This window comes from Zeus faber (genome assembly GCF_960531495.2).
Source record: "Zeus faber genome assembly, chromosome: 20".
Lineage (NCBI taxonomy): Eukaryota > Metazoa > Chordata > Actinopteri > Zeiformes > Zeidae > Zeus > Zeus faber.
In genome coordinates, this window is record NC_137207.1 from 20180206 (window position 1) to 20296357 (window position 116152).

General features: G+C 44.9%; 3 protein-coding genes across 3 annotated transcripts; 1 reads left to right on the forward strand and 2 right to left on the reverse strand.

Annotated features, from left to right (window-relative positions):
• Positions 1-205: 205 nt before the first annotated feature.
• afap1l2 (actin filament associated protein 1-like 2) lies at positions 206-60073 on the reverse strand. The gene is made up of 19 exons (XM_080021751.1): positions 59939-60073; positions 33503-33631; positions 28043-28105; positions 21581-21675; positions 12715-12826; positions 10571-10782; positions 10140-10319; positions 9535-9621; positions 9243-9327; positions 8571-8675; positions 7348-7559; positions 5614-5759; positions 5142-5256; positions 4616-4837; positions 2927-3248; positions 2293-2466; positions 1922-2109; positions 1183-1338; positions 206-917 (listed from the first exon to the last, which is right to left on the reverse strand). The coding sequence occupies exons 1-19, from the start codon at positions 59952-59954 to the stop codon at positions 891-893; spliced, it is 2646 nt and encodes an 881-aa protein (XP_079877877.1). The 5' UTR covers positions 59955-60073; the 3' UTR covers positions 206-890.
• On the forward strand, positions 18716-20236 carry LOC307246065 (kelch repeat and BTB domain-containing protein 13; the record flags this gene model as incomplete). Its single annotated transcript, XM_080021860.1, has 1 exon — positions 18716-20236. The coding sequence occupies one exon, from the start codon at positions 18716-18718 to the stop codon at positions 20234-20236; it is 1521 nt and encodes a 506-aa protein (XP_079877986.1).
• A 15651-nt stretch (positions 60074-75724) lies between the features above and the next one.
• Positions 75725-82626, reverse strand: LOC307245469 (putative phosphatase phospho1). The gene is made up of 2 exons (XM_080021050.1): positions 82369-82626; positions 75725-76575 (listed from the first exon to the last, which is right to left on the reverse strand). The coding sequence occupies exon 2, from the start codon at positions 76527-76529 to the stop codon at positions 75750-75752; it is 780 nt and encodes a 259-aa protein (XP_079877176.1). The 5' UTR covers positions 76530-76575; positions 82369-82626; the 3' UTR covers positions 75725-75749.
• Positions 82627-116152: the final 33526 nt, after the last annotated feature.

A 116152-nucleotide genomic window follows, 5' to 3' on the forward strand; every position in this document is an offset into this window, starting at 1 on the left:
TGTCTGCCGTCTTCTAGTGAGGAAGACGTCTATGATCCTGGCTGCCGAATGAACTGGCCCGAGAAATGACCCCCCCGATTAGCCTGCTTTGACCGGGACGGACACTGAAACATCTGGCAACTGAACATTTGACATTCCCGGGATGACTCATGCCTGCGCAGTTCGGATAATCCCCCCCCCCCCCCCCCCCTTTGCAACAGACTGGAGACACTGAGTAGTAGCAGCAGCAGGAGGCACGAGAGATTAACAAGCGACAGATTCTGGGGTTAAACTCCATTTACTGAAACGTCTCGTCACTGGAGAATTTGCTCAAAGCCGGAAAGACGTACAGTACATGTGATTGGTCTACATGGGATCACGCCTGAGCTGCCGTCAGTAATATGTCTTTTTTTTTTTTTATTTGAATAAAAAGTGCATTTTTAGCTAGCAATACAACAAGTCAGAAGACGGAACAATAATGGTGTGAATATATTTACATCTTGGCTGCCAGCATATATGAACCAAGCTACAATCTAGACTGGACTGAGGGTTATCTGACAGGCTGGTTTTGGGTCTCGTACTCGATGGTGGTCACTGCTTTCATATACATTCCATGTGTGCATCATTTATCCAACAGTTACTACAAGACCAGAATGCAACGACATCAAGTTCCTTTTGCAAAGGGAGGGAAATGCATGGTAAAAAAATCTAAAATTGTCCAGTAGCGTTTGTCAGTCAGGACTGAGGACACAATGTGGTTTGGCTCGCTGCTTGTTGACAGGAAGGTCCAGGGCAGGTCTGGTTCTCGTCGCGTCCAGACAGACGGGCGCGGTCCCGGTTAAACCTCCTGGACGGAGGGAGCGCTGTCCGTTAGGCGTGCGCGGGGGGGGGGGGGGATTCCAACGGTGCTTTTAAGAGGTGGATTTCTTCTCCCACTCCTGGAAAAGGGGAAAAAAACAAAACTTTGAGGCGCTTTAACATGGTTTGACTTGTAGCCTGTGATTTAAATCACAGTGCACTCGCAAACAGGAAGCTTAACTTTTTTTTTTTTCCCGAAACCCATCTCAGAAGGCTGCTGGACGACTACAGTGCGCTTGTTCAGCAGCCCTGCAGACGGGGGAAGTTCTTGCTTTTGTGTTTTAGGGTTGTTGGGAGTCTTTTAAATTGAGGGAGGGGGGGGCCGTGGCGTCCGTCCCTTCTCACCTTGGCCTTCTGCAGGACGTTGCCCTTGCTGGTGGCCATGATGGAGGCGGGTCTGTTCTTCAGCGCGGTGGCCGAGTTGACGGGGGAGGGCGGCTCTCCGCCGCCGGGGGGCTGAGACGGGGGCGTCGGGCAGGGCGGCGCTGACGGCGCTTTAGGCTGCGGGGCAAAAAGAAACGTGGACGACAACTGAGATTTCAAGCGGTGGATTTGTTTGAGGAGTAAAGCAGTGGGATTCTAGAGTCAATAAGCAAGGAACGTAATCTCACGCTTGGGAAAGCTGGGGAGTGTTTGAGGAAAAGCTGTTTGACTGAAGTTTGCTCCAGATGATCGGTCTCTTGCGTCATTTGGCAAAATCTCAAACGTGAGCGGTTCCTTCGTGGGTCGGAGGTTTATTTCTTTGACTAACCCCTCAAAGTGCCGCTAGCTCTGATCTTTCCGCCATGAAAGGGGGGGCGGCTCATTCCGCTGTTTCCCCCCCCCCCCAAGACCATTAAGTCTGGCTGTAAACTTTGGAAAACACTACTCTAGCATTGCGTGGGATACTGTAGTTGAATTTTGCCAGATTATTACTAATTCTACATCCAGGGAGGAAAAGATGACTTTGGAGAGGAACAGTTAGTCAGTGCTGGTTTATGGATTGCAGGGAATCCGGCGCAGATCCCTGATCTGTACCGGTTTTTAATTGGCGCGTTTAGTATCGTGAGGTCGCTGCCACGGAGGCCTGAACCAGCCTACTGACCGTGGGCGCGTCCTGGAGGCTGCTGTCCAACGTGGTGCCAAGGGTGAAGGGCCCCGCCTCCACCTTCCGCAGGCTTTCCTTCACCTCCACCAGTCGCAGCTCCACCTCCACCCGCCGCTGCTCCGCCTCCCGGCACGCCTCCTCCTTCTGCTTCAAGGTGGCTTCCAGGGAGGCCTTCTGCCTCGGGTCTGAGCAGAGGGAGCGGCCACGTGAAGCAATATTTCCTTCTCCCCACCTCCACCCTTCTCCCAGGTTCCCACCTCCTTCTCCTATCCCCTCCATCCGGCTACCCACATCCCTCTCCTGTACCCTCCGCCCCTACCTCTCCTCTACCCTCTAAGGAACTTAGAATCCATGATCTCCATCCCTACCTTGGCAGGTGTTGAGCTCCTCCCTGGACTCCCGTCTCTCCTTCTTCAGGTTCCCCAGGCTGCTCCTCACCTCCTCCCGCTCCTTCTCCAGACGATCCCGCTCGTCGGTGTAGCGCCTCACGTCAGCCTCCGTGCGGTTCTTACCCAGTTTCACCTCGACCGCGCCACAGCAACCTGGAAATTCAGATGTGCGGATGAGAAATGAAATCAAAACAAATAAACCCTGATCTAAGAGACTCATCCCAGTGTCACGAGGAATCTTTAAAAAAAAATTGTTGTTGTTTACTGAACTGTGCGCTATTACTACACCTTGAAAGAGCAGCTAGATGATGTCTAAACATTTCTTGGTTGAGACGATAGCGAAAATTAATTTTGATAAACGCTCAAGGTTACTGCAAGACAGACTGCTCTGACACAAAATTGGTATTTAAAGTGAGTTATCAAATAATGCTGTCATCACATTCAATAACAGTACATTTTATTTTATATTGACAATTTGAACACCATTTAAAAGTGTTATACTCTTATTCATTGTACTCCAATCCAACTGTATTTATGAATGGCCCTTTGACCTCACGGTGCTGTAGGAACGAAGGATTTTAGAGGACAAATACCCACGAGGAGTCTCCCTCACCTGTGGACTGGGTCCTGGTCTTGTCTCCGCCCATGGAGCTCCTGCCCCGCGGCGCCTGGGGGCTGTGGGGGGAGGGGCTCGCAGGACGAGGGGCCTTTTGGGCCACTGCCCGCGACCCAGGCGGGTTCAGCGACGGAGGACCGGCCTTGTTCACGGGTTCCTGGGTCTGGGTGGAGACCTTTGGGGTCTGGACGGGGCCGGGGCTCGAGACAGAGGGTTGGTCCTGGGGGCTCGGTTCCGGTGGACTGGTGGCGGGCGGAGTCGGACCGGTGCCGTTCATCGTATGTGTCGGCTCTGGCTCAGGACGGAAACTAGAATCCAGCTGGAAGTGAAGGAGGAAATATACACTATACTGAACACTTGTCACCTGCTTTGAGAAGTGTCTTAGTTGCGTTTCACGCAGATGTGTTTCGGACGTAAATGCTTCAGACGTCCATGCACACAGACCGTCCATCTACTGGTAATAGCATTCCACAGATTATTATAAACAGTCGTTTTTAACAATTGAAGCGTTGACTATAATAACTTGTACTTGTAGAGGGCTTAACAAGATAAATTGAAAGGATGAAGGGGCCGCCGCAAAGAATAGAAGTTCATATGAAGGACCAGTCAGAATGCCTTCATGTGGGAATGTTAAAACAACATCGGTCTTCCCTTTTTACCCCCAAGAGTGAAGGCAACCAGCTGCAGGCAACGTTACGCTGTGGGTGTACTGTGGAAATTGCAAAAACTAAATAAATGTGATATTAATGTTGCTTAAATTGTGAAGCTCAGTCTTTATACTGTACAGTGGAAACCTGATCTCGATAAGCAGACGATTACAACCCAATTCCTTTCTCTTTATTTCCCATGCAGATTACCATCTGATGGTATCAATGGCTCTGCTGAGCCTGACACAGGGATTGTTTTGTTTCGTTCAATCAGGGAAACGGAGGAAAATAAATACGTCCAAAAAAAAATCTACGCCACTGCTTTACAGCACACCTGCCTGTTTTACAAATGATCAGTGTTAAACACATTTATTAGTTTAATTTAAAGGAAATCCTGACCCGCACCCGCGTAGCACCACCACCACTGTGACAGGTTACCTACCGCGAGGCACAGTGTCATGGGAGTAAATTTAAAAAATATATATTCCATATGTTGGCATGTTTGAAAAGACCAAAAATGAACACTGCAAGCAGCCTTCTTGATTCCTATAGGCAAATTATTAACAGCAATTGTATAGGAATGATTCCATCCTGAGCTTTTAGATCACAGTATGTTGTATTGCTCCCAAACCGTGCATTCTATCCGGTTTTGCAGTTTCATTGACTCTTTTGGCTTCACCTGCGCAAACGTAAGAGACTAGAAACATCAAGTTGCGTCGCTTCCCACTGACCCTCTGTTGTGCTACGGTCGTACTGCGGCAATTACAAAAAGTATTTCTAAATAAAATGTGATATTACTGTTGATCAAGACACATACTTCAACGTTTGCCCATAGGAGGGCATTGAAGCGCAGTGCAAAGCTGCAGCAGAGCGTTACGTTGCTCAACAATAAAACATTCAGCGAGGTTGTTGCCATGAAAGGTTATAAAAGATGGAAACCAACATTTTAAGACCTGGGTTGAAATACCTCCTCTAACACCAGCTAAGGCCCTGCAGCCACCTCGCGGGCCCAAACCAGCGTCAGAGCTCGCTTCCTCACCTCTCCTGTGTGACCCGAGGGCTCGTGCTGCTGCTCCGTGGCGCACACCTCCCTGGGCACGGGGGCTTTGCTGGTGTGCAGGAAGGAGCGCACGGGGGTGAGGTCCAGGTAGACCCTGCTGTCCGGACTCTCCGGCTCCTTCTGGTCCTCCGAGCTGCGCTCCGCCGTCTCCTGGGCGCCGGCGCTCCCCTCGCCGTCCAGCGGGACGTTCTCCTCCACGTCCTGACGGAGCAAGAGGACAAGGGACCCTTTAATATTTCATTTAGTGAGCGATGTCCCCCATCGCAAATTTACAATCTGTCTCGCGATATGATGATACAAGACGTGCGATCAGACTATTATTAATCGGCCTTAACTCTATGAAGTTACCTGAATCAGACAATTATCAGATTTGCTTAGAATTACCGCCGATACCGCAAGACGAGAACAAAACTGACTGAATAAAGAAAGCAGGCATTATGAACACATACTTTATGTTCTTGGAGAGAATATGGCGATGCTATGTTTTGGGATAAAACATCGGTACCTCTTGATCAGCTCCTATCGACGCCACGTCGTCGTACAGGTCGTCCGGAAGCTGCGGGACGGAGGGCAGGCTGTCGATGTAGGCGTTGGGCTCCGAGAACCTCCTCTGCATCAAGCTGCACGCGCAACATTTCGCTTTTTGAGATTTTTGTCCAAATGCGGCTTACACAAACACACAGCGACACGGACAGACATCCCTTCAGTTTTTTCTTTTCGCAAATTCCATATACGCACACAAAGAAAACACCTGCATTCACCAAACACAGACAATAAATCGTGTCACAGCTCACGTAAAGACGGAACCCCGACCTGTTCCTGTTACAACTCATGGAAGACTTTTCTGAGGCTGAAACAGTCGTCGCGGCTAAAGCTGAAAAATCGACTTATTGTAAATCTGTTTGGGTAAAAGGCGTCCGCCACGCGACACAGCAGGTGTGATGTAACGCAAGGTCGAGTCACGTCAATCTTCTCACTATAGCGAGGTCTTGGCTGCGTTGACGATGCTGGAGATCCTCTCGGAGTTGACGTAGTCGTAGATCAGCTCCTCCGGGTCCGTCTTCGTCCCCGTCTGGGAGAGGAGGAGACCCAGCCAGTGACCCATCACTGCTGAGGTCTTGGCCTGATGGGGGGGAAGGAGGAGGAGGAGGAGGATGAGGAGAGGGAGGGACGAAGGGTAAGTGAGCAGACGACAAAAGTCAATCTCATTTGACATCCATCCGCATACAGTTCATTCATCCTGGCGCCACACAGACGGACTTCATCCAAACCACCAGCAGGGGGCATCGTTGCTGAGGTTTTCTCCTCTGGACTCCTTTCCGAGCGAATCGTTTCCTTGTTTCTGCAGAATGTTTATCTGGGTACTTATTTAAAATTTTGATTTGAGTTCAGTTCAGTTCGGGGAATTGTGAATGAGACGTTTGTGAAAGGCTCCGTACGAGACGAGGGAGAACTTCACTGGCAGCGGCTCAGGATGTGACGGGTGGTTGGTACCGAACAGAACAGGGTGGAGAGACCCCGAAATGTCAGTGCATCCCCGCCCATCGCACACACACACACACACAGACTAAGTAGTTTTTGTGTTGTGTAAGTTTACAGTATTAATAGGAAACACTAACATGCAGTTTTTGTGTTACACTTAATCTTTATTCTGGAAAACAGCGACGCATCCTATAAGTGGTTCCACAATCTGTTCAATAGAAGTGTGTGTTTCTGTGTGTGTGTGTGTGTATGTCAGCGTTTAATCATTACTGCTGTTGAAGCCTAACATTGTTTTCTTTGGCTTATTCATTTTAATGTCTGGTCGCAGTCAAAGTTGTAGATAAAACTAAAATGTATTTAAGTAATAAGCAGGAGCTGGTACAAGGTCAACAAGTTGGGATTTTCGGTTTTGGTGATTTCTTCATTATTTCTCCATTATTCCAAAATCTACTCGAGATTTGTTGGAATTTCCTTGAATGCGATTCGGGATCAGGGCATGATTACTACAGATGCTGAAGGATGCAAAATTAAGTCAAATTAAGAAGATATTCTAGGTTAAATTAAGCAATTTTCATCTAAAAATGTCACTTTAATAGTTATAGGTATGATGTACTTTGCTCTTAAAGTTATGAACGTTGACCTTGCTTGGTTGGTTTAATGTTGAAACATCTGTCAATCGTGAAAAAAAAATCTAATAAATAAACTCATACAATATAAATTTCATAATATGACATGTGGCACTTTTGGAAACAGGTTAAAAGGACTGTGTCCCTCTCCGTCCCATCCATTCACCCACTGGATTTATCCAATAAATCTTCAATAAATGTTTCGTCATCTCCCACAACCTTTGCATATCCTTCTTTTTTCATATTCCACCTCCTCGCATGCTGCTTGTCTGTTGCACTCATTTTTTACCTTCGTCTTTTGTTTTATTTTCATGTAGATCGTTTGATGTAAATGTCATTTTCGTAAGTTTTGCTTTACTTCATTTCGACTTTTTTTTCTTCTACCGTTTGTTCCGTACGTACTGAGAGTCACTGAAAAGGGTCAAATGAATCTGAAGTTGTTTCATGAGATTAAAAAAAAAAAAACAGTTCAAATACAAAAAGGCTCCATTATGATATGTGAACTTTTTCATATTGAGCTGCAGTAAAAACACAATCCCGTCCGGAATCCAGGAGGGATCCGAGCGTCCCTCCACGGGTCACTATTCGGCCAGCTCCACCCACCTCCAGCACGGCGAGCTGCTCCCCATCCAGGTGGATCCTGAAGGAGTACAGGTGGTCCGGGCTGGGGTCCGGCTCCACCCTGCAGCCCCCCAGCGCCACGGCCGGCTGGCTCACCTTGGACTTCCCCTTGTCCAGGTAGAAGCAGAGGTGGCCGTCCCGGATCTGACACCAGCGACTCCTCCACTGGCTGTTCACCAGCACGTTGAGGTAGCCTGGCGGGGGGTGAGGGGGGTGGAGAGGGGTGGGGATGGGATGGGGGAGAAGGAGGGAGAGAGAGAGAGGAAGGTGGGAGGGAGGTAGAGAAAGAGTGGGTGGAGAGTTCAGGATGCAGGCAGGTGGAGAGGGAGGTGTGGAGTTACTTTATATGATGCTGTTCTACTAATTCTAACATTATTTGATGAGATTATTTACTTGATCATTTTTACTACATGAAATATTATTATTGTTGTTATTATTATTATTATTATTGGGCTAAAAGTATCTGAGACGCACAGACATGGTTGAGGCCACGTGAGAACCGGGACGTTTCAGACGTCCTGTCATTCGAGTTCGATCACTATCATCTACATCCGGAGCAGAAATGAGTGGAAAAACTCTCCTAATTTGGTTGGTTTCAGGAGCCGGGCGCTTTGTGACATTGACGTCGTCTTCGTCGTCCCAAGTCCAAGCACCGTATCCCGGCGCTCGTTCGCCGCCGGCCACTTGCGACTACGACGTCCAGACGGACAGCTCGAGCCGGCGCTGCGTTTAAAGGAAACTCGCAAAACTGTAACTCGCAAAACATGGGACACGAACAGCCCGCCGTGTGGCAGCAGCGCCCGCACTCTCCCCGCACCAATTTGAACTCGACCTCGCACTCCACCCAACCCGAGTGCGGCCCCATCCCCCGCAAAGAGGAGGGCGGTTAAAGAAAGAATCGGTTCCAAACGTCCCCTCATGTTATCGCAGCGCACAGATTTGGGAACCTCAGAACCCTGTAATACGTCCCTAACATAACTGCAGCTATATTTATTATTATTGAAATTATCACTATTACTACAAATATATAATTATTATAAAACAGCAGCGAATGGGATTTTGCCGTCAATGTTTAGAGAAAGTGAATCATGCAACACACATAATATTTCTCATATTTTCATCACGCTGGGTCCGAGAGGAAGATACAGCGTCGACCCCCTGCTTCGCTCAGGGTCAAAGGTCAGGGCGGTGCACCTCTCCCTCACCAGACGTGTCGACGCTTTTCTCTGGGCTCTCTAACGACGACATCTTCTTCTTCCCGATGTTCATCAGGTTGCTGAACTTGAGGCCCGCGCCATATTTCTTCTTCACTGCGGAGGAAGGCGAGAGCGTTCAAAAGGTGTTCGTCACTTTCAGACCGGCCCCGGTGTGTGGCTCGCCTTTGCCGTTTTGATGAGAAATGATTCCATTTATTTTAACGGTTACCATTCCACATTTGCATTCAAAGGTTGATGTAACAATCGTTTCCCAGCCACTATAACCACTGAACGCACGTTTCATTTATGTCATCATTTTGGTTAAATCCGCATTACCAAAAATATGATTTTCATTTTCAGTAGGTGTAGATTTCGGCACTTCAGGTACTAACGCCCTGATTGGTCAAGGATATTATGAATTGCGGCTGTTGAGAGTCCAGATATCTAGCCTGGTTTCTATTGCTTTGTACTGGGGACCTAGCGTCAGCAAGGGAACATAGTTAACATTGCGTCTCCATGGCAACGCCTGCTTCCGTCCGTCAATCTAAGTGACGGTGAACGGACGGGAAGGCCTACGTCCCATTTTCTCCCCCATGCATCCCCAACACATAAAAATGAAACAAGACATCGTTCTGACTCATGTCATTCACACTGGAAGTGAGGAGATTTCTGGGATCTCACCGTCTTTGGTGTCGGGCGTGTCGGCGTGGCTGTCGGTGCTGCTGCCGCTCTCCGACGCCACCGAGTGCCTCTCGCTCAGCTCCCCCTGGGGTTCACACCGAGCGGTCAGAAGCGACTCGACACAGCGCCCAAAAACATCCCCCTAAACAACCTGCACCGGGGATCAGCTACTGACAGGCGGTGGGATCGGCCGTGTACGGACGTCCAGACGCCAATACCAGCGAGGGGAAAGTGCCGGTGATGGATGTATTCATCGGTAGTTTTTGGGAATACTCGGATGGGGTGAGCCTACCTTGGTGCAGATGAGCCTGGCGGCGTCCGAGCCGCCGTGCTGAGGCTCGCAGCTCTCTGCCGGTCGGGGACTGATCTCCTGAATCACCTGCGAGGGTGGAAACGGTTTACACCAAAAATATCAGTTCGATATTTTTGGTGTAAAAGAGGCAAATCCCTGCGTTTGGCGTAAAGGAGTCGCCGTGTGATTACAATAAACCGTGGTGTAACTCCGGTGATCTTTTTCTAATTCTCATACTTTCAATAAATCTCTTTCTATACGTATATGTGAATTGTGTGTATTTTTTGTTCACACTTTGCAAACAGTACATAAAGGACGTTCTGAACACGTCATTCATGGAAAATGGTAAATTTCCAGTTCAGCAAACGACTCGCTGTCGCACTGGGAATAAAATAAAATAAATGATGGCATTTTCCCCCGACACAATAACATTTTTGTAACGCGAAACCCAAACGCAGTTCATCCGACAGCCACTAGGAGGATCATCCGACTGTGCGGCAGCGCGTTTTCAGATTCGACGCGAAGCCGGCGTTGGCCTCCAACCCTATCGGCCTAATGGGGTTGGGGCGGTTGGGGCCTTATGGGGGCGGGCGGAGCGTCCTCACCCTCAGCCACTGCTCCGTCTGCTCCCTGCTCTGCAGCCCCAGCACGATGGCCTCCCCGCCCAGGGGGACGATCTTCAGCTTGTGCTCCTTCCTCTTGGGCTGCTTCTCCTTGTAGACCACGCTGCAGCCCAGCAGGCTGACGTCCAGCAGGGGGGTCTGCTCCTTGGAGCTCTTATAGCACTGGAAACCACGAGAGCCGGCTCGGATTTACCTTCACCGTCACTGGCTCCAAATCATCACATCGCTTATTATCTTTTCATCACATGAGGAACATCCGACTAAAATGTCTGATCTAAGTAATTCCACTACACAGTGGATGGCAAAAACACGGTAACTAGTTCCTCGTTATTCTATGTTCTTCTAGTATGATACTGAACATTTGATTTATTTTTTCTTGTAGATAATTCATTGCAAACGTATTCGCCGCCCACCATCAGCCGCTGGTCCCTGATGACGCAGAGCTGCTTCGCCCACTGGCCGAGCCACTTCTTCCTCCACAGGAAGGCGCAGATCCGCGCGTCCTTCATCAGCTCGATGGACGCCTCGGTGGACGGCCACTGGTGCTGCGCCGACGAGCACTTCCCCCGGGACGCCTCCTCCTCGTCGTACGACTCGTAGGAGCTGGACACCGCCTCGCCGTCGTCTGCGGGCGGAGGTCACGGGAGAGAAGAGGGGAACGTGAGCACGGGGGGCATGGGCCAGAGGTTGTCACTCGTCGTGGGAGACGTTCATCAGCCGGGTTTTGTTTGTTTTGCGCGCATTTGCGTGGGCGCAGTATGATTACAATAATTCCGAGTTGGGTTTTTCTTTGGTTCTTCAAATTCATCATTTTCAAATATTGATTTCAGATCAAATTTGCATTTTTTTTTTTTTTTTTCCCCCTACAGGAACGAATGAAAAAGGAAAATGCAAGAGACGAATAACCAACATACTGTTTGTACCGTACCTACATACATAGAGTTCATATGTTCACCTGGGTTTGTTGCCAAACTGTTTTGGGCCCCGTAGGTCCAACAACACATGATTGATGTTTGTTATCAGAATTTAAAAAAAATGATATGTACAAAATTTGATTTTAGACCCTTTAGTTGTATTAAAGACCTTCAATAAATTTCTGCTAAATTGATTTAATACTTTTTCAGACTTTTTAAATGACCAAAAAATATCAGACAGACACACACACACACACACACACACACGTTAGTACCCCTGGTGATAACAGCATAGACGCCGCTGTCAGAGCTCGTTAGTCGCGTCCGGGAGACGCCGTCCTGCTCTGCGGCGCGCCAGAGCGGGAGACGGAAGGAAGAGAAGAAGAAAGAAAGAAAGAAAGAAAGGTGTTAAATGAAGGAAGCCGAGCGGCCGCACTGACGGGGAGGCTAAAGATCGGGATCCGTGTGCGAGCAGAACAGGCCCCCGAGGCGGAACAGGGACGACTGAGGAGCCCACAGATTAACTTTCCCCTTCGTACCGACGACGCCTCTGCTGTGGTCAGAGGCTTCTGAAGACAGAACCAGAGAAAGGGGGAAGAGAAGACGGGAGAAGAGAAGAGAAGGAACAAGGCAGAGAAGCACCTATTACCATTTGGTAAAAACGATTGAGTTGCTGTGGGTGTGCTTCACCGCATCATCACACACAACCTGAGGAGACGCTTTGTAAATATCAACCCAATCTTTACAGAAAGACATGATAATGATTCTGACATTTATTCAGATTAATGATTTGAAAATGTTCTTGAAAATTTCGATTTTTAAAAATCCAACAGACGAATAACCAACATACGTACAAACACTGAATAATCTTTTGTTTTGGGGGGGGGTTTACTGCATATGAGGACCCAACTCCTGAATACACACCAATATTGTGGGGTGGGGCCGTTTCGCCGACCACCCGCCACCCAAGAGGCGTGTTGAGGGACCTCCGGCACAGAGACACATGAGACGGGGTTGTAGACGCCAGTAAGCGAGGTGGAATAAGCCCAGGAGCAGGTCATGACAGGGCTCCTCTCCTGGGTGTGTGTGGGGACGGGGGTTTCACCTGTCGCTCCTTAGACCAACCAACGAGCAACAGCCAGGCAGCCACTCTGATCCTGGGTCCCCGACGCCCTAGACCCAGGACAGGTGTGGCTGCTCAAACCACACCATCCCCACACCACCGTGGACATTGTGAATTATTAGGACAAATTTTGTGTCCCCGTAAGGCGGACTGTGTGGAAACAGTTATCGGCCTGTAACTAATGTGTGTCGTTTCCACTCTATATGGGGACTCAGCACATGAATACACACCAACATTGTGGGAACATTTTGAATCATGAATACAAGTATGTGAATTGTGTGTGTGTGTGTGTGTACGTTGGTTTTTACTGTATATGGGGACTCAACACCTGAATACACACCAACATTGTGGGGACATCTTGAATGAAGAGGGCCAATCAGATCCCCATAAATCACACAACATGGAGAAATTTATCAGACTGTAACTAGTGTGTGTGTGTGTGGTGTGTGTGTGTGTGTGTGTGTGTGTGTGTGTGTGTGTGTGTGTGTGTGTGCGCGTGCGGGCTGGATGGAGGTTTTACCGTTGACCGTCTCCTCGTAGGGCTGAGCCTCCTCATAGTATCCCTCCCCAGAGTCCATGCAGGCCGGGAGCGGAGCTGGAGGCAGAGGGAAGGGCTCCCTGCCCATCACACCCTGGGAGGGAGAGAGAGAGAGAGAGAGATTCTCATGACCCTTAAATGAATAAGGTGTGTGAGTAATCGATCCTTCCTTCCCTTTGCATATCTTCCATTTTCCAGCGTAACCTGGGATCCCTCAGGTACAGGAGGAGGTGGAGCTGGGCGTATACAGCACCATGTCCCATCATATAGCCTGATATGACATTCAATATCATCTGGGATTTTGCTTATCGTCATATCGCGATAGTTAAACGTCGTCTATAACAGTAAAACAACGCAATTCTCTGATCTTCACGGATGTTCCAGGTGTAATATCTCATGAAAGCACCGAGTCATACCCGACATATCCTCACATTATCGCCATCGAGGTGTTCTTCATCAAATACTGCAATATTTAATTTTGTCCATGGTATTGCCCAGTCCCAGTCGATGGACCGGTTCCAAAGTTCACACTGGAGTTGTGAGAAAACGCTCCTTCCCACACACACACACACACACACACAGACACACACACCTGTCCTCACCTGAACCCCAACGAAATATCACACCAGCATTGACTCATCCTAAAATGGAGTGTTAGAACACACACACACACACACACACACACACACACACACACACACACACACACACACACACACACACACACACACACACACACACACACACACACACACACACACACACACACACCCCCCTTCCTCCAGGCTACACAGTGTTAATGCAGATATCAGTCAGAATATGAAGGGGATTCCTGATGTAACCAATCCTGGCCTGACTTCACCCCATGCACCATGAGGTCTCCACATGTGTTTGCCTTTAGGAAAGAGTGTGTGTGTAGCGGTGTGTAGCGGGGTGTGTGTGTGTGTGTGTGTGTGTGTGTGTGTGTGTGGTCGTTTCTGTGTGTGTGTGTGGTTATCTGTGTATGTGTCTGTCCATTTTCTCATGCATGCATGGATATGTTTGAGTGTTTAGTTGATAGTTAAATATTACAACATAACATTTTACTTCTGAACTTAAAAAAAATAATAATAATAATAATAATAATAATAATTCTCGGCCTTCTTTGGTCATAAAAATGTACGAGCGTCCCCTCCCCGTCAGGTGGAGGTGTGTGTACGGTGGCCGACCGCGTCGTCAAGGCTTCGAGTCCGACGACGCCAAGGGCCCACGTCCATTGGCCCGAAAGAAAAAGATGAAGCGGGAACAGTTGAAACGAGAGCCCAACGCGGCGAAACAACAGCCACATGAACCAACTCTCCGGACAGATTTGTGACATCACACTGCTGCGTCAACTCCTCCCCTTAAGTCGCGAAAAAGTCTGAATACTCTCCCATTGTTTTTCCCCCTCTTCTTCCAAGCATCTGTTCGGTGTAATAATCAAGACATTTCACGTCATCGTCCCCCTCAACTCGTTTTGACCCCGAGCCGTGGCCGTCACCTATAAACCCCCCAAAAAATGAAAAATTTCCCAGATTTGACACGATATCCTGTGTTTTGTCAGTGGCCGCACTCGTGACGCTGCTACGCTGCTGTTCTGGTGGTGAATCAGCGGACAAGTCACGCCAGGCGGCGACGCGTTTTTCGTCAAAACTCAAAACTCGTGATTAGTTCTGGTTATCCCAAATGCAGTAAAAGAGGAACGCAGCCGCTTGGGTTCCCGTTCACGCGGCCGGCCTTTCCGCGGGGCGGCGGCGCGATCGGATGATCATCTCGACAAAGCACGACTTCAAATCCACCATCTTCAATCTCACTCATCTTTCTGAGCGATCGGCTTCCAAAACACAGGGAAGCCCCCCCCCCCCCCGGTTTTGGGGGCTGTATTCCCACCGTATCTCGTTGGTAAAACACATTTCCCGTAACGCGCAGCAGATGGTTAGGGCTATGATAATATATGATGTCATGTTATAATCAGTCGTGCAGTCACGGTGACACGCCTTGTGAGAGCCATTATCCTACAGTACGTGCCACTAAATGCATGGGTTTGGAAAAGAAACGTGATTTGTGGGGAATGGAGCAGACGTGCACCGACACGGTCCACGGCGCTGCGTTCGGGGACTTTCGCTCTTTTCTTTCTTTCTTTTTTTTTTTTTTTTTAGGCCCGTCGGGCGTCGCCTGTGATTTCTGCGTCTTATTGAGTCGGAGCAGAGAAAAAACACGACTCGAGGGGATGAAAAGATGAATAGAAGCGGTCGGAGGAACCGCGTCCTCGGTGGGAATTTCCTCAAAGCCACCCGTGAGTTTACCAAAAGGTTGGGGGGGGGGGACTGGGTGAAGGAGTCGTCCGGTCACTCATCCACCCGCTCCCCCGGCCACTCACCCGCCTCCTCAAAACTCAACGTACCATCACCATTGGATCCGCCGATCACACCCGGGTCGGGGCGTTTACGCGCCGCGATAAATGGAACGATTGAGGAGAAGTCCGGGATAATCAGTTTACACCACAGCTGCAATGGTGGCAATATTGCCTTCACCCGCTTGTTCAAGTTGCAGGTGATAGTTTAGGCTTATCATAGTGCATGTACAGTAAACGCACTGAATGAACCGCGTAGCAGCTATTTCCAATGACATCTAGGCGGGGGTTTCTCAAAGTCTGGGCCGCAGCCCACAGGTGGGTCGCGGGAGTCTGAGCGGGACGCCATGTCACGTTGCAGAATTTCTCATTTTATTTTTATTTTATTTTCATGATTTCCATCCACAATAAACCGTTTCTTAGCAAACACTCCCTATGTCCTGGAAATGGTTGGCCTACCTATCCCAGCAACAATATCAGTGTTTGATACAGAAACCACTGTGAAAAACTGTTTTAGAAATATTAATTCACGCACAAATTTGCTCACAGTATTGCCGTGAATCCATGGGAACGCGGTTTACTCACAGGCACAAAAAGGTTCTAATCTAATATCATCTCATCTAGATTAGGCTCACTGTTAATTGGGTCACGATGGTTTGTCTTTTTTTTTTTTTTTTTTTTTTTTTTTATATAAAAGCGCCCCCGATATCAACCATCTCAAGCAGTAAATACATTGGGGTGAAATCCCAGTGGCGCCCCCTGGGGGGTGACCTGAGCTGTTGCCCACAGCCTCCACTGGTCAGGCATTTCAACTGTGTTCCCCATGAAAAAGTTTGACTTGCATGGTTGAACCCGCAGACAGAGCAGAGCACTGAAACTACAAAATAAAAGCTGAAAATAAAATAATAAAAATTTAATAATAATAATGTTCTACAATTGTTATCATGATATTTGTTCTGGGTTTTTGTTTTTTTCCTGAAAATTGCCACCCTTGTTTCATTGCCCAGCCTCCCGTTTTTTTTTATATATATATATATATATATATATATATATATATATATTTGGTTGAAATATCAATTTTTGTGGTCGTGCACGTCGCTCTCGGACGGGTGATGTGAGGCCAGAGGCGCAGGGTTCCAGGGATGACCACACGGTGCTTACAGTCAGCGGCGGAAGAAAAACAAGCACGAGGAGCGCTCTATGGGAAAGGCACCCGCGCACACACACACACACACACACACACACACGCGCACACACACACACACACACACACACAGCTTCTGAGAGTCGAGGCATCTGTTATTAATTAAACAGGCAGGAATTCCAGGGAAGCATCCCCCCCGAACACACACACACACACACACACACACACACACACACACACACACACACACACACACACACACACACACACACACACACACACACACACACACACACACACACACACACTCTCCTTCTCTCCCTCTCTCTCTATGTCTGTCTCTCTACGCCGCTCTCTCCATGTGTCTCTCCCTATATCTTGTTCTCTCCCTCCTGCAGTAAAATGTCTTAGGGGCAAGGCCAATGGTATACTAAGTGTGTATGTTCATACATGTGTGTGTGTTTTCTGTTCATTAGGTAGTTCTTAATGCTAGTTTCCTATAGCTCCATCCTCTCTCTTTCCCTCTCATAGGGCAGTAGTACTATTTTGGTGAGGTGGGAATACTACTAGTGGAGTTGAATTACTTCAGTACTACTATAGACTGGTAGGTAAGTATCCTCTAAATTACTTTGGAAAGAGGTGACACTGTGTACCTGAGTGAGTCACACACACACACACACACACACACACACACACACACACACACACACACACACACACACACACACACACACACACACACACACACACACACACACACACACACACACACACACACACTTCCCCAATTCAGAGCCCCCGATCAGAAAAAAAAGTGGATCAAGGATTCGATGCATAAATACCAGGGAAGAGGAGAATTGGGGGAGGACAAAGAGGAGGAGGGGGGGCAGCAGGGGTGTGTGTGGTGGGGAGAGGGGTGAGGTGGGTTTGGAGCAAAGAGTGGGAAAAATAACCCAAAAGTGAAACAGTCAGAGGAACATGGAAAATCCCTGGTTCCCATGCCAAGAATCCAGAGTGCAACACACACACACACACACACACACACACACACACACACACACACACACACACACACACACACACACACACACACACACACACACACACACACACACACACACACACACACACACACACACACACACAGAGAGGGAGCGCCTGCTGGGAGCACAGTGGAAGGTATCGTGATAAAAATAATGGAGCGGGTTAGTAGCTTTGAGGGGAGCTCTCTGGACGCTCGCTATCTGTGAACACTGAAGCTCTGTGAGGGGGGAGGAGGGGAGCCCAGGAGGGGGGAGGGGGGAGTCCAGGGGGGAGAGGGGTGAGTACAGAAGGGGAGAGCCCAGGAGGGGAGAGCAGAGTGTCCAGGAGGGACATGGGGCGAGTCCAGGGGGGAGGTCAGGAGGGGAGAGAGCAGGGAGTCCAGGGGGGAGGAGGGGGCTGTCGGGCAGTCCCGCAAGGGGGGGAGGGGGGAGGGTCCCCACCCTTCACGGGAGTGGGAGTCGTTTCCCAGCCGAGCCGTTGCGTAAACTTGACTCCTAAGTGACGTGCGTTCAGGAGGAACTCAAACCGCGTTTAACGGGGCCCCCGCCGGCCAACTCCACCCCCCCCGGCTCCCTCCGGTTCCTCTCTGAACGGGGGTGTGGTCACACATTGTCCATAACCACGGCGACCGATGATAAACAAACAAGGACGATTGTCAACGGCACAACAGCTCGTTGGCACTCGCGTCGATAATCGGGAGCGACACGTTCTCGATCTCCCGAGTCCGTCGACGGACGCGTCGCCGTGAGACCGCGGTCCGGCTGTGGCCCCTGACGGTGGACGTGTCTCCGCGGGGAGTGGCCGCAGTGTGTGGCAAAAAAACATTACATCGACGCACAAAACACTGACAAACACGGTTTTGAGACGTGACGCGCACCAGACTGTCCAGGTGCGGCATGAGCAGGCTTCAAGTTCTACCAACGTATAATACCAAAGTGCCTCATAATACATATCTCCACCGTATTTTTGTGTCCCCCAGCTTTTGTCCCCCGCAAACCGAGGAAACTTTGACTTGGCGTACACAGCAGTCTTTCATCAGTAAAAATTTGCTTTCCCTCCCTTCGGTATTTCCTGAAGTTAATCAGAAGTTGACTATGAATAATTTATGAATCAACTATTAGTGTTGTGTCTGTGATATTCACAAGCTGTCGCTGGCGCTCTACAACTTCGGTGTCAACAGTTTTCCTGCCCCCGCCTGGTCCAGCTGAGTGGCCCAGCTTCTATCTATAGCCCGACTCTATTTCCAGACCAGGCCGGCGCCGCGCTGTGGAACTCTCCAAACTTTACTTTACCTTCAAGATCAAAGTAACAAAGAAAAATGTATTTAATTCTCAAGTCACACAGCTGGTGCCGCGTTGTGATTTAAATGCGTTTTTTTTTTTTGTTTTTTGTTTTTTTTAGGGTGGGCTGAGGCTCAGCAGATCATGGAGGCCTCTGAAAGCCTGGGGCTCAACAAGGCCGCCCATGCCCAAGATGGTCCTTCAGTTCCGGGGGAGGGCGCGTGCCGGGCCGGCTCTGTGAGAGTGAAGGTGGAAGACAGTTGGTTCTCCGTGGAACGGGCCTTACTGGCGAGCTGCAGCGATTACTTCCGTGGCCTCTTCAACTCGGGAATGATAGAAAGTCGCCAGGACGAGCTGAGTCTCCAGCGGGGCGTCAGCGCCCGGGGTTTCCTCATCACACTTGCCGTCTGCCGGGGCGAGTCTCCCGCCATAAATGGACCGGATGAACTGGTAGAGGCCGTGGAGTGTGCCGCTTTCCTGCAAGTCAAACTTTTGGCCCAGCACCTCTGCGACATCCTGCACTCGGACAACTGCCTGTTGCTGTACCACGCGGCGTCCATCTTTGGGGTGCACAAGTTGTTCCAGTGTGCCGCTCTCTTCCTCCGCGATTCTTATGACGACCTGAAGGAGGCGGCAGAGAGCACCATCCCCGAGGATCTACTGAAACACTCTGAGTCGCTGTCCCCCGCAACCTACATCGCTCTGGGCACCCATTCTCCTTCAGTGGAACACTTAAGAGACTCCTCTCGGGTCGTCTGCCATCTGGATGAGGCAGAAGGAGACTGGAAGCACTTGACTGACCTCCCCACGCTCTGCAGCACCTCTATGGCCGGGGTGGCGGTGCTCTGCAACCGCCTGTACATCGTCGGCGGCGTGTACGGTTACGGCAAGGACACGGTGGACGGCGGCTTCTGCTACAACCCCGATTCAGGGACCTGGACTGCTCTGCCTGGACCCCAGCAACCGAGATACGACTTCACTCTGCTCGGGCACGAGGGTAAACTCTACGCGGTTGGCGGTGAGTTCCAGAAAAAGACGATTTCCACGGCTGAGGCTTACAACGTGGAGAAGGGCGAGTGGGCGTTCATCCATCAGGCACCGAGACCAGTGGCATCGGCCGCCTGCGCCGTGGCCAGGCGGCGGATGTTTATCTGCTTGTGGAGGCCGCCGGCCACCACGGACATCTACGAGTACGTACCATCGAGGGACCGGTGGTCTCTGGTCACCACCATGATCAAACCGCAAAGCTACGGCCACTGCATGGTGGCCCACAGGGACAATTTATACGTGATGCGCAACGGGCCCTCGGATGACTTCCTGCGCTGCCTGATGGACTGCTACAACCTCACCGCGGGCCAGTGGACCGCCGTGCCCGGCAACTACATCAACAGCAAGGGGTCGCTGTTCACCTCCATGGTGAGGGGGGACTCGGTGTTCACCGTCAAGCACATGCTGACGCTTGTGTACAGGATCGGCGGGGATGGAACGTGGAAACCCCGCCGGCAGATGAAGGGATTCCCAAAGAGCGGATCACTGTGGACGTGTCTGCTGCGGCTGCCCCAGAAGGGGCCGATCAAACCGCAGTCGGATGAAAAAGGGATTGACGAGCGCCCGCCGTCGCCGGGAAGATCGGTGGAATTTGTCGAGGCCATGCTGCAGATGTGAAGTCCCTTCATGATGAAAATATAACTGGATGTGTGAGCATTCAATGGATCACAGAAAGTGAATCCAAGTCTAACCGTGGCAAAAGGCGGATTTTGAATGGTAACCATTACTCTGCGCGCTCGCAAGAAGGACGAGTAAGTTAATCATTTGGAAGGTAAACACACAAGTTACTGTAACCACACAGGAGTATTTGTATAACTATGCGCATACACACACCCACACACACACAGTAGCTGACCGTTACTACTACTGTTACAGCTGTTGTTAATCAGGACAAATGCTGAGTTACAGTGTGTGTATGTGTGTGCGTACGCGCGCGCGTGCATGTGTGTGAAGTTCAAAGGCATTGAAGGGATGTTCTAATCCCCTCCTCGCCCCCTTCCCTGAACTCACACTGAGCTAATTCAGTCAGCAGTCGACATAAAACACGTTACTGCCGTCTCACACACTCGGCTTTACACCGCTTTACTTCCCCGTTTTCCTACCTCTGCAGTGATTAAATACCGGTCTGCGAGCGAAATGACTGCGCACGTTTAGGGAAAGCCTCGGGCCGGCTTATTTGAAGGCTTGTGGGAAAAGTGTCTCACAAAGTGTGGGGGGTGACTGTCCTGTAGTCTGGAGCTTAATTTAAGAGTAGAAACGTGATTCCAGTGCCCGCTGCTCTGCTACTTTGAAATGCTGAGTAGACGCCAGAGACACCGGGAAGTAGTAATCTGAGAGAGAGTGAGTTAAAAAATAATAATAATCTCATATTTGATACTTTATTCAGCCAATTCAATGTATTTGCATTATGCATGCGCTCCTCTATGCACTGCATCCATTGTTGGTGGCGGGGTCCGCCTTTCCCGGCAAGAATGCAAAGATCGGGCAAGCGCAGGTGATGCGAGATTCGATAAAAGCAGCGTCGCTAGCTGTATACAAACTCTCCATGTGGATAAGGCTTTACAAATAAAAACGAAAAAATATATATACCCACCACCTCATGTCACAGCATCAGTCAAAAGAAGACAAACTTTGGAGAAAAGGAAGTGACATCTAAGAGCGAAGACCAGCGTAAAAAAACTAACAAAAAAAAACAAAAAACACAATGTTGTAGTTTCTCATGTGATTCGTGGACTTGTAGAGTTATCCACCCCAGCTCACACCATGTGATGGATCATCACTTTAAAAATCAACGCAAAGCGGTGGAATCACTCCGGCTGAAGTGGTCCAGTTGTGGCTAATTGCTTCATGTAGCCCCCCCCCCCCACCAGCCACGGCCCGCGGGGCTGTCTTACCACGACTGTTATTTACCGCGACTCATTTATCACAGACGGCGACCGAACCGAGCCGGAGATTACTCACGGTTCTGGGGGGCGGGAGATCTGGCAGACTCTTCCGTGGAGCGGGAACGTATTTCCCCGGCTTTCCGTTGGCCAAGGCCTCCGATCCATCATCGACTGCAGGCACAGACACAAGAACCATGATCTTAATGGTTGACAGAAGAGCTGATCCAGGCAGAAATACTGACGGTGCTTTAAATCTTCGCCAAATTTGTTGCACTGAATTCCTTTTCAAAAGCACAGTAAATCTGATTAGAGCCACGAGCGTGGGAAGATGCTCAATTATTTTCAGATAATAATCTGTAGAATCTCCATCTAGTGAGCATGAGCTGTTACCGGCTGCTGAGTGGAGGGGAAAGGTTTGACTCTTTTTTTTTTTGAGACTTCTTTCTGATTTGTTCAGTTTTTGTACTCTCTGTTCATTTGATTCAGTTGGTTTAAGGCAAGAGGAGCGAGGGAGGACTTCATGGTGAACGGATGAAAATCTGATAAGTCGGTCTACTCTTTCGGGTTGGGAATTAAACTCATGAGGATCACATAATTCTGTCAAAATTCATTATTTAGGCGGAATAACGCCAACTGCGGCTCCCAAAAACCGTACAGCCCAATTCTCCGAAATTGATTTCTTCCAGCCTGAAATGCTAATTGTGAATCGCAAAAATGACTCCCTTCTGTCCAAAGTATTTATTTGTGCCTGTAAATCAAAACCTTAATTCAAAACCAACTGCCTTAACCTCGCATTCGGCTCAGTAAAGCTGCGAGCAGAACAAACGACCCGTCCGCCGCGGTGACTCCCGGCGGCGGAGTCGTTCGAAAAGGATTAGTTCGACGCGAACGAATCGCTTGCGAGTCTTGCGTCACTGCTGCTGACACCTCATTTCCAAGCGCGCGCGCCAGATCTACCAGATGTTGCGCGGTTCACAGCAACGGCCCAGTGTGACCGAGAAAAAACAAAGAAAACACAAAGGCGCCCGATGACCACGGACAAGGAGGAGGAGGAGGAGGGCCCGGCACGCGAGATGAACCGGAGAGAGGACAGGAAAGTATTGTGCGTTTTGACCGTGAATTGCTCCGGGTTTTATTGCGGATTTTTTTTTTTTTTCGTGACGGTCGCTCTTTGCTTATGTCCGTCTCTTGGCCACGGTGCGCTTCTGCGGAAACAGTCCGCTTCCTCCGCGCTCGGTTGTTCCACTCACTTCCTCCTTGAGCGTCGGCATCTGGGCCTGCGCAGAGAAATCACAGAGCCTGACACCAGAATACAAGTAAAGATGGCTGCCGGCGAAGCCACGACGGACGAGACCCCCGAGTGGGTTCAACCGTGGGGGTTGTGACCCCACGCGGGGTCACCTGGTACGCACCAGGAGTGGAGTCAATCATACATTGATATTTGATGGACAGATTTTGGAATCAAACTGTAGTTAAATAAGTTTGGAATATGGGATCATTTCAATGCAATAACATTTTGAGCTCCCGTCATAATAAAAGCAGGCGATGCGACACTCAAATCCACATAAAGTTCTACCTTCTACGGCCAGTGTTGTCACTTTGAGAAAACGCCGCGAGAAAGGTTCGTATTCCGCCTCAATCTGTTGCTTACTGGCCCAAATGTGAATTGCCCACACAAACAAAACACATAAAATGGATCATAAGCTGGATCAAAAATAGCAATAAAAAAAAAAAGGAAACAAAATTGTGCTTATTATCCGTGGAACTTAAGTGTTTTCTTCTGTAACCGTAGAAGAAATTCCGAGGATTTTGGAGCGTATTTGTACAGACAGACAGATAGACAGATAGATAGACAGATAGATAGATAGACAGATAGATAGACAGATAGATAGATAGACAGATAGAGATAGATAGATAGATAGATAGATAGATAGATAGATAGATAGACAGATAGACAGATAGAGATAGATAGATAGATAGATACTGTAGACAGACAGATACTGTTGATAAATAGACAGTCAGAGTATGCCACAGTAATATGTCAATAATAATAAAAATAAAATAAAAAGTGGTAAATACTGTATTTTACATTGATTGTCTATGGGAGGAAGGCAGTTCCAGCCGTTTCGTCTTGTTATTTTATTATTTTTTTAATTATTTTTTTTACATTTTTCTTTCCTTCGGTAACTGTAGAAGAAAATCTGAGGATTTTTCGGGAAGTATTTGCAGAGTGCATATGTGTTAAGTCTAGTGTTCGCTGAAGCCTTCCCTCTCATCGCCGTCCAAAGGAAACAGGTTGGTCTCAGATGGAGAGAGGCTACGGAGAAACGGGCAGGAAACGGGAGGCGGGGGCGGGGTGGGGCGGGGAGGTGGGGCGGGCGGAGGAGGAGAGGAGCCGGGCGCCTTCTTCTTCTTCTACATATGCTCATCATCGCAACTTTTTCCTACGACGACCCGAGTCGAGGCGCCTCGTTCTGAGGCCGTTATTATCACTCAGCGCTCTTGACCCAAAGTCGGACCAAAATAGACACGCCCAGGCTTTTACACAGCGTGGCTTGGCTCTTTACCCATCATGCATCATGTTCCGTCTCTTCACTTTGAGAAACATCTGATGTCTAAATGGTCGATTTTAATTCATGTTTATTTTGTTTGTTGATAGTATTTTATGACGACGAGACCACGACCAGAAAATCAGTCCGACCAGAAAAAGAATCCGTTTTTTCCGCCGGGTCCATTTACACATACTATGAATTTGATCTGATGAGGTGTAACGATCAGCATAAAAATAAAAAAATAAAAGCCGAACAGTCCGAGAAAATGGTGAATAAACATAATAAAATTGAAATATAATAAAAAGTGAAGTAAAAATAAAATACAAAGAATGTCAGATACATAGAAAAACCCCAAAAATATAAAACGTCAGATAAGGGGTATATTATGGGGGTGTCACGATTCAGATTCAAAATCAAAAATCATTTAAAATGAGCGTTCGAAATCACAATCAGGTTGGCGAGGGGGGGAGATCCAAAGCTCAAACCTCGCAGCTCGTGCATTCTAATAATTTGAAGAAAAAGCGTGCTTCGATTCAATATGATATATCTTGTGAGAAGTGCCGGTACGCACTCCATGAATAGTAGTTAACGTTATGGATATGATTTGGATTGTGAGACCAAAGATAAGATCATAATGTTGAACGGAACATGATGCAGTGATACGATGGAGCAGAATTGGGAAAAAAGTCTGATTAGAGAAGAACGTACAGAGCGGACACAGACATGGTGGACGGAGGAGAAACACTGCTGAAAAGTTTGTCTCTTTCCGGTGAGCAGGACGATCCGGCCCATTGAAAAGAGTCCACTCTTACGGCTCCAAAACATTTATTTTATCTCGGAAAAATTGCATCAAACGTTTTGTTTATTTTTATTCCACTAAAAAAAAAAACAAAAAAAAAAAAAACCCATTGTTTATAAAAAGGATTTAATGTGAGTGGACTTGTTACTTGTTGAGAAACAATTGTTGTTCTTTACAAACCAAGACTGGATAGTCTGACACTGGCATAGCTGTCAGTGCTGAAAAAAAAAAAGTTTAAATCGAAAATCCAATTGAATGACCTTAAAATCAAACTTCAAATCGAATTGTGGATTTGGAGAATCATGACACCCCTCGTATGTTCGGGGTGGGACAAAATATCGATACTGGAATATATCGTGATCATACCTCCCGCAATAAGTTATCAATACACTGGCTCTAAATATCCATACTTGTATTAAAACACGCTGCCGCTCTAAACTAGTGGTTTAACGGAACGTAGATGATCCGTACGGTTCGACCCCCCACAGGTTCGACTCGCACGTGAACCGCGGCTCAATTGCAAAATGTAACCATCGTAGCAGAAAACAGTTTGTGGTGTGGGGATGGGATGATTTGAGCAGCCACACCTGACCTGGATCGAGGTGACTGGGTCAGGGTGGCTGCATGCCCGTTTGCTCGTTGGTTGGGCTAACGAGCAGCGGGCTTAAACCCCGATCCTCAGACACTCAGGATAGGAACCCTGTCATTAATTAATAACTAATTATTAATTAATAATAAGTGATAACTCCATAAATGTGGATGCAGAGTTGCAGTGAAAAGAAGATAAACACAGATGCTGCAGTGACTGGTTCACGGTGTGTCGCTGTGTTGTTGATACTGTACGACATGTCGGCAATGAGCTCCTCATGTCGCCGCTTTGCGTCTGCTCGTCCGCCATATTGGAGCGCTTGAGGTCAACTGGTAAACAAATACGATGTGTATTGAGAGATGCAGACTTCTCTACAAAATCCACTGTACCGCCTCATTCTGAACCGATTTTCATGAAATTTTGTTTGCTTTAAGCGTGAGAAATTGGAACATGAAACTGGTTTCTTATTGAATTAAATTCAGTTACTGGGGGCGGAGCTAATCCTATTTTTTCATTCACTACCGTGTTTAAAGGAAAAAGGTATCATGAGTGCCTCATATTGCTTTAGGCTTTAATTTAAGTATTGATCAAATATTTTAAATATTTTAAGATATTATTCAAACATTGGACATCTTTTTGTTGCACAATATTTCATCTCAGTTGTCAGATTCTGTGAAACTGAGACCACAATGCAGTGAATAAATACATAAATCCTGCTTTTTGCCTTTTTAGCTGTATTTTTTCTTTAGTTACACAGATGTCGTGATGCATCTTAGATGAATTGTCTTGCAATGTATCGAGTATCATGGAATCGCTGTATTGTGATTACCATGGTTATCGAAGGCAACGTATCATGAGTTAATCTGTGATTCCCACCTTTAGGGTATACATTTATAAATGACACCGATCAACCACAACATTAAACCAGTGACAGGTGAAGTGAATAACATTGATCATCTGGTTCCAATGGCACCTGTCAAGGGGTGGGATATATTATTATTATATATATATATTGTTATATATTATTATTATATACATACTGTTATATATTATTATTATATGAGGCAGTAAGTGAACAGTCAGTTGTTGAAGTTGATGTGTTGAAGCAGCGTAAGGATCTGAGCCACTTTGACAAGGAGCACATTGTGATGCCAGACGACTGGGTCAGAGCATCTCCAAAAGCACAGGTCTTGTGGGCTGTTCCCGCTATGCAGTGGTTACTACCTACCAAGAGTGCTCCAAGGAAGGACAACCGGTGAACCGGCGACAGGGTCATGGACGCCCAAGGCTCATTGATGCACGTGGGGAGTGATTGATGCGTCTGGTTCGATCCCACAGAAGAACTACTGTAGCACAAAGTGGTGAAAAAGAGAACATTGCTGTGATAGAAAGGTGTCAGAACACAGTGCATGGCAGCTTGCTGCGTATGGGAGCGCTCAGAGTGTCCACGCTGACCCCTGTCCACCACCCAAAGCACCTACAATGGACACATGAGCGTCAGAACTGGACCATGGAGCAATGGAAGAAGGTGGCCGGGTCTGATGAATCATGTGGATGGGGTGAGGGTCCGATCCGATGGAGCATCTGTAGGATGTGCTGGAACAACAAGCCTGGTCCATGGGGGCCCCACCTCACGACTTCCAGGACTTAAAGGATCTGCTGCTGACGTCTTGGTGCCTGATACCACAGGACACCTTCAGAGCTCTTGTGGAGTCCATGCCTCCACGGGTCAGAGCTGTTTTGGCAACACGAGTGGGAGCTACACAATATTAGTGTTATTAGTGGTGGTTTTAATGTTGTGGCTGATCAGTGTATAATAATATTTATTATTCATATTCTTATGTATATTATTATTATACCAGTATTATTGCACATATATTATTGCACAAGTTGTGTGAATGTGTATGCATGTGAGTGAGCGTTTGAAAAACCTCAGAAGACAACAGCAAACATAGCATTGGTCATTTACAAATTAAAAAAATGCTGCTGAATATTTTTTGCTGGTGTTCATGGTTTGTCGACATTGACAGTTTAGAGCAGTTTACAATTTCGACCCGTCTTTTGAGGACGCTGAAAAGCGTCTCCACCCCACCGCGGTTGACATCAAAAGGGGTTTTACTTGGAAAGCCCCCAAATTTCATGAAATCGATACAATTCCAAGCCTGCAGACGGCAAAATGCAACACTATCCGGACCACCCACAGACCGAAAGAAACCTTTCCAGCTTAATGCTACGACGCGAGAACGCGAGACCGTCAAACACACCCAGTTTACAGCTTACACTCAATTATTTTCAGCGTGGAACGCAGCGCTACATACTCCGCGGTGGTGTTTAGAGTGGAACGAGGACGATCCATACGACATCCATCATGTTGTTTTTGGATTCGTGCGAATGGACGAGGGCTGCGCTCCGTTCTAGTTCTACGCCTGCTACACCCTAAAAAGCCACAGAAAGCGTTTTCATGATGGTACGATGTTTAGCTTAACACAGTTACAAAAACTTTTTTTTTTTTAAATATAAATATAGAAGGAATATACCGGACGCTCTATAAAGAATAATTAGAGAAAAGATTGTTTTCCTCTCTACAGTATGTCTCACCTTTGTCGTCTTTGTCCTTTGCCACAACAACTTTGTTCATGTAGATGTACTCCTCATCACCTCCTGAAAGACAGAACCAGAACCACAATCAGGAATTTCACTCGGCAATGCAATTTTGGGTCCTAAATTCCCAATATTAGGAAACATGGCCACGTAAAGACCTCCTCCCTACATGAAGGGAGCGCCGGACGCATCCTAGTTAGGTCCCTTGCTTGGCCAAGGTGTTTCCTTGGGCGTACGAGAAAAGGATTTCCCATCAGGTCTTGCGGACGCCTACATTTCGAAGGACCTTGTTAGTTCCATTTACCCCGGTTCGTCGGTTGGGCCTGTTGTGCAAGAGAGTACACAAAAAGCTTTACTGATGTTACCGTGGCATCCGGAAGAGGTTTTCTGTGTGGAGATTTCGGGATAGTCGCATGACAGCGCCTAGCTGCCTTTTTTTTTTTGGGGGGGGGGGGGGGGGGGGTTTAAAGCGACTGAAAACGTGCATGCCTACATTGGTGTTAATCTAGTATGGCGATTACATTTTTTATCCTCAAATGTACTATTCAATCACTTTAAATCATTAATTACTGAAAAGTATTAATTCCCAAATGTCTGTAAAGCAATTTGAGCTGCAAATATGAAAGGTAAAAATCCATTTTATTATATATATATATATATATATATATATATATAATTAATTATTATTATTATTATTATTATTAGAAAATACCCAGAATTAGTTTATTCACCAAGTAGGTTTGGTTTGCACAGACAATATTTATATTTAGCATATTAACATAAACAGCGGCATTTTACATCCCGGTGCTTTACGTTGTCTGCACGTGGGAGCGAGTGTAAGTGCACACAAACACGGAGGGCACGTGGCGCTTTGGGAAATGACTGAGTGTAAGGATCGTGGATCACTACAAGATCTGTGCACCTGCTGCCGCGCCGACATAAGGCGAGCGCTGACGAGCGAGCTGATGGCGTTTTAGTACGCGTGCCAGTACTTCTGCAGTACATTTAGTACATGCACTGAAGAAGACACAGGTAGCGTCAGTAGTTGAAGCCTTGCTGTAACTGTGATTATTAAGTGTGAATTTTGAGGAGAAAGGACGCAATTACCAACTATGTCGGGTGTAATGGAAAAGTAATATAACGAGCAGTGTAACAAATTACTGTTGGCAAGGAGTAATAAGTAAAGTTATAACATTACTTCTGAAAAGAGTAACGAGTAATGAGTGGCATTTTTTTGAGTAACAAGCCCAACACTGGTTATATGTACATAGCTGGAAGCTTTCCTATGTATAGGTAGTTGTATTCGTAGATACTGAACATCAGCGGGGAGGCCACTTCCAGAAGGGGTTCCTGGAGAGGGGTTCCTCCAACGGAACATTTTGCACGAGTCAGTGGAGGCCCAAAACCGAAAATGACCCCAAAACGTTGACTTCCTGTGAGGATTCCGCGGCGTTTTGACCACGTCTTTCATTTCATTGCCTCTCTGCGCCATGAACTGGTCGCACGCGTCTACGCCGACTCGCACCGCGAGGTCATGTGCTCACAGCGTGCGTGTTCTTGCATATGACCACGTTTGACCAAATGAAATACAGTTTTTTTGCTTTATTTGACATTGCTTTGGGACAATCATTTCAGGACGTTCTCAAAAAGAGGACAAATAAGTGTAATAAGTGGACTGTCCGGCCTAAAGCGAGGTGGAGGCCCACGTAGACTGTAAACAACCGTGTACCGTAGCGCAATATACACAACTGTAGAATATATACAGCAGGATAATGTATTTATTTAGAGCCGCTTTACCTGACTACCTTTTCCTGCTAAAATGTCCTTATTTCTCTGCGAGGGATCACTACAGGTCTACAGTTCTGTCTCGGGGCCCTAAGTGGCGGTGGCGGTGGCGGTCCACGGAGGCTTGTGAATTTCAGGCTTGTGAATCGCCTAAAACATCAATGGGGAAAGTAAATTCCACATGATGAGATCCACACAAATATCCTTCAATTGTTTTCTCAAAAGTCCAGGATTAGAGGGGAAATCCACCCAAACAAGGGGGGCTTTGTACGGACAGACTGGCCCATTGACTCCCACTCTCACCGTGGCGCGGCATTCATCGCACATTAGTCAGTGATCGCCATGCCGACACATTCTCCGACTTCCCCACTGGGATGTTCTACTTCCAACTGATCAAAATACTGAGGATAGGACACAGTTCAACTCAGGAGGTTTGCGTTAACCACCCGTCGGTGTCCAAGTGGCATTTTTGCGGCGGGTGCATCCATAGAACCAACATAGGAAAATGGACAATGAAATCAAATGTTTTTTCCCCCCAAATTCTCCATGCATTTATATTATTTATATTATTTATCTTTATATCTCATACAACCTCATTGCTATACACCTCCTTTCCTGAATAAAGATTCAAGATTTCAAGATTCAAGAGGGTTATTCGTCACATAAATATGTATGTCACGAATAAACCTCTTGAATCTTGAAATCATACTTTCATACATATATGCAGTGAAATGTAATGCAACGCACACGGTGATTACACACAATATGTCCTAGACAGAACAGAGGAGCTACCTAAGAAGCTACCTCTAAATACAGTACATGCATGCAAACTGTGTTTTCTAGGGGTAGAAAACCTCCCAAATTTGAATTTCTGACTTTTCAATACAATTTAAGGCCTTCCGATTTTGCCGAATCGATTCAATACTTTGACTTTTTCCCCCCATAAGTTTTCCCACGGGAATCAATAAAGTCTCAATGACCCGTGGATCCTCTCCTCTCCACTAGCCTTCACTTCACGCCCAAATGAAAGTATCAATGCGTCACTCTACACACTCTACGTCACTCTACATATTAGGTGCATACAATCCTCCAGGTTTTACATTTCAGTCGACAAGGTCCTATATTTGGGATTTTTTTACATGTATTTATTTCTTATGATAGCCGTGAAAAGAAGTGCACAACAGTGTTGGATTTTGCCGCGATACCGTTTGACGGATTTTCTCCTGTGGCGTGTATTTTCATTTTCGTGAATATCCTGCGGGCTGGGCCGAGGTGACATCACCCGTGCTTGGTAATATCTCCCGCCTTCGAAGAGCACTTTCGGGGAAGGTCACTTCGTGGAATTCAATATTTGAGCCGGACCGGGAGGAAATCAAACAGCAACCCTCCAACCTTGGGTGATGCCGGGGAGGAGGCGCCTCCTTTGAAATAGAAGAGGAGGCCAGCGCGGCGGCCAAACGAAACGCTGTTTTGCCTGCGCAGTGAAAACAGATTTTCTGATTTTATTCTTTTTTTTTTTGGAGAGGATGGAGTCTAAGTGTTATTTATAAACCGTCGCTCAGGAGGAAGTGAACGTCCCCGAGAGGATAAACGCAAGCTTTGGAAAAACGATACAGCTCGGAGAGACCGGAGAGGAAGTGAAGAGAGACGAGTCCAGGACCTGAGACAGAGGAGCCACGGCCGGAGGACTGTTTGTACGGGTTGCATGAGAGAGAGAGAGAGAGCGAGAGGGAGAGAAAGGGGGGAGAGTGAAGAGGTAGAGAGATAGAGATGGACAGAGCGGGTGAAGACGGAGAGAGAAAGAGAGAGAGAGAGAGAGAGAGAGAGATCAGAGAGATCAGAGAGGGAGAGAAAGAGAGAGGGAGACAGATGGGGGTACAGGGAGAGACAGAGGGCAGAGTGAAAGAGAGAGTTAGCGAGAGACAGCGATAGAGAGACGGAAATCAGGGAGGAGGGAGGGAAAATGAGGGGGGAGGTGGGGGGGGGGGCGGAGAGGATAGGAGGGAGGGAGATGAGAGAGGGAGAGAGGGGGTCGGAGGAAAGGGGTAAGAGATGGAGTGAGAGAAAGACAGAGGTTCGAGCGAGAGAGAGAGAGACAGGGATGGGAGCAGGAGGGAGGAGGCGGAGAGAGGGAGAGAGATAGAGATGAGCGGGGAAAGACAGAGAGAGCTATAGAACTATAACGGTAGAGCTGATGGAACTATAATGTTAGAGCTGATAGAACTATAACGGTAGAGCTGATGGAACTATAATGTTAGAGCTGATGGAACTATAACGGTAGAGCTGATGGAACTATAATGTTAGAGCTGATGGAACTATAACGGAAGAGCTGATAGAAGTGGTGGGGGCAGGGGGGGTGACCCGCAGAGTGCTCCCGTCACGCACGGGAGCTGATAACTGATGTTTAACTGATGGCCTCCCGTGATGAGCCGACTGTGCTGCCACTCTGCTGTGCACGCACGAAGCAGCTACTTTCACTTTTTTTCCAGGAGCGTCAGACTAAGAATTGATAACACGCTTAGTATTTTACAAATTAGAGTTTTTTAATATTTTATTTACGTTGGCGCTGATACGCTAAAATTAACTAACTTGGTTTTATTCATATTTCATATTGTATACAGGTACTCCTCACTTAACGAACAAGTTCCGCTCCTAGGACCAGGTCGTTAAGCTAATTGGTCGATAAGCGAGGACCCGTGTTATTTCACGGTGAGGGTGCATGGCTGGTATATATAGTGTTTATAGTGTTATAGTGTATATAGTGTTATTGCAGGGTGAGGGTGCATGGCTGGTATACATAGTGTTTATAGTGTATATAGTGTTATTGCGGGGTGAGGGGGCGTGGCTGGTATATATAGTGTTTATAGTGTTATAGTGTATATAGTGTTATTGCAGGGTGAGGGTGCATGGCTGGTATACATAGTGTTTATAGTGTATATAGTGTTATTGCGGGGTGAGGGGGCGTGGCTGGTATATATAGTGTTTATAGTGTTATAGTGTATATAGTGTTATTGCAGGGTGAGGGGGCGTGGCTGGTGTATATATAGTGTTTATAGTGTATATAGTGTTATTTCATGAAGAGGGGGCGTGGCTGGTATATATAGTGTTATAGTGTATATAGTGTTATTGCAGGGTGAAGGGGCGTGGCTGGTATATATAGTGTTTATAATGTTATAGTGTATATAGTGTTATTTAACGGTGAGGGGGGCGTGGTGATTGCAAACGCTAGTGTAGTGAATACAGACAGACTGCGGGAACGAGACTGAGAACGGTGATGAGATGTATACAGTGTATATAGTATATATAGTATATACTGTATAGTGTACATAGAATATATTGTTTTTATAGTATATAAATGGTGATGCGCGAGGAGACGCCGCCGGTATAGTACGCAGCGTAAAACACAGACTGTCAGGGAGCTGGTCGTAAGGCCCAACGGTGGTTAAACAAGTCGTTCAGTGAGGAGTACCTGTATTTCTTTTTATCTAAAAAAAAAAAAAGCAAAAAAAGCAAAACAATGGTGAGGCGGTGGCCAAGTAATATAATCGGTGTATGCATGAACACCCTGTAACACAGATAACCGCGGCAACCCTAGATGGGACTATAATGTTAGAGCTGATAGAACATGCCAGAACCGTGTTTGCGTTTCCTCCATACCACTCCATACCGTACCATTGGAGGCTCTGTAGGACTGCAGGAGGTCGGAGAGGAGGCCCTTCTGGATGGTGGCGCTCCCACTCAGGTTCTCCTTGTCCAGGATTCGCAGGAGGCGGTGGAGCTCCACCAGGATCTGGTCCAGCACTGAAACGAAACGCCAGGCAGATAGAGGGAAGGTTTCAGCTTTCAGGTTTCAGAAAGCGGTGGTTTAGGAGTTACGGACACGATCATAGAGTCCAGCACAACCCTGTTCATCCCCACATCACTTATCAAGACTTAATGGTCAACTGAGCAAGGTTTATTCTCTTTCCCGCCAAACTTTGTAGGCCCGTGTCAAAGTGGTAATCCGCAAAGTTGTTTTGCTACATATTCCCACATTTGACATCCGTCCCATATTTATTCAGCTGGCACTTTATAAGAAACAGCTATTCAGTGTATTTTGGTAATGCACACTCATTCATCGTTGGTGGCGGAGTCATTTCAGAGCCTCTCATCTTAAGAGCAAAGACGACGGTGAACCTGGATGTTGAAAGTGGAATTCTGGCACTTGTAGTGTAATCCACCGAGCACAAAGCACATTATGGACAGAAAATTTAGTGTTCGGTTCATCTCTGACAAGTCAAATGTTTTGATAGAAGTGTAGGATATTGCGATGTTTCTCTGTGATGAATCGTCAAATCAATAATAAGTAAATAACATGTGTTGTTTTTCGGGCTCGCCTTCCTACGGTTTCAGGGCTCGACTGGGGCCGTGGGGCTTTGGGCTTGGAGCGTTCTTGCGGCTGCAGCTCGGAGGCATTATGACACTTTCTTCGCCAAACACAAGGCAGCAATTAAAGTACACACACACACACACACACACACACACACACACACACACACACACACACACACACACACACACACACACACACACACACACACACACACACACACACACACCCTTAAAAATCTTTTTTTTTTTTTAATGGAACAATAATGTGACAGGAAGCAGCTGTGTGTCATAACCGCTGAGTTGTTTCGTCAAGCTCTTATTGTTTGTTTGTTTGTGTTTTTCAAGACGTGTGAGGGCATCCCAGCTCAGGTAAAAGATGGAGTCACGGTACGTGGATTATAATAAGCGTTAAAGACCGGCCTGGGAGGTTGGCACTGCAGGTTTGGAATTGAAACTCCACTTGTAAATAAACTCTGTTTTGCATGCAACAGCACACAAATTCTTTCTATTCCATGCCCCCGACTGCCAAAGACATAAATAAGCAACACAAAATATACACATACAGTATTTGTTTCTGGCAGAGTTTAAATTAACCACGAGGATTAATTCAGGAGCAGAAAGTATATTCATTCATATATTCAGTCAACATAAAACACTTCAGTCTCGAAAACACCGGTTCAGGTCATCGAGCTTCTACGATATTGATTATTGTGCGAATGATCAGTTCCCTTTTCATCTTCCTCCACGTGCCTGTGTATCTTGTTGCCGTAGCAACTGAACTCCGCCACGTAGAGAACATTCTACTTCCATTCCATCCAATCTTCTCTTTCTGCTTCAGTTTGCATTGCGTACGGCTGCCAAGGCCCAGGTGGTGAGAAGATGTTGCTTGGTTTTGGGTACAGTAGGTTCGGAAAAAGAGGAGAAAAAAAAACAAAAAAAAAAAAAAACACAATGGACTCAGCCCAGACATTCCACCATGGAAACAAAACTCAAATCAGCAGAGAGGAGCTCAGCGTTTGCCAAAGAGCGATCCTCCAATCCGTGCTGAGAAACCTGTCGCTCTTTGCCATTTCCTCCGACAGCACTATGCCATCATTTTGTGGACGGTCAATTGCTTCGGTTTGAGGTTTTTAAGTATATGCGTTGTTTGAAATCTTTTTAAAGCTGTAGATCCTTTGGATGGCCACCGCGACCACTCGAAGCGCGTCGCAACCAACGGTCAACTTAATGAGAATCGACTCCTCCCAATTAACTCCTCCCTTTCCGGCAGGTGGAGCCAAGGCAATCAATCAGAAACCACGGACACCGCTCCACCTCATGAGCCACCGCCGCCCCAACATCCTCACAGCTGAAAACTATGCAATCGACTTTTACACAAAGCAAAGGGCTGGATATCGACATACACAACCAGGTTTTGACCAAAACGTACAATTCAACCGGTATTGAAACTTTCGGTGTCAATCAATACCAAATAAAGACCCTGGAGTGGTCAATGTTATTTTGTCAAAATTATTTTTTTCAACTGATGAAGAGGTGTTTTTTTCCAGTACGGCATATGACCTTTGACCCAACACTTCCTACATGCAAAAAGACAAATGGTATCCAAAAAAGTGCGGTTAGGCAACCGGTATCCAAGTCAAGGTAACAATTTAATGTTGTTGTTTTTATATACCCTCATCAGTCACACAACGAGAAAATTTGCACTGTCTCTGCATTTACCCATCCTAGTATCTGGCGTATCTAGGAGCAGTGGGCTGCCATGCAGAGGCGCCCGGGGAGCAGATAGAGGGTCAAGTGCCTTGCTCAAGGACACATCAGCACGCAACCTTCTGCTTACTAGTTGACTCGCTCCACCTCCTGAGCTACTGCGGCCGTAACAACGACAACATTTCGACGATGGGTACGAAAGAATTCATCAAAAATCCTCAAAACATAAAAAATAAAATAAAAAAAAACGATCCTTCCGTGAAACCGGAAGGCAGCCAACGGGTTCAATGACCAAGCAGTTCATCCGTTTTTGCTGCCCCCCCCCCCCTTCCACCCCTGTTTGCTGTCGCCTGTTGGTCTGGGCCTTGTTTTGACAGCCAGACTGGTTCAGTGGAGGGTCAAGGCCATCGCGGGGGGCGGGGGAAGGGGGGCCAGGCCGGGGTCAGCGGGGCCACGGAGTCTGGGTGCAGCCCACACACATCCTTCAGGGGTCGACCCTCTCCACCGTGTGGGGAGCTCTTTGTGCTTCCCGTCGCTATACGAATAGGCCCCACCCCCTCCGCTACACTGGGCCCCAGTGTTTCCAGCACGCCGGGGAACAGAAGGAGGGACGGGACGGAGGGGAAGTAAAGAAGTGGGAGCGACACCGAGGTGGGGCGAGATACCGGTGCCGCTGATAAAAACGCCCCGGACTCCACTTTGAACCGAAGGAAGCTGGAGCGGCTCAAAGACGTCCCGGAGGGCGTCTCGTTCTCTGGAGAAGGTCCCCGCCTTCTGCACGGACAGTCGTTCGGGGCGCACAGACAGAAGTTAAACACCATTACGAAGCATCCGGGACGCTTCCATGTCACGTCGGCAGAAACGGGCGGTGCCATGTTCGGAAAGCACGCGTCCCCCCGTCCGTGTTTTTCCATCCGTCCATTTGGCCGACTCAAAATCCTGGGGTGGAGTTTTACTTTCCGGCTCCGGGTTTACCAACTCCGCAAATGAGGGTCACGTCCTCTTCAACTGAAGAGAAACAGCACAACAAATGGATCTTTTGTTCGATTAGAATACTCGAAATACTGGTTTTTGCGTGTTTTATTTACTGTTACAATTTGACCCTTTGGTGATACAGAACACGAGCCTGTATTACTTAAACTCCCGTTTGAAAAAAAATATCATAAAAATGTTATAAAAACAAATCACCAAACGAGTATGAACCAGTTCAACAGCTTCTTTTTGTTGGAAAGGTCCTTAAAGCTGTCAGAGCCAGACTGAATTAGTATTCCGTTTCAGCTTTAAAGCCGTGAGGAGGCCCCAGAGCTGTATCCCACCCTCCCCAACACATCAAACAGGCCGAGGGGCGAAAGGGGGAGATTTGGTTCCACGCTGTGGAACCACGCCGGCGGCCGGGCCCGGTGGACGCCGTGACGCGAGGCTTCCCCTTCAACGCCTCCTCCGAGAGTCAACTCCCCCTGCCGTCTGGGGACGTTTCACCTGGAGCTCATCACAACCGCCAACACCTAATTACCTTAAGTAATTACTATCAATCTATCCGTGTCGTCAACCAACATCTGTTTTGCCCGCTGAAATATCGCAGCGAGAGTGAGCCGCCACAATTATCGCATCATTGCCAAACATAATCTTTTTGTAAAATTGTTCAATTCCAAAATCATGTTTCCACCCAAATGTCAGGGTTTCATTTTGAGCCAATGTTAGAAATATTACAATGAATTAAATTGGAATATACAGTATGATATATACAGTATATATATGTATATATATTCCAATTTTATTCATTGCAACATTTCTAACATTGCCTCAAAATGAAATCCTGACATTTGGGTGGAAACATGATTTTGGAATCGAACAATTTTACAAAAAGTAAAGCAAATATTTAAAAAAAAAAGGCAATAGCTGGAAGTATTGTTCAGGGCTCGACTGAGGCCTAACAGTATTGTTGCTAGAATGGCTGTGGGTATAAGATATAAATAAAGATGGATACTTTACTACAGTGGTTCTCAAATGGGGGTACTTTGGGGTACTTGGAAAATAAAAAAATATATATTAAAAAATATTGCTTATATATAATGTTTAAAAAACACATAGGACACAAATACAGTACATCAGATGTTCATTTATTTTTTCCTCCCAATGCCAGTGAAGGTGGTACTCAGCTGAAAAAATATCTTCGACACTACTTTTTGACAATTGTCAACCAAAACGTCTGTCGTGACAGCCCTGGAAACAGCACAAGTCCCTTTCCAGATGGATGTGTTGTTTATCTGCCCACCGTTCCGCTGGGTGTGTGTCCAAACATTTCCCCAACTCCTACTCCTCGTGTGTTTGCGGAGATTGACTCTGAGCTGGCCTCTGGGTCCGGGGACCCTGGGAAAGGCAGTCAGCTGACTGGGCGGGGGGGGGGGGGGGGGTGGGGAGGGGGGCGGGGTCCATAGAGGTCCGTCTCCGTGGGATACGGCTTGGACGGACGCCTGCGGAGCGACCGCAGCCTGAGCAGAGAAACCAAACCACTGCTCTGGAAAACCATGAATCAGGATCAGAGTGGGTTTATTCCGCCAGGTGCATTCACATGTACCAGGAATTTGTCGCGGTGAGGATTGGTGGGTTTCTCAACAGACAACTGGCATTTGAAAAAAACCCCAAAAAAAACAACTAAAATAACAAAACAAAATAGAATTTAAAAAAAGGAAAAGTTAAAAAAATATATATATATACACATACACATAAATAGTCAAAAACTACAAAACAGAAATAGACAGATATATGAAAATACAAGAATATAGAAATGTGATTCTATGCGCAGGATTGTACGATCATCGACTCAAATGATTACCATGAGAATATTTGAAATTGAACCAGTGTTGGCAGTCTCTCAGTATCGGATCAATTTAAAATATCATGATGCCAATCACTGGTGTAGACTGCCAAGGGTCAAAGAATTTGGCTTATGTTAAAAAAATAAAAATAAATAAATAAAAACTCCCTCTAAATGCTGCACAGACTGTGTTCATCACTGATTTTTGATTCTATTTGTTGTTTAATTTATTTCCTATTTAGTCCAAATTTGATAAAAGTCTTCCATGTTTATGAAATGGGTTAGTTTGCATCGCCCGACATCACCTTATTGCTGTGTTTTAGCAAATAGCCACTTCATGGAATTGAAAGTGGTCATTTTTATGAAATTGGTATTATGGCACAAAATTAAGATCCAGTGAGTGAAAGTGAGGTTTCTATAGGATACAGTGGAAAAAGGGGCAAATATATATATATGTATATATATATATATTTTTTTTTTCTTCAATAGCTGCAGTAGAACCTAGTAGATAGTTTGTTTCCAGGAGGGTTTTACTGCACGTTTTACTCTGCATGTGGAAAGTCCAAAGTATCATGAGAAATGTGCACTTCTAGTCACGAAAAACACGATATATCGGCGATTATTTGACTTTTTTGACCACATCAGGATCGGCAGTTATGCCGCCGATGTGTTCTGATTTTAGTAGTATAAAAGTATATAAAAGTAAGTATAAAAAACAAAAAAAAAACATTGATTATTTATTCTGTACTTATCTGTTTTACACTACTTTTAGGTTTCTCACCAAACTAAGCTCAGAAGTCTGACTAGGCATCATAAATCCCTCCTTGCTTGTTCACGCTCACGTTTACACACGGAGAAGCCATGCTGCGTTCATGGGAAACTGAGAAAAAATATATTTTTCGGAAGTGATGATGCATTCACCGGAACTGGGGGAGAAAAATACAACATTTTAAATTTTTTTATCTATCAAAGCATTCTCTGCGTGTTTTTTTTCATCTATTTGTTTGCTTGTAGGTTAAATGTTCTAAAATATAGAAACTTAAATAAAGTGTAACTTTTTAATAATACAATTCTGCAATTTTCGACAAGATACCGGTCACAACATCTGTAATCAGTGGGCCGGGACTCTCCAAAATCAGGCTCGGTCGGGCTCTAGGCACGGCCCCAAATATAACACTGTTTGCTTTGATGTGGTGAGGCTGACCGCAGCGAGTGACGATCTAATGAGATAAACTTTGATTTAATTTGACTGAACAAGTACCATGGTTTGACCCGTGGGACATTCACGTTATGGAGGTCATAACGGTTGGCGTTACACAACAAAAGCACAACGTCGGAAATCAGCACTCCTCAAATCATCCAAATAGAAAAAGTGGACATACACACCCCCCCCCCAGGGTCCACTCAAAATGGACCTGCGACCACAATCTTTGGACAGACTCAACAGTTGAGAACCACTGTGAAATAAACAATCAAGGCTTCTACTCCCTTGTTCATTACATCTACACGGATAAATCGCTTGAGTATTGGTTGTAAAGGTTAATAATTTTTGAAAGCACCAATGGTCATTCATCAAATATGACTGCATGGGGATCAAGGTATTCAGCCGAAGCTTTACACATTCATTTGCACTGAGGATGACTGACGCAGGTGTGGCTGTCCAAGTACGCCAATCCACTGGAGACACACATTTGTTCTGGAAAAGACCAAAATGTGCACTTTGCAAAAGACTCAACTCGAGTTGTCGTGACTCGACGGCAACAACGGCGGCGGTGTCGTCTTGTCACCATCTCAGATGAATAAAAAGGAATGAATGAAGGAGGATTGCGATGAGCAGGATTCTAGTGGGAGATGTCCCTCAAATGAGGATGTAAAGAGAGCGTTGCCAGTACACTCAATGCAAAGTGTATTCACAACCACACAGTGAGGACGTCAAGCAGGAAACAAAGTTCAGCTCTCGGTTGAACTCTCGGTTGCTCTCATGGATTCCTCCCGTTGTCGGCCCAGTCTCAAACCGAAGAGTTTAATCCATTAAAAAAAAATAAAAATGAACTGCAATGTAAGGTGAGACAGTCTTTCCAGATAGCCACAGACGAATATAGTGGGGCAAAAAGTGGAAAGTCTCTGACATACTGTACATGCTCAATTTTACAAGATTTGGCTGCTTCTCATTTGTTATCTAGAGAGGTTGGATATTATTAGAGGTCCCTCCCCGAAATCATCACTTCAGCCATAATCATGCAGCCCAACTTCAGAATGATAACCGCCGTTAGTTGCGTCGTAGGAAACCCACCCACAGCCGCCAGTCATAGAATTACAATGGAACCCGGCGGAAGGTATGAACATCTGCAGTCACAAAGCACACGGCAACAGAGGGGCAAAGCACACCCCAACATTGAACTTTAACGAAGGGCCGACTACCGTGGACCCCGGTGCTCCAGCGGGTTATCTCCCAAATAGGAGCCTTTCTGTGTGGAGTTTGCATGTTCTCCCCGTGCTCACATGGGGTTTCCTCCACCTCACGTCAGTAAGGACCCCCCTCAAAAACATGCACCCATCATCGTCTGACCAGCGATGGACAATTATCACCTGGTCCCCGGGCGCGTCCACGTATGCTGCCCACTGCTCCTGGCTGTGCCCCCGGAGGAAGGACAAGCCAGGATGGGTCAAAAGCAGAGGATCCATTTCACCGGCCACCATCAAAAGCATGTGCATGTGTGTGTGTGTGCAAGCATGTGTTGTAGTGTGGTGTGTTGCGTGACTAATAAAGACTGTTTCTTCTTTCTTCTTCTTCCTCCCCACACACAGGGTTGCTGCCTGCAGCTACATTTGCAGTTATATTTCGCTGCTATCGATTAGATATTGTTTGAATTTTTATTATTTACCTCTGAATTTTTCGGGCTAAAACCGTCTGGAACAGAGCAACGGCAGAAGCAACAGATACGGTTGAGGTGTGGTTAGAACTGGTACGTCGCAAACGTGTCGTGGTTCAAGTTTCATCCAAATCGATCCACATACGGAGCAGGAATTAAGTGGAAAAAAAACGACGAAATATGGCCCAAAGTAGCGACCGAAAACTAATGGAACGAGAAGAGATTTAGAATCAGACGCTTTGTGATGTCATCATACTACGTACTATAAATGTGCAGATTATGGTTCTTAACGTCCATTCGAGTCGTGCGCGGTAGGTGGTGTGGAGTCCATCGCTCTGTAGTGGGTATGAGCCAATGTTATATAAGACCATGGTTCGTCTCTGGGTGCTCGTAAAAGTCGAAGGATTGTAACTCGTGCTGCATTTCAGAGAACCCGGAGAACTGTTATACTTATCTAACACGACTAAACTGGACCCCACGTACTGCTGCCTCTCAGCTATATTCATCACCGTCATCATCCGGTGTACATTGTCCCCTCTTTGTCTTTCACCGTATCTGTTTATTTTATTTATACAGCAGCTCGGATGTGTGTGTGTGTGTATCTGTGTGTTTTTGTGTGCTGCAGTTGTATTTATTTTTGGATTTCAGGTTTTTTGGGTCATTCCATCGTGTCCTGTATCCTAAAAACCTGCAGCTTCAATACAATTCACTTGACAAAAATTGCAAAGTCCACTGAAGGCCCCTGAAGTAAAGCCCAAACAGCTCTTAAAAAAAGGTATACACATGCAGGAGCTGAGTAAAAGTACTCAGTTACTTTCCCCGGCAGCTCCCGGTCCGGCTGCACGTTGGCAGAGATGAACGCAACATTCCATCCCATTAGAGGAATCAGGCAGGCACGGCCGCTCATTTCAAATCGTATTCCCGGTTTACTGCCGTCACTGTTGCTGAAACAGTTCTCTTGCCTCCACGGGGCAAGGCTCACAACCTGGCAAAATCTGGTTTCGATTTAATATTTTCTTGTTTTTTTCTTTCCCCCCCAAGTGTATGCTCCGCCGTTCATCATGTTTGCTACTGGCGAGAAAAGATAAATAAATAGATAAATAAAAAAGATAAACAGCATTCTTGACCTCTGTGTGTCAGTGAAGTGTTTAAATGTGATATTGTGCTGCTATTCTGACTACTGTGGGCAGATCTGTGTGTGCAGACAAACCACTGACTGTCACCGGAAAGCCAAAATTATATTCAATTTTATATTCATGTATTGGCATCCGCAGTAGCAGAAGTGCTGCAAAACACGGAGTTAGATTCTAGCGTCTGGGGCTCTGTCAGAGGGACATCAGGAAATTGTGATACTTGGAGGATTTAGTGACGATGAAGAACAAAGAAATGATAAATATACGTCACTTTTCAAGTATCACTTCAATAAAAGCTTAAAAACGTACACCAAATTGGAGCTAAAATGTAAAATCGACGGTGTTGGGGCGCTACACAGAAAAACTCAAATTGGCTCAAAAATGTGAGAATACCAGAGGTGGTCTCCCAGTGCCGGGCTGTAAAACCTTATCTGTGACTGTGGCATTCCTTCCTCCCTCCTCCATTCCCTTTTCTCATCCCGCCAGGTTCCTCTCCGCTTAGTCCTTTTTTTTTCTTTTTTTCCCTGAATCTGCTTCTCCTCCTCAAAACTCCCTTTCTTTCAAGCATTTGCCCGAATAACACCCCGATTCCAAAAAGTGTCTTGCGTGCTGCCCTCGCGCACGTCTGTGAGACTTTGATCCCAGGCGCCAGAGTCGAACAGATGGACAAAATTGAGAGAGGAAAGAAAAAAGAAAAAAAGAAACAATGAAGTTTGGATGAAAGGATCCATTCTAAATACTGTGTAAATATCATGATGCAATAGATGCAGCTTCAGAGTAAAAAGCCCGGCCCGGCGCGTGTTCAGCTTTGGGCTTTCTGCTCTGAGGTCTGCTCAGGACACTTCCTCTTCCCTCTGAATCACCGGCGTATTTTGGGACGTGGTTCAGATGTTGGAAATAGTCGTGGATTTACTCAGAAGGACCTTTTTCAAGCCCAACTGGTGCATGATACACTGCTGGAGCGGTTATATAACAGCTGTCTGTCTGTCTGTCTGTCCGTCCGTCCACTTCCCCATTAATCTACCCTTCCATGCGACTGTACCACTTACAAAGGCATTAATACCATCGATTTAACCCCTAATTAATCCCTGCGATGGTTTCCCTGCAGCGGTGGTTCTCAACGTGGGGTCCAGGGAGCCCCCCAGGGGTCTTTTAAAAGGTTCCAGGGGGTCCCCAGCGGGGTTGGTTAATAGTTAAACTTCACCGCTACTTCAGACACTATTTATAAGGATACAAATCTTGGGTGTGGGGGGGTCCGTGGCCCAATGCGTGTCAAATTGAGGGTCCTTGAGAAGGAAAAGGGTTGAGAACCACCGCTCTACAGGTTCCTTTTCTTCTTTTCGAGAGGCCCATTTGTCTTCCAGATGGAGAGAAGACAAGCGGCGGACTCGTCTCCCTGGAGGAGAGCCACATTTCGTCTCGACTCCCGGCAGATTGTGCATCACAAGAGCAACGGCAAGGGGCAAAAGCCCAAGCAATCAGCCGTCTCCTCCTCCCTTCCTTCCCTTCCTTGCCTCACTCAGTGCCCCCCCCCAAAAAAATCATGACAAAACATGTTTTGGTGTTTTAGAGCCAAGTGTGCCAGATACATCGGCTCCGGTGCCAAGTGAGAGGCGAGCTCAAACCTCGACACACCCACCCACGCAGGCTCCCAGGCGACCGGTTGACCACTAATCAGGTATTTCCCTGTTCCACCGTGCGCAGACTGCAGACGCTGCACGGCCGAGACCCAAACAAGGTTTCTGAGAAACAAAGCCACCGGTCCTCCGACCGGGACTTCCTTGGAAATGTCAAACGGCGAAGCTCCTTTCCAGTGCCGTCACGGAGATGAAGGGCCACGTGAATAAACACGACTCGAACGTAATTCCCTTGTTCTCGAAGATAGGGGTTCGACAAATGATGAAGTGGGGACAGATATTAACGTCAATAAATAACCGCCGCGCTGCAAGATTTGTGTTTATTCTTTTCTTTTCCCGCGGCGTTTCCTGTTTGGCTCGCTCGGTTGCCAGATCCGTCTCGTCGCACTTAAAAAGGACGTCTCCGATTTTTCAAACGCTTTTGCAACCGTACATCACCGGGCGCCGCTTGAAACCGAGTGACTTCGATCCCTCTGCAAGCTGAGGCAGCACGGTCAAATGATGTTTATGGCGTCTGCAAAGAACAAAATAATTGTTTGTTTTTCAAATATGTATTGAAACGGCTTCCTGTTAAAGGTGGCCGTCAGGAGCCTTACGCAGGCAGGCCACAGTTCCATTCCAAGTATGAGGGGAAAAAAGTTGACATGCTAGGCTTACGGGTGGTACCGTGTATACATGGTTATGTTTTTGTTTTTTGTTTAATGGATAAAAAAAACCCAAATGCACCAAACGGAACTAACACCTAAACGAAGAGAGCGTTTCTGCATCAAAACTGCGACCCGTGATAATGACTGTGTTGATTTTAGGATCGGGATCATGCGCTGAGTAAATAAAAAAAAAAGAAAAAGAGGAAGTTAAAGAATATTCATGCGTTTGCTTTATCTTCATATCGATAATGCCTAAGTCGCCAACAAATTCATTCCACCGGCGGACTGAATAATACAGGACGCCAAAAGTAATCTCAGTCTGCCACAGTGGGAAAGCCCAGTAGACGTAACAATATACCCAATTTGAAGACAGAGATGGATTTGCTTTAAGAGAAAACACGGACAATTACTCCCATCTAAAAATAATAATCCCTAATGGTTGTAAATGACAGTAATTGCACAGTTTAAAAACGACAGACTGTTAAATTGTTCCAAAGCGTTCAACTGCGTATTGTGTTGTTGAGAGTACATAAGAGGAATGAAGATAATTAAATGTCATTGGAAATGCCTTGCTTACATAAATATTGCACAAGAGAATCCCGGCTATCCACTCATTCCAATTTACCAGTGTGTGTATGTGTGCGTGTGTGCACATGCGCGTGTGCGTGCATGTGTGCACGTGTGTGTGCGTGTGTGTGTGTGCGTGTCATCATGGCACGTTCCCAGTTGCAACAGACTAAGTTGGGTCACGCACAAAACTGAGTATTTTGCGTCGATATTTAAGCGTCATCGTGACGACACGTTGCTTGGAACATTGGCCAACATTTACCATTGGCCAACAACACGCTCATTGAAATTACCCTTTTGGAATAATAAAATAATAAAAAAACTGCCTTGTTAAAGCAATGACTGTAGAGGACCATACGATGTCAGATGTTAATTAACGAGGAGGGAAGAGACGGTATGAATCATAAACACAGTAAGGGAGCCATCTTGATCAACACATAATATTGCTGATGCTGCGTGTCCTCCTCACTTCTCCAAATCAACCAGTCAACCGTTCCATCCCTGTGTGTCCAGTACGGGCTGCATGCGAACTGTGTTATCTCAATGCATGGCTGCGGATGGGATCAGCTAGCCTACAAGCTATCTAGGACAGATTGGGGTGTGCAGACACAGATTAGAGTAAATAACACTTGTCATCTGGACTAATGGAAATGGCCTCGAAACGGTCTCAGATTTGACCGAGTCTTTGTTTAAAATTCAGATTTCCAGAAGGACGATTACAGCTGATGTAGGCCTAACTGAAGCCTAAATTAAACCTTTGGATTAACGGGTGTGGCCCCCAGGTCGGCCTGGACAATAGAGGAAATGGATGATCTGGAGTAAGACCATCATCACCTTAGTCCAGGACTTCCTAGTCTAGAACTCGTTCGTCTCAAATTAAGCATCTTTCAATCGATTCATTTAAGTAGGATGATCTTAGTCCTGATTTTGAACCCCGTCTGCGAAACCGTCCCTTAACCATTGATCCATCCGCGATAATAAGCTGTGACGCGCTGCTTCCAGGTGAGTTGTGGCTTGCCAGGTATGAACTGCGACGCCTCACGCTGAAACGTCTGGCAACCCCAAAGCATGGACAGGCTGGGTTTCACAGGCGGATCACAAGTGACAATCAGGCAGCCGGAGGATGGATAACGGCGACGGATACAGAGGTGAATACTTCCTGTCCACCCCACCCGCTCCCCTACCCTGTCCCTGTTTACTGTTTAGGTTCATTTTCTTTGTCCGAGGCTAATCCACACCGCGTTCCAAATTATTATGCAAATGATATTTTTCTCTGATTTTCCTAAATAGTCGATGCAAATGACAGTCAGTATAATTTTCAAGTCATCAACGGTTAGGGTATAATTCAAATGTTATTGAACAAACCTCTCAATGATAACAAATATTTCATATATTTAATTTTCAAAAATAAAAAACTCAAAATGCACTGGTCCAAATTATTATGCACAAGAGAGTTTCAAAACATTTTATAGGTTGTAAAGAACTGAAAATGGTCATTTGTTGAATTTGCAGCATTAGGAGGTCATATTTACTGAAATCAAAAGCTGTTTCAACATCTTATCAGGCCAAGTTACATGGTAACATAGGAGTCTTCTTTGATATCACCTTCACAACTCTTGCCTCCATTGAACTTGTGAGTTTTTGGAGAGTTTCTGCTTGAATTTCTTTGCAGGACGTCAGAATAGCCTCCCAGAGCTGCTGCTTTGATGCAAACTGCCTCCCACCCTCATAGATCTTTTGCTTGAGGATGCTCCCAAGGTTCTCAATAGGGTTGAGGTCAGGGGAGGATGGGGGCCACACCATGAGTTTCTCTCCTTTTATGCCCATAGCAGCGAGTGACACAGAGGTATTCTTTGCAGAATGAGATGGTGCATTGTCATGCATGAAGATGATTTTGCTACAGAAGGCACGGTTCTTCTTTTTGTACCATGGAAGAAAGTGGTCAGTCAGAAATATTTTAAACATTAAAAAAATACTTTGCCGAGGTCATTTTCACACCTTCAGGGACCCTAAAGGGGCCCACCAGCTCTCTCCCCATGATTCCGGCCCAAAACATGACTCTGCCACCTCCTTGCTGACGTCACAGCCTTGTTGGGACATGGTGGCCATCCACCAACCATCCACTACTCCATCCATCTGCACCATCCAGGGTTGCACGGTACTCATCAGTAAACAAGACTGTTTGAAAATGTCTTCATGTATTTTTGGGCCCACTGCAACCGTTTCTGTTTGTCAGCATTGGTTAGGGGGGGGCCCAATAGTAGGTATATGCAAAACTGCAAGCCTCTGGAGGATCCTACACCTTGAGGTTCACAGGACTCCAGAGGCACCAGCAGCTTCAAATACCTGTTTGCTGCTTTGTAATGGCATTTTAACAGCTGCTCTCTGAATCCCATGAATTTGTTTGGCAGAAACCTTCCTCATTATGCCTTTATCTGCACCAACCCGTCTGTGCTCTGAATCAGCCACAAATCTCTTTACAGTACAGTGATCACACTTTATTTTTCGTGAAATATCTAATGTTTTCATACCTTGTCCAAGGCATTGCACTATTTGAGGCTTTTTGGCAGCAGAGATCCTTTTTCTTTCCAATATATATATATAAACTAATTATCACAGGTGTCTGAGATTGATTTCAGTCATCCCAAGAGCCCTGAGACACAATACCATCCATGAGTTTAATTGAAAAACAAAAAATGTAATGTTTAGGACACTTAAATCCAATTTGCATAATAATTTGGAATGCAGTGTAATTATATCAAATACATTTTGAGGGAAGGAGAAAGATAAAAAGAGGGAGGCAGAAAGTTGGACGCTCACAGATAAAAGCTATAATTAATTTCAAACACAAACGCCGCGGTACATTTTAAGATTAGTCGTTGATTTTATCCTCTTCCCTGCCGTCAGCCGAGCAGCCACTTGTCCTCCCCATTCTACTTCTCCTGAGGAGCCGCCGTGTTGTTGTTTCAACTGTCAATCTCCCCCCCCTCTCGACCGCAGCTTTCGCTTGATCAAAGGCCACTCTCTGTATTCTCTTCCTCTCTCCCTCCTTGCGTTTGGCTTTTCCTTAACTCCGCGCACGGCGTCCCTGGAGACGGCGGCAGAGTGCCGATGAGAACTCAAACCCCGCGCGGCTTCACTTTTTACTTTTGTTTGATGTCAATACTCATGGCCGCCTTATGGACCCTTTAGCCGCCCGGGGAGGGGACTGAAATCACACTGTGACGAGAAATAACGTCAGGAAAAATAATACTTCGCCGGCTTCTCGGGGAGCTGCAGATTGAAAACAGCCCAAAAACTTGATCGGGACCAGCGTGAATGCGAGAAGCGAGGCGTCGTAATTGATGAAAAAGAAATAGAAAACACGCTTTTTTTCTGCTCCGACACAAGCAGCATTTCCAAGCCTCCATGAGGGTTCTGCTGACTCCACCCAACGTGACGTCAACATTTTGGCTTCACCACGTTCATGCTTTCAGATCAATTATAACCCCAAAGGACCGGCAAATAAAGTTGCGAGTTGCATGAGGGTCATACAACTTCACACGCAGGACTTTATCACCGCATGGAGGATAGTGGTAAGGGTTATCCTTTCAGACCTGTATTGAGTGCATTTCTCGCAAACATAAATCTAATTTGCCAGCGATTATGCCTTTAATCTATTGCTTGCCAATGTTATCAGCTGGTCATAGTCATGGCAACGTAGGTCGTAATAAGATGATCGCATCACAATCATGTGACAGGATATCAGCATTTTGATCAAAGCAAAAGAAAGCAAAGAGATCAAAGTTTCACGACATTTTTCAGGCGATTGAAAAGACCAAAAGGTAGGAGAAGGGGGGAAAAAAAAAAAAAAAAAAAAAAAAGACCAGTTTTAAACTTTTTACTGCAAATGTACAATGAGAAAAAGATGAAGGATGCGCCGCAATACAGTATCGTATCGCAAAACATAAAGAATCACGATATTATCGAATCGGGAGCGAAGAATCGTGATGATATTGTTTTGTGAGATCCCTGGCCACTCCCACTCCTCGGTGATACGCAGCAAAACTCTGGTGAAATCTCTCTCCCTCTCTCTCTGCAGATTCAGCACTCTCACCAAAAAGCACAATAAACACAACGGCCATTCATCAACATCTGTGCCCGTCCGCACTTCCGTTCTCGTCAACTTGCCCGATGTCACCTTTCATGTTCCACGCTCTTTTCCAAAAAGAAAAAAAAAAGCTCAAGGTGTTCTCACTCAAAATATGGAGGGTAAAATCGCTGGGTGATATCCGAGAATTAATTTCATCAACAACACGACGACAACGGCGGGGAAACCTGGCCGAGTCGGTTATTCCCAAGGACAAATTTGAAGGACGTACATTCAAAGGATGTTGTTCAGTTCTTGGTCGTGCAGGAAGATGGAAGCTTGGATTCAGAACGAAAACAAGACATTTTTCATCGACAGCAGAAGACGAGTAGTTCACATGTTGAACACACAGATTGGTCGGAGCATTTACACATGCACCCCACCCGAAACTGCACATTTAAAAGATAAGTCTGGATCCCACGTAGAAGCAATGCAAAACCATCACCGTCTTCATTGTGCACAGTTTGCTTCAATGTTCACTGTGACATAATGTACATGCCCACCCCCACCCGGGAGAATACACACAACTCTGCAACCCACCCACCCCCGACCCCCCCACAAATTCTGAACCATTGAAACAGATGATTCAGTGATGCAGCTCCCACTCCTCCTCCACACAGAACTCCCTCCATCTCTCCTCCTCCTCCTCATAACCAAAAACAATACTCCCACATTCTGAAACAGCTTCACATATTGTCAACAGAGTAGTCTGAGTGCGTGTGTGTGTGTGTGTGTGTGTGTCCCAGTGTTGTTGTAAAGTCACTTAAAACCCAAGCCCGCGTCTAGAATCTGGCCCTGGCAAGTCCGATTACAAGGCAGTTTACTTCGGGTCCAAATCCTAAGACCGAGCACAGGCCTTGAAGTCCCAGTTCGAGTCCAAAATCCCCTTTTCAAACAACCCATCCCAGGTTGGTACTTATTGTAGGTTCATGTCCTGAGCTGGCAACATATACTGTAGGGAATAAATCGATAATTGTAAAACTCCTGGTTGTGCCTGCATTCTCCAGAACAATTTCACACGCCACATCCCTGCCACTGAGGCTCTTAGATTCTGCTATTTACTGCAGGGGATTTCTATTCGCCAGCACAGTACCTGAGTGCAAACACAAATCAAATATGAACTCATTTCATTGCTCATTATCAATTCATGAAATTTGCACAGAATGTTAGAAAGTCCAAGTTAAAACCCACGTGAAACTGCTTCACAGACAGTCAGGTCCAAGTCAAGTCCTGGACGAGCCCGGTTCGGTTGTCGTGAACCCTATCACTGTATCTGCGAGCGCAGGCTGTCCTTATCCCCCATGAAGCATTCTCATGAAGACGGACAGTTTTCGAAAATGGAGAACTGGAATCGAAAGGAAAAACCCAACCAGCAAAAATGCTATCTCAAGGACGGCAGACTGTTGGCATCACGCATCTTATCCGCCCTGTTTAGGAAGAAGTCAGAGTCCACCCGTGTTTTACCCAAACACAATGCTCGATTAGTGTACACACACTGTTTTGTTTTGCCCAAACTCTGCCAGTGTACATTTACCTTGAAACATGAGAAGGGGTTGAACGCTTTCAATGGACTATCACTTAAAAAGGGATTGAGGGATGGCTTTAGGAACAATAGCAGTAAATCCTGAGGAACATGCTTGAGTGTACTCGGTCGTCCGACCTCCTGGAGCTACCAAGTCAGTTAAACCAAAACACTAATTGGACAACCTACTATCAACTGAATACCTACCTGCACACTGACCATAACTTGATTAAACTGAAGGAAAAGGCTGCGTTTCTTTTTCAAAACCATACAGATTCTTGACATCCAGCCATGGGGGCATCCTGGGGACTCAGTTGGATAAGCGCGTGTGCCCTATTGGAAACACGCCCGCAGCGGCCCCGGGTTCCAGTCCAGCCTGCGGTCACTTGCTGTGTCTCTCTCGCTCTCGCTCTACCCCACATTTCCGGTCTCTCTACTGTTCTCTGCCCAAATTGACAGCCAGCCGTTACCAGCGCAAACATCCACTCCCCCCATCGACTTCTTCCAGCGTTTACTGGTGGATTCCGAGGCGTCCCCATGTCTGATTCCCTCCAGCAGCACCTGGGTCTGTCAGGCTCCTCACCCTGTCTCTCAGCCATGGGGGCTCCTCACCCTGTCTGTCAGGCTCCTCACCCTGTCTCTCTGTCAGGCTCCTCACCCTGTCGCTCAGCCATGTGGGCTCCTCACCCTGTCCCTCAGCCTCCTCACCCTGCCTAAGGCTCAGCCAAGCAATCCTCCTAAGGAACCTCATTTCCGTATCCAGGACCTTACTCCATGACTGCAGATGCTGCACCATCCTTCAGTCAACCTCACACTCGATCTTAACCTCACTTATGAATGCGACCCTGGGATACCAAAACTCCTCCGCTTGGGTCAGCCGCTCTCTCCCCACTCAGGGGTGGGTGGAATGAGTAATAAATGGAAATGAAGGTTCAACATCTCTGAAGTATTCCTTTAACATTGACAACGCAACACGATCAGCGTGAGCGGCAGACAGACTGGGCTGGGCTTCAGCTTCTGGCCCGCCTCTGGGTTCGAGGCGTGTGAAAATGAGAAGGAAAACAATTGGGAGCAGCTGCCGACAAATAAAAGCTAACAAGCACGGCCGCCCCAGAGTCACCCACATAAAAGCTCCCTGCTTAGTCATTAACCCACAGATAACTTGCCTGGAGTGCTGCGGAGTACGTCCGGCAGTGTGTGTGTGTGTGTGTGTGTGTGTGTGTGTGTCGCTGATGGACAGACCACCACATTAAACACGCCTGTTGTAACCGCTGGCAGTAAAGCAGAGAAATGCTCAACATGACGTGCAGATTTATATCGATTATGTGCTTGGTGGAGACTAATGAAGTGTAACATGTTGGACATGTTCACAAAATTTGATTTGTGCTTAAATGGTCTGAGTCGGCATGTTTGCGAGCGGGCGAAAGAGGAGGGAAGAGAGGAGGGAGACAAAGATCATGCCTAAATTCGTAACCCCCTTCTCCCCCAACCTCCTATCGGTAGAACACCGGCGAACCTAAAAACAATACTGCTCTGTAATCCAGCTCCTGCCTCCAATCAGCAGCCGGGGCTGTTTGATGTGTTCAGACGGAACCGGGGCCCAGAGGGCACCGAGGGCCCCGGCACGCCACCACGCAGGAAGACTGTCTCTCTTTTCATCATTTTTATGGCCTCGTCCGGCTTCCTGAATTACCAGCCCAGCGCTCGCTCCCCGCCGACACGGTGCACCTCCTAGCCGGCTGACTGACACACACACACACACACACACACACACACACACACACACACACACACACACACACACACACACACACACACACACACACACACACACACACACACACACACACACACCCCTTACACTGTACACACACCTCTCCGGGGCCTCAGACACACTCAATAGAGTCTGCTGCTTGAGCTTGACCCGATCAGTATGTTGTCTTTCATTTGGCTATTATCATGGTTACTTCTCGGGATTATCATCGATTGCTTTTTATATGTCAGAAATAAAATCCAAATTTATTGATCCCTCAGTATTTTTAATTGTGACACCGGCTCCTGGACCCAAGTCTGCATCGTCTTTGACGCCTGCAAGTTGTATTTACTGCATTTCTTATGACATGGCTTTAAAGTTGCTTCTCAGTTTATAAACCGTAACGTGTTGGTCTTCCGCCACAGTCATTGCATGATCACCCAATCATACGTTTCCATCCAAATTTAAAAAGAAATCTCGAGCCCAAGTTAGAAATCGACGCAATAAATAGAGCGGGGTTATAATTTATTAATGAGGTGCATTTCCATCAGTCAGGTCCAAGATGGGGTCCAGGCCCGAGTTGGTCTGAAATAAAACTTGGAAAGGCCTTTAAACTATACTGGTGTGATGATCACTGCACTATCCCTAGAGTTCAGACTCAGAACAGATGCTGTTCTGCTTTAATTGAAAAAAATAGACATCTAATTCAAGTCATGCGATTCGTTATGATACGGTTGAGTTGGCGGATTAAAACATACAGTATCTTTATTAATCGTTAGCCTTGACAGGAAGCATTCCACCTCGTCTTTTACTACTTTTTTCCATTGATAGATCCCGCAAACCAGGAGAAAATGAAGACTAATTGCCTAATTTGCTCTTTTTCACACAGTTTAACCACCAATTGCACACACGGTTCTTTATTTTGACTTTATACAAGTGATGTTTCACCTTTCCGTCATTAACAAAAGTAGAACCTTCTATGTTGGTATGAAAAACTAAGACAGAGTTGGACCCGACCCATTCAGCCACCGGGACCAGAGGCACCACGGCGTTTCACAACGTTTCCCAACCCTTCAAACCCAGAGGGAAATCTTTTCTACGCTGTGAAGATGGAGCACGGGGTTCAGGGCCTCGGCGTCGCAACGTCTTTGTCCGTCTGGCGCAACATCTCGGAGCGCCGCCATTCACCTCCGAACGAGTCCAAAACCCGCTGAGCTGAAGTTAAATACCGCCAATAATGGAACTGTAAATAATGGAGAAAATTTGCTCTCTTTTTTTCCCCAAATGGTTTTACTGCAGCATAACTGGTGCTTTTCAAAAGAGAAAAAAAAAAAAAAAGCCTAATTTTCCACCTTGGACAAAATAAAAAAACAAAAATTAAAAAAACGAGCAATAAGTGGGTCCTGTACCTACACAAGCTGCACTGTGTGGCCAGTACAGTGCACAAAGCAGGAGGGAGCAGATAATATGAAACCTGTGGCACACAATTAGTGAGACTCCTTCCTCAGCCATGTCAAAATGATAGGGGCCTGACCAGCACCTGACCCAACCCCACATGGCATTCACAATCCCGGTGTCACCGTGGAGACATAAACACCATCAGATATTTTCGGTTTTATTAACCTCCACAGTGCATTCCAACGTCCAAGGTCAAATGTTTTGGGTTTATTATAATCGCCCACAAATGTGGTAGTTATCCGGTTATGGCAATAAAAGCAGTTTGGTGCTTGGGAGTGTTGCTGAAGGGAGAGGCCATCCATTCTTCCATCTGTCCTTCTATCCAAACATCAATCATTCCATCATCCATCCCCCTTATTCCATCTTCCCATCCCTTCATCATCTACCATCCCCTTCATTATTCCTTTCATCCATCATCCATCCTTCCATCATCCGTCCATCCTTCCAACAGAAGCATCTTGAGCCTTGTGAGAACTGAATCTAGTAGCTATCCATCCATCCATCAATACATTATCCATCTTTCCACCCATCAATTTGTCCTTCCACCATCTAGCTACACTGCCATTTCACCATCTATCCACCCATCGTTACATCCATCCTTCCATCATCTATCGATCCTTCAAGCAGAGGCAATTTGAGGCTGGGGATTGGGGGGTACTGATTCCAGATTATCAATCCATCCATCAATCCATCCATCCTTTCAACACAGGCAACTTCATGCTGGGGAATATAACTGAATCTAGGTTATCCATCCATCTGCCTTCCAGTCATCCATCTATCATCCAACCCCCCCCTCCCTTTGTGGTGAGGTTGAGGAGGGGGTCTGGATATACATTTATCAATGCATCTGTACGTCCCAACTTGTGTTCCTCACCAACTTGTTTGAAGAGGACTTGATTCTTTCCCAAGCTGAAGCCACCAAAGCCCAAACACCCAACGTACAACCGATTTCTGAGAAAGGGTAACCGAAACAATGAAGCGTCACAGAAATCCTCTGTAACCGTCTGGAAAACCTTGAGAAGTGAAACTACAATATCCTGAGACTAAAACTGAAAGTCTCTCTGTTCCGTGTGTGTAAGTTAGGCAATAAACAGTATGTGAAATGAGACATATCAACTTTTCCTTAAGTTTGAAACTGATACGCCGGTGTGTCTAACCTTCTTTAGTGTAACTACTTTAACAGTTTGAAAGGAAATATGGAGCTACTTGTTTGATGTACAAAACAGCCTCCTCCAGCCAAACACACGTCCAGCTCCCCCCGGTGTATTCGTCAATGGGGAAATGGGGCTTTGGTTAGAAATTGAATGTCACGCATTCGCAACGCCATGGCAACCGGTGGTAAACAAAGCTGATGTACACTAAACTAAGCCACAGGCTTGCGCCAGTGATGGAGAGGATAAGCGACTGCTCGGTTGAAAGTGTGTGCATGAAGGATTTCACGTTATTTCAGCAGCGTATTTCAGTAGTCGTCCAAAAGCTGCAGCGGAACAACATCGTCCCATCCAATGTTTTTGGTTTTGCGAGGTGGGGCTCCCGTGGATCAGGGATTCTTGTTCCAGCGTATCCCACAGACGCTTGATCGGATTGAGATCTGGGGAATTTGGAGGCCAAGTCAACACCTTGAACTTTTTGTCATGTTCCTTAAATCGTATCTAAACAATTTCTGTAGTGTGGCAGGGCACTTTATACTGCTGAAAGAGGCCACTGTCATCAGGGAATACTGCTGCTATGAAGGGGTGTACTTGGTCTGCAACAATGTATGGGAAGGTGGTACATGTCCGAGTAACATCCACATGAATACCAGGACTCAAGGTTTCCCAGCAGAACATTTGCCCAGAGCGTCAGACTGCCTCAGCCGGCTTGCCGTCTTCTCATAGTGCATCCTGGTGCCATCTCTTCCCCAGGTAAACGACACACCCGCACCCAGCCCCCATGATGTAGAAGAAAACATGATTCATCAGACCGGGCCACCTTCTTCCATTGCTCCACTGTCCAGTTCTGACGCTCACGTGTCCATTGTAGGTGCTTTGGGTGGTGGACAGGGGTCAGCCTGGACACTCTGAGCGCTCCCATACCCAGCGAGCTGCCATGCACTGTGTGTTCTGACACCTTTCTATCATAGCAATGTTCACTTTTACACCACTTTGTGCTACAGTAGTTCTTCTGTGGGATCGAACCAGACGGGCTTGACCCAAGGGTGCCCATGACCCTGTCGCCGGTTGTCCTTCCTTGGAGCACTCTTGGTAGGTAGTAACCACTGCATAGCGGGAACAGCCCACAAGACCTGTGGTTTTGGAGATGCTCTGACCCAGTCGTCTGGCATCACAATGTGCTCCTTGTCAAAGTGGCTCAGATCCTTACGCTGCTTCAACACATCAACTTCAACAACTGACTCTTCACTTGCTGCCTCATGTATCCCACCGCTTGACAGGTGCCATTGGAACGTGATGAACAATGTTATTCACTTCACATGTGCAGTAGACACACTGTATATATACACATTATATAGACACAGATTTGAATCATATTATACATTTATTTTGATTTGGTCGACCAAGCTGAGAGATTGGCCAGCTGCTGCAAGCCAAGCGTGGAAGAAAATTGAATTTCCAATTAATCTAAATGTAAATTTTGCATCAATTTTGAGAGCTTTATTGGCACACAAAGACCCTGCTCAAATTGCCAAAACAAACACTCTCACATGCAACAGTCTGCAACGAGCAACACTGGTCATCTATTGAGAAAGAGAGATAGAGAGAGTGAAAGGAGAGAGAGGGGGAGACAGACAGACGGCCTCAAAGCGGTCGGCTCAGCGAGAGAGGGGGGGGATGGGGGGGGGGGGGGGGGAGTTGAAATGCTGTCCGGCCAGTTAAGAGAGAGGAATGTGAAGCGAGATTCACATTGTCTCTCCGCCGTCATGACACCAGTCCAGCCAGACTCCTCATCATCCTCCCCAGACAACGAGCCTCCTCCTCCGCCCCGACCGGAAGGACGACGGGGGAGGAGGAGGATGAGGACATCCACCGGCAGCACCGTTAAGGTTTCTCCCGATACCACCTCCCTCGGGCACTTCCGCTACTTTGACACTGCCAATACTGCTTCAAAGCCCCTCGAGCACTCGCAGATACAGAGCGCTCTCGCTGGTTTGGGATCATTCGATTATGATCGTCCCGACAAAACAGCCCATTTTGCCCCAGTGGAGATGACCAGCACTTCCATGTGTCACAACAGCAGAACGTCTGGACGTAGGCGTTCGAGATAGTCAGATACTAGGGCGCTGACGATGAGTTCCAAGTCCTGTAGTAAGGGCGTTGACCGAGTAGCAGACTTGTGAGAGGTCTACAGCAAAAGACTTTGAAAAGACCTTGAAAAGACGGCATCACTCACACATTCAAAGACTTTTCCCCCTCGGCATGCCAGTAGCGCACAGACCGTAGGATTCGGCGGGACGGGTGATCACTGGGGTATCACACAACTAGCTCCAGGGATGCGAGCTCACACAAGCAGGAGCCAAGACCTTTAAATCTTAAGAATAACATCAAACCGGCGCTCTCTCAAAAAGGAGCCTGGAGACCGACCGTCTCGAATCCTAAAAAAAACAAAAAACATCAAACGACCGCCGGTGACGGCAGCACGTTCGCAACGAGCCCTAAGACGAGAGATTCCCCGGCGACTCTCTCAAGATCTTGAAGTTTTGTCTCGGACTTGGGGAGCGTTTGGGGTTTTTGTTTTTTGTTTTTTTTTGTTTTTATTTTCGGGGGTGATCAGAACAGAACGAGCGAGGCAACCCCGCGCCACGAGAGATGTCCGTCCCAATCCCATGCCAGGGAGCGGGAGATCAGGCCGTATCTATTTCATATCCGAACGTGCTTATCAGCATGCCCTCTGATAACGTGCCAGACTCTAGCCCAATATACGACACCAGCGATCCATCCCGCTCCATCCCGCTCTCTGGTACCGCCGACAGACCTCTGCGCTTCCCGTCCGGGTTTTATTGCGGCGTCGGGAAGCTGTTAATTACACCGTGGGCATCAAACAGGCCCACCGACCGCCCCGGACAAGTCCGCCCTCTCGACACCGCGGCTCGCAGCTCTTTGTTTACGTCATTCGGGCATTATTAAAACCGCCTCACACATTCTCACGGAACGAAAAAAATAAATAAAGAAATAAATAGCCACAGGAATTTGAAGAATCCTGGGAGAACAATGTTGTTGCTTCTGGATTTCGGCGACGTCCGCCGTGTCGAGTTGCATCTAGGAGTCCACCTTTCATCATGCCGCCGGACCGGGGCGCACGCTACGCGGTGGGAGATTATCAGTGTTTACATTCCAGTCAGGTGGAGTTGTACTTATTTATTGGCGGTGGTCAGCATCCGACGCCCCATCCGACGCCCACATGGAAACAGACCGACACAACACGTGTACCCACAGACGAGCGTTGCCGTTAGTGAGTTGCTTAAAGTGGTAATCCACAAGACCGGCTGTGTTTGGGCGGATTACGCGAAAAGTCCCAGAATTCCGTTCACAACTCCACCCGCCCCAACACCCCGATCTGCCCTCCGAGACGGAGTCGGTCGCTTCCTTTTCTCCGAGGTTGACCTTCTCCCGGTGAATTGATCCGTTTGTTTGTTGGTCCTCCTCGGTCACTTTCAGGCGGCGGGGGAGATTTTTTTTTTTTTTTTTTTGCCCTTTTGGGTGAAACGTTCATCCGTGTCAGACAGTTTTGCTCGCCACAACTCACTGTGCCGCTTTGTCAAACTGACCGCGGCCGCCCTTCACCCCGCGCCCGTGCTGGCGGACCCCGCCGCCAACAATGTAAAACAGCAGATAGAGGACTGCATACGCCAACACGTTGAGCCTCTGCTTATCTTGAAGTGCCGGCGACAACAAGTCACCAACGTGTGATTAATCAACGGAAGGAAAAAAAATAAAAATCTGGATGGATTACCACTTTAATGGGTCATTTTTGACGAGTGAGCTTGTTGTAAAAAGTTGACATTCTTCTAATGATTTGTTTGCTCTCTCGGTGGGGTGGTGGGGATGGTTTCGTTTTTTGCTTTTTGTTCTTTTGGGCGAATGTGCATCCATGTCACACAGCTTGCGCAGCACAACTCGCGCTGCGCTGCTTTATCAAATTGACCGCAGCTGCCCGTCGCCCCTCGCCCGTGGTGGCGGACCCCGCCGCGAACAATGTAAAACAGCCTATGGAAGAACGCCAACACGTTGAACAAGCATGCGACCTCTCGACAAGGGGGGCGACAACAATCGGGACGGATTGCCACTTTAACGGGTCGTTTTCAACACGCGAAAAGCAGCCGTGTCGCTGTGAACCCGGTCCAGCTTGAAGGAAACCTCACCAAACAACCCTCTCCTCAAGCGGCGTCGGGCGGGAGTAAAAGCGAGTGAAGTCCCCCCCCCCCCAGCCCGGGACCGGCTGTCAGATGGGACGGAGACGAGCTCCACGCAGCCCCGCACGCAGGCGGACTCCTCTTACCTTTGTGCTTCTCCATTCCACTCGCTCGGAGTCGGACACCTGTCTCGCCGCTCCGTCCAGCAGCAAGGACGAAGAAACAGTAATAATGACGGTGAGGGGGAGGAGGAGGAGGAGGAGGAGGAGGAGGAGCTGATAACCCCCGGGCAGGGAGCTGTTCGCTGGGAGGGAAGCAGTCGGGAGACGCCGCCGCTCTCCTGCTCCGCGCCGCTGCTCTCCGCCTCCCGCCCCCTCAGCGCCGAGCCTCCCCCCGCGGTGCCTTCGCCAGCGCCACCCAAACGAACCCGTCTCCTTTCGCTGCTCGTATTCACGTGTCTCCCTGTTATCGATGGAAAATGATGTTATTTGTGTTTTATTTTTTTTTTATCACTTTGTATTATATATATCTTTTATTAGTAGTAGTATTATTATGTTTTTATCAGCATGTTTAATATATTATAATTATTATTATTATTATTATTATTATTATTATTATTATTATTTATTTATTTATTTTACATTTTCTTCTAATTTGTAGTATTTTTTTTTTTTTTGGTTTATTGTCCTGTACGTTCTCATTAGTTTCCTATTTTTCTTCTATTTTATTTTTTTTGATTGATTGTATATTGCCGTCTTTACCGCTTTTTAGTCTATTTTAATTTTATTTTATATTCCCATTTATTTCGGAAATCCTAAGGGTTTGTAGTACGCTGCCGTTTTTCCATTTCTTTTGATCATTTTAAGGTTTTTTGTGTATTGCCATTTCTATAGTTCTTTTTCTCGTTATTTTTGGGGTTTGTTGCTTGTTGACAAACTTTTCGAAAAAATAAAAAAATGTATATTTTGAGGTACAGTATGTCTGTCTATCTATGTTCCAAATCCCATGCAACTGTAATGATTTGAAATGTTGGGATTACAAATAATGTAATGTAATGTAATGTAACGATCACAAACGACATATATGTTTTTATGGATCTTGGCGTTTGAATTGTGACGTCATGCGCTGCCGGGGCCCCGCCCACAACGTCTTACGTTGACGTCATAGATGGAACGTGCTTTTAACACATTCGCTCCTTGAATCGCTCTTCATCTGATAAATAACCAGAAGGAGCCGAGGACGCATGGAGAAAAAATGTATCCACGCATTCATAATGAGTAGATTAGACTTCTGTAATGGCCTATTCACCGGCCTCCCCAAATCGGCTGTGCAGCGGCTACAGTTTCATCCAAAATGTGGCTGCACGCATTCTCCCTGGGACTTAAAAGTTTGAACACATCACACCTGTTGTAAGATCTTTACATTGGCTCCCTGTTAAAACTAGGATTGATTTTAAGATTCCGCTGCTTATATATATATAGCTTTAAATGGTCTTGCACCTCAGTATATAACAGAAATGCTCATCACACACAAACCAGCAATAAGTCTCAGGTTCACAGGCAGTGGTCTCTAATGGAACACTGTGTTCTGTGTGTTTGTGTGTGTGTGTGTGTGTGTGTGTGTGTGTGTGTGTGTGTGTGTGTGTGTTCTGTATGCCGTGAGATGTGTTTATTTGCCATTGACTGTTCTTACGGTTTGCGCAGACATTCTATGCATTTTCTTTGATTGTACTTCTCTGTAAAGCGCATTGTATCGCCCTGGTATGAAATGCGCTTCACAAATAAAGTGTGACTTGACATGACTAAAGCTACAGCATGGGTGGCGCTTACTCAAAGCTAAAACTCTACCACTAAACGCTACCAAAAGCTCGGGTTATAGGGTCCTATGTGCAGTCCTAGGATTGTGGTCCTGAAGCTGCAGCCTCCTCTATCGCGGCACGAACATGCTACAGCATTGGTTTGCTCACTTCCAAGGCTTCTTCAAACCTTTTCTGACTTTATTTAATGCTCGTGATTATTTTAAATAAAAACCAAACCAGGTTGATATTTGCGTCTTGATGTGGTGCAGGTTGTTAGATATCTCAAGCCGTCCTTCATCTGGTGCTCACGCTTTAAAGGATCCGCCGAGCAACTCATTAACTGCTATTGGCATTCAACCTTGCCAAGCCCTAAATGAAAGCATGACCTGGATAGGTGTCCCTGCGTGTGTGTGTGTGTACTGGATAGTACACTAAGGCGGGGCGGGGTTGTACTGCAGCACAGAAAGCGGTACCAGGAGACCCGCAGAGTTACCTGTGAAGCTTTTTGAACGACGCAAAGAGGATCTTTACGGACTAAGCGCTAAAAGGGGGTTTTCCATCATTTGACGGGTGAAATATACATCTATGATTCTAATATTTAATATTCAAAATCTTTATTCATCCTGTTGTATTGCGGTGTGAAATTATCAGTTATTTTCATGCAGGATCCAGAGAAAGCTGTGTAGAAGGTATAAAAATAAATGTATAAAAAAAATGCATAAAAATATAATATAAATATAGAGATAATATAGTCTAAAAAACAAAAAAGTATGTTTAATCCACCAATAATAAAAACAAATATAGCTGCAGGCAGCACTACACAGGGTCCAGTTTAGTAGTGTTAGGTATGTGTTACAGGTTCCGAGGTTAGTGGTTAGGTGATTATATTACATGACATATATGATGTGATCACTGCACTCCTGCTGTACGATTGGCTGTTTGTGTCACATGGTTGTTTCTTTGCTCTGTACGATTGGCTGTTCCTGTCACATGTTTGAATTGGCGTATTTCTAAAAGAAGAATCTTTAATTGCTCTTGAATCTTTATTTAAATAATCTTTTTTTTATTTTGATAGAGGTTTACGAAGGTAGTAGGACCATTTTAGTGGTGACTTTTTTCCTTGGATTACATTTTCAATAAGTAACGTTTCCATGAAATGTGAAAAACGACGTGGTGTGTCTGTGGGTAATTACCACGGCACGGCTTCTATGTTTCCGACGCCTCGCTGGATCTTGAACGCATCACTCACTTGTACATTGGAGTGGGCTCGACTCGACGCGGTCACAGGTTTTTGTGGATTACTTATTTTTCATATCTTTCATGAATTCGGCGAAATAATGGCGACCAAAGAGATAATATATCAATAGAACACATCCACAGACATCTACCAGGTACGAAGGTACATAAATATACACGTAAACGCAAAGTTTGTAATCTCTGACTACACTGTAAGCCGGACGCAGCGCCAATGTACATTCTGAATCAGAACCTGCACATTTATAGTAATAATATGATGACGTCATAAAGCGTCTTGCTGTATTCTGTATATCATCCCCTTCATTTAGTTTCCCAATAATGTCAATCAGAACCAGATGAATATTTGGGGTCAAAGTTGTTTGGTTTTTCACTAATATCTGCTCCGTATGTGGAACGATTTGGATTAAACTTAAACCACGAGCTCCTTGTGACATAGCGGTTTAAACGACACCTCAACCGTGTTCGTAGTTTCTGACATTGTTGTGCTCCAGATACTTTTAGCCGGTTTGGACATATTTTGGCATGAAATGCGTTGGATCGCGTCTCTTATATCAATCAAATTTGGTCCATCTTTCGCTAATTTCTGCTGCATATGTGGATCAATTTGGATGAAACTTCAACCACGAGATGTTTGTGACAGCGCGGTTCAAACGAGGCGTGAACCTTGTTTGTGTGTAATGTCGAAGTTGGTGTTCCAGATAGTTTTACACTTCAAAATTCTGATAATTTTTCCCCAAACAATAGCAATACGGGCTGGACCCCTCATCATTTATATATATATATATATATATATATATATATATATATATATATATATATATATATATATATATATATATATATATATATATATATAAATTTACACACACACACACACACACACACACACACACACTTACACATAATTTACACATATTGTAGAATGTAAAGAAGTATAAAAAGAAGAAATAGAAAATAAGAAGAAATTATGTATAGTCTGAAAGAAAAAGATGTATGTAGAATCCAAAAATGTTGCCCAATGTCCATTGTATGATATATAGAATACATGCTGTATCCTTAATAAACCTTAAAAACAGGATAATAACTTTAGAACAAGCATTTGCTACCAGTACCACAGGAAAGTCCTGGAATGGAGCATGTGAGGAGCCTCATTGCAGGAACATGCACGTTTCCCAACAGGGCTGATGGTCTTTCCAGAGAACAGCGCCGAACCCAGTTCCCTGGCTGGGAGAGCGAGCGTCCCCCCATGGGAGAGCCGTGACCGGCCAGAGGAATGACAGGAATGTGAAGAGCATGTAGACCAAGCCAATATTACACTCGGCCCTGATAAAAGATAAAGGACAGCACCAGCAGCTTCCTCCAGCGTGTTTTTGACGTTGTGTGAAAACCAATGAGGGGTGTCCGGGTGTCGGCCTGCCTGCTGTGCACATTGAAGTCCATGGATCAACAATAAAAAGTGCTGAAATTTGTAAAAAAAAAAAAAAAAATTATTAAAAAAGAAAAAAAAAAAAGAAAAAGATATTTCTTGGATGCTCTCAACATGATACGGAGACATTTTAAGTTGACAAAACCCTCAAAAATGTGTTTGAACACCATTTTCTTTAAGATGATCCACTGACTTGTGTAAACCAGTGTCAGCCTCACAACAATCTACAAAATCTCCCACCATCATTGGTGTGGTTGAGTATATATATTTTGTCTATAGTAGTATATAAACTGTATATTTGTACTAAATAAATGGACGATATATACATTTGTGATATATAAAAATACATTTGCTGCAGACCCTCCTGCAATCAATTCGAGGAGCCCTAGGGGGCTATGTACCCCCGGATAGTCATCGATGGTTATAATAAACAGTGTAACAACCTCCCAGCCGAGGTTACGGAATTCTATTTAATTCAATGGAGATTAGGCTGGTCCGTGTCGTTACAGGTGAGTACATTCAGGTTCGGGAAAGAAAAATCCTGTGTCCATGATTCTTCTCCAGCCAGGCACTGATCCAGCTGATGTTGCACAGTAGTTGGAGCTCTGGGTTTTGCCAATCACCAAATCCACTTCATATCCCCAGCAGGACTTTTGGACTTTTTTTAGACTGGACGGCCTAACTTTAAAACAAGTTAGAACAAGTAATATTACCTTAAAATGGTTTATTATTATTATTATTATTATTATTATTATTATTATTGTTGTTGTTATTAATAATAATAATAATAATAATAATAATAATAATAATAATAATAATAATACATTTATAAGAATTATTGTTATTATCGTAAATGATAATAATAATTATAATAATTATATATATATATATATACTATATATATCAAATGAATATATATTTTCTTATTTTTTTATTTCTATTTTTAAATAGCAGTATGCAGCAAACTGTATAGCCAGAATTAGCAGAATGAGTGTCTGTCTGTCTGTCTTGGTGTTGTGGTTCAGCGTAAACTGAGCGACGAGGCGGGAACTGGACACAAAGTCAACACAACAACGTCATCGTCCATATCTTCTTATCACGATCAACCGAAATGTAACCACGTGCTGGTACAATGTGTACTGTGCCAGTGCTATGTGTACTGTGCCAGTACAATGTGTACTGTGCCGGTACTAAGTGTACTGTGCCATTACAAGGTGTACTGTGCCAGAGCTATGATACTGGGGACAGATTGTAAACAACAATTCAAATAATAATAATAATAATAATAATAATAATAATAAGCGAATTATCGTCCAATTCCAGTCCACTCAGAAGAAGTACAGACACATATCATGAGTGGGAAGAGAGTACCACAACTAATGTACGTATACAGGTTTGATTTAACCTCGCGGGCTCACATCCACCCTAGTTGCCCGTGTGCCTCTGAGCAAGGCCCTCAACAGTGCATGTACCAACCTGCATGTAGTCGTCACAGTAGCGACCATCACATCACAGGAATCAGTACAGCTTTGCATGCTTATTCACTCATTTACACTTCACAATCTGCACGTGTGTGTGTGTGTGTGTGTGTGTGTGTGTGTGTGTGTGTGTGTGTGTGTGTGTGTGATTGTGGTTAAATGACTACTGACTTCTACTAGCCAAGATTTTCCTAATAGTAGTCGACTAGCCAACTTTTACCTTTTACCTATGTTGCGCTGTCATGTCGCACCGCCATGTTGCAGCGGCATGTTTCACCGTCCTGTTGCACCGTCCTGTTGCACCGTCCTGTTGCACCGCCCTGTTGCACCGCCCTGTTGCACCGCCCTGTTGCACCGCCACGTTGCAGCGCCATGGGGAGGGGTGTTCGGTTGGTTATGGTCTGCCACCTCGCAACCAAGTTCTATACACTGCACCTTTAATTTAATGAGGAGAATTTTTAAATATCACATAGTATCTAGAATTAAGATATAAAAGTAAATACATACTTAAATCAATCGTCTAACTAATCCAATAATGATTGTAAATCTGGTGACATTTAGAGCATGAGGGAGGGAAGCAAGGGATCACATGCTTGCTTGACCCCCTCCTGCATCCCAGAGGAGAAGCTTTCCACTCCACATTTGCTCTCATGAATACTCCATGTTGGGAAATCAAACATGGCTACCGTGTGTGTGTGTGAGTGTGTGTGTGTGTGTGTGTGTGTTTGTGTGTTTATATTTGTGTGTGTGTGTGTGTGTGTGTGTGTGTGTGTGTGTGTGTGTGTTTGTGTGTTTATGTTTGTGTGTGTGTGTGTGTGTGTGTGTGTGTGTGTGTGTGTGTGTGTGTGTGTGTGTGTGTGTGTGTTTTTGTGTTACTGTGTGTGTGTGTTTCTGTGTGTGTGTTTCTGTGTTACTGTGTGTGTGTGTGTGTGTGTGTGTGTGTGTGTGTGTGTGTGTAGTGTGTTTGTTTGTGTGTGTGAGCCAGAAGCCATTGGAGACACAGTGTCTACGGTGCTTTTCAAACAGTTTGTAATAGAGATGTAGTACAGTATGGAACTGAGACGCCTCAAGGTGACGGAATGCCAATCAATTCATTTTGACGATTACCTTAAAATGGTTTATTATTATTAATAATAATTAATTCATAATATTTATTGTCATTATTGTTGATAATAATTATTATTTATATCTTTATACAAAATGAATATATATTGTCTTTTTTTTTTATAGCGGTATGCAGCAAACTATACAGCCAGAATTAGCACTGAGTGAAATGTTAAAGCTTTTAAAATGAGTAATTACCCCAAATCCTGTCATCCAGCATTAAAGAAAGAATTAGAGTCACTTTGCGTAGAGTTATTGTACCATCATTTTTCTTGGCGATGCATCTTGTCCCAGACAGACAGAAGAATATATAGAAAGGAAGAAAGAAAGAAAGAAAGAAAGAAAGAAAGAAAGAATGGAAGGAAGGGTTCTGACTTCTTTCACCTTCCCAATGGGAAAATGTGTGTGTGTGTGTGTGTGTGTGTGTGTGTGTGTGTGTGTGTGTGTGTGTGTGTGTGTGTGTGTGTGTGTGTGTGTGTGTGTGTGTTGTGTGTGTGTGTGTGTGTGTGTGTGTGTGTGTGTGTGTGTGAGAGAGAGACAGACACGCAGACATGATGGCTCAGCACTGGCTGGAATGAAGACCAACACAAGGGGTGGTCCGTCTCTCTCTCTCTCTCTCTCTCTCTCTCTCTCTCTCTCTCTCTCTCTCTCTCTCTCCTTCTCTCTCTCTCCCTCTCTCTCTCTCTCTCTCCTTCTCTCTCTCTCCAACCCTGCAGAGTTGCTATTGTCCAGAGGAGCCTTTAGGAAAGCACTGACTGGTGATTTCTGGGTGGTTTCAGGTCTCAAACCATCTGAACTGGGTGGTTTGTGTTTCTGTATGTGTGTGTTTCTGTGTGTCTGTGTGTGTTTCTGTGTGTGTGTGTGTTTCTGTATGTCTGTGTTTCTGTGTTACTGTGTGTGTGTGTGTGTGTGTGTGTGTGTGTGTGTGTGTGTGTGTGTTTCTGTGTTACTGTGTGTGTGTGTGTTTCTGTGTGTGTGTTTCTGTGTTACTGTGTGTGTGCGTGTGTGTGTGTTTCTGTGTTACTGTGTGTGTGTGTGTGTGTTTGTGTTTCTGTGTTTCTGTGTGTGTGTGTGTGTGTGTGTGTGTGTGTGTGTGTTTGTGTGTGTGTGTGTGTGTGATTCTGTGTGTGTGTGTGTGTGTGTGTTTGTGTGTGTTTGTGTGTGTGTGTTTCTGTATGTGTTTGTGTGTGTGTTTGTGTGTATTGCATTGTATGGGGATGAAGAGAAACACTCAAGCAGACGGGGGACAGAGTCATATCAACCTGCATCCTTCAGTCAAATGAGGCGATGAGAGTGATGACGACTCGGTCAAATCAAACAATCTCAGAGCCTGGGGTCGTTCCAGCAATCACACAATCACACAATCACACAATCAATTACACAATCACACAATCACACAATCACACAAACACACAATCAATTACGCAATCACACAATCACACAATCACAAGCGCACAGGCCTTCACTGAGTCAGAACCTGGATCCGTCGACTCTGAAACTTGATTTGGGAACAAAAAGAGCTGAGATCTTCCTGCCGTATCCCAGCGATGCGGCTGAAAACAGTAAAAAAAAAAAAAAAAAAATTAATCCGAAAAAATGTTCGGAGAATTCAAAATTCATATTGAATGGGATTTCCAGTTGACATTCCACAAAAATTGTTAAGAATTACAAGAATTAAAATGATCCCCGTGAGAATTGTCCTCACGACTCAGAACGAGCGACTCTTCCGAGCCTCGTTCGTTCTCTTCCGGAAGTCCTCCCTCGCTGGCGAACGAAGGGTGGGAACAAAAAAATGCAACAGATCTTCTTCTCCGAGTGACTCGTCAGGAACCGAGTCTCAAAGAGGCTGGAACCTCCCGCCGCTGCTCTGCGCCGCTTCCAGCACAAAGAGAATTCCTCCGTCGTGAATCAGGGAGTAGAGGTCATTGACTCCGCTCCGAATTAGCACTGGGTCCTCTTTGACTCGGGGCCTTTCCCATGTTAACACACACACACACACACACACACACACACACGGTATATAACACACATCACACAACACACACATCACACATGCACTGCAGAGTGAAACATCAGATTGTTATCATATGCTTCCTGGCAATAATTTTGATTATGATATTATTTTGATTAATTTTTTCACATTAATGAAGAAAGATGGAAGAATGAAAAAAACAACAACAACAAAAAACCAAAACAACCAAATAAATAAACAACCAAAAAACAAACAAACAAACAAATAAATAGATAGATAAACAAATAAATAATAAATAAATAAACAAATAAATGAATGAATAAAACAAATAAAGCTTTTTGTTATTTTTATTATTATACGTTATTATTATTGCTATTACTATTATTGACAATAATAAATCATAATCATAATAACAGAACTACCTACCACGTACGTCAGCGCCGAGAGCGGTGGGCGGTGAACTGTGGACCCGGATCAGCGTTCACCCAAGACAACAAAAAGATCCCCAACACGCTCGAGTGACGGAGCCGTGACGGAACCCCGGGACCTTCAGCGCAATCCATCCAACACCGACACTCTCGCGAATTTCCCCTTTTGGGCGTAAAATCCCCAAAAAGCCAAAATCGAATTTTTATTTTTATTTATTTTCTTAATTTCCAAATCTATTCTCTGTGTTGTTTTTTGGCTTTGACCCCTCCGCCCCGACTCGCCCCGGCGGCCTCTCGCCGTGGCTTTGGGAGGGTTTGAACGTCGAGAGCGCAGGGACACGCTACACCTTGTGCGGGTGGTGTCCGGTTCCCGCTGCACCTGACCAAACGCTTAGCGCACCCCTCCGGGGGCCCGGGCGGGGGAGGGAGCTGAGTCACGGCAAAATAATATTGTTGTTAGTTCGCGGGGGCGATCGGTTTCACTGCGACCTCTGCCGAAAATAAACAGCGGCCCTCCAGGTCTCAAACTGTGCAAATGACTCATACGGGGGCTGGGAAAACGTTGAGGGAATGTGTCGATGACGCTTGAGCCGCTACGGACCGACCACGTTTTTTGGGTACAAATGCCTCTTTTTGAACGTGAGTCAGCAGGCGTATTTTCTAAATAAAGGACACAAACACAGCCGCAGCTTGGAACTGAAGGACGCTTGACACCCAACTGCGACAAACGTACGGAGGACAAAAGGGGAGATTGCGTTCATTCCTCGTGGAGAGTCGGATTTATTCGGGGGTTACGTCCGTCGAGTTTTATTTACTGGAGTTTGGCTTAAAACTAAGCGAATGAGTGCGTATATAAAATAATGACTTTTTTTAGGACGATAACTTTGGATGTCACCGTGTTCGCAATTAATAGATCTGTTGTTATATCAGTGAATCGTGGTTGATCCCATCCGCAGCCATGCATTGCGCTAACACACTTAGCATACAGCCCCCCTCCGATGTCTGAATACTGGACACACAGGAATAAAATTGATATTTACCTTGTCGTCTCAATCTGGGAAAGGAACACAAAAAGTGAATTTCCTTACCTTAAAAGTTACGTTTAATTAAAGGTGCAGTTGCTAGAATTTAGCAGCACCTAGTGGTGAGATTGCAGATTGCAACTAACTGAATCCCGTGACCCCACCCCTCCCTTTCCAATGACGTAAAGCTGTAAAATAAATATTAATTGAGAAAAAGAGGAAAAAGTTTTTTTATGGATTACACTGATGAGGTCAGCGTTAACTTGATGACGTATAAGTCACATAAACCTGTATCAGCAGTAACAGCAAGAATTCCTCAGTAATACTCATTTATATGTAGGGTTAGAATATCCACTCGTAGTATTAAAACTGGCCTGTTTTTACAGAACGACAACATAGCTTGGGTGTAAGCGGCTTCACTTCCCGTCACGTCGGTGATACTGCTGCGTATCATCATTTCGGCAGTTTGTTTTGGGAGGAACTGAAAGAGGGCAGGGATGTGCATAATGTGCATAATGTGCATAATGCTGTATAATGTGTATTATGTGCATAATGCTGTATAATGTGCATAATGCTGTATAATATGCATAATGTGCATAATGTGCATTACGCTGCATACTGTGCACAATGCTGCGGTCGGTGGCGGTTCCACGCTCTCCCGTACACAAGCAGATGACCTCACCGTTCCATGGAAAGAGAGGGGTCAGCGACGGGGGGATTTCCGAAAAGGAAGAGAACGAGAAACGGGGGAGTCAGAGCGAGTGTTTGGCTTTGACAGGTGGAGGGGGGAGGAGGGAGGGAGGCCCGCAAAGCAAGGGTTCTCAACCTGGGGGTCGCGACCCCACATGGGGTCACGCGGCATGCAAACAGAGTCACAGGACACTTCTACGACTGATTTGTTGACGTGATGTGATTGATATATTTTTTTTATATTAAATGAAGTTGAATATCATCTTTCATTTCTGTGTGGTGGCTTTTTTTTAATTGAACAAAATTAGATTATATATTTTTTGAAGATAACAGCTCACAGAAACATGAACAAACAAAATACAAATGTATAAATACAAATTGAAATGCTAATAATTATGAATGACCGTCTGTATATGTATGTGACAAATAACCTCTTGAATCTTGAATCTAATAATTATATATAATATGACAAAGAGCGGGTCATGAATATGAAAATATGATTGAATAATTCACCGTATAAAAGAAACTGGCAAAACATCCCAGGGGGCTTATTGGACGGAGCTTTTATCCGATCATTGACAATGAGAATTATCATCAGGATTCAAATTTTTAAGGGAGCGAACGGATAACAATACTGCTATCTGGTGGCGCAGATGCAGAACTACAGCTACAACTGTTTTAATGCTGTTTCTGGAAACAAATTTTGGATCTTTTCAACAAATTCCTCCCCGGACTGAAGATTTTGGATTATACTAATCGCTTTAAAACCTGAATAAAGAAAGGAATGAAGGGAGGAATGAGGGGAGGAATTAAATCCTTGTGGAAGGAATAAACACAAACACGGGGCCAAGGTCAGGTAATCAGGTAATGGCTTTATATTCCCTTTAAATTACAATGATATATCGATAACACACATATGCATAAATTGATTGATCGTTTTGGGTCAATAACACTCATTAAACAAAACAAATACGCGGCGTTTAGTCTGGATGTATAAAGGACACTGGTGCAGGAGTGCTCACTGTATTGCTATGACAAGGACATTGGACAATAATTTAAAATCAAATACACACAAAAATGTCAAAATCCTGTCGCGATGAAACATTCATAATTATTTTCTTTTCCTCAACACTGTAAAAATACAATTTGCTGTAATGTGATTTATTTTGCTAATCTGCAGTGATTTCGTTTGGCAACTCATGCACCTCAGAGCCTCAAACTCAAGGACCTGATCTCATCTCAAAACCTCCAGTTCGAGGACCTGACCTCGTCTCAGATCCTCAAATTCAAGGACCCGATCTCGTTTCAGGTCCTCAAACTCAACGACCCGGCGTCATCTCAAAACCTTAAATTCAAGGGCCCGATCTCATCTGAGACCCCCAAATTCCAGGGCCTGATCTCATCTCAAGACCTCAAATTCCCGGACATGTTCAAACTCGCCCGTGTGAGATGTTGTGTTTTGATATTCCTTTTCAAGGAGAGCAGCAAACAAGAAGATTTGAATGTCCCCGAAAAGCCTTAATACCGGAACCCATTTCAACGTGCAGGTTCTTTCCCTCTTTTACCACCAGGTCGAGCCCATTGCACAAAAAAAAAGTTATTGCACAAAGAATTCAAGTAAAACCAAAATGCCACTTTTTTTTAATGTCCTGGAAGTTTTCAAGCACCGTCTTCAGTTTCCTGGATCGCAGAGTTGTCAGTTCTTAAAGGTGCAGTACGTATCTGCAGCATGTCAAGGTCAAATTCCACCAGAAGGATTGTTTTCTTTTTTTTTTTTCACTTCACATTCCTATCGACATGTTTACGCGCCAACTGAAGTCAAATCAAATCAAAAATGAGTAAAATAAATAAAATAAAATGTGAAATCAAAAATTAAATAAAATATGAAATAAAAATCTAAATAAAATATGAAATAAAAAATAAAATAAAATAAAATATGAAATAAAAATCTTAAATAAAAATTTTAATAGAAATGAAATAAAAAATAAAATATGAAATAAAAAAATACCTAAATAGGACGTGATGTTGATCAGTGAGGCTAAAATGGTCTCAAGTTGTTCAAGAATACCATCATTCTACCCTTGCAAGACAAATCTTATGTTTCGTAGCATATTAAAAGGAAAAACATGTTATTTAAATGAATGTGAATGAATACACATATTTAAAATACATTATTATATATCTATAAAAAAGATTTTAAACACTTTAAAAGCTTTTTCTCAACTGGACAGATATATATATATATATCCTCCTGTTTCCATGCACACCGTGTTCCGGCCGTTTTAAAGGCATAAAGGGAGCGTCCCAAATATCAACAAACTAAATAGAAATATCACTGTCTACCTTGTTCATCTGGATTCATCCAGGTTAATGATCAGTATTGGTGCATCCCCAATTAACACTGTTTAATTAAAGTTTTCTTTAAATCAGAATAAATACAATCATTAAATAGTATCTGACCTTCATCGTAAGGGTCGAACGTGATCCTCAATAAAGTGTAAAGTAGAGCAGAGCTCCTCTCGTAAGAAAGTAAAGATTTAATTTTTAAATGGAAAAGTTGTATTTTTTTCTATATATAATAATGCCTCAAGTTGCAGGATGAGATGTCGGTGTGTGGGTGTGTGGGTGTGTGTGTGTGTGTGTGTGTGTGTGTGTGTGTGTGTGTGTGCCCACGTGTGCGTGTGCATGCGCGTGTGTGGGCATGTGTGCAAGTGTTTGTGTGAGTGGACGCGTGTGTGCGTATGCGTGTTTGTGTGCGTGTGCGTATGTGTGAGTGTGTGTGTGTATGCGTGTGTGTGCGTATGCGCGCGTGTGTGTGTATGCGTGTGTGTGTGATTGCGTGTGTGTGTGTGCTTGTGCGTATGTGTGCTTGTGTGCGTGCACTCCGGCGGGGCTCAGAGGTAGAGTGTGCGCGTTTAGGAGCGTGGTAGTACCAGCACCCTCCTGCAGGGGGAGCCGTGGGCGAGGGACCTCGGACGTCGTCGCGACGAAGCTTCTCAACGGGAAATAATAATAAAACAATAATAAACAATAAACTGAAACGCAATGATTTGACGGTTTATGGATGAAATGTAAATATTGCATCAGCACAGAAAGATGTGTTTGGGGGACGGGTGGGGCGGGTGCGTCGTAATGGGGTTAAAAAACCCTCAATTTCACGCCTCCGTTCACATCTTTGGTCGAGACGAACTGAAGCAATTTGGAATGAGGGCTTTTTGTTTGGTGTCGTTCGTCTCCATCTCTATCGCATCACATGACATAAATAATATTATTTTATTATTATATTGTTATTATAATATTATTATTAAAGGTTATCGCTGAACTAGAGCTAATTCCACACTGTGGAATTAGTCCTGGAACCAAATGACTCATTTAACAATAAAAACCTGAGAAACGTATTCCTTCATTTTGACCCTTTTTTGGGGGAAGTTGCTGAAGGTGCTTGTGGTGTTTTTCTGTCGTTGCTTCGCTCCCAACAATTAACATCGCTTGTTGAATTTGTAACAGGAAGGAGTCGAACTGCGCCGTCCGACCCCGAAACCCCCAAACAGGAAGCTGTCAAACTGTGCCGCCAGACCCCGAAACCCCCAAACAGGAAGCTGTCAAACTGTGCCGCCAGACCCCGAAACCCCCAAACAGGAAGTAGTTGAACTGCGCTGTCTGATCCCGAAACCCCCAAACAGGAATCAGTCGAACTGTGCCGTCCGACACTGAAATCCCCAGACAGGAAGAAGTTAGACTGCGCCGTCCGACCCCAAAACAGGAAGAGTCGAACTGCGCCGTCCCACCCCGAAACCCCCAAAAAGGAAGCAGTTGAAGTGCCCCGTCTGACCTTGAAACCCCCAAACAGGAAGCAGTTGAACTGCGCTGTCTGACCCCGAAACAGGAAGTAGTCAAACTGCGCCGCCAGACTCCGAAACCCCGAAACAGGAAGTAGTTGAACTGCACTGTCTGATCCCGAAACCCCCAAACAGGAATCAGTCAAACTGCGCCTTCCGACACCGAAACCCCCAAACAGGAAGCAGTTAGACTGCGCCGTCCGACCCCAAAACAGGAAGAGTCGAACTGAGCCGTCCCACCCCGAAACCCCCAAAAAGGAAGCAGTTGAATTGCCGTCTGACCTTGAAACACCCAAACAGGAAGCAGTCGAACTGCGCCATCCGACAATGAAAACCCCAAACAGGAAGGAGTCGAACTGCGCCGTCCGACCCCGAAACCCCCAAAAAGGAAGCAGTTGAACTGCCCCCTCTGACCTTGAAACCCCCAAACAGAAGCAGTCAAACTGCGCCGTCCGACCCCCAAATCCACAAATAGGAAGCAGTCGAACTGTGTCATCCGACCCAGAAACAGGACGCAGTCGTACTGCGCCGTCCGACACCAAAACCCCCAAACAGGAAGCAGTCGAACTGCGCCGTCCGACCCCGAAAACCCAAAACAGGAAGCAGTCGAACTGCGCCGTCCGACACCAAAACCCCCAAACAGGAAGCAGTCGAACTGCGCCGTCCGACACCAAAACCCCCAAACAGGAAGCAGTCGAACGGCGCCGTCCGACCCGGAACTGCTGCGTTGCATAACTCTGATCCTGGTGAAACTTGAAATAACAAACAGATGAATCCACTCGGTCACAGCGCGGCTGCAGTGTGTTGGTGCTACGCTGGGGTGCGGTGAATCATGCCAATGCGGCTGCGGACCATTGATATCCGTCCTCCTCGCCTCCATCTCTCCCTCCGTCTCCCTCCGTCTCCCTCCGTCCCTCCATCTCTCCATCTCTCCCTCCCTCCCTCATCTCTCCATCAGCTTCTTCAAGCCGCCCACCACGTCTTCTCCGCTGCTCCACGGCACCACCTTGGCCTTGACGCCGGCGGGCTGGCTGCGCTGCATCTCCGTCAGCAGGCGGTGCATGGGGAAGTCCCGGCGGGGGAACAGGGCGTCGCGGGGCCCCAGCGCCAGCGACGGGCAGACGTCGTTGGCGCCGTCGCCCACGTAAAAGACGCGCTGGAAGGGGGCGCCGCCGCGCTCCTCCTGCCGCCGCGCCAGGTAGTCGCGCAGGATCACCCGCTTGCACATGTTGTCGGGGCAGCTCGGGCAGGAGTGGGCGTGGTAGGGCAGCAGCACCAGGCGCCCGGCGGCGTCGAAGCTCGCCGGGTTGGTGAAGACGCAGCGGAAGAGGTGGCGCACGCCCGCGTGCCGCAGCCACGCCTCAATGAAGTACACGTTGGCGTCCGACACCACCGCCAGCTCGCAGTCCTGCTGCCGCGCCCGCAGGAACTGCAGCAGCGCCGGGAGGCCGGGCGTGGCCGGGATGCGCTCCACCGCCTCCCGGATGGAGGCTTCCGCCACGCCCTGCTCCGCCATCCAGGCCAGCACGCGCTGCATGTGCTCGTTGTAGTGGCCCTCGCGGTACGACTCCGTCAGCGCGTCAGGGAGCCGCCCGCCCGGCGCCGCGCGCACCACCGCGTCGTCGCTGCTCTCGTTGATGATTGTCTCATCGAAGTCGAACAGCACCAGGAAGCGCCGCTCGGGTGGGGGAGGCGACGGGGCGGGGCCCGATGGAGCGGCCATGTTGGAGCTGTGGTGCCGGGGGAAGTGGACGGTGCCGCACCCTCTCCTGCAAGGAAAAATAAGGCTGGGTCAGTATAGGCAACACCACCCAGCATTAATTACAGCACCCAACTTTATTTTCACCACCAAACTCTTTATCTGCACACATCCAACATCTTCCTGGTGGGAACACCACCCCACACCACCTGCTACTACCGAAGACCATCTGACAACACCCCACACCACCCAGCTTTAAATACACCACCTGACACCACCCAAATGTATTTACACCACCCGATTTTATCTTCATCCTCAAGCTCTGCACTGACATCTTCCTATTAGTAACACCACCCCACACTACCTAACAACACCCAACACCACCTAATACCACCCAACACTGCCTAACAACACCCAACACCACCTGATACCACCCAACACTACCTAACAACACCCAACACCACCCGAGACCACCTAATACCATCTAACACTACCTAATACTCAACACCACCCGACACCACCTGCTACCGCCCAACACTACCTAATACCACCCAACACTACCTAAACAACACCTGCCCCACCTAATACCAACCAACACTACCTGACACCACCTGATACCACCCCACACTACCTAACAACACCCAACACCACCCAACACTACCTAATACCACCCAACACTACCTAACAATACTCAACACCACCTTATACCACCCAACACTACCTAACACCCCACACTACCTAATACCACCCAACACTACCTAACAACACCCAACACCAACTGACACCACCCAACACTACCTAATACCACCCAACACTACCTAATACCCAACACCACCCAACACCACTTAATACCACCCAACACCACCCGACACCCTGCAACCTCAAGCTCTGCACCGACATCTTCCTGGCAGGGACACCACCCAACACCCCCAGATCACACCTGACACCACACAGAGAAGCAGTGGCGGCCGTCATCTCCTTCAAGGCCTTCAGTGAAGCCATGTCCCAGAACCAATGAAGATGTGTCTTAATTATTTGCATAATATATACATACGTATATATCTATATATTTTTTTGCGTCTGATTCATCTCTTTTCTGTCGTTATGGTGCGAGCGCGACAGAAGCTCGGGTCGGGGAGGCTCGACCGGCCCGCGTGACAAATGTTTTTATCCAATCAGCTTTGTTCCTCCGCTGGGAATCCTGGCCTCCTCCGCGAGGACGCTGCTGCCTGAGGGAACGGGGGTTTGGTTGAGATGGGTTTTGGATTTGCAGCTGGGGACGTATTCTTTCACAAGACTCAACCGGGCTGAACCTCTTAGGTGCCTTTTTTTTGCCTGCGGCTCGGGGGGTTGCGCAGTAGGATGAGGGATGGGCTTCAGGAGAACTTCCTTCCTTCCAAAGGCACGGAATATGCGGCCGTCAGCTAGAACTTGTTCGGTTCTGTTATTACCGGGAAGCACGTTTTTTTTATTATCTGGAATCATCTGTAATAATTTTTGATGCAACAGTGAATATAAATATGAATGTACTGTGGTTATGATTATGTGGTGAAATAGTGTATATGGTATAAGAATATGAGAAATCCCCAGTCCATGTCCATATACGGTCTATGACATCATGGCAACCTCACGCCTTGTGCTCGCTAATGATAATAAAAACATATGATAATTCATAAAATATGATGTATTTCACGGCATTAGTATTTTTTTTTTTGTACACTCCTACTTTTTGGAATTTGCGCAGTAGATCCAAAGCATGATGTTGGCTACAGCAGGTTGTCCGTAGGGAGCGGCACAACGTCCTATTTCTAGCCTTTTGTGTTGGCCTGCACGTAGCCCAATGATCTAATTTGTGGAATTCCACAAGTGAAAAACCTGATCAAATGCCCCGTTAGCAACCCTTTTATTTTGGTAATATGAAAATGGCATGGGAATAGTTTTTTATATATATATAAAACAAAGCCCAAATAACATATCACATTCTGTTATAGCATTTTTAAATTCAGGAAAACCTTGTATTTTATTATTATTATTTTATTTAAGACGACAATATCAACACACATAATGCATGTCAACATATTCTAAAATGATACGTTTTGCTTTCGTTTGGTTTTGCCTCTGCAATTGGATCTGTGGCTTGATGACGTAGTTGTGCAAGGCTGCAGGTGGTGTATTATGGTGATTTGGTCGTGGGACTTTGAGGCGGTTTTGCGGGGGGGGGGCAACGCCCCCTGGAGGCCGTGGCCTGCACCTCGTGGCGATTACGCACATTTTAGTATTTTTGGTATTTTTGGAGCTTATTGTGCGTAATCACCGGGTGTCATGACATTTCACTGCATATATGTATGACTGTATGTATATGTATATGTATGTGACAAATAACCTCTTGAACTTGAACTTATTGGTATTCGGTCGTGGGACTTTGAGACGGTTTTGCGGGCGACGCCCCCTGGAAATGCGCCGCCCGCGACTGGAGAGCAGGTACGACAAGAGGAGGGTAACGTATCCCTCTCTGGAGGACGGAGGATTCTCAGGGTGATGAAACCGTTGTGACGCATCTTTTCCTCTATCGGGGTTGGTCCCTTCTGGGAGGACACACACTGCACCACTCGCGCACTGCACCACCCGCACACTGCACCACCCACAGCAATAAGTACCATATAACTATTCAGAAATCAGGCACTGCTAGTAACTGTGATGCCTCTCTCCCTAAAAATTGTAAAAAGTGGATTTTCCTAAACCCAAACCGATGGAAATTCACCTAATTCCCATGTTGTCTATTACTATTTGGATGGAAACAGAGGATTATAAAAATTATAATAATTATTAAAAAAAAATGATAATCCCTAGACGGATTACCACTTGTTCACAACTCTGTCGCTAGAATTTCAACAAAAAAACAGAAAATAAAGAACATGTAACTCCGGTTTTAGCTACACCGCATCGGCCCCCGGTGTGTCTTTCATTTTACCTGTTTATGAAGCTCAAAATGGACTTTAATGGCCTTTATATTTGATGTCCCAAACCGAGCCCCAGGGTCTTTTTAAATGTCCCCACAGTTCTCCAGAAGGAATGTGGGGAGGCAGCTCTTACTCACTACGCCCCAAAATATCAGAGATGGAGGCTCTGTGGACATCTTTAAAAAGCATAAACATACATACGTACATCTTTGCTCTGATTTTATTTTTGTTTGGTTTGGTTCTTTTTCTCCTCAAATGTACTATTCATTCACTTTCAATAATTACTGTAAATTATTAATTCCTACATTTCTGTAAAGCACTTTGAGATGCAAATGTTGTATGAAAGGTACTATACATATAAAGATTATAATAATAATACTAATAATAATAATAATAATAATAATAATAATAATTATTATTATTATTATTATTATTATTATATGAATGCAATTCAGCTTTAAAAAGGTGAAGATACATTTACCACTATATTACAAAAAATAAGTTTGAGGACCAAAAATAGATGTTGTCTCCTGTCACGATGAGGAAACTAGATTTATTTTCCAGCTTTCACCTTTCTCCATAATTGAGTAGAACATTCAGCTTTCTCGGACGAGTGTGAGCAGGTGTTGCACAGCCCCAGGTGAAGCAGACACAGCGCTGGGTGGAGGGTCAGCGTGTACGTCAGAGAGAAGCATCCGAGTTATGAGACGAGATGTTGTTGCTTAGTGTTTTCTGGCTTACTTTAAGCTTTACTTCTAGGTTTACACCATGTGTCTATCAGTAGGTTATTGTTGTGTATATATATATATATATATATATATATATATATATATATATATATATCTTAGGTTTATTTTTATTGTACACTTAATTGTACACTGCATTTTCTTTTTTGTATTTATAATATTATAATGTTATTAATTACTGTATATCATGTCATCATCATTGCCTATTTTGATGTAGGGTGCTGTAAATGTATCTCAATGAGGTATCTATCCATCCATCCATCAATTATCCATCTATGATCCATCTAACCATCCATCCATCCACCCATCTATTTCTATCCATCTATTATCCATCTATTATGCATGTATCCATCTATCCATCTATCCATCAATCCATCCATCATCCATCATCCATCCACCCATCATCCATCCACCCATCATCAATCCATCTATCTATAGCTAATGTGACTAAAATCGTTTTTTAGGAGTAAGTAACATCTACCTCTCAAGTTGAAGGGACGTGTAACTGGAATTGTTCACTGTTCGGGTCAACAAGGGAAGCGAAGTGTTTATGGGAAAAAAAGGAGTCGAGATTTCAACAAAACAAAAAGAGAAACTACACAAACAGGAAGCGGAGACACTCGGCTGGCGCAACCACGGGCCACGTCGCATAAACACCTTGAAAACTGCACGCGGGACGGCAAAAACAACACCACGTCGCAACTAGTCGCTGTGGCATTTCTAAACATTTGGGGGCCCGCCGGCCGTGCCTCTGAGCGGAGCCACATTGACGGAGGAGATAAGGTGCAGCAGCTCTGCACGGGGCTTGCTGTAACTTGAGCGAGGAGGTGGAGTTGGACGTTGAGGCGTTACATCACTGCATATCTCTACCGAAAGTTGAGCAGGAGTGTGTGTGTGTGTGTGTGTGTGTGTGTGTGTCTAGGGGTGGGGGGCTGGGGTGGAGTATGGAAACTCTCTTACACCACAGTTCTCCTCACAACTCATTCCTCGAACAAATGCTACTGTGACATCTCAAGTTAAACAATATAAGGCAGGCTAAGCATGGGGAGCGCGGCCGGCAATGAACAAAAAATAAGAAAAACATGTGAAAGGTCCGACTTCACCCTGCGTCCAGTTTGGGGGCTTTATCATACATCATTAAAGTGTCAATCCATGAGAAGTGTCAATCCACCCGTCTTGGGCGGATTTACAATCGCAAGTCGCGGCGGACCCCGCCACCAACCGTGGACAAAGCGTAGAGAGGAGCACATGCGTAACGCAAATATGCTGAATGGCGGTTTTTCGTAGCACGATGAAGTATCAGAGATATTTAATTGGAAAAAAAAAAAAAAAAAATGTACATAATAATCTCACGGATTTACACTTTAACCTCGTTGTTTACCAAGTCTGTTAATGAAGGTGATTCAGGAGCGTGGCCTGCGTGCAGCACCACCAGAAGGCAGCTGACCATCCAATATAATCCCCCCCCCCCCCGCCTGCGGGAAACCACCACCACGCCGGGTGCAGTGTCCTTGCGTAACGCCGCGGCTCTTTAAATAGTGTCGGTGACGGCGCGGGGGCACCGGGCGCTGCGGGATCCGGTTCGCACCGGCGCCTCGAGCGGCTTTTCGCAGGACGCGGTGCCCGGCGCAGCGCGCGCGCGCATGCGCACTGCGGTTGCTGGGTGAAAAATGATCGATTGGAATGAAAACTGCTGTCATTACTTCTACAAGGAATATTGATTATATTGTCACTTTGAGTTCAGTTGTTCTGTATTAAATATTACATGAATTATATGTATATATTACATGATCACAGTATATGCGTCTTCAGGCAATCATATCTTATTTTAATGACAGGGAATAGTCATGTTTTGTAGGTATTTATTGGAGGTCTCGGGAGGTCCGCGCAGGATCTGCGCCTGCGCGGGGCAGCAAGACACACTGCCCGCACCGCGTCCCGTGTGAAGGGCCCGCGGGGCCCCTCCAACGCATATTAGGACAAACCGTGTCCCCTACGCTCTCTCAATTTAAACCCGCGGAGCCATTTGTGCGCGGGAGGTCCCACACCGGGCCGGGTGCCATGGGCTGCGGACGACCGTCTATCCGGCCCGCGGCCCGTGGGACACAAACACATCACGGAAGACCTGGACGAGGACATGGAAAGATGGATGCTTACCGGTGGTGGGCCCACGGTGCAATGGTGAGCCTCAGGGCTGGAGGTGCCCGGCTCTGTGCGCCGCATCCCTGTGACGCGGTGAGATTCTGGAAAGGACACTCCCACGGAGAGAGGGCATTCCCACCGCTCCGGACGGGGGGGTACGCCCAAGATGGCCGCCGCGCACTGCCAGAGACGGGCGGAATGGACGTCGGTTACGCTGCCGCCGGTTCTCAAAGTCGGCCATCTTGGCTGTACCAATTGATGACGTCAATGGCGTGTTTACCGTATGCCCTGTTTGGTTCTAGAGGGACAGTGTTTTTTTTGGGCTGAAAGTATAATTTAGAAAATAAAATCCACATAATCAACTTAAATATTTTAAATTGTTATTAATAATCATACTAATAATAATAATTGTCATTATAATATCATAATAATATTATAATAATAATAATAATAATAATAATAATAATAATAATAATAATAAAAAATGTGAATAAGAATTCAAAATACAAATCAACAATTTAGATTTAATTGAATCAGTGCTGCATAACGGCACTAATTGTCAAATGCTGATGTAACAATTTACAGGCTTTAATTTGTGAACATATGCAATTACGAAATCTTTTTTAAAAAGATGCTGAATAGGATGATAGCTCTTATAAAAAAAAAATATATATATATATATATATAGATGACAAATAAGTCAAGATGAGATAAGTTGCCACATAACTATATTTCAAGGCTTGGCAGGTTTAAAATGTACTGTTATCTTATCGGCAGCCTGATTCAGGGTATTTGCGTTGGTTGGGAAACAGAGCCCTATTGTATATGCTTTGTGAACAATACCTCAGTCAAGGGTATTATGACCACATTATGACTACAGTTTTCCACAAAGAATAACCACAGTCATTTTTGATTATAATGGAGCGTTACACTGTTGGAATTATTTCGATGAGGACGTTGACAAATTAAAATGCAAAAAGGCCCAAACACACTGAAGTTCATGGTTGTGCATGTGTCTAACCAGCCGACCATACAAAGTCCGAAAGGAAGGATTTACCTGAAAAGCTCAACATTACACTGTCTTTCGGAACGGAAACATACGGTGCGTGTATGTGAAATGTATAATGTCAGAAGGGAATCTATGTGCTCCCATCGCTTCCTCCCCGAAGTGTTGATCTATAAATAAATGGAGGGATTTGCGAGTCAGCAGCTGTGGGAAGCAGAACATTGACGTCTGTTTCACGTGTCATTTGAGCGCTTTACCAGAGGCCACGCTGAGAGAAACGCTGCCGAAGCCAAAAGGAGCGCCACATCCACACAACAGATATGAATTATGGCGCTCCAAAGTCCTCTGCCCAAGAGGGAAATCAGCTCATTCAATCACTGTTAAAGCCAGAGGCAAAGCTCCAGGTTTAAAAAGTTAAACACTTTCTTCTTCCCACGTTCAGCTTTATAGCGCGAGAGTTGTGACGTCACAAAGGGGGAATTCCCCTCATTACGTTTACATGCGTTTCCATGACGACCGGACCTCTCGCCGCCTCACTGTCTCGACGTTCCGATATGAAACATCTTGGGCAAAATTTAGGATGCAAAAAGCGGGAGATTCTGTAAACCGTTGCCCAGAATTTTCCACAGAATGTAAGCACAATAACAACAAAGCGATTCCCAATCGAGTGAAAACTGTCGGAGAAGTAGAGCGGGGCAAAGTTTTGCAATAATAGTAATAAAAATAATAATGATTAAAAAATAATAATAATAATAATAACAATAAGAATAACAATAATAACTATAATAATAGTCATAGTGAGCATAATAGTAAATGTGTTAACTATTAAGATTGTCTGCGTTGGGTGGATTCCACAACAAGTCCCATAATTCCATTAAAATCAACAACATTTCCATAGCATTTTTGCTGGGAAAGGCGGACCCTGCCACCAACAATGGAAACAGCGAATACAGGAGGACGTGCATAATGCAAAACACATTGATTGACTGTGTCTTAAAAAAAGTTCCAGCCCAGGTCTTGTGGGCTGTTCCCGCTATGCAGTGGTTACTACCTACCGAGAGTGCTCCAAGGAAGGACAACCGGTGAACCGGTGACAGGGTCATGGACGCCCAAGGCTCATTGATGCAAGTGGAGGGTGAAGTCTAGCCCGTCCTGCCTTATCCCACAGCAGAGCTACTGTAGGACAACGTTTTGAAAAACTGAATGTTGCTATGATAGAAAGGTGTCAGAACACACAGTGCATGGCAGCTTGCTGCGTATGGGAGCGCTCAGAGTGTCCATGCTGACCCCTGTCCACCACTGAAAGCTCCTACAATGGACATGTGAGTGTCAGAACTGGACCATGGAGCAATGGAAGGAGGTGGCCTGGTCTGATGAATCATGTTTTCTTCTTCATCATGCAGATGTGCACAACTTTGTCTTGTGATCGAGAATCTCGCAGTGTTGTGGTTTCACACTACATGACCAATCGATGGCCATGGGTTCACACATTTCAAGATCTATCACCAGGAGGAATCCCCAGACGAGTCTGTCGTTGGGGGAAATGACATCGGAAATGAAGCGGGACAGGATTATTCATTTTTCAGTATATTCTTTATCACTGTAAAAAAAATAATAGAATAAAAGCAGAATTTAAATAAGAATTGTATTGAAAACCTAGAGGAGAAAAGTAAAATGGGTATGCGGTGTGTTTCTGGCTGCTGCTGCTCCCGAATATTATGTTATATTATTATGTTATCGGCGGTGGTTTTAATGTTGTGGCTGATTGGTGTGTGCGCTCCGTGCACTCCATCACTGGCACTGACCTCATCAATCGCTCTATCTCCCTCTTTGTCTTATGTCTCGTATCACAATTGCCCTCGTCTGTGTCACATCATCTCACTTTTCTCCTCCTCTGTCTCTGTTCTTCTCAGTCTCAGTGCATGACGTCAGGAGGGCTCTGATGCAGGTGAACACCAGGAAAGCTGCGGGCCCAGATGGCATATCTGGATGAGTACTGAAGACCTGTGCTAACCAGCTAGCTCCGGTGTTCACTACAATATTCAACATCTCCCTGGCTGAATCAGTGGTCCCGTCCTGCTTCAAGAGGTCCACCGTCATTCCTGTCCCGAAGATCGCCTCTCCTGCCTGCCTGAATGACTACCGTCCGGTGGCTCTCGCCTCGGTGGTCATGAAGTGTTTCGAGAGGCTGATCAAGGATTATATCTGTGCCTCCCTCCCCCGCACCCTGGACCCGTTGCAGCTCGCGTACCAGCAGAACAGATCCACGGATGACGCGGTCTCCCAGGTACTGCACACCACGCTCACACACCCGGATGGCCGGAAGGGGGCCAATGTGAGAATGCTGTTCATCGATTATAGTTCAGCTTTCAATACCATAGTCCCCACCAGACTGGCTGTCCAGCTGAAGGAGCTCGGATTGAATACTCCGCTGTGTGCCTGGATCCTGGACTTCCTCTCAGCCCAGCCCCAGGTGGTTAGGGTGGGGAAGCACATGTCCAGCTCCCTCATCCTGAATACAGGATCCCCCCAGGGCTGCGTCCTAAGCCCTCTACTGTACTCCCTGTACACACATGACTGTGTGGCCAGGTCCAGCTTCAACACCATCATCAAGTTTGCTGATGACACCGTTGTCGTGGGCCTGATCACCGACTGCGATGAGAAGGCCTCCCGCGAGGAGGTGGCTGACCTGTCACTCTGGTGCCAGGACAACAGCCTCCGTCTGAACGTCAGCAAAACTAAGGAGATGATTGTGGACTTTAGGAGGGGATTACAACCGAGGACGCGCACGCGATTGGTGATTAATGGGACGTCCGTTGACAGGGTGAGCAGCTGCAAGTACCTGGGAGTCCACATCACAGAGGATTTAACATGGACTTTACAAACAGACACTCTGGTGAGGAAGGCGAGGCAGCGTCTTTACCACCTCAGGCAGCTGAGGAAATTCCGGGTCTCGGTGAGGATCCTCAAGTCCTTCTACTGTGGCGCATTGGAGAGCATCCTGAGAGGCAACATCACTGCCTGGTTTGGGAACGGTACTGCTCAGGACAGGCGGGCCCTGCAGAGGGTGGTGCGTTCAGCTGAACGTACCACTGGAACTACCCTCCCCTCCCTGCAGGACTTATACACCAGGAGGTGTAGTAGCAGAGCCCGCAGGATCATGAAGGATCCTCATCACCCCAACAACGGACTGTTCCAGCTGCTGCGTTCAGGCAAGCGCCTCCGCAGCCACACAGCGAGAACAGAGAGACTGAGACGGAGTTTTTTCCCGCAAGCCAAAAGAAGTGTCAATGCTGACCTCACCAGGGGTCCTCACTGAGCCAGAGACATAGGCTCCACTACCTTACTGTACGGTATGTAGCATACTGTCCCGCATACTGTGTCACCGCTCTGGGTTGTTCGGTGTTACCGTATTGCTGCGCCGTGCTGTTGTATAATGTGCTGTATATCTCACAAACACCTCCTCACTTTATTCACATGCCACTTTAATGTACATATCTGTATATACATAAATAGCCTATCCCATATACATAAGTCTATCCCATATACATAAGCCTATTCCCTTTATCTATTCTGTACCCCCACCCTGCATTACCCTTGAGTTCTTATTTTATTTTATTATATTTTATTCTGTATCTTTGTATTTTATTCTATAGTATTCGACTTACTGCATTACGTCTTAGGAATCAGTTAGTTGGTCAAGTAGAAATTCTTAGGTAGCTCCTGAGTTCAGTCTAGGACATATTGTGTGTAATCACTGGGAGCGTTGCATTGACATTTCACTGTATATATGTATGAAAGTATGTACAGTATATGTATGTGATGGATAAACCTCTTGAATCTTGAACCTTTTACTCTTTTATATACCAAGTATCTTGTTTAACATGATGAATATATAACCGAGCATGAACACGGCGTTGAAATCAGGAGTAATTGAAAACAGACTTTCTTTATGTGAATCTTGAAAGCTGAAATGACCCGAAAGCTTTTACACGAACCGCTCGGAAAACAAACGGTTGAGCTGATAAAAGAAAATGACGCCGCAAAAAATAGGCATTCGGCAACTGAACAATGGTAAATATCGGTTAGAATCGGTTAGAATTAGTCATCTGAAATTGGGCTGGGCTTGAAATAGGAGCCATAAATACAAAGCAAGGTAGGCCTAAATAACAAGGTGTTAATAATATACTTTAAGTAAATAGAAAAATACAGGTACAGGATATAAAAATGTAGCCTCCAGGCTGCTGCTGGAGTGTTTCACTGCCCTCTTGTGGCTGCACAAGTTAACATTCTTAGTGGAACTGGCAGAATGCAGCGTAACCATCGTATGAATCCAGTACATTGAGACAGGTTCAAGATCAAGTTCAAGCTCAAGACATTATCACATAGCAAGTTGCTTAGAATGACCAAAACTAGAGTGGAGACTGTAACGGGCTCAGCTTTTCTATTTAATAAGGTGAACATCAGGACTTTTTATACACAGCCTGTGCAAAGATGATGGGACGGATTGACATTTCTTGTGATTTGTGAGGAAAACTCATTCAAATCAGTTTAAATTGAAGTATCTTTAAATAACATTTGAATGTCCCTGTGCTAAAACCATTAGACCGCATATCCCAAATAGAGACAGACTTTTACACTTTGAAATACCAAGCACACACAGATTAGTGATACAGACACAATACATTTATTTTGTATTGTTGCCAGTTTGCAGTAAAAGAGCAACGGGGGGGAGCAACCAACTGAATCCCCCTCCCATGGCGGTGCAACATGGCGGTGCAACATGGCGGTGCAACATGGCAGCCTCGGTGGAAGAGACGGTGGCCACGAAACTTGTGAAAAAACACAAAAGTCCCTCTCCAGAGCCAGTGTTTGGTTTGTCTGTTCTGGGCTACCGTAGAAACATGGTGGTGCAACATGGCGGCCTCCGTTGAAAGATACCCGCTCCCTACATAGATAAAAACGGCTCGTCCTAAAGTGACGCCAACACGACGATTTTTATTCTCATGGGATTTTATTTATGATTTTTCATTTATGGTCGTGGTTAGAGAGGCACTCTGTCAATTTTGGGGATTTGGGAATGAAAGAGATCTGTGTACCATCAAAATGATTCTGAGGCTGTTATTTCAAAGTTAAAAAGTTACATCATGTTGCTTTATGTAAAACCAGGATGGTCCCCCATTAACTGTGGATTGGACCCTTTCATGCAGGAGGATAAGCTCGATTTGAAACCTTTTTTTTTTTTTTTTTTTATAATAATTCGGATTCACAGGATTGGACAACATTTCAAGTTCTTGCTCGATCAGGTCTGAGTTGACTCTTCAGATTCCAGCAGCAACGGATGGTCGACGCCTCTCACCCTTGTTTCAACGTCGCCCTTTATCGTGCGACCGCTTGTCCTGGCTGGCGGGCGGCGTTTTCTTCTGACGACCTCCTCCTGCGGCTTGAAGAAGACAGTGTTGAGCATCGAGAAGGGCCTCGATCAAATAAACACTTCGCACTAAATATTAAAATCCTTTCTTTTCTTCCCCGCCTACTTGACAAAATGATCTTTCCCGCTTGAGCGACACGTCACTGAAAATGTCGAGGCTCTCTTAATTTCTTGAATTTTATCTTCAAAAACTCTTGCATTTGACTTCAAGATGTGGGATCCACACACGCGCTGGACATACTCTGAGCACCGTGAATTGGCTGCTCGTGGCTCTGCGGGGGATCATCATGTTGATCATGGCCTTCGATTATTTTAATGTTTTCTCTGGCATTCTGTACGGACGGACCGTGGCCCTGGACAAACGTGGACCATGGACACCGTGGCTCTGGACACCGTGAACCATGGAGGCTGTGGCCCTGGACGCCGTGGACCATGGACGCCGTGGCCCTGGACGCCGTGGACCATGGACGGCGTGGCTCTAGACACCGTGGACCATGGACGCTGTGGCCCTGGACGCCGTGGACCTAGACACCGCGGACCATGGACAGAGTGGCCCTGGACGCCGTGGCCCTGGACGCCGTGGCCCTGGACACCGCGGACCATGGACGCCGTGGCCCTGGAATGCCGTGGCCGTGGACCATGGACGCCCTGGCCCTGGATGCCGTGGACCTAGATGTCGTGGACCATGGACACCGTGGCCCTGGATGCCGTGGCCGTGGACCATGGACGCCCTGGCCCTGGATGCCGTGGACCTAGATGTCGTGGACCATGGACACCGTGGCCCGGGATGCCGTGGCCGTGGACCATGGACGCCCTGGCCCTGGATGCCGTGGACCTAGATGTCGTGGACCATGGACACCGTGGCCCTGAATGCCGTGGCCCTGGACACCGCTGACCTGGACGTCACGATGCAGCCCGTCCTCGCCAACGCAGCCTGTCCTCCCCATCAAGCGGTCGGCCCCGACCAGGTGCGACAAGCACGTCCCGACCCACCGGGAGGTGGCCTCCGAGGGGGACATCCACACCCAGCTCATCAAGGTAAACGGATCTTCAGATCTTCAGCCTGTTCCTCAGGCGGGGTGGGGAGCGATCACGATAACGATATACAGATATGGATGAAATATTTAGGATAACATTGTTCCTGTAGCTTTGTGTCAGATGCTTGTGAACTTCCTGTGGATCTTCTTTCCAACGGGGAGAAGTGATAAAGACCAGGGGTGAGAGTCCACACACACCCTCCAGACAAAAAAAAGATGGAATACACATAAGGATGATATTTGGTTGCAGCGGGCCACAGCACGAGTTACAGTTTTCCGAGTTTACATTAAACACAGTTTATTTCACTTGTTATTTCATAACCTTTTTCCAAGGTTTTCTGAGGCTTGTTTGGTCTTTTCTTTAACATGGGAGTGACTAACCTAGAAGGATACTCAACCGGTGCAACCAAGTGGGGTCAGGAACGGACCTCTTATAATGACCCATTTACGTGAAACTCAGGTGTTCAGGTGCACCACGCTCTCAAGCCGGCTTGGTCGCACACGTCCAACCGGGAGCCGCTCCCCTCACACTGGCACACGTCTTCAGGATGCGGAAGTAGTTTCCGTACTCCAGCACAAAAGAGAGTGATGACACAGCTTTCTTTCAAAAGAGTCCCTAAATATTGAAAAATATGACTTATAAAACATTTGCAATATATTACATGACATATCAATAACTGACACTTTTCATATGTATTCTATGTAAAATCAACCAAATGTTTTTACGATATATTCCTATATATATATCTATCTATAACATATTATAACATTATTATAACATCTTTCTTTGTATATTATTGTTATTTTCCAATATTCTTACTTTTCTTATTTTAATTATTTATTTTTATTTTTCATATTTTTTGTCCCCTTTAAAATGGCAATGAAGGTTTTGCATATTTCTGATTGAGATACATTGATGCTTTTAAAACGAAGTATAAATTCCACTTGTCCATTCAAGTGCACTTGCGCACTTTGACCTAAAGATGACGCCAAACCCAGTTTTTCTCCAAACTGTGCAAAGTTTGTTGTTGTTTTTTTACTTTAACTGATTGCATTGGCTCCCAAGATGACTTTAGATGATAAATGAAGCTCTTACACCAAGATATCTTCATTTGTCTTTGTTTATCTTCATTTCTGTTCGTAATTGAGATTCATCGGGATCTCCACCCGACCAGGAGGGCCCGCATCGTGGGCAGCGAAAGGCTCTGGGTCGTGGGGCGAGGTCGACGCCGGGTGTCTCCGTGCTGCTGATGTCAGCCCACTCATCTGTCCGCTCAGCCTTCAGCATTTTGTTCCTCTCCTTCAACCCCATCAGGGATCTCCCACTCCGCTTGAACTCCACCCCTCCACCGCTCTCTCCTCGACCCGCTCCGTCAGACCAGATAAATACTGGACGATATACACGATCCGTGCGCTCCATCACTGGCACCGACCTCATGGATCCCTCAATCCTTCTCTTGTCTTGTGTCTTTTGAGTTGTGTCCTTGCCGCCCTCGTGTGTCATCATCTCACTTTTCTCCTCCTCCGTCTCCGTTCTTTGTTGTTCTCCTTTCGTCAGAAGGTTTCATCATCTGTTTCTTCATGGAGGCAAAGGAAGCATGGTGCTGGAGGTCTTATCTCTTCGGAGGAATGTGGCGTGGCCTTGCAGGGCGGGGTCCACCCTTCTGTGTATGACCAAAATGAAATGAACAAACACATTCTGTAGAAGTATGGGTTGTTTGCTGTAAGTGAGAGTAAATTAAAGTCATTTGAAGATGTCTTCTTCATTGCCTCTGGACGACTCCACGTCCTTAAACTGGTCCAACTCAGTATATCCCACTCATATAAAACTTTTGAACTTTTACTTTTATACTGTTATGTTTACAATGAAATTTGAGTCAAATTCTCCTCATGTGTAAATGTAAATTAGACTGTTGCTTCTTATTTCTGAATCTTATTTTTATAAGGACCCTTCATAATAATAATAAAATAATAATAATGTTAATAATAATAGTAATAATAATAATAAACAGATCAAAAACAATAGGGTTCCAGCCCTAATGATAATAATAATAATAATAATAATAATAATAATAATAATAATAATAATAATAATAATAATAATCATTCATATTATTATTATTATAAGCCAATTGTTTTTGTTTGGATTTTTATTATTACTTTTCTCCTGTTTTCTTTTTTCAGCTAAAAGTGTCACCGAACCCACAACATGAATGAGTATTGTTGGATTCGGGACATTTTGTGGTTCAACTTGGATCCACTTTGATCTATAATTGGAGCAGGAATGAGTGAAAAACCGTTGCAAGTTTACTGGACGTGGCAGAACGTTGGTGTAGCAGGATGAGTTTGTGGAGCGGAGCTTTGACGCCTCTACTGGAAGTGAGGCTGCGTTTTATGGGAAATCAGAAAACTGTAATTTGTGACTAATGTAACTAACCTGGACCCATGTCTATTGCTGCCTGCAGCAATGTTATTATGATAATTGTTATTATTATTATTATTATTATTTTTATTATTATTATTATTATTATTAGGGGTCCAGCTGGCAGCCCACCCCTATTGTTATTGCTTGGCCATTTTCTATTTTAAATCTTGATGTTTTTCGGGCTAAAAGTATCTGAAACACGACAACGGCAGTATGCAGGGATGTGGTTGAGGTCTCGTTGGAGCGTTTCAGACGTCTTATCCTTCGAGTTTGATCAGCGTCATCTACTTTTGGAGCGGAAATGAGTGGAAAAAACTGCCCCAATTCCATTGGTTTCCGCTTTGTGACATCATCATCCAAGTCCAAGCTTCCGTCTTTCGGAACTCACTCCGTTCCAAACGTCCTGACGCAACACCTGTAATACGTACCTAACATGACATAACTGGACCCTGTTTATTGCCGCCTGCAACTATATTTATCATTATTATTGCACCTCACAGCTCAGAATCGATGTTTACTTTCAGGTACTTCGCGTGTAATCAAACAAAATGGGCTTGAGACGAGACGTGTCGTCCGATCCGATAGTCAATGACCTGAGAGGATGTAAGTAAATGGAAGCAAAACCTAGTTAGCAGAGTCCGCACACACACACACACACACACACACACACACACACACACACACACACACACACACACCCCTACCTCAACAAACTTGACAGAATCAATTCATCGACCTCTATATCAATAATAATAATGAACCAAAAACAACAGTTTAGTTCTAAAATTGCTTCTAGAATCAGGATTCAGAAGCAATGCTGTGACTTGATTGAATGAAACATAACTCTAAATCTGTGTCTTTGGATGTCAAACCAAAAAAAGGTCTCAAACCCTGCATTTCACGGTTTTATTGACTCTTTTTCACAATGACAAAAAATGAGCTCTTTCTGCCACATCCGCGCTAACGTCAGAGACTAGAAACAGGAAGTTGCACGGCTTCGTTCTGACAACCTGCTGTAGCCACCGTTACTCCCCGGATGTAGCGTAGCGGTAAAAAAAAAAAAAATAAAATAAAATAAAATGCGATATTACATTGAAATTATATTGAAAACATGTTAAAAAAATTAGACAAGTAGTTTGAATCCTGTTTTTGAAAAAGGTGTTTATTTGGTTATTTATTTAAGGCTTCATCGCTTTTGCCCCATTGCACTGCTGTTTCTCAACGGTCAAGCGTTCAGTGAGATTGTGCTGTGAATACGGGCCATAAATGATGGAAATCAAAAATGTAAAAGGGTCTGCACTGAAAAATAGTGAACCTATAATTAACCTTTAATGAGACAGCCATGGGAGCAACGGTATTATACAAGAGCAATTCATTATAATTCATTACAGTAATATACCATGTACCAACCGCTGATATGACCTTTTCCTGGTCCAAACACAGGGGCTTCAACCTCTGAAGCGCTTTTTAAAGTCCAACGCTATCTGATAATATGGTTTGGGGGATAACCTCATTGATTTTTTCTCCATTCAATTACGCCACACGAGGTGGAACGTAACTGGGTTAAGGGGACCCGGGGCCTCGTCGGAGGTCACTCGATAGTAGCAGACGACGGCAGAATGGCTCCCTGCGCCAAACCGCTCCCGGGCTGATTAGCGCCTAAGTGTTTCCATTTCTACACATTGAGCTCCTCTGCCAACGCGCCGCCGCCGCCGCCGCTGCCAAGGATGGAGCGTCCAGCTGTGAACCGCGCCCTCTCTCCCCTGCAGCAGCAGCAGCAGCAGCAGCAGCAGCAGAGAGACAGAACCAGGTTGAAAGCGCCCGACCGTCTGCGATGGCTGCTGGGTGGAAGTTATAGAATGTCTTTGTGCAGTGCAGAGTCCTAGAAACATTAGTTTCAGACAAAAAAACAAACAAACAAATAAAAGAAAAAAATGGCTGATTTGGCCCACATGCAGGTTTATGTGTTTCTAAGTGAAAAGGTATAGATATGGATCATCTGTGTAATGGATGCACCACAAATGTGGTCCCCGAGGGCCGTGGCAAAATGGCTGCCGTCCCCTCGGGCTACAACCTTTTAAGAAGCATCCTCGACGTAAATGGGGGGTTAGGGCGGTAGGAGTGGATTTCGGTGCAAGGGACACGCCCCACTCAATATTTTGGAAGTTGCGCATTTGTTTGTCCTCCCCGATAAAAACATCAAACGACAAAAATAAAGACGTTTCCGCCATAAATTGGTGCAGAAAAGGCGCTAATTGGTGCATAGAAATTCCCCAGAATGCGGGACCTGAGGTGTTTCCTGGGGGACGACCCCCAGACCCCTCAGCTTCACACCAATGATGAAGCAAAACCTACGTCACCGGGGGGGGGGGGGTGTGTCTGTGATCATTTTTATTGTCTTCCATCTATTAATGTAAGGCGCTTTGAATTGAGGCGCTTAACACAAATAAAGGTTATTATAATAATTAGAATTATTTAATAATAATAGCTTATAATATATGTGTATTATTATTATTATCATATTGTAAAAATAATTATTCTTCTTATTATAATTATGATATTAGATTTGCTTATGACCCTACTGTATGGTTGTATTCAAATGATGAGTTAAAACTTGTAATTAATATTTAAGATAAACTAAGCTAAGCCAAGACAGAGTAAACTGAGACAAGATACGATCTGCTGGAGGAACGTGATGCGGGAGCGTACCGTAGTTCTCAAAATATATTCATAATTCAAATCGAAAATAAACGAAATTAAAAATGTGAAACGCAAACGACAATTAAAAGAAAAAAAAAAAAGAAATCGAGATTCTTTTGTCACATGCAGTCACGCAAGTAGGATGCGGTGACAGGGTAAGAAACACACACACACACACACACACACAACAGCAAGGCAGGAAATAAGGAAAATATGTTCATTCATATGTGTGTGTGTGTGTGTGTGTGTGTGTGTGTGTAACTCTGATCTACACACACACACACACACACACACACACAGCAAGGCAGGAAATAAGGAAAATATGTTCATTCATATGTGTGTGTGTGTGTGTGTGTGTGTGTGTGTAACTCTGATCTACACACACACACACACACACACACACACACACACACACACACACACTCTTGCACCCTGTTTCTAATATTTTCTATTTGTATTATTCTATAGGACACACACACGCACGCACGCACACACGCACGCACCAGCCCGACCCCTCCCCGCTCGGCGTCGGGCTGGACGCCGTGGGTCCTCCGGTGAAACCCCCGTGAGCCCGCGCGTTCGTCCGTGGAGCAACTTTCGCCGGTTTATTGTTGACGTTTGAACGCGGCGTCGTCCTGCAAAAGGCGGCGCGACGTCCCGCTCCGACTCTTCCAGACGCGGAGCGGCGGGAGGACGCTTCGGCAACGCGCGGGGTCTGGGGTGTGAACGAACACGGACTCGCGTCTGTCATTTGTGTGTGTGTGTGTGTGTGTGTGAAGACTGGATAACGTGAGCAGCTTTAAATGAGCTTTTATCTGAGGACTGGACAATGGGAGCAGTTTCAGATGAGCTTTTATCCGTTGCAGCGTCTCAAAGTTGATCCGACGAGCTCCGCTCCCGACGGATCGACGTTGACCGACGTGCGGCGTTCGGGTTCAACCGGAGAGCTGGGAACCGCGAGGGTCCAACCTGGAAATAGCGTAAGTGGGACCCCCGGAGTTTTTTTTAGTTAGTTCGTTTGGACCGAACATCCAATTAGCAGAGAGAGCCTAATTGAATTGGATTTGGGAAACGTGTGAGTGAAATACGCAGGTTGCAAAAGCAATAAATAGAAATGAATGTACGTGTGTCAATTACCTTGCATCGCTTATCGATTTGATTTTGCAATTATAAAACAATGATGTAGTCATGTGATGTGATTTGATGTCTTTTAGTAGGATGTGAACATTTGTAGTAGATACAAATCCGACGATAGTCAATAATATAAACTAAAAGTCAGAGACAAAGTCAAAGGTTGTACGCGTCCACGCAAGAAAGTCTTTGGGATCCGTCATTCCCATTTGACTTGCAAGCAGCATAAAATAACTTCATACGTTTGACTGTCTGCTCTTTGGCTGTTCCACGGTAATAATTTGAATTTAAAGCCAGTGAAATCGATTCAGTGTTGAATAGAATGGCACATTTCATTCATATTACAATGTAATTTGGATTGTTTTGTAACCCGCGTCCGGTTTGCTTGATTTGCAGGTGGTTTGAAATCTGTCCGACTTGAAAAGGAAAAGACCGGATCAGGTAAATACTGCACATAAAACTTATTAAAAAAAAAAATCTTATTCCGCATTTGACATAAACAGACTTGAATTCACTCTTATTTCTCTGTTCCATTCTGTGGAATTCTCAGTTGTTACAGCGGCTTTCAGCTAATGCCTCGGATCACTCCGCCTACACGCTCTTGCTAATGCTAACACTAGCCAGTGGCGCCATCCTGTGACTTAACGTAGGAACTACAGCTGCAAACTTGAAAAGATGGCGAATGTGTCCGATTTCACTTGAATAGCAGTAAACCAGGGTCAGCATCCGAATTACACGCGTTCCAAATTATTATGCAAATGATATTTTCCTCTGATTTTCCTAAATAGTCGATGCAAATGACAGTCAGTATAATTTAAGTCATCAACCGTTAGCGTATAATTCCAATGCTATTGAACAAACCTCCCAATGATAACAGTATTTAAAAAAAACAAAAAACCTCAAAATGCACTGGTCCAAATGATTATGCACAACAGAGTTTCAAAACATTTTATAGGTTGTATAGAACTGAAAATGGTCATTTGTTGAATTTGCAGCATTAAGAGGTCATATTTACTGAAATCAAAAGCTGTTTCAATCAAAAACATCTTATCAGGCCAAGTTACATGGTAACATAGGAGTCTTCTTTGATATCACCTTCACAACTCTTGCATCCATTGAACTTGTGAGTTTTTTGGAGAGTTTGTGCTTGAATTTCTTTGCAGGACGTCAGAATAGCCTCCCAGAGCTGCTGCTTTGACGCCAACTGCCTCCCACCCTCATAGATCTTTTGCTTGAGGATGCTCCCAAGGTTCTCAATAGGGTTGAGGTCAGGGGAGGATGGGGGCCACACCATGAGTTTCTCTCCTTTTATGCCCATAGCAGCGAGTGACACAGAGGTATTCTTTGCAGCACGAGATGGTGCATTGTCATGCATGAAGATGATTTTGCTACGGAAGGCACGGTTCTTCTTTTTGTACCATGGAAGAAAGTGGTCAGTCAGAAACTCTATATACTTTGCCGAGGTCATTTTCACACCTTCAGGGACCCACCAGCTCTCTCCCCATGATTCTGGCCCAAAACATGACTCTGCCTCCTCCTTGCTGACATCACAGCCTTGTTGGGACGTGGTGGCCATCCACCAACCATCCACTGCTCCATCCATCTGCACCATCCAGGGTTGCACGGTACTCATCAGTAAACAAGACTGTTTGAAAATGAGTCTTCATGTATTTCTGGGCCCACTGCAACCGTTTCTGCTTGTGAGCATTGGTTAGGGGGGGGCCCAATAGTAGGTTTATGGACAACTTAAAGCCTCTGGAGGATCCTACACCTTGAGGTTCACGGGACTCCAGAGGCACCAGCAGCTTCAAATACCTGTTTGCTGCTTTGTTACGGCATTTTAGCAGCTGCTCTCTGAATCCCATGAATTTGTCTGGCAGAAACCTTCCTCATTCTGCCTTTATCTGCACCAACACGTCTGTGCTCTGAATCAGCCATAAATCTCTTCACAGTACGATGATCACGCTTAAGTTTCCATGAAATATCTAATGTTTTCATACCTTGTCCAAGACATTGCACTATTTGAGGCTTTTCGGCAGCAGAGAGATCCTTTTTCTTTCCCATGTTGCTTGAAACCTGTGGCTGCTTAATAATGTGGAACGTCCTTCTTAAGTAGTTTTCCTTTAATTGGGCTCAACTGGCAAACTAATTATCACAGGTGTCTGAGATTGATTTCAGTGATCCAAAGAGCCCTGAGACACAACACCATCCATGAGTTTAATTGAAAAACAAAAAATGTAATGTTTAGGACACTTAAATCCAATTTTTATAATAATTTGGAACGCGGTGTAATAGAAAAAACAAATTTCATATCAGTCCACAGTTTTTATTTAAGCCATTTCACTTAATTTTAGTAAGTCAAATGGCGCTGCAGCGGTAGATGCAGCACTAAACCCCGGCCCATGCCGCAGCAGACATGTGCAGTAGAGCCAGCTCTTCGCTTTCTCTATGTAACCTCAGATTTGGCGTCTACCGTAATCCGTGTGAATTCAGCGCATTAGGGCTGCACAATTCTTGCGGGTCCATCTCCTGAAAGTCGTAAAGAGTCGAATCATCAGTCGGAAACCCGTCAGTCGACTCAGGTTCTTCAAGTCGAGCAGTCGTTTTTTGTGTTTGTCAGTCAGTGTGCATTACAATAACAGGATAAAACGGACAGAAGCTTACAAAAGGCACAGGGATAACATTTCAAACATTTCATAAATAAGGGGAATCATAAATATATTTTTATACGTGTGAATCGAACACAGCTCTCCGTGCGCCCCGATGGCGGAGAGAAACACGCAGAGTAAAAACAGTGTGGGGATGGGGCACAGAGCAGCAGGGCGCGAGTAGGGACGGGTATCGTTAAAATTTAACGGTACCACCACTCTTACCGATACTGCTTATTGATCCAGTACTTTAACGGTACTCCTATCGGTTGATTTTTAAAATTTTTAAAAAGAAAAACTAAAACAAATAAAGGGCAGAATTAACACTGCTTTATTTTCTACACATCACGCATGGAGAGGGAGGGGATGATCGGGGCGCCATTGTCACTCACGCGCCCCGGCCCCGCGAAGGTATCTCCAGGGCTTCAGTCAGAGGCAGGCAGATGGAGCCCGCCCCGCCCCCCTTTACGCATATCTCCATTCCGGCGATGGAGGGGGAAAGAGGACAGATGTCTGTTCTGATAACAGCGAAAAGGCTTCTTAGACGAATATCTTAATCTCATTGTAAGTTAGAAACGGGTTACATAGCCTAAATACATAGAAAATCCATATTCTTAATTCCTCCAATACCGTTAACAGTACAGGAAACGTCGGAGCTTATGGATACTTCGTTCTTTAATAATTTATCCCTGGGGCTTGTTTAATATCTGGTCGGTCTACATGCCCCCCCCAAACAGTTGAATGTTCGCATTGAACGGCCAAATCCAATTGGACTGACAAATGGTAACAGTATATATCACTGTATATGTGTTTTTCTTAAAATTTCAATACAAATGCTTCTGAAGGAGTAAAGAACTGGTATGGCAACTGCATGGAAGCTATTACTGTACTCTTACTCGTATTACTAGGACATACTGTAGTACAAAGGTATTTTAAGAATATGAATTGTGCAAAACTGCAATAATAAATAGAAAAAATACAAAACCTTTTCTCAAGTAACTTCCCTCTCTGAAAAACACTTCTTCATGAAATACAATTAAAATCAATCTGCACATAGGGAAAATAAAAACTTAAAGTATTTTTTGTTATTTATTCCTCCTTTTGTGGCAGTTAAAATATGTTTATGAATATTATAAATAATACGTAATCATAAATAAATAAACATAATACATTTATATTTGTTATAAATAATAAATATAAACATTCTTTGCCGTCCTCCATAACAGAAATTACAGCTGGATGTTACATAGTACATGGAGAAAGCGTGGAGCCAACTCTACTGCGCATGTCTGCCAGAGTTGTGAGGAGAGTGATGGAGCCGGTGTAGCCGTTGTTTTCTGTGGATTATCGCACTTAAATGGCTTAAATAAAAACTACTAACAGACTAATATAAAAGTTGTTTTATCTATTTATTAATTGCATGGAGGCTGTTTATAGCGTGGAAGCAGATGCAGGATTTGGGCATGGTGGTATTGCGTCCGGTGGCGCTGGTGGTCCTGTGATTATTATTTGTTTATGACTTGTATAAATTCTTATAACAGACACAAAATAAGTTAGTTCAATATTTGATTGATATTGCAACTGGGATTGTTCCCGAAGGAAAAAAAGTCAATGCGTGAATGCAGTGTGACGTGAATGCATAGGAGGAGTGAGTGTTTTAATGCTACTGATCTCCATTTAATGCAAATACATCAGAATTGTCGTCATTTAGAAAATCGATTGCATAAATGTATTAAGCGAGATTGCATGCAGCCCTACAATGCAACCTTTTCTAACGCTCTGTTTGCAGTGTGTGAGAAAATCCATGTGACAGTGGGAAAACAATCTTAAGATGCTGGTAATAAAAAAAATATATAATAATAAGAAGAAGAAGAATAAGAATGAGAATAATATCGTAATAGGTAAATATAATAAATTGCAATTATTGCATACATCATGCTTTTCCTTTCTTAAGAACATATTACTAGTAGCCTTATTTTAAAATTCATAATGTTTTTATGGAGGAAAGGGACGTTTCAGAAATTTGGCTATTGCGAAAATATTTTTTTTTTAATGTGGCTCCTGAGCTGGGAAAGGTTGAGTACCACTGGCATAGACGTAGAACCCGAGCCGATCCTGCCTTTAATGGAAACTCTGAAAACTGTAACTCGTGCTGCGTTAAACAGAACCCCAAAAACTATATTCGGTCACAAAAGGTGTCTTTGCACCACAGAAAGCTTTAAGAGCCTTTGGAGGAACCGTCCCTTTCTTTTGTGTCCACACTGCATGATCCGTTTTAACAATGGAGGGACATCGGTGAAGTGAGTGCACAGTGATTGGTTGATCACATGAGCCAATGAAGCCCAAGAAATCCAGCCCCTATTGTTATTGTTCAGGTTTTTATTATCATTATTCTCCTTGGCATTTCTTAAGCTAAAAGTATCTGGAACACGACAACTGCTGGCCCACAGACATGGTTGAGGTCTCGTTAGAATCAGGATGTCTTAGACATCTCGTGGTCCAAGTTTGATCCAATATCCATTGATCCGATCTACATTTGGAGCAGGAATTAGGGAAAAAACAACAACATTTTACCGGAAGTAACAGAAGGTTCGTGCAACGCCGATATGCCAAGATTCTGAAACTTCTGGTCTATGACTATGAAATTGTATCTAACATTTTGTTTATATTTATTCCACTTAAAAAAAACCCCATTATTTATAATGATTTAATGTGATTGGACTCAAACATCTTCTCAAACTAATTACACAAGTATAATGAAAGCAAGGCATTTAATGAAAGAAAACCTCTCCTATTGTTTTAAATTAAATATTATTTGATATATTTTTTCTAACGGAGTGAAGAGCATTTGAAGGGTTCAGTTAGAATTCTCATTTAGCTTTGTTCACTGGAGAGATCTATACCTTAATAGTTATTGTTTACTCGCCAAGATTGTGTTTAGAGAGGTGGATTTCAGGGGGGGGGTGCAGGTGATACATCCCCCTCAATATTTATAACACGTGTATTTGCCCCCCACAATAAAAACGGTTGTGTTTTACTTTACATAAATACAGACATTTCCTCCATAAATTGATGCAGAAAAGGCACAAATAAGTGCATAAATATTCACCAGAATGCAGGAAATTAAGTGTTTGATGCTCAAAATTTCATCGTGTGCCCCCACGATGTTCAAACTAAACCTACGCCACTGAGCTAGGTGGAGAAGGGGTGTTGAGTTTGGGCATTAGGTACTGCCTGAGGCCTGCAAATCACCAAGTCCGCCCCTGCACACCAAGCACAGAGCAGACTTTAACAAAAGGGAGCCGTTGTTTGAATAGAGTAGACATTGTTATTAAATACATTTTTTTTAGTGTTTAAATATTTTAAGGAAAACGCTCACTCTCTTATAAATGTTTATTCACGTCACTTTAACCGTATTCCTTGCAGAAAGCTTAAAGGTTTGATTATTTCCATGCTCGGTCAGATGCTGAGCCACGCTCAAGATTATTCCAATTCTTTAATCCATTCCAACGTCAAAAATAAGAAAATGCAAAACAGAGAATAAATAATTTAATAAAAACAGATAAATATTTCTTTCCATGTCGCCCATGTTGGCATTCCAGTGGCGTGTGGTGACATTACTCCCCCACCCCCTCCCACTCCCTGGCGATCGGTCTATATATACCTTATTTATTGTAATTGTAATTAATTACCTGTTAAGTGTATGTTTTGTATGTTAATAAATTATAATGAGTGTACCTGTTGGTTTTATACATTTTTTTAATAGGCCTCCATTTTCCATTTCGGACAAGTAAATTTAGGAATCGGGCAAGTAAAACATCTCAATGTCAAGCCCTGCAGGAGAGTTGCACTGTGTAGACCCCCTAGTGGTTGCTCCGCGAGACAAGCAACCAGGAGACGACAGACGGGGTGAGCTGATGCAGTGGCCAATGTAAACTCGGAAAATCGTTTCAGAGAATCCGGGAAACTGTAAAACGTCCCAAACACGACTAACCTGGACTCCGTGTATTGCCGCCTGCAGCTATTTTTATTATTGTTTCAATGTTGACTTTACAGTTTATGTGGACAAATTTGTCAAAAAGTGTAAAAGGTGGATAGCATTGGATGTTTGCACGGATTAAAGTGCTCCTGAACACAATTGCTGCAGGAGATATACTTTTATTCCTTCCCTCAGATCTGAGAAAAATAAAGTGATATATGGGTTTACATTGATTTGCTCTCGTAATATAAACAGCACTCGTGAACCATGGGCATTTTAGCTTGGCAGCACCGACCGAGACATCATCCACTTTTATATGCTCTGCAATTAGCAAAGTTCTCGAGCCTATAGAAGGTGTTGTTTATATCAGGTTGTATATAAACACAGCATGCTTGTGCCGTATGTGTTAGCATAACTTTTAATAGATCGCTAACAATCTGGCCATAATATTCTGCAGGTTTTATGTCGACATGATTAGAAGTAGCACTGGTATCAGAAGTTTGAGGTTTGAGTATAAGTGCTTTACATGTAGTCTATGTAAGATATAAACCAGAATCTGGGAGTGACTGAGTATGTAAGAAAGCAATGATTGTAATCTCATATTGCTCCTGTTTATCCTTGTTTTAGGAACCAAGACAGAAGTTCCCTTGTAAACAAAATTTTACTTCACATTTCCAGTGTGTCATGCTTTTATAGGTCATAGTGGTCATAGTGAATATTCTATGTATTATATACTAGGGATGTAATGGTACATGGTATGTAATGGAGCCGTTCGGTACGCCCTGCGTGGTTCAATACGCACACGTATTTCGGTGTCATTATAGAAGTCCACCAGAAGCATTGGTGCAGTCTGCGGGCGCGGAACGGCGTGCCGTCAGTGCTGCTTCCTATTGAATCCACTGTTGCAGCTCCGCCGCCCACATCAGTTGCAAGGGGTCCATGCGGAGCCGTGCGGCTTTTCTCTCTTTTTGCGGTGTCCGGTCGGAAAACAACACGAACGAGCCGGTTCTTTTGAACGGCTCCGATTGCCCGTACATCGGTATACAATATGTCGTCTTTTTGACTCCCATCGGCCTATCGACAAATAAGGTGACATTCTCCGATGGTGTGGTCCATGTTTATCCAGTGTTCCCCACACATAGACTTTACTCTGGCGGGCTGCCCAGGTATATTAACATCAGCCAAATTATATTTGGCAGTCCATTTTAGCATTTAAAAAAAATTATGTATCCGTCCGAGAGAACGACGTTCATGGGAACTTGGAAAACATTGGTATCAGCTTTTGGCCAAATTGTTATTTTAAACATTGGCGTCAAAATTCCACAGTCGGTGCATCCCTAATATCAATGCTCACTGATATCGAGTACAAATAAGTATACTGAGATTTTCTGTTCAAATAAAACATAATTAAATATTATTTTCAGTTATTAATTTATTCAGACACAACATGAATCTGTCTGTAAGTTCTTAACATGAAACGTCAAACAGGAAGTCAGTTCATCTCCATCACGTCACATTGGTATCTGGTTTAGTGATCCGGACGGTTTTAAGAGTTTGCGTACAAGCAAAGTATTTGACCCTGTGCCAGGTCCTGGTAACCGCATCCCAATTCAGAACCAAAAGCATCATCACCAAAACCTAGGCCAGCTATTTCATATATGACATATTATTTGGAGTTTCGTTCTTGCAAATTGGAATGGAAATGTGAAATGAAATTTGCGAACGTAAAGAAATGTGTATGTTGTAGTTTGCAGCATTAACTTTATAACAGATATGGTTATCAGGCATTTTCATGTTGAGCAGTTGTCAACAAACGGGACAGTGTGCTTGGTTATAATACCTTATACGGTGTGTTGGCCATGTATAACAATTGACTGTGGGTGGAAAGGTTGTCGGAAAGTTGTGACATAACAATGTTTACATTACGTAAACAATTTTGGTTTATAAAGCATTGTATTCTCCATTGTAAAAGCTACATTTAAAATAACATAAAAACTCAATTTTAAATAGCACAGCACATCATCAGTTTATGCAATCCAGGTAAATTTGTATACTTCCCCCACTGCTTTTAATTACACACCGTTATTAATGGATTCAAACAGTAAGGCTATGGCCACACTTATTGTTCAGCGCTTTGAAAGAAAACCACAAAGGGGTTGAGCGCTCCTCAGACGTCCATGTAGCCCGCCCAGGTGCTCCTGCACGTTCCAAACCTCAATTAGTTGTTTTCCTGACGCTGTGGGACGCTGGAGGCTGCGCGTCTGCGGCCTGTAGACATCTGGGACGGGCGCGCTGCGATTCCACCAGGTTATTCATCACAGCATCCGCTCCCCTCCCTCCACTACGAACTGTGAACAATTTGGCCAAGGGCGCGGTCCTCCTACGTCGAGACCAGAGGTGGACTGGCCTTAAATTGAACTGGGCGATGTGGAAGACTGTGTTGTTTTTGTTATTATATATTATTACTAGAGATGCACTGATACCATTTTGTGAGTATGAGCACAGAGATATGATACATGTACTGATATTGTTGTCTTTATTTTGTGCAGGGAGTTAATTGAGCCACTGCTTTGAATGAATAACGTCCGATGTTTCATCAACTTGAATGTTACTGAGTTCCAAAAATAAAACAGAAGCTGAAGCTCTTTTCCCGTACATACCTCACCAATACCTGTATCGGTATCTGACTCCCTAATTATTCAAGAGATTTTACACATAAAGTATACATACTGTATATATCATAATATCTGCTTATTCATTCTGTAATATTCAATCGTTGCCTGCAGATATGAATGTACAGTATATACTTAGGTCAATAGGACATTACTTAGATTCTAGCTTTTTACAAATGGCATGTGTGAACGATCTTTTAATAATTTCACAAACATTGACAGTTAAGATTGCTAATTATTCTTTACTCTTTCACCTTCACACACACACACACACACACACCAATACACACACTGCTACAATATGACACGTTTGCTGTGACCCCTATGGGTAAACCCCCCAAAATGCATCCTTGTTTGTGGTGCTAGAAGGGCTGCTGCGCTTTATACATGTGGTTGTAATTGTCGTTAAAAACCGACAAAGCAGTGGTTAGTCCAAAGCTCATGGAATGTTGTTTAGTAGCAAGAGAAATGTCCACATGGTGGCTTTGATGCTGTGGTTCAATGGGCGACAAGCCTCCAGTATTTGCCTACAGACCTTCATAGCTCTGTACATTCAAAGTCTGGTGGTTTATCAAGCCCTTTCTAATTCTCAACCATATTTTGTTCGGCATGGCCTTCCACTGGTGAGTCGTTCCACAATGGCACAGGGCCCAGTGTTATCGTTCCTGTTTAGCACCGTACACCTTTAGCAGCGGTCACTTCCATAACCCCAAAAAGGATTCTTCTTTCTTAGATTTAGCCCAAAATGACATTGACGTGGTTTTCCAGAAACTCAGAAAGACTTTCAGAGTTAGCTTAGCGTAGCCGGGTGTCTGCAGGTCGGACAGAGGGTATTTGGGGTCAGCTTTATTTTGGTTCAGGGCAGTAGGAGACAAAATAGCCAACTATGGACATTTAAATCAAAGGTACATCTGTCAGATAAGCAATTGTGCCTTCAAACCCTTGACCCTTTCAGTCAGAATGTTTCCAATACAAATATTATGTTTTTCTGACTTAAAAAAAAATGCTATAACAACATGTTATCCATTATTTGGACTTTGTTTTTTTTTTTTTTTTTTAAAGAAAGTAATATTCACATTTACTCTATTTCTATGGAAGCGTAATGCAATTACTTTAGAAAAGAAATTGCCCTGTTTTTCTGAATTAATGACAAGTTTTCTTGAAGAAAAAAAAAATAAAAACAAATGTGCTTTGTTTTTCCGAATTTGTTTTAACGAGATACGCATGTCGTAAATTCGGAAAAACGGAGCAGAACCACCAAACAGAGCAGGATTGTGATCCTGCGAGAAGCTCTCATTCCTACTTGAGAGCTCGATTTCTGCAAACATGTCCTCGTCTGTTTAGTTTAATCCGGTTTTATTTTGGTTTGAAACATTGGGAGATACACGTGTCTTGAAGTAATACAGATGACATTGTTATTAGCTTGTTGACTTTGCGCAGGCACCTCAGGACTTTGCAGTTGTTAAGACGGAAAGCCCGTTCTGATCTGCTGGACATTGCGGTGTTTCTCCAGGGTCAGTACAATGGCATGCTACAGGGACACAAGACGATGCATCTGAAATGCATTACGCTTCCGTAGGAATGAGCGCTTTCTTGCAGGATCACAATCCTGCTCTGTGTGGTGGTTCTGCTCCGTTTTATTTATTTTTTTATTATCAACGAGATACGTATCTCGTTATTTCGAAAAAGCAGAGCTAATTTTTTTAAATCAATAAATCAGAAAAAATGGGGAATTTACTACTCTACTGGTACTCTAGTTGTAGTATTTTTCCTCCCCAAGGTAGTTTGCCTTTGCTCTAATGCTGCTGAATCATAACAGACGGATGACTTGCCAGATAGTGAGCTTATGCCTCAAAGCAACGCTTCACCCGAGTCCACCTCCACTCCCTAATTACAGCGACCTGGACTTTGTTTAAACCTAGCCTCCATCTGACTCCTCATCCAGCTGTTAGTCTCCACCAGGCTCTGTGGCTTTCAGTATTTCTAGTTGTGGGAGATTGTGGAATTAGAAACAGTATTATAGATGAGACGGAGCATTCTATCACTTTTGATTAAGTAAGGTTGTAACTTATTGATCCTCAGGGGGAAATTCAAGCAGGCAAAAAACAATGAGAAAGAGAATATGTACAGAATATATACAGGTAAAGGTACACAGCACATGCCCCATTTTATTATACGGTGCGTTACACTGTGTAACAAAGTGGGAAAGGGATGTGTAAATGTAAATCCCATGTGTAAATGGAAAGGGACAATCCAGCGATACAGCGAAAAATTAACCACATTGTTTATTCAAGTAAATTTCACAGCATGTGAATGGACCGGTGCTCAGATTTCTACAGTGTAAATTATGCCTCAAGTTATGCGAATTGGGCGGGCGGAATCACTCAATGAACATTAATATTAATGAAATTTCCAGATATCAACAGATAGATATGAAGTGATATAGCGACAACCTTTTTCGAGTAGAGGGTTCGTGGGTTAACTGTGGGAGGTTCCATTATTTGGATACTAAAATGACTTTTTGAACGTATGCCTCTGGCAAGATGACAGAGGGGTCCGCTGTTTGGGACGAGTCTGAGCTTTTTTTTACAGTGAAGCCCTGCCTTACGCTGGATGAAGATTCACGTTTTGTGGTGAAGCGGTACCCAAACCTCAAACGAGTTGTTCGGCACCATGTTAAGAAAGCCTTTGATTGAATAACATGTCATTTTGCAGTGTATTATTTGGACATGTAATGTAAGACATATTTGGGAAATCAATGAGTGAGACTACAGCCTGCAGTCTGACAGTGTATCTGAATAATAGATGTCCGCTGGCGCAGAAAACTAATTTCAGCGGCAAAATTGAGATTGATATTGCACAAAGTCGAAATAATCTATTTCCACAGTTGAATGATATCCATTGATTGATCTTCAGTAATATTCAAATGTTCCACTCCATGATTTTCTTGCCTCATCGATTCAGTGAGAACCCTTTGCCAAGGTTGTGTTTAGATGCAACTTGAGGGTACAGCTATTCAAGGAATCACAGGTAAACCTGGTTGGTAGATACTCCTTTTGTGACCCATGTAGAGGGTGTCGGTGCCAAACACTTAACTTTTATACGTGGTTGTCAAGTTGGCAACCATGCATCAGTTTTTGGTCGCCTATTTGTGTCTTTAAGTTTTGCGTTTTTTAGAATGAATTCCACAGTGAAAGAGAGTCGGGCGAGGCTAACATACTGTATATAGTATTTCTTTTTTATCCTTCCTACGATGTAATACTGCCGCTCAATACCTTGTCGCCCTAATTTGAGCAACCTGCAAGCTTGCTTCAGGCAATGCAAACAGTACTGTTAGCATCCCTACGCCATGCTACACTTGAGCTTTGGCTGAAAAAAGATGTATTATCTGAAAGAGCGGATCCAGCTGAAGTGATCTTAACTCCTATTGGGGAAAAAAACAAAAACATGGGCAAAGCAAGCACCTACCAGCACGAGTCTACTCTGCACAAATCTCTCCAATGTCATCACTGTTACCCTCAGCGGTGTTTACTGTGATGACAGCCCCACCCCAGGCATCGCCCTCTACTAGGACTCCTACCATTAAGTTTGACCACGTCTGTCTCCTTATATAACCTCCGTAACCGCGGCGATAGAAGCCACTCTTCTCTGTCCTCCATCAGCAGACAAGATGCTGAGCCACAGAACGGAAACGAGCACCCAAATCGGCCTATAGTGACAGTAGTGCGAGAACTACCGCGCACACTCTGATAAAAATCTCAAAATGATGTATTTGATGTCTGTTAAATAAGCAAATCCAATGGCAGATTTTAATATGCTTTTTTCCCCAAACAGTATTGAAAGTGTGCACGTTATTGGAAAAATCACTTGTATTGGAAGCATCCTTTTAGCATCCTTCCACATAATCTGCATTTGCATTGAATTGTGTCAGTTTGTACTTGACATGATGATAATGATGTCATCATGCCCTGAGCGATGCGTCTGAAAGCATCATTATTTATCTCATAAGCTGAACTCTCCAGATGTGACACTGTGTGCTCTGAAATTGTTTTTATTTTTTTTCTTTCAGATTTTTGTTATAGGCTTTGTGTTGTGTGTGATTCTAAATGTTAATCCGAAAAGAAGCATTGAGATGTTGCACGTCTCCTGGAAAAAAGGCAACAAAAAAAAAATCGACAAAGTTTGAATTGAATGAAGTATAATTTGGTTACGCACGACAGCCAACAACACATACACCCCAGTAGGGTCCGCAAAATCCTCATGGACACCAACTCACCATGCAGGCAAAGTTAACAACTTTACCCTTTTCTTGGGATAGTCTTATATTCCGTCTTTGACCGTGCTTACTGTACATCCACACTTAGATGCCAAGTAATGGCAATAACCAAGTTGTGCCAATAAATCCATTGAAGCATTTACATGCACAGCATTTGTGTGATTACAGCTAGGGCCCTGCCGAGCCAGGTTTGTCTCTGTCAAACACAAACTTCTGCTTTGGTATTCTGCATTGTGGCAAAATGTTGAGTGAATGATCTGGAGGCCTCTTCATACCCTAGCGCTTGAGAAACCGGCGAGACCATTGGAAGAATCAACCCGGCCATTAGATGAACCGATGCGGACCCTTGGGACAGCGGCCTGAGCTGCTCAGGACAACGGCTCAACCACCGCAGGAACCAACACCATAGACTCTGGCAAATCTGTGGGGGAGAGCGGCCCATCCGCCTGGGACATCAGAGTGCAGGGAAACTGTGGGACCACGCTTGAGGAAATGGGGCAGCTGGGAATGTACTGGGCTGAACTGTGAAACGTGACACGGTGAGCCTTTCCAGGAAACATCGCTTTTGTGGAAAAGGCACAGTCAGTCAGGTCCCCGATGCTAGTCTCTCGGCTGACATCTGGATCGCTCTGGTTCCGGGGACACTGACGGACGGCGTGGGTGTACCAGGAAGAGTCCATTCGATTTGAAAATCGTCTCTTCTAAACCTGTCCGTCAGACCGCATCTATCAAGCTGGGTGAACTCAGCTGTTTTTCAGAGTTCTCACAGATCTCTCCCTCTCCAGCCGGCAGATGAGCTTTGTTCATTGACGCTCAACATTGATGAGTGTTCTGTGGGTTTGTCGAAGGCTCTGGGGAGGGCAAAGCTCGTGATTGAGCAACCAAACTCTAACCGGACTGATATGATGAGCCGAGGGCGGTTGTCTGCTCCTCGGGGGGGGGGGGGGGGTGCTCCATCGATGTCTGACCCTCCCACTTACTTTACTTCAGTGCAGAAGGAAGCAGAACAGGGAAACAAGTGTAGGTTTTACTGGATTACTATAAACCTGAGGCCTGGTCGGAAGGAAACAAGTGTCCTCTAGAAAACCAAGGCTAAGAAGATCATTTTAAACCATGCAGCCACAGAGGAACAGGAACTTCTCACAAACACAGTGCAACAGAACCTATTCCTGAAAGGACTAACACTCGGTATAAACGTCCAGAGCCACATAAGAGTTAATCGTCTCCATAATTAAGTTCAAACAGTCATTAGCTGGGTGCCGCTGAATTGCACATGGATAATTGCTCCTGAATTGCCACGTGCAGCGCTCACCTCCTTGGAAAGTGTCTTTTGTGTCGCCCTACCTCTATTTTTCCCTTTCTGTCTGTCTGTCTGTCTGTCTGTCATATGGTGATGATTGAACATTCTCAAGGTTACATCTGTGGGATTTGACCAGATTTTATACAGTACGTTCAATTTCTTTTTTGTTGTTGTACTACTGAGCAAATTGGGTATTTCTTAGAGAAAACCTTGATTTGATATTTGTTCCTCATAAATACCATTTTTATTTTTTAATACAAAACCAAATCTGAATTAAAGGTTATACTGGTTATATTATGCAAAAACAAACGACTAACTGTTCAACCCTACTTTTATTTTTGGGTCATTGGCACTGATCAGATGAACTACTCAGGTACCAAAATTTGGCATTGAATATTCCGCATTTGCATTGATTGACATTGATACGCAGCCCTAGACCACGACTAAATCCCCTTCATAGTCCTTTGTCATGAAGTTCTTCGCTTTGTTAATGTCACTGTTGCTGTGACACTTGTACTTCTAATACTGCAAGGATCATCATTGTTCACGTCTGTGTCTTATGAATCATGGCTAGAATAGAAGGAGGGTTGGTTACGAGGGTGATGGTTTCTGGTGCTGACTTCTCGTCGTGTCGTGCTTCGCCTTAAGCCAAGTGATGTCATGTTTCAGTGGAATCCCAACGTGATGGCAGTCATGGTGTCATGGTGGAGTGTCGCTTTCAGTCCTCTGTTGGTCACGCGTCCGGACCTTCCTAAAGTCATTGAAAGTGTTTGACAAAACTTTTGAAATACCTTCGTGGGTAAGATTTGAAAATCAGTGTTGGCATTTTGTGGTGGCATTTCTTTGGTGTTTATAAAGAAATAAGACACAACTTTATCTAACTTTAGTCGATTGTGTGGCTCACAACTGGTCGAGCCTCAGCATCCACAGTTTTCATTATTCATTGAGTCACTAACCAAACATAAGACTTGAGATTTAGATCTAAGATTTGATCCATTCTCATTTATTCCGGAAAATACCCACAACGCTTTTGCTTTTCCTTTGACATTTGTTTTGAGTTGTGTCGATTTAATTCCACCTAATAGCAACTGCATGATGTGGGATGTTCTTGATGTGAGGTCATGACAGCCACACAACGCAGCTGGAAACAGTTTCAAAATAAACCTAAATTCGGTACCAGAAAAAGGACATTTTTGAAGAAGTGGACGAGATACCAGTTTTGGATTGGCAGCCACCAGTTGAGAGTCACTCGTCTACATTGTTTACATCAGGCTCATGAATGTATATTATAACCAACAGTGGGATATAATGACATAGTGAGTAAAATGTGATACGCTGCTTTTAAAATATATCCACCTGGCTTTGAAAATAAATACCCATTAGCAGAAAGAGCAGTGTGTTACACATTTACTCTTTCCGTAGAAAGCTTTGGCGTTATTTCTGGCTCACTAAAGAGAATAACTACTCAGGTATTGAAATTTGGCATTGAATGCAACTGAACTTTTGGGCATATGATAGTATCCATGCGAAAATGGTCAGTGCCATAAAAGTAGTGAATTTTGACACCCGGTCTGATGCCCAGACACTTGCCAATAGAACTGTAATGAATAAATGGTCGTAAAGCCAAGCCCTTGTTGCGTTTATTGGTATATAAATGAGTTGCTGTCAGCATCACAACTACAAATGTCCCTGTAGAATTGTACGAAATCCCAATGTCAGCAGAAGCCCAGCCAAGCGAACCATTTTTCACTCTTCCCCTGAGCCCGTGCTCAGACCAAAATGTCTATCAAATTACACTTTAGAAATTTACTTGAAGGCATTGGATCCCTAACCTTCTCCCACTCGTGAACCTCTCTGGGGTTCTGCCAATGTTGAGCGGCTCCCTCCATCCCTTGTTCGGCTTCCGTTATGCTGACTTTGAACAGGGGCATGCCGTACTGGAAGGCCAATTTATCATGTCAAAATCAATTCACTCAAATCTAATGTCTTTCCTCTCAGCCCATGCTCACCTTTTCAATGTTAATGAAGCCATCGAACTGGCTGACACGTGATACAAGGCTCCTGGCGCACTGATCGCCTCAACTGCATCTACTGTTGTATCAGCAAGATGCTCATTTCAACAAGGACTTCTGTCTTTTAATTCAACTGTTTGGCCAGTTTATAGCACATATCTTATCTTGCATCCTATGCTAAAGCATAGCAGTAAGGAGGTAGTTGCTCATCCGCTGTTTTAAAATTCTGCTGAAGTAAAAGGTTCCGAAGGGAAAAGATATATAGCAGTTAACCACAGCAGAGGTTCCTGAAATTCTTCATGGCTAGGTTAGGTTAGCCCGACACCCCAAACATATATTTGTAAATTAAAATAAACACTTAATATCAAGACAACAAATTATTAAATCAGGTTTTAACTTCATTTCTATTGAGGTTCTATTGTACATTATATTTCATTTTTATATTTAATTGACTTGATTTATGATTTCATGTTATCACATACTGTAGATAAAGATTTTGTAAATCTTTACCCACTGGGCTCTACGCTGCGGCACACGATCCACAGCTTGAAAACCACTGAACCCGTTGAGATCCTTGGCATCTGCAGCCCGCTCAGTTTCTGACTCTCTGTCTTGTCCAGTATTCCACAGTTCAGCAGAATTTATCAAGTTCTAATCACTCTAAGTGAGCAGAATCAAAAGTAGTGATGGTGAGGGCAGCACAGGAAGGGGGAAACATCTCCTGTTGGATTTGGAGAGATGAAGGTCTGTGGGTAGACCCAGTGTTAAATGGAAAGCATCAGAGGTGCTGCCTAGAGTATAGATTATGGAGGTTGATTCTCGATGAGTAGTAGCTGAGTAGTATTACTGTATGTTAGAGAAAAAAAGTTCCTCAGGAGAAAGATATTGAACTTAACATAACGTAACATAATGTTCCAAAATTTCTTGTGTCGTGGATGGTAAGGATTTGGCACCAAAATCTATATTTGTCAAACTACACTAAAATAAAATAAAAAGCTAAAATAAACAAAAAAATGTGTCAAAAATGAATTAAAATAGGTTTAAGTTACATTTGCATGAGTTATCTATATTTATTGATTTCACTTTCACATTGCTCATTTAAAAGATGCAGAAACGTATCCACCAAAAATATTGTTCAGATATTTTTATTTGATGCTACATTTCATGCATTAAAATATAGATGCAATTTCAAAAAAGAGAATCCATATGTTCCATTCATCACCTGGGCATTATGGAGTGTTTATCACTCAGACTTGCAGGGGCATTTCAACTGGGTTTCTGTCAGCAGTGGGGAATTACAATGTGTAGCTGGCTTGGATTTGCAGATTTTTCTGGCATTTTTGGTCTTGATCATAACCACCTTGTTTTGGAAATAAGAAGAAAAAAAAGCCCTGGTCTGCATAATTAGGCCAGACTTTTAAACATAAACATAAAAAGGGGGCATGTGGCATTTTAAAAGGCTAAACAATGTCTTTAAAAAAAAAAAATAATTCTGTAAAACAACAACAGACTAATGGTACAGCTGACCCTGCTGGCTGTGTGTGTGTGTGTGTGTGTGTGTGTGTGTGTGTGTGTGTGTGTGTGTGTGTGTGTGTGTGTGTGTGTGTGTGTGTGTGTGTGTGTGTGTGTGTGTGTGTGTGTGTGTGTGTGTGTGAACACACTTTAGTACACACAGCATTAAACGTGTGTATTCCTCTGTGTGTTACTTTCCTAAAGTGCGATCTAGATTCCGTCTTGGCAAGGGTTTGAAAAACCATCAAATGTGGATGGCAGCCTTTTCACCGTTGTTCTGGTTTGTGTTTATTGAAAAATAACACCACCAACACCGCCCATCTCCACACCACTTTCATCCCGCCCGTGTTCTTTGAGTTTAGACCAGTGAGGGTTTGCTTGCTTTGCGTGTTGAGGCCAGAGCAGCGCTTCTCTTTTGTCTTCGGCACGCCTGCATTTCTTACCCGCATCATCATTTAAAGCAGTGGTTCTCAAATGGTGGGTCCCGGTCCAAAACTGGGTCGCTGGTCCATTACTGGTGTGTCACGGGGCGTATATACGTCCACTTTTTAAAAATCTATATTAATACACTTTGGGAAGAGCCTGAATTTCCAACGCGGGCTGTTAATTTTAAACACCGTAGTAATGACAACAAAAAACACAGCATCATACAGTTGTTAAAAGGAAACTTTTAGTTTGGCATCCCCAGGGAATTAATGGTGGAGACATGATGTAGCAATTCCATTATTTTTCAATAATTTTCCTCTCTTTTAAAAAAAAAATTTTTTTTGACTTAGAATTACAGCTGCACTCATTTTTGTCATTGTGGCTTACTGCACTGTTCCTTTTGAGAAAAAAGTAACAATGGTTCAAATGTGAAGGTGCAAATAGCTGTGTCGCACAGCAAAGATTGAAAATTACCTTGAAAAACATGTTCAAGTTCAAGTTCAAGAGATTATTTGTCACATACATATACATACGGTCATACATATATGCAGTGAAATGTCATGACACCCGGTGATTACGCACAATAAGCTCTATAAGCTCTAAAAATACGAAGAAATACCAAAATGTACGTAATTGACACAAGGTGCTCGCACAGGCAACCGCAAGGGGAGGCGCCACAATCGCGATTCTGGGTTCTATAATTATTTAATTCCCAGGTCATAGTTTGCAAAATATAATTACTGAAAACGATATATTCAAATGGTTGTAAGCTTTGTTAACTTTAAAATACAGAACTTTGTCGTGGTCTGTTGTAAAATGTTAAGGATCAAGATCCAATTCTTTCTTTTTATATTACATAAAAAGTCATGTTAACGTTGGCGGACTGCGGTCGTGGAGTTCAACACTTCAGGGTGTATCTCACAGAGTTGCTATGAGCCAAAAGTGTGTCTGTATGGAAAAACAAGTCCGCAATCAGTCCTCAACCCTTGTTATGATTTTTCGATGGTGGATTTAAGAATCTTATTATTTCTACTTTTGCAGGGCACTATTCAATATGGCCTGAGCAGCGCAGTTGACAACTTATTATTACTGATGTCAAATAACACAGACACACATTTATGCCTGCATTCTGTTACTTTCGTTTGCCTGCCTTTGCCGCTATTGCGTCTTGCCCAATCCAGAGGGGAGGGAGGCCCCCCCCCCACCACATGCCCATAAGGTATGGCTTGGGCAAGCACCCGGCC

Coding starts and splice junctions, on each gene's coding strand:
- LOC307245469 (XM_080021050.1), bottom strand. CDS start 76,529: ATGGCCGCTCCATCGGGCCCCGCCCCGTCGCCTCCCCCACCCGAGCGG.
- afap1l2 (XM_080021751.1), bottom strand. Junction 28,106..33,502: donor GTCCTACAGAGCCTCCAATG/GTACGGTATGGA, acceptor TCTGTCTTTCAG/GAGGTGATGAGGAGTACATC. Junction 21,676..28,042: donor AAAGGACAAAGACGACAAAG/GTGAGACATACT, acceptor CTGTGCCTGCAG/TCGATGATGGATCGGAGGCC.